This window comes from Stegodyphus dumicola, chromosome 2 (genome assembly GCF_044657685.1).
Source record: "Stegodyphus dumicola isolate Sdum_Otavi_A_Nest chromosome 2, ASM4465768v1".
NCBI lineage: Eukaryota > Metazoa > Arthropoda > Arachnida > Araneae > Eresidae > Stegodyphus > Stegodyphus dumicola.
In genome coordinates, this window is record NC_140769.1 from 140552916 (window position 1) to 140697094 (window position 144179).

Consider the following 144179-nt stretch of genomic DNA (forward strand, 5'->3'; position numbering starts at 1 on the left):
TTTAGATTTTTCGGCTAAATAAATGATTTTGACATTTCGATATGTGCATCATATAAAAATAGACCAACGGAACTCGGAAATATTTTGCTTAGAAAGCACAGTAAAACTCTTTTAAGTGTTCATAATCAAATCTCAGATTGAACATCGAAATTAATTATCTCTGCAAAATACCGCAAACGTTATTGCGCAATACATGCGGCGTAATTCTTCCACATGTGATATTACGCAATCGGAATCAACAGCTGCCGGTATTCGGAGAATAAAGAACTAAATAAAGGAAAAGAAAGAGACTTAACTAATCTGGTGTGTTTCTGATTCTAATTTTCAACAGACTGCGTTAAATTTCCGGAATAGAATCAATCTTTGCTTAGGTTGGCTAGACCGCAAAAACTTTTAGTCCTATTCAATCCAGATTGGACAGTGACAAAAAAAAAGTCTGCTGCTTCAATATTAGAGATTTTGCGGAGAAAGCGGAGAACCTCCCAATCTCCGTACTGTATAATGTATTGCCCCTCCCCAAAAAATTATTTTGACTATTCCATTACTTTCCTTTTATTTAAGCCATTCCGCATATTATTCCTTAGAAAGCTAATCTATGTAAAACCACACCCATTTTTGGAAGTTTATCTATACTTCAGCAGTTACTGCAACTATATTATTATAGATATTCATGCATTTGCTCATAATATAAGCATAATGATCATAATAAACACGAATATGAACTGACCACGTGGAACGAGAATGCAAATTATTAAAATCTTGATGGAAATCCAAACGTGTGTAGTATTTGGGTGGGATGAAAAGAATACCGAATGTACCGGAATTTTCTATCGTTTTCGCAATTCTTTGACCAATAGAACGACGTGCACCTGTCTGTACTCTCGCGCGCACCATAGGTTACGTTAATGCAGAGAAAGGGGTAAAAGCAATTCCCGGGAGTATGATTCACCATCTGACGTTGCATTTATTTATATAAGGAAAAAAGTTGTTTATTTAGTTTCGGCTTTGGTACGGGAAAAAATGCGCGTTCATTAAAAAAAAAAGATTAAAAAAAGCACTAAAAGCAAAAAATAAGCACTAAAAACAACAAAAATAAGGGATTTAAAGAAAAAGTAAGCACCTATAAGGGCCTTTATATTTTATTTTCAAATGAATGTTATAAGCACTTGTAAGGACCGCTACGAACCCTGTGAAATATAAATTTAATATAAATACTTGAATTCACTGCTAATATATGACTTTATTTATTATTTTTGAAGTAAGGACGAATTTATTTAAATTAGAAACATTTTACCGTACACAGTGCAAAAAGTAATTTTCGCGAAGATATGATTGTGCGTGAAGATGTATTAACGGATAAAAATGAGGCCATTTTAAGTTTTCTGAGAAAACGTCTAATGTTAAAAGACGATGCATATCCATGCATATTTAACAGCTGTCCAATATATATGACTGAAAACTCACCGACAGTCAGGAGAAGCAGAAAGGAAAAAATCAATGGAAAAGGAGAAAGAAATATTAACACTTTTAATGGAAAACGACAAAATTAATGGTTTGATAAATTACTAATAAATGTTGACATCAAAATTAGAAAAACTGTGAACAAAAATACGAAATTCATTACCTATAAAAATTCTGATGAACTGTTTGTTATGTTTTTACGTTCTTGTCCATCTCCATGCATTCAAAAATGCTTGGTTTAATCCTAGTATACGGTACACTCGGGATTTGGCGTTGACATTGCAAATGTTTTAGTGACACCGATAAATATTTTTTCGTAATCTTGTGAACATTGTTCGTAATTCTTCTAGGCCATTTAATAAAGATTCTATTAAATTATCAGAAGAACCGTCGAAAGGTTTAATGCAATCATATAAATCGCTGAAATTTACATTGCATTGCTCTTCGACCTTGCAGGCTTTGGCTAGCTGCCAAATTCGAACAAGTGACTAACTGCCCAATTTCGTTGAGACTCCATTTTATTTTCGTGAATTTTATCTTCACGGTTTTCTAATTCACTGTCGGAACAGTTAAAATTATACTGGAGAGCTTCAATACAGAAAGAGGACAATAGCCAGTTTACTTTGAAGGAAAAATCATCGTGGAAATACAGAATACAGAAAAATTACCCACTGCTTGGGGCGTTTTTAAGAATTGTATCATAAACTCGGTATCCATGTACATATCGACTTATTTTCCCTTAAAAACATCCCAGTATTGCACAAAAATGACATTTTGCGCTCCCTTGACTTCATCCATGTACATTTATTATTTATTTTCACTATTTTCACTTAAAAAGTAGAAGAAAATTGACAAAAATCCAATTCTTCTTACTCTTGTAAAAAGTGCTAAACAAATAAGTGGGCGATTTTGCACTTTACCCATAATACAGTCATGAAAAGAAAAATATGTCTTGAAAGCAAATAATCCCATTCCCTGTTCCTCTATCTTCAACTTATATATATGTCAGGAATGTAGATATTCTTTGCAATATATTATCTTCAGAATTCAGCTAAAATTTCACTGCAGGAAGCTTCTCAACAAATCCAATGTTTATTCTTATTTTTTTTTATTTCTTTTTAACATTTATGACCTCTATTAAAAATAATTATTATAATAAAATTGGAAAATTATTATATTGTATTTAAAGAACTGATTAATGTTGATTGCTGTGGGGGTCACCAAAGGCACTCAACATGGCTACAGCGCCTAGGGAACTACCAGTGAGGCAACCAATAGTAAACATACATAATTAGAGTAAATATTGATCCTGATAATTTTTTAAATAATACCATAGTTACTATAATGATTTCAGAAATAATAAATTGCAAAAATTAAAATTTAAATAATAAATTACAATAATGGTCTATATATGGCACCTTCGGGATCCCCGGTGATACTCATCATAAAAAATGCATTAAACATGATTATACAACTCACCTTGTCTTCCGTAGGTAATATTTCAACACAATATACATTGCATAATAAAAAAATCATCTTGATGCCATGACCAAACCACGTAAAGTGCACACAGCAGTCAAAGTATTAAGAATTAGTGATTTAAAATAATATACAGTGATTAGATGTCTTGATATAGACTTTTATTTCTTTTGTAACATTTATTATGAGTTATTAAAAAAATTGGAATTACAAATTATTGCAAGGAATTTTTGGCCATAAATCTATAATGGAAGCTAATGGGTATTCAGACAAAGATTATCTGTAAGCATAAATAATATATTACTAGCCTAGTATGAAGAAGTTCAGTCTTCTAGATTGTGTTGCTGTGATACTGGCCTTGAAACTGTGTTATGATTCTACTGTCCAACATTTAGTAACTGTAAAGCAGTGATTTGGAGTTCTTCCTTTGTGGGTTTACCCAAGTTTTTGTGTGTTTTTTCCCTTTCTAACCTTTTTTATAGAAAATAATTGCCTCTGGGGCACATAAATTTTTTCCTTCTTTGTCACACCTTGGGATATAATGTTTTTGTTAGAAGAACCAGCAGTTTCAAGTTCAGAAAAGCTGCCATTCTGGGCACGGACTGCATTCAGTGTCGGTTGCATTGTATCAACCAATCTTATTATTGTGCGATACTCAGCATCAGTTTTTATCGAATGTGTCATAAATAAAATGTTTTCATTCATATTTTGAACTTTTTATATCAGAATTTTGGAAGTGCTAGATGCATTTTTTTTCCAATTCTGATGAAATTATATCCTGCTCAGTAAGTTTGTCATCATCATGATCAATGCATAGATCACCTACTGAATCATTATGGTCATCACATTTCTTATTTCTTCTGTACTGACATACAGAATGGATATGCTTGCACACATTCCATTTTATACTTGCATCCACGCATGCACAATTATATTTGTGAATACATGCATTGCATTCAGTATAAGTAAGTGGGCAAGTAGAATCATTAACGTTTTGCTCCACCAGACAGATTTCAGAACAATCACTTGATAAAACCTTCAAACCTCTTTCATTCTGAATACCTGAATACGATTTAGCTAGGATTACCTTGTGTCGTTTGTGTAGATTTTGTAACTTTCTGCACAGTTTACCCTTGTTCAAAATAATTAGTCTGCCGATCAATTTATCTTTGATAAAATTCCTTAGTATTCTTATAGACTTGTCGAGTTGTTTAACTATGTTTCCATTAAGGTAGAGATACTTTATAGTCTTGTTCATCCTTTCTAGATGCATGTTTGTATTTATGCCACGCTGTAATCTATGGCAATATGCCCATGCTGGGGCATTTTTTGCATAATGACTCATGAAATACTTCCCAAAGGCATTTGTATAATTGAGTCATATAGTAATGTTTCGGTTGCTTATTGTAACATATTTTCAAATGCAGAAATATCCCTTTCTTCTAATAAAGTTTGCAGTGTTTTATAAACCTCTAGTTGTTTTCCTTTACTAGTTACTTTTTTTAATTGTGTTCGTCACGCTCTATCCACATACCAACTACAGAAAAGCCATTTTTTTTAGCTGGCATGGTTTGGTACCACCCGTTAAAAAATTATTGGCCATGTCTGACATAAATATGTCAGGCTGAATGTTTCCACATGCTTTCTGAATAAGCGGGAAAAAAACAGAGCCATTACTGTTTGCTCGTTTCTGCTACATATGCAGAAAGCACATGGAAACCCCTGACGAAGGTTATTGAGAACCAACAGTGTGATAAGTTCGAAACCATAGTTATTCAAATTATGGGTCCCATCAACACAAATACAGTCCTTGCCAATTTTTTCTAACATGTAACACTGAACTTCATTCATAATTATAAGAATAAAATCTTCAAGGTTAAACTCAGGGTATATGTCACTTAGCTGTCCTTGTGGTTTATAAAAGAGCACACAAGAATTTTATGTGCCCTCCATTTCACGAACCCATGAGTCCACACTTACTGCGTCATCTGTTGTCTTACAGATGACAGATTGAATTGAAATTCAATAAATATTATGTAAATCATGACTAGTGGAGTGACTAGATGCATACGTGCCTGATCTCTTGCAACAGAATCACGAATTTCGTCTAAAATCCTTTCGAAAGAATACCGGCAGCAATCTTGGAAGCCAAATACATTCTACCTTCCTTTGAAAGAAACATATGTCCAATTTCATTTTTATGTCCAACACGAGTCTTTAAGTACTGAGCACAGCATTTTCCATCAGTTCCCTGTAGTTTTAAATGTCCAATACCACTGGTGTATAAACACCATAACTAATACTTCTGGTGTATATACACCAGAACGATGACCCACAAAAAAATAGTGGGTATCTGAATTTCTTTTTTGGGCACCACTTTCGACTATAAAACTGCATTTTGTGTCTGTTTCAATGCTTTTTTTCCATACAGTAAATTCTTGAAATGAAGGGAACTGCAAATCTTCAGTTACAACACATTTATCTTCGACGTTTTCAGAATGCTTCAGCAATTCTGCCTTTGTAGATGTAAAATCACATAACGGGCACTTCTTATAGCTGTAACATTTACCACCTTCTATGAATTTAGGGGTGTAACTTTTACCATGCTCTGTACGTTCATGTGCATGAAGCAGGTTTTGCTTTAAAAAAATTTTCACAACATTACATGTAAATTTGGGAACAGTTATTAATGCAGGAGCTACTAATTGAGATGGATGGCACTTAGTAATATGCGCCCGTAGATTTCGTCGGAATGAGTACGTCTTCGAACACTCCAAACACACAAAATTACTGTCCATACTAATGACGCTAAATATAAGAAATCAGTAACACCTTAACCAAAGAACGTCTATGACGTCTAGAACGTCAATACATATTCTTTGCCTTAACTAACTTCTTACACTTCAAACTTCTTATTCAGGCTTAACTTCTGCAACGTGACAATATTTAGTGGAATAACATGTCTTTAGTTGCGATTCTGATGATATATCGTCAATTCTGTATAACGGACAGCAGCCAATAACGCCAATGAAGGCATGCATAAAGCAACTTTAATGCTAGGGCGAGACCAAGGCCAACTCATACTCAAGGCCTGCCAGACAAATAAGTATTCTGAACATCAAATATGAAATGATTATAAAGTATACATAAAAAAGAATTTAAATAATTTTTGAGCTTATATGTTATCAAATTATATTATATATATGTATGCGTATGTATGCTCACAAACACATACTCATAGGACTTTACAGTGAAGACATTGAAAAAAGCCTTTAGTTACGAGCATTTTTGAATAATTTTTATTTCTCAGCCATTATTAAAATTAGGTATACAAATATATAATTTGTTGGAGCTGTAGTCTTGTAATTGGCATCTCAAATTTTACATCTATCATCTGATAGTCAGTAAGAAATCATATGTTGTTTGGTGAGTATATTTTAGAATTTTAGTCGCAAAAGAACAATCATTAAACTTAAATTATAAAACTATAAGTATTGTAGTTAAATTCTCTTTTGAATAAAAATTACCAGCGGCAAAATTATTTTTCATACTTCTCTTTTATGAAAAGCAGCATAAGCTTGTTTCAATTAAAATTACTGCTGCTCTTAATGAAAACTCCATCTAGTGAATGACCCTGGTGCATATGATAGTGGTGGAACAAAAATGATATATAATATTTAAAGTAGAGTGACAAAACAGTCAAAAGTCTATATTCCGGACGTCCATAATCGGGAATGATCTACAATCCGGACCTCAAAGCTGCAAACTTTCTGCGCATGCGTAAAAGCATAATGCCTTTACGCATGCGCGTAATACGTTTACGCATGCGCGTTTAATGTATAACGGACGGTATAAGCTATGCTAAAATTACCTAATTATCTATTTCAGTTAATGTTGCAGATTACGTTGTTCCTTAATCTTCTAATTGGATCCGGCTTATTATTTTTTGCAGACTGTTAGAGCAATTTTATAAAGTATGCTTGAACTTTCGATGATGTCAAAAAGAATTTCCGATTCTGGAGCTGCCAAAGGATCTACAAAGCGAAAGCATGTTTTGATGTCCATCAAACAAAAAGTAGAATTGCTATGAAATTTATAAAAGTAAGCTTGAACTTTCGATGATGTCAAAAAGAATTTCCGATTCTGGAGCTGCCAAAGGATCTACAAAGCGAAAGCATGTTTTGATGTCCATCAAACAAAAAGTAGAATTGCTGCAAAAAATGGATAAAGGCATATCCTTTGTTTCTCTAACCATTCCGAAATCTGTTTATCAATTTCACGCTGCTCTGCGGGGGGGGGGGGGAACGTCGTGGCGCGCAATGAACTAGAAGTGGATCAACAGCACTATCCTCATCTTCAGGGCAGATGTTTTTATTTTATTCGGCTTATAATTCCTTACTAAATGTAGTATTTCATCTCGATGTACTCCGTCTTTGCTATGATTTAAATCAAATTCCTCGTCATCATAAATATTACGAATACACATCAAATAGTTTTCTGGTTGCAATTTTCTAATTTCGACTATGCGTAATGTATGCTTTACGCATGCGTGTGTTGAAAGAAATGTTTAATAAAGCAAACAAATAAATATTAAGCTTTTTTTTTTGTAAATTTTGATACCCTTTAAATCATAATTACTCTTTATTTCATAAATTGCGGTTTCATATTTTTAATAACTTCTGAATGCCATCTTACCAGATTTAAATTGATGATCTTTAATCCGGAAAATCTGATAATCCGGACTTTTGACTGTATAAAGATGTCAGTTTAATGGTAAAAAGTTTAAGTTATTTTAAATTTTGCTGTTTTGTTTAAATCTTTGATTTAAAAAAATCTTAGATATTTTATTATATGCTTTCGATGATATTGAATTACTTGATATTAAGTATTAACAGTCTCAAAATTTTACATATGATTAGTGTTACGCATGATGTATGATGTGCACATAGATCTGAACTAAATCATGCGTGTTTTTGGGTTGCACTTATTCTGTCAAAGATTTAAAACACATGCCTGTACATAATGAGCAATGCTTAATCTCTTTAAATTAAATTAATTGCATTAATGTACTTATTAAAATGAAAATCTGTGTATTAATGTACTTTAATTAAATGAGATTATTTTAGTAACATTGATTCTAAAATATTTGTGCATCTGACACTGTTATTTTCAAAACTTTGTGTGCAACCCTATTCTGATTAATATAGAATGGGAACGATTCATATGTATTTCTGTCAACTAGCTGCATGTGCTTTAATATATCAATGCTTTAGATGGCACTCATGTATATATGTTTTTAATAGTGATAATATTTGTGATATCTTCCCTTTCTTCATCCATCGCCTCATAGAGAAATAACTCTACCCTTTTGTATTTTAAACATTTATTTCACAAACACAAAACTAATACTAAACTACAATACTAATAACTGAAATATCTATAGTAATACAAGTTAATTTCGTTTTCATTAATGGCTCCCACGAGCCTTCCCTATGACCTCTCTGTCGGTCTCCCTCTTAGAAACTAAACTTTTGGCTCCTCTCCCAGACTGAGAGTTAGCGACCTCTATACATCTTGTTGGTTGGCGTCACCCATACATCACACCCCCCATCCAAGATTGAAATAGGGTGAAAGCCTATTGAAATATGACAAATTATGGTGATGTCAAACAAAAGAATTACTTACCTACTAAAGTCTACAAATCAATCAATACTGAAGTTGAAAGATATATAACACAATACTTATACAGGTTACTTCTACACCTACTACAAGACTTCTTCTAAAACTGTAATATATAAATGACTAAAAATTAGTATTCAAACAATCTAATGCAATAGAATACTTAAAGTTTCTATGATATACTTAAAAGTCTCTAGGAGAGTAGCTGAAAAAGAAAACACAAACAAAAAATAATAATCTTAAGAGTTTATAAATGTCTATAAAAAGTTCTTTCTTTCACAAAAGTCACTCAGTAGTCTCTAGTCTGGACAACGCATCAGCATTGCTTAACTTAGCACCTGGGCAGTGTGGAATTGTAGTATCATACTTTTGTAATTCTAAAGCCCATCTCTGTAACTTAAAAGATTGTGGTGCGTTCTTGCGATGAAAGTTAACGGATTGTGATCAGTTATCAGTTCCACAGGTGATCCAAAAATCCAAGTTTCAAACTTTTTCAAGCTCCAAATAGCTTCCCTCTCGATAGTTGGCCATGCTTGTTGTGTTTTGGTAAGTTTTTGGCTGGCGTAACTAATCGGGTACAACTTTCCTTTTTTCCGTTGAGATAAGCAGGCTCCAACACCTGTTGAAGATGCATCACATTGAATTATGAAAGGTAACCCTGGAACAGGAGTATAAAGACTAGGTGCTTCCATTAGGCATTTCTTTAATTTATCGAATGCTTCGTCGTGATTTTCTGTCCAGCACAGCTCTTCAGGACTTCTTCTTTTGGTGCTCGGTTAATGGATAAGCTGTTTCGGCGTAATGTGGAATGTAATCTCTGTAATAATTACATAGGCCTAGAATGCTTTTCAATTGTTTTTTTGCTTGAGGTCTAGCTAATTTCTGGATAACCTCCACTTTCTCTGGATCTGTACGATGACTGCCGGAACCGATGATATGTCCTAGATACTTAATATGAGTTTTAGCGAAGGAACATTTCTTGAGATTTACGGAAAACTGTAGTTCTAACAGTTTGTAGGGTTTATATTTATTTTAACTAACATTTATTTTAAGTTTAAACTATCTTTCCTGTCAAGCCTTACTTTCCCCTGGAACTGCCAATGCCAGAATATGTAAATTTGAGTAGAACGCGAAAGGATTCAAATTATCAGCGGAAGTAGTATGATTTAAATAGAAGGAAACGAGTTCGGTGAGAGAGTTATTCTTACTTAGCGAGCGCGGAGGTAGAAATCGAGAATTGAAGAACCCCGCGTTGCGGCCTATGTGCTTGGCGGGAAGTAGTTGCAATTGTTCCAGTGAGCTTCAAGTCTGCTGAATTAGCTGCGGCTTTTGTAAAACGCGGTGAGTTAGTTATTTTAGAGAGCCTCGTAGTTAGAATATTGTCTTTACTTTCTTTTCAGGTTCTTATTTTTATTTTGACTGCCGAGTTGGCACCGTTTGTAAGCGTCAAGAGAACGCAATTGTAATTCATTACGTTGAATAAAAAGGGACTTAAACCCTTTACAAGACTCTGTGGTTTATACAAGCGTTCACAGTCACCTCTTGGTTGCGTGCTAGTTAGAGGCGCGCAACGTTATATTGGCACCCGAACACTTATCGAACTGAAATGGCCGAAAACTGGATGGAAGCCGCTGGACAACACCAAGAAATGACAACTCAGTTAGAAGGATTTGGATACCTGGTCCAGACTTTGAGAGCATCAATCAAGCCAAACGTCTATTTCGACGGAAAAAATTCGGTGTCCGTATTTTTAGAAGGTATAGAAAACCACTTTCAGCTCTACCCTGTGCCTGAAAGACAAAAAGTTGCCATCGCCACATCAGCACTAAGAGGACAGGCCGCGCTATGGTGGAAAATATAGGCAAATTTCTTCTAGGTGAATTTGGAAGCCCGACGTATACTTTTGAAAATTTCAAAAAATCGTTAGTAAAGGCCTTCCCCATAGTGAAAGATCGCGCACGGCTGGAAGCCGAGCTATATAGTTTCTATCAACGGGATACAGCAGAATTGACGGACTTTATTTTACGAAAAATCAAGCTAACGGATATGCTGTATGGCAAGAAACCCGATGCGGAGATCATTGAAATAATATTACCAAGATTGTTACCCGCTGTCCAAGACTACTTTGAAATTAGAAACCCAAGAACATTGCAGGAACTCTTCGAATTGGCGGTGAAGTTTCAAAATCGCAGAATCGCGGAAAGAGCGAGAGGGGAAACATATTCTCAAAGTACCCGAAGGAAGGAGGAAACCAGAAATGGAAATCGCTCATATGGGGAAAGAACTATCAAGCTAACGCATCGAAACTCGAAGGTCAAGGCCCAAAAAGAAAATTTGAAAATAAGCATCCGCGTACCCAGAAGACACAGATTGAAAGGAAAGCTTTAAACGACTAGAGGGGCCTGTGAAAGGGAGGGTCCAGACCCCGGAAGTTTTAGAAAAACCCTCAAATAGACATCTAAATACAGTCATCGTAAAAAACTCACAGCTACCAATTATACAAGTCCTGGTTGGCGATGTACCAGTAGAAGCCCTCATCGATACAGGGGCAGAAGGAAATTTCATGAGTGAAAAGTTCTTCAAAAAGAATTTTTATAGGATACGACTATTCAAAACCAGAAATACGGAAATTATAGCGGCGCAAGGAAAAACATGTCACTGCATCGGGAAAGTATCATTAAACTTACAGATAAAAGAGGAAAATCTCAAAGCATTAATTTTTGTGGTGAAACACCTCCAACACTCTCTTATTTTAGGTATGGACTTTTTAAGGGCCGCGAGGGCCAAATTAAATTTTCAAGATAGTTCCGTGGTGCTGGAGATGGACCAGAGGGTGGTGGAACCTGCGGAGACACCTGAATTGGACCTTAGCCATTTGAATGACCAGGAAAGTAAAGCAATACAGCAAGTGGTGAGTAATTTTTCTCATTTGTTTTCAGAAAAACCGGGAAACTGTCAGATCGTGACTCACAAGATTCAATTAAATGCCGAAAAACCTTGTAGGACTAAACCGTACCGCTATGATAAACAAAAAGCTTAATCATCGAAGAACATATTCAGGAGATGTTAAAGAATAAAATAATAACGCCCATAAATAGTGAATACGCGAGTCCAGTCGTACTATGTAGGAAAAAGAACGAGTTTCCTCCTTCGGATAAAAGGGCTTGGAGGTTTGCTATCGATTATAGAAAACTAAATAGCATAACTAAATTTCCAGTCTACCCTTTGCCGGTTATAGACGAGATCATTAGACAGATCAAATCGACAAGATATATGTCTACTTTGGACTTAACGTCTGGCTACTATCAAATAGCTATGAGACCCGAAGATATACATAAAACCGCGTTTATAACAAAATCGGGCACTTATGCATTTTTACGCATGCCTTTTGGGTTGTGTGGGGCCCCATCAACATTCCAGAGAGCTATGGACATTGTTCTAAAGCCTGTCCTAGGAAAATCAACTTTAATTTATCTAGATGATATAATTATAACGAGTAGTACGTTGGAACAACACATTAATGACCTCGAACAAGTTTTTAAATTATTAAAAGAGGCCGGTCTTACAATTACGCCTCAAAATGCAAGTTCGCAACTAAAGAACTTAAATATCTCGGTTATAAAATTTCGCAAAAGGGTATAGAAACGCAAGATTCAAAAATAAAAGCTATTAAGAATTTCCCACCGCCCAACACCGCCAAGAAACTTTCGTCTTTCCTTGGACTATGTTCTTACTATCGATCTTTCATAAAAGATTTCGCTAATATTGTTGAACCACTCTTAGTAATCAAAAGAAAAAAGAGTAAATTTACGTGGACAGCTGAAGCTAACACAGCTTTTGAAAGATTAAAAGAAGCGCTTATTAATGCCCCTGTTTTAAAATTCCCTGAGGGGGACGAAAACCTGGAAATTGCGGCAGATGCATCAGACTATGCGGTGGGTGCGGTTCTTATGCAAAATAACCATCCGCTGGCATTTTTTAGTAAAACATTGAATCAAACACAAAGGAATTATACAGCTACAGAAAGAGAAACATTAGCCGTATTAATGGCTGTACACAAATTTCGAGTTTATTTCGGCAAATCGCCAGTAACAGTCTTTTCGGATCATGCGGCTGTTGGTAGACTTTACTCGGGAAAAAACCTAACGCCCTGGTTAATAAGATGGGCTTTAAAACTCCAAGAATATAATATCACAATAAAATATAAACCGGGTAAGGAAAACAATGTAGCTGACGCACTTTCTCGTATAAAACTGGACGATGAAGGAAATGAACTTAAATGCGCTGTGTTGACTTCAAAAATTTTAGATTCTAGAAATACGGTTATTACTGAACTGAAAGCTGATCCTGAATTTGGAATAATCTATGCTTATTTGAAAGACCCCGAAAGCTTTGAGCACACAAATATCGATGCGATAAGAAATAGAGCAAAAAACTATGAAATAATAGATAATTTATTATTCTATACGAAAACAACAAACGAAAATCTTGAGTATAAGCCAGTCATCCCAGCCTCGCTTCGATTAAGCATTTTGAAGGAGTTGCACGAAGAAAAAACAACGGGCCACCTCGGGGTCAGAAAGACTATAAAAAGGGTACGCGAAGCGGTATATTTCCCGCAATTATACAAAATAGTAACGGCGTATGTCAGGTCCTGCAATCAATGTCAGTTAATAAATGATATTAATTACAGCCCGGCCGGGTACTTAAATAGCATTCGCGCTACATTTCCAAATGAAATTTTAGGCATAGATCTCCTTGGTCCCTTCCCCCAGAGCGAGTTAAATAAAAATCGTTTTCTTTTAGTAATAGTAGATCATTTTTCAAAATGGATAGAAATTGTTCCACTTAAACGCGCGTCAGCCAAAACAGTCGCAGATGCATTCAACACAGATACATTTTAAAATACGGTGCACCGATAAAAGTCATTAGCGATAACGGAAAACAATTCATTAGTCAAATATTTGAAACCACATGCAATGGACTTGATATACGCCATATCAAAATGGTTCCGTATAGACCACAGGCTAACATAGCAGAAAGAGTTAATAAAAACATTGTAAAAATAATTCGCAGTTACGTTAGCACACATCACAAGCGCTGGGATGGCTACATAAATGAATTAGCTTATGCTTTAAGAACGGCACATCATGATACTACGGGAAAAACTCCAGCAGAATTATTTTTAGGCAGAAAGTTAATTACGCCTTTAGATAAATTATTCTTTGTGCAACAAAGAGAGCAGGAATTTAGACAAAAGGATGTGCAAAAGCTAATTGATCAGGCACTTAAAACCTCAGATACGGCAAGAAATAGGCAGAAAATTTATTATGATAGAAAACGCCGTGAAGCAGATTTTAAAGTTGGGGATAAAGTATTGAAACGGAAATTTTCTTTATCAAGTGCCCCAGACAATTTTATGGCAAAGCTAGCTCCAAAGTTTGAAGGCCCCTATGTAATTCAGGAAATCAAAGGAGTAGTCTTATATCTTAAAAACGAGAGAGGGGAAATCTGTAAAGCAAGTCCCGACCAGGTGAAAAAATACTATAATCCAAATGATTTTGAAATCCTTAAAAGTTTCTTGCAGGACTCAAGTCTAAACGAAATAGAAGGGCCAGAGACTGCAACAACTATTCCACCACCCAAGAAACGGAGAACTGAAGAGAGACCTAGCACTTCTACAACCCGGACGTCGGTATCAAAAAGAAAAAATGAGTTTCAAACTCCGGCGTTTAAGAAAAACAAAAATACAGATGAACCGGGTAAAGAAACCGTGGTAAAGACGAAAACACCACCTACAAAAGATGGCAGGAGAAATTACACATCAAGGAGAACGCGCACACGGCCACAGAGTCAGGTGCCAGCAAGGCCGCCGTTCCGGAAACTGAAACGACAACAGGAGGCACAAAAATACGACGAACAGAAGAAATTCAAGAAGGACTCCAGACCGGAGGGCGTCAAGACCAGCCGTCCCAGGCAGAAACGCAAAGGCCAACAACCAGACGATTACTCCGTCAAGAGGCCAGCATGTAGAGGACGGAAAAGAAAGATCAACGGGGACGACACGCGGAGATCAATAAGGAGAAGATTGACATCCATGACACCTCTAACTTGGGATCAATTTTGTCAAAAACGGATGACGGAGTTTAAAGCCTCGAAAACTCAAAGATAAGTTAAAACCTTCTATAATTTTTTTTTTCTCTTTTGTTCCGAAATGTTATGCATAAGTACGAAGTTCTATGTTTTGACGAAAGTCAATATGTCTCGGTTGAGACTTGGTTTTGTTTTACTTTATTTAGCTAAGGCAAAAGTATTATTTTCTTTAAGTGTAAAAGCTAAAAACAAGCATTTTCTGTTGGTCGAAAGACTAATTCTGTTATGTTAAAGCCAAAATTTGGCCGGAGATAAAAATAACTTCGTATTCTTGTACTAATAAGAATTTTAGTTTCAGTACCGCCAGCTTGGCGAAGAATGAGTAAAGTAAAAATTTATTTTCTCTTATTCATTTTTATGGTAAATTGTAAAAAGCATATGTATTAAACTTTTGTAAATGTATGTAAATACTTGCATGTTATGTAAAAGTAGAATTTAGGCTAGAAGCATAAAATTGTAGATGCTAAAAGTGAATGCTTAAAAGCAATGAAGTCAAAATTTAAGTATTAAACTGTAAAGTCATGCTTTAGAGCGAAAGCCTGCATGTTTAAAGATGAATGAGGGGGAAGTTAGAATGAATGTGTTTTGTAGGGTTCTCCACCTACATTTGAATTTTTTTAAGAATATTAAAGTAGCTCATTGAGTTGTAGAATGTCGAGTAAGGTGTGTCTATTTGGTTGTTGAATTCTAACAAATCATGGTGGTTAGGGGAAGTGTTGTAAGACTAAAACACGAATATTCCCGTTTGACACCACACATGGTGGAGAGCCAGGGTAAAGTTAAATTAATGCTTGAAAAATTGAATGAATGTGAAGTAAGCAATAACTAAGAAAACCGAAACGTTAAAAACAAAAATTTATTGTGTCAAGAAAGTGTAAATTATAATGTATGTAGAAAGATACTGATACTTATTCCTTCCAGATGCTGGAAGGAAAGACCAAGATTGATTGATGAAGTCCAGGAAAAGTGGCTGTAAGAAGAAAGTTTTGTAACGAATAACAGAATTTTAATATATAATTGTTACATAAGATTTTTTTGTGTAAACGAGGCTTTCGCCAGTTAGTTCAGAATTAGATAAACTTACAACAGGTCGTTTGTAGGACCTGCTTCCAAGTTTTCCAAATTCTGGCAGCGGCAAATGTAGGGTTTATATTTATTTTAACTAACATTTATTTTAAGTTTAAACTATCTTTCCTGTCAAGCCTTACTTTCCCCTGGAACTGCCAATGCCAGAATATGTAAATTTGAGTAGAACGCGCAAGGATTCAAATTATCAGCGGAAGTAGTATGATTTAAATAGAAGGAAACGAGTTCGGTGAGAGAGTTATTCTTACTTAGCGAGCGCGGAGGTAGAAATCGAGAATTGAAGAACCCCGCGTTGCGGCCTATGTGCTTGGCGGGAAGTAGTTGCAATTGTTCCAGTGAGCTTCAAGTCTGCTGAATTAGCTGCGGCTTTTGTAAAATGCGGTGAGTTAGTTATTTTAGAGAGCCTCGTAGTTAGAATATTGTCTTTACTTTCTTTTCAGGTTCTTATTTTTATTTTGACTGCCGAGTTGGCACCGTTTGTAAGCGTCAAGAGAACGCAATTGTAATTCATTACGTTGAATAAAAAGGGACTTAAACCCTTTACAAGACTCTGTGGTTTATACAAGCGTTCACAGTCACCTCTTGGTTGCGTGCTAGTTAGAGGCGCGCAACGTTATAAGTTTTAAAAAAATGGTGTCAAGATGTACTAAATGTTCATTCCAACTATTTGAATAAAAAGCTATGTCATCGACGTAGGCTCGAGCAAAATCTTTGTATTTAGCAAGGGCCTGGTTCATCACTCTCTGCAATGTTGCAGCGGCGTTGCGTAGCCCGAAAGGCATGACTTTAAATTGATACTGAGCTCGATGTGTCTTGAAACATGCTAATTCTTGACTTTCTTTTTCTAATGGTATGGCCCAATAGCCTTTGAGTAAATCAATGCTGGATATCACTTTGGCTTTTCCAATGTGGAATAAGAGCTCTTTGGGATTTTCCATAGGGAAGTCACCTGGTTTCGTTACTGCATTAAGGGATCTAAAGTCAACGCAAAGGCGAAGATTACCATCTTTCTTCATAACGCATACAATAGGGTACGAAATTTCAGCGTTGGTTTCTTCAATCAATCCCAATGACAACATTTATTCGATTTGTTTATCTACTTGCGCTTCAATGCTTCTGGAATTCGATAAACATATGGCTTAATCTTATTTTATGTTCTCCTACTTTGTACCTTATTTATAAATAAGTACAATTTGGCAATTTACCTTATTTATAAATAAGTACAATTTGGCAATTTACCTTATTTATAAATAAGTACAATGGCAATTTGTACCTTATTTATAAATAAGTTTTCATATTTTCTTAACAAGTTCATCATGTCATTCCTTTTATCATCATCTAAATGGCTTAAGTCCACTTCGTTAAGATGAAAATGATCGGACTTGTCACTCGCACTGAGTGTAGGATGGACTTCTAGTTCTTCTTCGTTCTCAAATATTACACCTACTGCCTGTACCCTTGGATTAAATTTTCTAATTTTATTTACGTGTACTCTTCTTATTGTACTATCTGTCAGTTTGACTCTGTAAGAATCTGGATTACTACGAGATACTATTTCTGCAGGTCCTATCCATCTGCCATATAATTTATTACTGGAATCTGGAATCAGCAGGTACACTTGATCTCCAGGATTGAATTCTTTATATATAGCCCTTAGATTAGCATATCTTGCATATCCCCCCGGCCAGGATAGCTACTGGCCAGGATCTGTACCTAGGCAGTCTCGGCCACGGGGGTATAAAATTTATGAACTTGGTGGTTCTGAAGGCTCTGGGAAAGGTCACTTATTGGCCGGCCTCGGAGTCTGGCATGTCCTAGCGCGGCGTCGTGCTAGTAACCCGGGGGTTATCCCCCGGGGTCGCTGGGTAATGTCCCGCTGCGACGGGCTCGCCCGAGCGACTGGTAGGAGCATTAGACGACCGGTGCTGCCTGGGGTCCGTCCCCAGGTGGTGCGCGGCTCTTCTGGAGGGTAATAGTGGAGGTTGAACCTCCACGACGTGCCCAAAGGGAGAGTCGACCTGCAGTGAGATTAAGTTTCCTCGGAGCAGGGAAGCCCAAACGCCATATCTTGCATATGCACCTTGTTTCAATTCTGCAGTTATAGATGCTTCCTCTGCTGTTATTTCTAAATTCATTTTTAGCTCCTGTAGATAATCAATAGCACTTTTACCCAACTTTATTGGTAATGGAATTTCTCCTGACCATGACGATTTTAATACTGACAACGGACCTCTGGCCTCTCTTCCATACATTAATTTAAATGGGGATGCTCCCGTAGTACAATTTGGAATTTCGCGGTAAGCGAATGACAGGTATGGTATGCGTTTGTTCCAATTTTTAGAGTCGTTTCTAATGATATGATGAAGCATACGTTTTAGAACTTGGTTATACCGCTCAACTAATCCTGAACTTTGTGGATGTCCTGGTGTTGCAAATGTAGGACTTGCTCCTAATCTGGCATGAAATTCTTTTGTTAATTCTGCAACAAAATTGGTATCTTGATCGCTAGCTATTAGTCCGTTCTCATAAAGATTTCTAATAATGCGTCGCATGTTGATTTTGCTATATTTGTTCTCAAAGGGACAGCTTCTGGCCACCTAGAATGTTGGTCGACTAAACATAGTACATATTTGTACTTACGTGCTGATGGAGGTTCAATTGGACCGATTATATCTACATTTACTGCGTCAAATAGAAATTCAGGCCTCTGAACTGGAACTATGGGTATACGATCCTTAGTTCTTTCTCTACTTGGTAATTGACATTCCTTACAAGTTTTACAATATTCTTCAATATCTCGTGACATGTTTGGCCAATAAAATGAATAACGAATCCTTTCTTTTGTTTTTCTCATCCCTAAATGATTTGCAAAAATAGATTCGTGAGCTAATTTTAAAATTTGTTCCCTTCTAACTTTAGGTAATACCAATTGACTAACTTGTTCTCCGGAAATTCTTTAGGTATGATAAATCAAATCATCCATTAAGAAATATTTATTTTTATTTCTTTGCGCGTCTTTATAGATATTGCGCAATGTCTCACATTCCCTTTGCTGTCGTTTAAAAATACTGGCATCCGAACGTTGATTCTCGTTTAATTTATCTTCACTTTCGTTTTCGCCCTGAATGCAACTTATGACTAAATTTTGCTCTCCTCCTGTCATAAATAAATGAGCGCGTCTTTCGCCTTCGAATTGTTTTGACTGATGACTCCTCATTTCCGTGATTCCTCATTCCGTGATTCCTCATTTCCATCGTGATTGCGACGATTCGCGCTAAGCAGATGTGATTCAGAGGTGAATAAATCATAAACATTTGGAGTAATTACGCAGGGAATATGAAGTTTTTCTGTTAAAGCTACTAATATTTCGACAGGTTTCAATAAATTAGGATTATTAGCATTTTTGATGGATATAGGAATTCTAGCCACTTTAGCTGATATGGTTTCTCCGAATGCAGAAATTAGGTCAATATTACAGTTGTTCTCAATAGAGACATTTGATATGTGTTTCGGATTTATAACAGATATCTCGGCATCTGAATCAATTATGGCTTGGATTTCGTTACCTGCAACGCAAATATTTACCTTTTGCAATGGTTGCGTAAAAATTTCATTTGACAAGCATGAAGATCCGATTTTTGCTATTACTTTATCACTAGTATTTTTCTCTGGTGTTTCTTTCTTTAGAGGAGGGTTTTGTGTTACCGATTTGTTTCTTTGTGGACAAGATTTAGCGAGATGCGTTAATTTTCCACATATTTAACAGTCTTTGGGTGGATATTTATTTTTATTTATGTTGCTTCTCATATGAGGCGGAATATATTTCGATTCTCTTGAAGAGTGGGACGATTTAACTATGTTTTCGTTAGTGTTAAAAGTGGTTTCGTTTAACGATTTGCCTTTGTTTACAAAATATATGTCAACTTCTTTAGCTAAATCCTTAGGTTTTAACCAATTTTCTCCTGTTTTAATATTAATGTAAGTTGCCGTTTCTTTATCTAACGTTTGGAAAAGTTTGTCGGAAATCATTAGTTGACAAAGTGTATCAAAATCATTAACTTCACGTAATTGACAGTAATACTGGAAATTTGCAGACAGTCTAGAAGCGAACTGAACATGTGACTCTTTGAGATCGCGTTGTGCTCTTCGGAAATTCATTAAGCATTCATAAGCAGTTGGTTGATATTCTCATAATACTAGTTTTTTAATGTTTTCATAACATTTTAGTTCTTCATCATTAATGTAAAATAATACATTAGTTGCCTTATCCCCTAAAATGTTAATCAAAAATTCGGATTTGAGCTCCTGTGTATATTTTTTAGTTATGAATGCTCTCTCTAATGTTTGAAAAAACAAATTGAAGTTTTCTGATCTTCCTGGAACAACACTCTTTATCAAATTTTCTAAATAATTTCCCCAACCTGTAATCATGGTTTATCTGCGCGAGATCCATCTTTAGATCATCAATTTTTTCCAATTCTAATTCTTTCTCTAGCTCCGCTAATTTTAATTTCTCAACTTTTTGAGCTTTCTAAAGCCAACTGTGTATCCCTAGCTTTTATTTCATTTTCTTCTCTAACTTTTCTTTCCTCAACTATTGAGTTTAATAATCCAATTACAAATTCTGGATCATTTAAATATTTTACTGTCCTCAATTTTACCTTTTAATTGAACCACTGTTAAACCAACAGTCTGTGTATCTTCAATTTCACCAAGAAGGTTTACTAAGTCTTCTTTCTTAGTATTTTATGCATTTTAATTTATATATATCTTACATATATATATATATAGTATATATATATATATATATATCTTCAATACATCTATACTTTGAGTAAATGAAATCAAAGCTTCCTACCTGCTTCTCTTGAAGTTTCTCTACCGTCATCTAAATCTGTGGTTCGAGTGAGAGAGCGTGTGATATCATCCCTTTCTTCATTCACCGCCTCAGAAGAAAATAACTCTACCCTTTTGTATTTTAAACATTTATTTCACAAACACAAAACTAATACTAAACTACAATACTAATAACTGAAATATATATAGTGATACAAGTTAATTTCGTTTTCATTAAGGCTCTCACGAGCCTTCCCTATGACCTCTCTGTCGGTCTCCCTCTTAGAAACTAAACTTTTGCGCCTCTCCAGACTGAGAGTTAGCGACCTCTATACATCTTGTTGGTTGGCGTTACCCATACATCTGAAAATTTTATTTCATGTACACATTATTCTTTATAATGAACTGCAACAGTATCTCCCACGACCAGCCATAAAATTTTGTGCACATAATTCCGATTAATGTGGTATGTGGGTAAAAATGCTTAGCTGCTGTTATATTTAAGTGCTCTACTTAACAAGCGTGCTTTTTTGCCTAACTTTATACGCATATATGTTTAAAATGTGCATATACCTCATTCTGCTTAGTTCTAAAATTCATCATTCTGCTTATTTAATTCTAAAATGTTTGTGCATATGAAACTTTTATTTTCAAAACTTTGTTTACAACTCTATTCTGATTAATGTGCAATAGGAATGGTATACATGGATTTCTGTCAACTAGTTGCATGTTCTTAATGTATCAAGGTTTGTGTATGTGTGTTTAATAGTGATAAGATTGCATTGTGAAATTCAGTAATTTTATTTCATGTATATATTATTCTTGATACTGAGCTACATCAGTATCTGACACGACCAGCCATAAAATTTTGTCACATCCATTCTGATTAATGTGGTATGTGGGTAAAAGTACCTAGTTAGTTCTAAAACTTGTATATTTAAGGGCTATACTTAATAAGCTTGCTTTTTTGTGTAACTTTATATGCATATATGTTTAAAAGTGTATGTATAGCTCATTGTACTTAGTTCTAAAATTCTACATTCTGCTTATTTAATTCTAAAAAGTTTGTGCATCTGAAACTTTTATTTTCAAGCGTTTGTGTGCAACTCTTTTTCTGATTAATTTGGAAAAGGAATGGAAAGAATATATATATATATATTTCTGTCAGCTAGCTCCTACTTAATGCATCAAGGCACTCATGTGTATGTGCGTTTAATATCGATAATGTTGCTGTGTGAAATTCAGTAATTTTATTTCATGTACACATTATTTTTTATAATGAACTATATCAGTATCTCACACTACCAGCCACAAAATTTTGTACACGCCACTCTGATTAATGTGGTATATGGATAAAAATGCCTAGTTCCTGCATATTTAAGGAGTACATTTAATAAACTTGCTTTTTCCTAACTTTATATGCATCTTTATCTAAAATTGTGTATATACCTTATTCTACTTAGTATTGTGGGTATGTGTGATGGATATGTTATTTTATATTCAGCCATTGCAAGTTTTCATGTGATTATGAGAGGTATTATGTTGCTTTGTTGTGCTGTTAAAATATATTTTATGATGTCTGTGTCTCTTTTGCTTATAACAAACTTAGATTGAATTGTTCAACAGCTTTATGAAAAATTTCATTATATTTATTGGATAAATTCAAGCTTCTCTAACACTGAAAATGTAAATTGATGCAATGCACTAAACTAAATTTCTAATTTCTTAATGTTAACATCAATGAAATCTAAAATACAAATGAAACTTGAAGAGAAACACACCTGTGTAATATTAAATTTAGACAAAAAAAGCAACTTTAGGTTTGAGGTTTCATTCAAAATGTATGCCACAGTAAGACTGTTTTTTTCTGCCTAATAATTTTAGTCTTGCTTCTAAATATCTGCAATGTTGCAAATACTACATAGAGATCCAAATCTGCATTATTTAAACTTTTAATATTTTTAAGATTTCCTAAAACGGTTATTTGATAAGAGTTAAAAAAATTCTTCAATATGTAAATTTTAATCAGTTTAAGTAATATTTTTACTCCTATGTTCTGGAAACAGAACAAATTTTAGATCATGGTGTATTAATATATTAATTACATATGTAATAGGGGCTACTAAATTATATATGTTCTGGAAACAGAACAAATTTTAGATCATGGTGTATTAATATATTAATTACATATGTAATAGGGGCTACTAAATTATATTTTGGCCGAGGACAGCTGATAGAAAATTTGAAAATTGTGCACTGAAGTAGTATATGTTCTGAAGCTATCAGATAACTTCTTATTATATAAATAATTAAAAAATAAGCTATATGCTCTAAATTACTTTTAAATGAGAATAAATAAATGTAATGTGTACAATTCAGAGTAGCGCATATCTAGATGCAAGCAGGAATTAAAATCGAGATCAAATAGCTGCTGTTTATATATGGGAAAAAAGAAGGGTTAGCTTAAAATTACATGCTTTCCTTCTAATTAATAATATATTTATTAAAAAAAAATCAACACTTTCTGACTACTACGGGTTACGCGTTTTTAAACTTTGCATATAACAAGACAGAATTCGTTTTTGGTAAATTTCCGCTCTTTGTAAACATCGCAACGTGTAGCAGAATTGTAGCGCCATCTTGCGGTCAGTCGGAGGCCACCGAAAGCACATAAGAATATTTTCACACTGGCAGGCCTTGAGCATAGTGAGAGTGACTATACCTTGAGTATAAGTTGGCCTTGGCGAGACTGGACCTCGGCCTGTGACGTATAAGTCACGTGACAGAACACATTTCTGTATATTTTGAACGTTTGGTATGTATGTTTCAAAAGTTTGACGGATATTATTTACTTTGATTTTTTTCCTGTTAAATGAGTCAGTGCACGCCAAATATGGTAATTTAAAGCAAATCCAGAGCATTTCGAAACAACCGTTGGAAGTTTTAGGATTTCGCTGAAAGCGGAGTAGATCGTTATTTTTGGGAAGCGTTCAGCACAGTACCGTTTGTTTCAGTCCTGAAAGGTTTATTATAATGTGAGCCAGTCATATTAAATTTTTTATAATATACATAATTATTTTTAAGTGAATGAATTAATGTATTCGGTTTTATAATATTCGGTAATATGAAAAGGCCATAACTCTTAATAATAATAATAATAAAAAAAAAGAATGAAAGCCATTCAAAATGGAAATGTTTTTAACATTAAATACTTTATTTTGTTACATAATTTATATAAATACATCTGTAGCCTTCTTATAATGATGACAGTATTGTGATCTATAGTATCACAATTAATTATTAATCAAAATGTAGTTTGTTACATTTTGTGATTTTACCAACTTCTTTAAATAGCATGCTTATAACAAAAGATTCCTTACTGTATTTTTTCTTGCTTGTTAACAAGAAAGTTTTATTGAAGCCTACTGATTTTAATAAAATAATCCTGCAGTTGCTTTTTAAGTGTTTTCAGATTATATATGTCTTCTGTGCGAATAACTAAGCATATTTTAAATTACATTTGATTCTGTTAAATGCATTATTTTTCTAAGAACATATTAACAAAGCATTTGAATATTTCACTTTTTAAATTTAAAAAAAAAATCTGATATTACAAGCTAATATTGTGAGAATTATTATTCAGGAAATGAATAAATTTAAATGTGCCATTCAAGATGGTAAGTTAAACGTTTGACATAAATTTACTACATTTAATTTACCAACCAAATTTATAGGATGAATCTGAATTTTAGCATTTAAGTCATGATGCTTAAAAGATGAGTGACAACTGAAAGTAAAAGATTTTTTTAAATCCTTTTAGGTCAATTTAATGCTTTAGATTTTCTGCTCTGATTTGTTTGGCTAGTTTTCTTTTGAGTATTCATTATTTTAAACGTAATTTATATTGTAGGTACAATTTTCTGTTTTGTAAAAATATCAATTCAGCATGCATACTGATTATGATTATTAGGTAAATTGGTCAATACTGGGTATTTTAATATAAAACCTACTGAATTCTACTGTTCATATTTAAGTATTGCTTTCTGTCCTAATATTACACTTAATATTATTATTCTGTGATAATTAATGTTGTGAAAAATTTATGATTATGGTTGTATATTCAGTATCATTTTCAGTTGTAATGTCACTTTTTTTTTTAAAATTTTCAGTTGGAGAAAACATGGAAATGTCATTAGATAGTAAAGAAGCTGTAAACAGAGTATTGGATGTAGTAAGTATACAGTCTTTCATGAAAAGGAGGAAAAAACTTGATATTCCATGTCCCACCTGTTATACAATTTCAAAATAAGCTTCTGCAAACTGTTACATTTTAAAAAATTTGTTCATGCATTCCTTTAATCAAAAGTACTTTGTGTAAAGTGCAGAATAGCACACTTATGTGTTTGGCGCTTTTTACAAGAGTAAGAAGAATTGGATATTTGCCAATTTTCTTTGACTTTTTAAGTGAAAATAGGTCATGTGTACATAGATAAAGTCAAAGGAGTGCACAGTGCATTTTTGTGCAATTCTGGGATGTTTTTTAAGTGAAAATAGGTCGATGTGTACATGGATACTGAGTATGTGCAATTCTTAAAAACATGCCAAACAGTGGGAGATTCTGCACTTTCCCCAGTACTTTTTGCAATTACATCCGTAATTATATGGCTGCAGTGAGCCAGTACACTTCTTTTCATTGATCTTGAGAGCTTTATCATTCAAGCATCTGTCTCCTCATCCAAAATTCATAGTATAGAAATCATAAACAGAATAATTTCAACTAATGAAATTCCATGTTAAAAGTGTTTCAGAAGTATATGCAATGAAGTATATGAGTATTTCAGAAGTATATAAGTCACTGGTATCCCAGTGACTCGGCATTGCTGCAGGTAATACTGAGTAAATATGCCATCATGTGAACTGCTAAACTCTTTTGTGTAGATTAATAAATTTAATATCTGATATGACATTCATTTGGAGTGATTGTATATCATGTTATCAGACTATTATTATTGTCAAACTGTAAAATGTTCCATCATGTTAACGGTGTTATTAGCAATTTGTGATATTTTAATGTATCTAAATCTACTAGACAATAATCTGTTTTACTACAAGGATTCTATTATAATAGACACTTAGTCAAAAAATATCTGATCTATTGTCTATATCTGTTGAATAGTTCTGTTGTCTGATGAGTTCATGCTAATACTTTTTGATGAATGAAGACAGCTGAAACATATTATGCAAGACCAAGTAATATGTTCAAGATATCCTTTATGCAAGTTCCAATTAATAGCTTAATCTCTTTCCTTTCTTTTCTTGTAAAGTTAATGGACTGTTATAAACCTACCATAAGTAATGAAAACCGTGTTTTATTTGTAGTAAATTATTAAAAACCTTTTAGAAATTATTTAAACCTTTAAGGAAACCTCAAAAGATATCAATAAAAGGAAAATCATCTTTAAGGAAACAAGATATCAATTCATGAGTTTCATATTCTACCTAAATAGGAAGAATTGCCCTTTGAAGTAATTATTTATGGAAAGTGAAATTAATTAGTAGCTACATCTTGAATAACCCAATCTTTTCTTTACTAAACACCTGTAAAAATTTGCATGTAGCATTTATTTATTAAGAAATATAATTAGCAAATTTTTCTCTAGTCGACCATTTTGAACTGCTGATTTTGAATATCAGATACGTTTAATTTCTGGAAAAAATAATTTGTAAATCAATGGCCTATCAATTGCTTAGTTTAAACTTTTGTATTTGTGCAACTGTTTGATACCTTGACAAATTTGGCAAATTTTGCTGAAGAAACAGAATATTGACTTATAAAAAGTCATTTATTACATGCATATAGATTTCACATTTTAATTAAATATTAAATGCTCCCAAAAATGTTTTTTGTTTTTGTTTCTTTTGTTTTGATGGAAGTTATGTGGCAATCTCTTTGAGAAGAGGGTAATTATGTATTGGGTTGAAACATAAGTAATGGTCGTTTTTTTAATTAAAAAATTTTTATTTTAACAAAACAAAAAACAAGAAATTAGTCAATAATATCCGAGTTTTTGGATTTTTCCCGTAGACCCATGATGTCGAACTATACTCATTTGGCTACTACCCATTCATTTGGCTAATTCTCAAGTGGTTTGATGTGCGTCTTCATGCAGAAGCTGATTCGAACACTCTTCATCAGTTTCATTTGGTCATCTGGAATGAGCAGCATCTTTGAGGTCGAAATTTGCATTTTTGAATTTGGCAAACCAATTTCTTGCAGTTCGTTCAGGCAGTGCACCTTCTTCATACACTTCACAAATCTTTCAGGCTGCATTGGCACCTTGATTAAACACAGAAAGAAGAAAGTGTCAAAATGCTTATTTTTGTCGACTTAACACTCAATTTTAATGATCTTAAATATAACAAAAATTAGCTTAGACAAAAAAAAAAAAAAAAAAAAAATATCAAATACCATCTTGTAGAGGGAAAGATTCTGTTTCGAATAACACAAAACGTTATGCCAATACATTTTATTTTTACCCCATAATTTTAAACACAACATAAACAGTCACTTATGTTTCAACCCAGTATTAACATATGCACCTTGGTAAAAATCAACAAGTTTTCAGAATTCATGCCAAACTTTAGCTACCATGCACATAACAATTCTTCAGTTTTAACTAGTAATATTGCCAATCCCAATGCATTTATATTAGTATAATCCAAGTTTCAAAGGTTATGATGGGCAATAAAAGATGTTTTTTTTCCCTGTAACTCAGTTTTAAAATATGTGTTTGTGGGATTTTCACGAATTGAAACAAACAATGATAAGATTTCTGCAGGATTACTGCATGTTGCCTCAAATTTCTAAGGGAAAAATTGCTTTGAACCTGTGCTTAAAGTGATCGCTAAAAATTTCCAAGAGAACAAAAAAAAAAAAAAAAAAAAAAAAACGCCACCTTTTAGTAAGTTTATTGGTTGATTTCTTATAATAATCACCAAATTGTACCAATGTGATTGTGCTAAATACTTCAGCAGACATAAGAGATTCAAAGCATTTATTGTGTTTAGAGGATTTTCCAGAAAAATATTATATTCCTGGAGTTTTATATTGAGTGTAAGACAAAAAATATCATAACTAACCATTGTAACTTGGTTCAACTAAGAAAACACATACAAACTACTGCGTAAGGGGAGGGGTGTCTTTGTGGATGATTGGTGGTTGTCTGGTAAGGCTGGTGTGTAAAGATACAAGGTAAGCCAAAACTGTTCCATGTTCTTCTGTTTTTATGATGAAGTAATAAAATGAATTGTTTATTATTAAAGAAGTAAACAAGGAGGTTCAAAATTTACAAATTTGTTATGTAAGAATTACAACAAATCGCTCCGACTTACTCTGAGATGACTGGTGATAAGATTGCAAAAACGCAAATATTTAGTAATATCATTGATACAAAAAATTTCTTATACTGGTATTGACAGTAATAAATGAATATTATTTAATAAAACTAATGACAGTAAAACTAAAATATTTTTTAAATGAAAAATTTATTAAAATAAAACTAACTTGAGAAATATAAGACAATAATTAAGGTTCTTAGAAAATAACTGTAATCTAAGACTAATTTGTTTACAAATAGCTAAGTGGATAAATACATGGAGCCCGGTAAGTCGATACTCTAGCTGAAATCCTCTTGAATGAGCTGCATAAATGATTTCTTCTTTTTGCTCATGCGTAACCTAAATACGAGCCGATTTAGTGTAAAATATTCACTATGAAGGCCCTCATTTACTTAGCCTTAATCAATTAATCAAATCAAAATGCAAACTTATTAATGATATAAAAATAATTTGATTTTGAAACTATGACAGAAATACCAATATCTCTTGTTTTACAGTTCACTATTATTACTTAGCAGTCATATTATAGTATCAAATTTATATAAGACATAAATGATAAGCCATTTCAATGAACAGAAAACATTTTGAAGTAAATCATTTAAAAATATTTATGTGTGTTATCTGAATCAAATTTAACTCATTGAATGCCACGAGAATTTATAAAAATTTGTTAGGCACAATTTGTTAGAAAATAGTCGGAAAATTTTCGGAACAAGTTGCCACATTTTGTGATACCTGCGAAGAATAATCAATTTTATGTTAACCATGTTTCAGTAAAATCAATTAAAACAATGTAATTTTAGTTTTGTATTGTATTTATAATTGTCAATCACCGGCAACTGACACAGGCTGAACGGAAAGTTCAGTGTTATTAACCGGTGACTGATATGACACTCAACATGTTAACAATGAAAGCAATAGAGAAATTGAATATATTTTGCCTTTAAAAACTAAAACCTGCACACATAATACAGTGATTAAATTGATGCAGATCCTTAGATCCCAAGATCTTTCAAAGATAATTCACAGGTATAATTTTCTTCTTTGATATTGAAATTTGGATGCCAACGTTGAGTGTATGTTTTAGCGTTTCCTGTTTTTATTGTTAGTGGTGATGGAAAAAAATATGTAAGGTCCATACTTGGTCAAGTTAAAAAACAAAACAAAACAAAACAAAAAAAAAAAAAAAAAAAAAATGGATAGTTTTTCAAAATAGGTTATATTTTGAAAAAAATATTAGCAATTTTGCCAAGACAAAAATTGAACTTTGTAATACCATTTACATTGATGACATTACTATTTATATTATTTTAGTGGTACTTACTATTTATCACTGTATCATTCACATTTTTTATTTAAAAAATATAAACCATTATTTGCACAATTTTTTCTGAAACATATAAAGCTATGATTAAGAATATAAACGTTAGAGTATTAACATTTTAATATAATTATTTTAGATGACTATTTCAGTGTATAGATAGAATTAGTTTGACTTATCTAGGGACGCAAATTTATTTCTTTGCCTCATGGGGAAAAGTATCTAGGCATAACTCGGGTAGATACAATTGTTCCACACACAGATCAAAACCCAAGGGCATTGGAATACCAGATAATCATGGTGCTGGTGCCAAAATAGTGTAGATGTGAGAAGAAATATGCTGTATTAATGTCTTGGCATTCTACTTATAACGTGGTTGTGCTTATAACTGACTATATGTGTGTGTGTTATACAGGGTGAGCCAAAGTTTGTTAAAATTTTAAAAATTCATAAGAAAGGAAGAAATTATGATAAAGAAGTGCAGTTTGCAAGAAAGGGCTCACAAGGAAGTTGGCATTTGAAAGAAAGAGACTTACTTCATGACACTGTATTGTGAAATTTGTATTTTAAAAAAAAAAAAAAAAATCTTTATCATTAAGTACAAGGTGTTTGAAATGGAACTATTATGCTACCAGATTAGAACGTAATTTACTTCTAGTTTTGTTGCAAAAAGTCAGCTGCAGAATATCACCAAATCATGTGTATAGCATTAGGTACTAATGTTGTATCATATGACAGTGTGAAGGTTTGGTACCGAAAGTTCAAAAACAAGGACTATGACATTCAAGAAGCAGAGTGCTCTGGCCAGCCTACTGATGCTGTGAGAACTTATGGAAAGAGATCAATATGCAAATACTTGAGAACTTGCTAATGAGTTAGACACTGGTGGCATGACCATTAGTCGTGCTATGCATCGTATAAACTCAACGTACAAGTTCAATCGCTGGATGCTGCATGATCTGACTCAAGCAGATAAGGACAGATGTGTTCGGCCCTGCACTAATCTGCTCAAATATCAGTGCAAAGACAAATTCTGAACTGGATCTTCATTTGTGATGAAAGTGAATTTCTTTTAACAAACCAGGCCGAAAAGGGAGTTGGCCTGCGCCTAGTGAGCCTGTTGGCTGCGTTGCAGAGTGCAATTTGACTAACAAAAAGATCATGCTTTGGTGGGATTGCCATGATATCATCCACAAAGAGTATCTGGAAAAAGGTAAAACCCTCGACAGTAAGGTATATAGCAAGGATGCTAGTCCATGGTGATGTTGCTATCAACGAAAAACATTGGAGTTCCACTGCAAAAAGGTAATGTTCCATCAAGAAAATGCAAGACCATGTGTGTCTGCATTCTCCGGCTGTACTCTGTAGACTCAAATGGGATCTTTTGCCACACCCACCATATAGCCCTGACATTGCTCCTTCAAACTTCTACCTTTCTTCACACCTGCAGCTACATCTTGCTGGTGCTATCTTTCACTCTGCACAGGATGTCCGAAATGAGGTTGATCTAATTTTGGACTCGAGGCCACTAAGTTCATGCTTTGGTGAAGCATGAACGCTTTGGCTGAAGGTTTTGAAAAACTACGAAAACATTGGCAGAAAATCATAGTGGTGATTAATATCCGCACTAGAGGTACTGCTTTCATGTTTTTTTCCTAACTTTAATAAGAGAATTTTTTGGTGGAAAACTTTCGTTACAACCAGATATTTATAAATCTGCATGTAATAAAAATTTAAAAAAAAAGACGGATGTTATTTTAATCTGCATGGAAAAATAGGAAATGCAGATTTACAGTAAATTTAAATATGTATGAAAAATATATTTCCCCCCTTCAAAGCTATCTTGATGATTCTGTTGGTTGTCAATAGCTTATTGATTTCTGCTGTTACCATTTTCCCCCTTTCATTCTCCCACAATGGGAAAAAATATAATGCCAGTTTTAGGCTAAGTATTTTATATTAAGAATATATATCTTTATTTTGATATAATTTTTCTTTTATATTAACTTTTAAAAGCATTTTCTTCAAATTAAAAGTTAACATACTTCTTTTCTTTATAATCTAATTACAATTAAATGTATGTTCTGCATTTTTAATACTCAAACCAAATTTTGTTTCAGCTTTATGAGTTACCACCAGAATTTGCTCTCCAGTACATGTCTAACTGTTTTGATATTTGTGCAACAAGAAAAGCCAAACGCAAGCAAAATAAATTGGTTCGTTTAGTTTGCATGCTTTTGCAGTCTGCGATAAGAAACAAACTTATCAATGTACAGGTATGTAATCTTTAATTAATTTCAAATTTAGAATTTTAAATACATGAAATAAGCATTAAAATTATAAATGTAGTTGTAAGGTTAGTTACTAACCAAGTAGATTACCAAAAAACATGTGAAATATTTTTCTGTATATTGTATGTATTTTTCTCTTAGATTATTTGGTTGATAACCATGCTGATAAATCTCAAATGTGAAAAATTATATTGTGGCACATTCCTATTTTGACAGCCGCTGGATTTTAAATGCTGCCAAGAATAGTGATAAAATGCCAACATCATTCCTGATGTAAATTTGGCAAAATAATGGGAGTAAAACTCTGACTGCATACAAAAAAGAAAACAGTACATATCTTTTGAATTAATTTTAAGATATGTATTGCAGTCCGCAATAAGAAACAAAGATATGTTCTGTAAGATGATTACTACTTTGTGTAATGTTTTTTCTATTTTCCAATTCAATTTGAATAAATCTTGTATTCATTATTATTTATGAGTCATATTTGAAAGTTGGATTGACATTTACACTAATAATGTAATTAATTTATTTATCATGAGAAAAACTGTGAGTAGGCTGCCTATTAAACGTGTTTTCTTTTTTAAAAAATAGTTAGTAGTTTTTTACATCCTGACAACTGAGGAACATGAGAGACATGAATAGACTGTGTTTTAAAATATTTTCTTGATTTTTTAAAAACAAAGTATTAATAGTTTTTACACTGGTTATCATAAATTAAGGAAAAATCACAAAAATAGCAATATCTCCCTCAAAAATAAGCCAAAACGTGTAAAATTTGAATATGTTGCCAAGTAAGAGTAGCTGACTAAAACTGCGATATGCAAATTAGTGGCGCTGCTTTTGGAATACATCATCTGCGAGGAGCATAAAAGTCCATGTTTGAGAACAAGCCCACATATTTCACTGTGACAGTGACATCAGAAATCTGAGATAGCTAATTCGTAACAATGACCTCCAGGCATCATTTGCCTGCAGAACTGCGATGGAGAGCCATTGGGAGACTAGAGGCAGGACAAAGTCAAACAGAAGTGGCCAGATGGCTAAATGTGAGTCCTTCTGTGGTTCATAGACTTTGGAGGCAATTTCAAACCACAGATTCGGCATCTAGGAGGTTCATCCAAGGACGGCCAACTGCTACGACGAGTGCCGATGACCGATATTTGACATTATGTGCATGCAGGAATAGAACCGTTACTCCGACTCTTCTTAGATCCTCCCTTGCTGCAGCCACCAGGAGGTTCGTGTCAATGTCAACTGTGCATAGAAGGCTTTACGACGGTGGTCTGTATGCGAGGAGACCAGCCATTTGTGTGCCTCTCATGTCACGCTGTATGGCGGTTCTCTTTACTGATGAGTCCAGGTTTAGTCTAGAAAGCGATAGTAGGTGTTATTTGATATGGAGAGAACCTAGAACCCGTTATCATCCGTCAAACATTCGTGAAAGAGATGCGTACGGAAGGAGCAGTGTCTGTGATTGGGGTGGCATCTCTTTGGGTGGATGCACAGACCTCCATGTCTTTCCAAGGGGAACCGTGAATGCTCAAATTTATAGAGATGACATTCTTGATGTTTATGTGCGCCCATAAGCCGGGCCGGGGCAATAGGTGATGCTTTCCTGTTACAGGACGACAACGCAAGACCACACAGGGCTTGCATCGTAGATGATTATCTTCAACAGGAAACAATTACGCACACGGAGTGGCCAGCTCCATCCCCGGACTTGAATCCTATTGAGCATGTTTGGGATACTTTAGGGAGACGTCTAGCTGCTCTCAATCTGCCCCCTCAAACCCTTGTCGCGCTTGCAACTGCTTTGCAAGATCAATGGCTCTCGCTTCCTATGGAACTGATAAATCGCATAATTAAAAGCATCACACATCGCTGTATGTGGTGTATTGCTTCTAAAGGCGATCATATTCCATATTGAAGGTACTTTCCTATAGCAAACTGACACTTGCGATTTGTTCATTTTATACATGTGCTAATTTCTATACTATCATATTTGTCTGATAATTTCTTTTTATGTTATGGATACCTTACTATGTGTTGTATATTGTAGGTAAGTTTCATAAAATTCTACATGTAACGTATTCAGTAATCGTGATTTTTCCTAAATTTATGATAACCAGTGTAATTTACTATTGATTGAAGAAGACGTTACATCATTCTTCCAAGAAAGAGGCACTGTACTGCCCATTCAAATATTTGAAAATGGCCATAATATGAAACTGTATATAAACAAAAACATTTAGAGGTGCAATGTAAAAAGATGCAAGCAGAAGAAAAACACATATTCCAATAGCTGGTTAAGTGGCTTAAAATAAGTTTAAGTTATTTTAAGTTAATATAACTTAAAATAAGTTAATGCCACTTTGGTTAAGTGGCATTTGTAATAGCATTGTTTATTTACTATTGGCCAGAGAAATCAATATGGATTAAGTGGTGTGAGAAACAACTGAACTGCTGTCGTCAACAGTTTCATGAGAGGGATATGTTCTCTACATTTAATCTGACAATTAAGAAACTGTGGAAACTGAAAACCCTTTATTCTGGTGAAGATTCTTCCACAAAAATTTCTGGCAGGTTTCTCGGAGAAATTAGCGAGTGTTTTTATGTTCAAGTTTCCAGCCACATTCATGGCAAAAATTGTGGATTGTGTACAATAGTGCGACGATTTATTGAGTCTCTCGTTCAGTAGATGAAATAAACTGAAAAAAGCAGGGTATGCTCACTTCACTATGAATTATAAATTTTATTTTATTGACCTGTTCATAAATTGTTGAAAGACCGGGGCTGCACTGTGTGGCAAATAAAAAGCAACGAGGCATAACTCATCATCATCTTGAATCACATTTTGTAGAATTTGTGTGGCAAAAGTCCTTTAGGCAAGATAATTTTTTTGATGCCATACTAAAAGAATCGCAGAAATGTGGCAGATAGGAAATGTATGTGAAAAGTAAAGAACTAAGTGATTATCTTGGTGGCATTCTGTATTTCTGGTCATATTTCAAGTTATAGATAACTGCTAATCTAATAATTAAAAAGAAATTTAGAAGAGACATTAGTTGATTGATTAATAATCATCTGCTTGGTTTTGTTAATGGCAAAACTGACCAACAGATGGTACCAATGAAGGTTGAAATTCTTTCCTGCTCTCCTAAAATAGGGGCCCAACCTGAGGATTTGTTCTCTTGTACCATGACAATCCAAATGAGTAAGACAGAAATGCACTTTTGACCTCCAGGATTGAATTTGGCTTCTCTGCATGGCAAGTGAAGTCACCAGAGTGGCTACCTAGCATGGCTTCATTTGGTAGGCACAAGATTTGGCTTGTGTATAAGGTGTGGTAGCACATATTTTTAATGCAATTTGCATTACCAGAAAGTGAATGTTTGGAGCTTTAAGTGTTGAAGTGAAAGAGAAGATACAGAATTTTGCTACTTCCTGCGTTTGGAAAGTTGTGAAATATTTTTGTCTTGTAGTACTGAATTTGTTGAAGTTGAAGTTGAATACTGAAGTTTCTTCTGGTTTATATCAGCACTTTTTCAGTGTGTATGTTTCCACTTCTATTAACTTGTCTTAGATTAATGAGCTCTGAAAGACTGTTTTATATTCCTTTATTGTTCTTGAAAACAGAACTCTTTTCCTGAATCAATTTGTGTGAGTTTTCAGTTTCACTGGAGCAGTTCACATTACATTGTTTATTCAAAATCACACTGTTACCTTGAATTTTCATTGAAAACATGGAGGTTAACAATTTTGATTTAGCATGCCTGTGTTAAAATACATCAAAAATTTTTTTGAGAGTTACCACCAAGTATTCTCCTTGCACTTAAATATTAAATCTGATGCAGGCCAATCCAACTTTCAGTGCCCCGAATTCTTCTAAATAATGAAAATAATAATAGACTCCTTTTGTAAAATACAAAAAAGAACAACCAGTCTAATTTTTTGTAAATGTATACTTCTAAAAACCATTTTTCTTGTAAAAATTATTTATCCAGCTTAATAGGCATTTTTTCAAATGCATTGCCTTGATTACTTAATCACTTTACAAGAACAATGTGACATGTGAATTCAATAAGAAATACAGCAATGCGTGATTGTTTTGAGACTTTATCACATTATGACTGATCTAGTGTTGAACTGGATATAAGATTTCAAATTTTGAGGGCAGAGATTATCTATGTCAGCTGGGGGAACCATCTGAAGCTTGGTGGCCTTTCACAGTTTTAGAGATCATAATTGAGGCCTGGGCATAATGAGGAATTTAGTGTCATTCCAGAAAGCAATTTGTATCATTTGGAGTAATATAACAAACATGTAGATTGTAATGTTTCAATTTTTGACATTGTTGGAAAAATCTTGGTAACTTGCTACAGAATCAACTATCCAAAATTGTTTTTGGCATGCTGATCTAGCAGATACTGATGGAAAGGAATATGAAAATGAGAATTTGCTTATCTGTGTGGAATTTCAGTATTTACAAAATGTGGTGTAAAACTTCGCTAGAATGACATTGTTACATGTGAAGATCTGAACAGGGAACATATTGTGACAGAAATTCAAATAAAATGTGCTGATGTTGAAGGACACACAGAAAGCTAATTTCTGCCACTGTACTCTTACATAAAATAAGAGGTTAATTAAGAGATAGTTTTATAATTCATTTTTAGTGTGTTTTAATGTTAAGTTATTAACAATTATGAATGCATATTTTAGAAAGAGGGCTTTGAACCATGATTTTTATGCCAAGTAATTTATTCCTAAAATTATTTACATATAACAAAACTGAAAAAGAATTGAAAGTGTGTTGAATAATTGCAATTAACTATTTATATGACTTTTTGAAAAAAAGATGTGACAATGTGTTTTTTTCTGTATTTACTACTAGTCGTTTTAACCTTATTTTGTGAGATTAATGTGCGGTGGGGGCAAAAAAGACAAACCACAGGTCATTAGGCAATACATTCTACCTTCATGCAGTTGACGCAACAGTTTGGTGGGATATAACACCAAACTGTTGCGTTAGTGATCTACAGTGTCTTGCACATAGTATCAAGAAGCAATATTCTGTCATTGTGGTAATCCTCCAGCATCCAGACCCATACTTTCTTCAGGGTTTTTGATCCATTTGGTAATAATTGCAGAGCCTACTAATGACACTGCGATGCACATTCACCTCTCTTGCGAGAGCAGGTTGTTTTGCACCAGCTTGCAAATCCTGACAGCCTTCCAGCACATTTCATCGTGCAAATGATTCTTTTTATGAGAGCCTGCTTCATGCATCACTATTTTGCAACCATGTTTGAAGTCATCCTATTATATATAGCATTATTGGTTGTCTCTCCAAGAGGACTTTAACACTAACAATGAGAAAAGATACTGTCCACAGTTATCTGTTTTATACGATGCTAGTAGTGCAGTAGAAACATCCTATGACCAAAGTTAATAATCAATGGCTTTGAAAATTTGACAATTGTGTGAAGTTTTCTAACGTGCATAAGTATGTTAGTTTCTTGATAAGCTACCCATGGTAGCATTAATACCGACTGGCAGATAGCTGTATCTGCTTTGTCAATCTAGTCTGGTGCTGTTTAAAGTAGAACTATCTAATCTTGGTTTATGAATTTTGTTGATTAATGTGTGTTTTTAATCTCCTTAGGAAAAGATGTTCCTTTAATTAAAACCTTGTTTTTAGGATCTATTCATAGAAATTCAAGCATTTTCTATAGAATTTAGTCATATACGAGAAGCAGATGCTCTCTTTTGGTTCCTCAAGGAAATTGAAAGTGGAAAATAAACACCTGGACAACCTACACCAGATGTTCAACCACACTTATGGAAACAGTAAAATTTTTACTGTGTGTGTGTGGGGACAAGTCCAAGCGATGTAGCAGAGTATTATGCATGTTCCTTCCCTAATAAATCCATTATTTAAGCTTTCTACACCGGTTTTACTGTATAATATAGATCATACATAAAAGATGTTAAGTAATACTCTTGTAATGTTAAATTGCATTTAATAATAAAAGTTCACAATTTTGTTGATAAAGTGTGGTGTTCAAATAAATGCAAATTTCTACAAGATTTTGCTTTTTTTATGAAAACTGAAATAGTTTTACATTTACATGCTTATTATTTTTTTTTTCATTACTTAAAATCATTGAATCATAGCGATTGGTCGCTAGATCGACTTTTGGCAGCTACATTTATTAAACTTTGGGATTACCCTCAGATCATGCAGTGGAAAATGGCAACCTGTCTTTGAATTGAATGATTAAACAATTCCACACACAGAGAGAAAAAAATCTGGTGACTTTTTTTGGGCAACATAACATGGAATTCGGATTTCAATTTGTATAAAAATCAGACGGTACTTTTTTCTAGAAGTCTGCTAGTTTCAAGCCAATGTTATTCACATTGAAAGTATGTTTATACAGTTTTTGATCGAACATTATAGATCATGTTGGCCCTCTGTTTAGGAAGATGCCATTTAAAGTCATTAGAAATTGCATGCTCAAACGTATCTTAACAAAGGAAAAGGATATATGTTTTACGTCTTCCTAATTTAATTGGTGATTTAACTGGTCATGACATTTCAATGATAGTTAATGAATTGAGAAAATAGCTATTCCTATTACAAACTGGGTTTTTATGCATATTATGCACCTGTTATGGTTAGTCTTGAAAGAAGTGAGGCAACCAGTCTGAATAGCAAAAGGAATGAATCATTATGGGCTGCCCATGTCACTTAATAAATTTAGCAGCAGAAAAAGTACCTGTTATATTACTGGTAAATAAAAATCCCATTCTGAATAAAATGTTTGGACTATTGTTACAAAGTCTTGTCAATATGGTCAAGAAATTGAGGCAATAAGTACATAAACGTGGGTATAAAGTATTAGTGGCGATTAATCTTTGGATTATGGTAACTTGGCGATTTTTTGGCGACCAACCCTGCTACAGCAAACTGCTAGTTTTGTTTTGGATGACATTTTGTTTTCACGAAGTAAAGCCACCTTTTTTTTATACACAAAATTTTTTTCCAACAATCTAACAATCTGCTAGCCGAATTACGCTTATGCTAGAACTTTTATGGAACAAAAGTGCTTAATCATGACGAAGATTAGGTGCGAAATTCGGAGAAAGTGCAGAATCGCCCACTGCTTGCCGAGTTTTTAAGAATTGCACATACACGCTATCATCCATGTACACGTCGACCTATTTTCACTTAAAAAACACCCCAGAATTGCACAAAAATGGCATTGCGCACACTCTTGACTTTATCCATGTACACTGCTAAAGTCCTAGCTGGTAATCTTTATCGCCTTACCAAAATGTCACCAAACTACCTGTTACCATATTCCAAAGATTAGTCTTTTGGGTTTTTTGAGAAAGCCAGTCAGAGAATTAATATACCATTCGATATTTTTTGAATAAATCTCTATCTCTACTCACAACAAAGGATAGAGAGAACAGTCATATGTAGCATGTAAAGAATTGCAAAAACAATTTATAGTAGTTCAGTGTGAGGAATTTAAATTGCTCAAGAAATTGAAGATATTGGTCAAGAAATGGATTGATTGGTTTCGTAGAAAAGATGTATAAAATAGTAGAAATCCTAAATACGACTGGATCACTAAACAGCAGAAAGCTTTACGAGCCTCATACAAATAATGTCACCTTTTAACTTTGTTAAAAAATGAATGTTTTGTTTCTGTACAACAAAACAAACTCTACAGAGTATGTTAAAAGCTATGACTTTGTCAAGCATAAACAAGATGTTACGAAGGTGGATTTTCCGATTACTTTTCTTCTACATAAGTAAAATTGACTACTGTGATAATATTAAAATAAATGTAGCTTTTATGTTTACCTTACATTTCAGGTACAGTAATAACTCCCAGTAAGGGACACCCACTGGACGGGATGTTTAGTCTCTTGATAAGAAGTAAATACATGCCTAATTCAAAGGGACTGGGACCAACAGAATTGTCCCTTACAGGAGGCATTACTGTTATATGCAAATGTTTTTCTATAAATTCTCTTTCATGTTCCAATTGTTTCCACCTCAAACTTTCCAATTTGTACTCTTATGAGATGGGCAGGCATAGTGTCCAGCTTAAATTGCTTATCTAAATTTTCCCATCTTAAAAAGTTATCACACTCTAGTTTAAAAGCCACAACAGTAATAAACAACGTAACATTTCATAAAATTGATTGTATTTTCTAATTACCTTTCTATTTGAATAATTTAACCTCTCGTATATATTTTTAACCTTAATATTACTAATTTTCCAAATAGAAGTAAAATTTCAGTTTGAAAAAATTCAAGTCTTTTATAGTGGATTCTTGTCTCTACAACTATTACTTTTTTGAAAAGTGACAGAAAATTCAGTGTATTTTTAATGTTTTGATTGTGAAATAAATTGCCTAAAAATTCATTCCTATGAATAAATTAAGGATATATTGGTTCAATCATTTATGGTTTATTTTCATAATAGACCTCATAAAATGTTATATTATTTGCTATTATTTAAAAAGGAAATATAGTACAAAGTCTGAGATCCAAACTCATCAAACCTTTAATGATTCTGAATTTTAGATATTTAAATTTAGCAAGATAACCCATTGAAATTATAAAATTACAAATATGAATTTTAAAAAAATGATGCTAAAGGGGACCAAAATAATAAAAAAAACTTTTGTTTTATTCAAATATTATATATTATTTATTTTTTGTTTAAATATTTCTTTCAACTTAAGCAGTTTTGCTTTATTTATGTTAATGCTTTCACTTTAATTTTCTAGCGAGATATAGTTTCTTGTTTACCAAGGTCTGTTGTTCAGGTTATGTAATTGCAGGGGCGTTGCTAGAGGGGGGCATCTGTCCCTGGGTGCAGAATCCAAGGGGCGCCAAACTGATGTTACGACATTTTAGAATTAAATGTTTTCCATCCTTGGCAAGCAGTAGGGGGCGCGAAATCTTCAGTTGTCCCTGGGTGCTGAAAACCCTAGCTACGACTCTATGTAATTGCAGTGTTGGAATTTCCAGTAAATTGACAAATGAATTCTTCCATGTCATCCATGTCCTCATTATCTGAAATCTCATCAACCCGCTCTGGTGGAATTTCAACAATATCTATGGGGCTATTATCATCGTCATCGTCAGATGCAAAAAAATCATCAGAATTTACAGTTTCTTCTATTTCTTTTAAAGAAAGATATCTTTTATGGGACGTTTCTTGAAAAAAAAAAAAAAAAGAAAAAAGAAAAACAGATTTTTTTACAATTTCAAGTCAGTATCAGCCATGATCCCCAAATGGGGATCCATATATATAGGTTCATTGTACCCATCCAAATTACAGTATGAAGATAAATAATATATAAATACATTAATTACTTACCAATGATCAAGGGAAATTCAGTACAACAAAAATAATTGTTCCTAAATAACTTTTTTGTGCTTTGAAAATAACCGTATTATTTTTCTCATGAAAAGTAACGAGAGAGCAAGAAAAATAAACTTGCGAGTTCAACTAACTGAGTTCCCATGTTTGTTTAAGATTTCTACCCTTAGTTGCAATTTTCAGGAAAGCATGACCACCCGTAAGGGACCACCCAGGTGCAGCATGACATCACAATGTATACAAATGTAGGCAATCCCCATATGGGGATCATGGCAGGGAATGGGTTAAGGAAGCACATCTGCTTGGTTTTCATAGTCACTACCATCCATAAGCCTTTGATCAGTCCAACTGTGCTGCTCGATTGTGCAAAGCACGATCATACATAATGGAAATGGGTTTTCTCTAGGCAGAATTGGAATTATTGTCTGCAGGTGTTTCTCTTGGCATGGACTGTCAAGTCTCGTTTCCACTAGTGCATTGTGAATGCATAACATCATTGGGATAAACACATTTACAGAAGGACACGCTCTTTACACTACTGTGTTGTGCTTATGAAAGTTTTGTGATCATTTGCATTTACAGGGTTCGTACACATTTCTGCACATGGAAATAAAGTACTTTTAAGGACCATTAATGAAAAAAAATTAACGACCTATGATCAAATGGGAACTGAATAAATTCAGCTAAAAATATATAAGTAGTATGCATTATTATTACACATAACATAATTATTAATAAGTTTGAGAATAAAATAAGCTTTATGAAATTTATCAAGTAGATTTAATATTTTATACTTATAATAATAGTTAGACATATTTGAAAGATAAATGGCATATTTATGATTTTTTTTAATGTCCCATTTTTGTCTTTCTCAGTCTAGAGCAGTGGTTCTTAACCGGGGATGCCCGCACCCCTGCGGGAGAAGCCCCTACCTAACCATAAAAATTATTAAATATCATTTATTAAATTTCTTATAATAAAATATTTGAAATCTGCGATAGTGTCCCCAAGATTGAAACTCATAAAATTTGGTACCTAGCTCACTTATTGGCAAAAGACACAGGAAAGAGCCGGTGCCAATGGGCGTATACACTACGCTACGAAAAGGCCTAAAACGCTACAAACGAACGCGAACAGGCAGCTAGATGATGAAGAAAAGAAAAAAACTTTGTGGGTATACAACAGGAGAACGTTATCCCAGCTTGCGCATGCACTGACTGCAATGCATCTTGTGTTCCAAAATATTTTCAAACAGCAATCTCAGACCATCAAAGTTATTAGAGCATTTCAACATTCTGCATGGTGGCGAAAAAGTGCATAGCACGAACAGCTTGAAGTCAAAGAAGGCTCGGTTTGATACCAGTGAAACTATTTTAAAATTGTGCTGACCAGCAATTCAAAAACCTTTGTTAGAAGCATCATATCAAGTGGCATATTTATGTGCCAAAAAAAAAGAAAAGAAACCTCACACGATCGCTGAAGAGTTGATTAAACCTTCTGTTTTAATTATTGCTAAAACAGTTTTAGATTCGGAAGCACATAAAAAAATCCAACAGATTCCATTATCGAATGATATACGATCGTGAATACAAGATCTCAGTGAAGATATTTTAATGCAAGTAATTGAAGACATAAAAATCACTCCACTAAAAATAAGCATGCAACTGGATGAGTCAACTGATGTTGATAATTGTAGCCAACTTTTGGTATTTGTCAGGTATGTGAAGGAAAAAGAGGTGATAGAAGAATTTCTATTTTGTGAGCCACTGGAGGTGAATACGAGAGGAATTAATGTTTTCAATTGCATTAAAGATTTTTTACTAAATATCAATTACCAATGAATGTGGTTGGCTCAATATGCACTGAAGAAGCCCCAGCAATGTTAGGCAAAAATTCAGGATTTTTTTCACACATGAAAAGAGAATTTCCGGAAGTTATAATAACGCATTGCATGTTGCATCATCATGCACTTGCGTCAAAAGCATTGCCAGAAAGTTTAAAACAACATCTAACTACAGTAGTTACTACTGTAGTTAGTACTGCTACTACTAGTAGCAGTAAATGTAGTAAAATACATCCGAGGACGAGAGCTTAATCATCGCATTTTTCGTGCATTTTGTGAAGAAATCGGTGCTGATCATACCGTGCTCCTATATCACACCGAAATACGATGGTTATCTAAGGATCGCATGCTGAACAGAGTTTTTGAATTGCATGAGGAAATTATTCAATTACTGACAAGTCAAAAATGTCATTTAGTAAAAGATTTTGAGAATAATGATGCAATGCTGAGGCTTGCCTACTTAGCAGACATATTTAGTCATTTAAATGAATTGAATCTATCAATGCAAGGATTTGGTATAAATATAATAATATCTAGTGAAAAATTATCTTCATTTATCGCAAAATTAGAAATTTAGATACGTCGAGTAGAAAAGGGGAATTTTGCAAACTTTCTCTTGCTTGATTCTGTTATTGCGAAAAATGAAAAGAATACAATTATACCCGACATTGAGACGAATGAGCGAATCATTCAATGGATACTTTTCTACCGGAATTATTACCAAAACTCAGAGATGGATACTGGATCCATTTCTATTTGACTTAAATTTGATGGATGATAGTGATCTGAAAAAAGATCAACTTATAGAAATGCGAGCAAGTGGACATGTTCAAATGGAATTCAAACAGGAACACTGAATAATTGCAACAATTCTGGTGTTCACAGTTACAACGTTATCCAGAGTTAGCGAACGGAGCACTGCAGTTACTCTTACACTTTGCTACCACCTACTTGTGCGAAATAGGATTTTCATCGCTTTTGCATATAAAAACTAAAGCGAGAAATCGCTTAAGTGCAAGTGATGACTTACGCGTATGTCTTTCAAAAAAGGAACTTCGCTTCGCCAGTATAATAATGAACAAACAACAGACTAGTCATTAATAGAAATAATATTGTTTTGTATTTATATAAAATGTACAATGTTTTTCAATAAACAATAAGTTTTGCAAAAAATGTATTTTTCTGGACTAAAAAAATTAAAACACTTTTTTCAATGGGGTGCAGAGATATATTTTCAGATTCAATGGGGTGCGACTCGCTAGAAAGGTTAAGAAACACTGGTCTAGAGGTTTAGTAAATAGCACGTAGATTTTATGTCAAGTGGCATAGATTAAAATGAGAAGTAAAATCGTATTCAGCACGATTCATAACAAAAGACTGTCTGTTGTCACTGCTCACTACAGTTAGCAAGTTTTTAAAATTATTAGGGCTCTGTCTGACCCAGTTAGTGTTGTAACCCAGTTAATGTATGAGGGTTGGAACTTTAATAGTGGCAACACAGCTGAAAAAACGCTACGCAACAAAACCAAAGAATATCACGTATACCACACGTAAACTACATACCTACCTTACCTCTCAGCAAAAAGCCTCGTCCTGCCTACGTCATGCGCATGCGGAGTGACGCGAAGAACGGATCCTTGTATTAGCTCGCGGTCTAAAGTAAGTGTTGTTAGGATGTTTTCAAAACAAGAACAACGATGTTGGATAAAAATTGAATGTGCCAGAGGTCGTACAGCATAACAGTGTCATCAAGGGCTTCAAGAGGCTTGCGGGGAATCTGTATTGCCTTACAGAACCGTAGCAAGAGGGGTGAAAGCATTCAATGAAGGACTGCGGCCAGGTCGTCCGAGTGTCAGCGATGCAGATGTGCAAGCTGTTGCCGCACTAACGGGCAGTGATTGCCGCCAAACGATTCGTCAGCTGGCCGGACAAACAGGATTAGCGCATATGACTGTGCTGCACATTCTGAAGGATCGGCTGTCCATGAGAAAAATTGCTTCACGATGGGTTCCACATCAATTGACGGAAATGCAGAAATGGCTACGATACGATGCTGCCCGAACCCACCTGGAGTGCTATGAGTGCGAAGGAGATACTTTTTTATGCCGTATCATTACGCTACATGAGACTTGGGCCCAATCGTACCAGCCAGAACTGAAATGCCAATCAAACGAATGGCGTCATCACGGGTCACCACGACGTTTGAAATTTCGTCAGAACCCCAGCAATGTGAAAGTTATGGTGATTCTTCTGTACGACTGTGATGGTGTCATCCTAACGCATACCGTTCCCCCACAGCAGACTGTCACTGCACAGTATTACTGCTCATTTTTGGAGCACAATCTCCGACCAGCTTTGAGAAAAAAATGGCAACACTTTCTGCAGAACACTCCTCTTATTTTGCATGACAATGCTCGGCCGCATGCAGCACAAGTTGTGACTGATTTGTTCAAGCGATGGGGCTGGGAAGTGCTTTACCATCCCCCATACTCCCCAGATCTAAGCCCTTGTGACTATGACTTAATTCCTAAGATGAAGGAATCACTTCGTGGCACTCGCTTCCAAACTGTTCCTGAGATTCTTGCGGCAGTAGACCGGTCCATTCAAACTATCAACAAAACAGGCGCTGCTACAGGTATTCTGAGACTTCCACATGGTTGGGAACGGGTTGTACACAATGCTGGCGACTATATTGAAGGACTGTAAAACATGGTGACATGAATCACTTTTGTATTCTTTGTAAATAAATAGTTGCCACTATTTAAGTTCCAACCCTCGTACTTTAAAGGGCCGTTCCCACTGGAGTTTATCTGAGCTAACAGTGTCAGTTCCATGTGTCGACTAGCTCCGCTATGCCTGCAGTTCAGATCTTTCAACTTGCTGCCCTATGAGGAAAAAACTGTTTTTGGAGATGGGTCGGCTACGTTATTTGTCCCCGTTAGCTCAGATAAACCTGGGTGGGAACGGTCCTTAAGGTTCCAATAAGCTACTAAAGCACCAGATGTGAAAAGTTGTTTGGTATTAACTCTCATGAGATACAAAGAATAAGTTTTACGTGAATTTTTACATTTTTGTGTTTTACCTTGTGACCACAGTAAGGATTACTGAAAGGCAATGACTCGCTTTTGACAACATGCAGAGATAATTTTTAAGGGTAAGCAGTTAATTATAGATAATTAAATTCTGTAGTTAGATAACCTTAGTCATTATGGATTTACGTGGCCACTATTAATTTTTAAAATTTTTTTTATATTTGTTAGAAAAGGCCTATTAAAATCACAATCTAATAAAATTTCAGTTTAAAATACATGTTATTTATGACATCGATTTTTGAACAATATTAGGAAAATTACACATTAAAAGCACAACATATTTATGTTAAATATTACAACATATTTATGCATCTTTTTATTTTGAAGCCTTCCCAAACATTTTGGCTATTTTATATTGTTTTCCTTCTCTTTAAGCATCTTTAAAATTGCCTCGATATGCAAACCATTGTTCTCACTAGCTTCTGTGTGCTTTATCTCATAACTTGTCAACCTCTCCAAGATGTACCTATGAGGGTTTACTTGATCTGGTTAAAGTAAAATAATCCCCTCCCCCCGAAAGACGTGAAGCATATTATCACTATGTCTGAAAGTAATTACAAAGGTTCAAATAAGCCTTTTATTTAAAAAGAACTTGGAGCATAAAGGCATGTTCTTATGCTAAGGAAATCAATTATAGCTCGTGGTGATGTAATTAAAAAGTAAGGAAAGTCAAATTCAAACTAAAAATTATACTAGCAGTCAAGACTATTTAATTTTAATTTAGACTGGCTCAGTAACTCATCATAACAAATTCAAATGTCAGCAGGAATAATGCAAAGATGATTTATCAGTGCTGGCAGGAACTATTGTAGCGAGCAAGAGGAAGTCAGAAATACAGTCTTGCACTTCAAAAACATTAGTTTAAAAACTGATTTTCATTCCACTGAGAAAATGGAAAGCAAAATTATAGCAAAAGCTGAAATTATGAACTGCTTAATTTATATAATAACTGTACATATCTTTGAAATTTTTTTTTTCTCTTTATGCAGTTTCTTCAGCAAGTTTTCTTTTAGAATTTTTGGATTTAATTAAAAATTTCTGTTATTCTAAAAAAACTAAATGTTTTAGAATGTATAGAATTCCAGAATATGAACATCCAGAAGAAATATCAAATATATATGGTAAGGAATTTTTAGAATTTAGTGACACACCGAGCAACAAAATCTAGAAATTGTAAAACTTTTAGAATTTAGGATCCACAGAGATTATATCAAGTAGGAAAATGCCTAGAACCAGCCCTGTGTATGATGCATTAACTCTTTCACATCGAGAGAGGGCAAAATCTCTTTTCCCCAAACATCGAAAACGCCAGTGTCTAAGAATTTCTCCTGGAATGCTTTTCCTTCCTCCATGACAAATTAAATACTACAGCACTAACAATAACCTACTTAAGTAAAGTGAAAACTTCTTTCTTGGACACTTTTACCCTGTGTGAAGTACTGACAGTAAGTAAACAAAAGAAAGAGAAGGTGCATTAAAGTAATAGAACTACTTTTAGTAACTTCAAAAGAATGATTGACATTTAACAGCACCTAAAAGCAATGAGTAATGCAGTAACGTAATATGGGAAAGCACTAGGTAGAAAATTATTCAGGTGTTTCGGGCATCCAGCCGACGTCTTAATGCTCGGGCATTTGAGGCGACTTCGATGCGAAAGAGTTAAGACGTATTAGATGAATTTTTTAAATTGTTGGTTTTCAATTCTCTTTACTAATAAAAAAATTCCTTTCTATAATGGCTGTCCATATAAGATTAGAAGCATTTCGGATATTTTCTATGCTGGTACCTAGTGAAAATAAACATGTTAAGAAAAAGTTTCTAGAATCAGAAATAAAACATTCAAATATTATGTTTTCATTTTTCTCCCAAAAGGAAGAAATTCATTGCCAATTTTCTGTAAAATACATCCATTACGTGTTAATACCGTGGAGACATGACATTTTTCATTTTGTCACGTTTTTCTGGAATTCTCCAGAATTGTGAGTCTATAAAATCTAGCCTTCTATACTTTTCAAGCTGCAGTGTCTAAAATACTAAAGAAAAATTACCCCTGCCAATTCCGTAACAGCGAAAAGCCAGAAATATTTTGGGAAAAAAAGAAAAATCAGAGGGAAAACATGTAAAATTAATTTTATACAGAAAACTAATGAATTCTTAGATGGAAAAAACTCTTACCATGAAATAATTATAATTACATAGCTATTTTGCTTTTGCTAAGAACTGTTTCGTAAATTGTGCCTGGTTTACCTTGTTTATTTTTCAGATTCAAAATATTGTACAAGTAGCCAAAATGGAACTTTGTAATATGAAAACGAAAAATAAAATGTTTTATTTTAATGTTTTTTTTTCCAATATATTGCCATTACTATAATATTGCATTGCCATTACTATAATGGCAATGCAATATTTTTAAAAAAATTGAAAAATTCCCAGATCTCGGAATTAAAAATTTCTACAGAAACTGATCATAAAATCGGCAAAATGTTAAGTCGCCAAAGAATTCACGTCCTCAAAAGCAAAAAGTTGCTTAACACTAGAATGGCAGTAGGGGGTCACTTTGACCGTTGATTACTTTTGTTTTATTGGAAGAAATTGTGGCTAATCTTTGGAATATGGTACCAGGTAGTTTGGCGACATTTTGGCAAGGCGATAAAAGTTACTAGCTAGGACTTTAGTAGTGTACATAGATAAAGTCAAGAGTGTGCGCAATGCCATTTTTGTGCAATTCTGGGATGTTTTTTTAAGTGAAAATAGGTTGACGTGTACCTGGATGACACCGTGTATGTGCAATTCTTAAAAACGCAGCAAGCAGTTTGTGATTCTGCACTTCTCCCAATTTTGCACCTAATCTTCATCATGATTAAGCATTTTTGTTGCATAAAAGTTCTAGTATAAGCGTAATTCGGCTAGCAGATTGTTGGAAAAAATGTTGAGTAAAAAAAAAAAAAAGCCTTTACTTCGTGAAAACAAAATGGTGTCCAAAACAAAACTAGCAGGTTGCTGTAGCAGGGTTGGTTGTCAAATTTTCGTCAAGTCAACATTCCTAGTGTGATAGATAATAGCAATTTGTATAATTTAGTGACATTTACACAAAAATCACATCTTGGTTACTTTTTGATAACTAACAACAGCGATTTTGATTATGAATTTGTTTTATAAAATTCTAAGCTGTTGAGCTACAAAAATATAGATTTTAGCAAAAATGTTATGCTTAAAGAATGAAAAATACCTCACTGTACCTTTAAAATTGTATACATCTTTTGATACAGTATTTGCTAATTTTATTTTATCTTCCAAATGCCAAAATGTTTTAAATAAAATAAATTTTTTTCACATCCGCATATTATTGTAACATGTACTTTTTAAAAATTAGCGTGAATTACTTTACTCAAAAAATATAGTGAATGCACAGAAATTAAAAGATTTCCACATGCCGGAAATGAAAAACGATATTTATGCATATGCCTGCAAAAAGCATGTATCTGCATTTAACAAAATATGTAAATATTTATTAAACTATTTATAAATGTATGTGGAATGGATTTATTCATTCATAAACAACTGTGGAAAAACTAATTAAATGTATCTAAATTTATAATGATTATAAATATCTAAATATATAATAACCTTAACATTGAATTGTAAACATACATTGACATACTGTTGACAAATACGTTATACAACTAGTTAAGCAAGAATTAAACATACTGGAAAGCAACCTGTTAAAAGGTATTGTAAAGAAATTTCTATGAGATGCGTAAGAAAGTAATAAAGAAGAGTTTTGGAATATGTATTGCTGAAATTAAGGGTAAAAAAATCTGATAAGTATAATTAAAAGAATTATTCCCCTTACATTTTATAACAACTCAGTTACAAGTTTTAAATCATCATCATTTAATAATCACATACCCCAATATTTAAAATAGTATTAGTTTTAAAACTTTTTTTTTTTTTTTTTTTTTTTGTTCTCGTGTATTATAAATAAGTGAATAATAATTGGGTATCAAAAAATTAATTTTCGAAACAATCTTAAGAGTTAAAATTAAGATAAATGAAAATAATAATAAACGTCATGCCTCTTAAGTTTCATTGCATTTCTAATACACCATGCTTTTTTTATTTCTTCCCACTTTGAACAAAATACATTCATGTGTTCTTGGCACAGAATGTTTTCACATTTTAAACATTGCATTCACGTTCTTCTGTCCTTGGCGCGAGGGTAACAAATTTAACACATCTTTCATACTTAGTTGTTTCTAATTTCATGTATTCGTTTTAATTCTTCATCGAAACTTCTGCTTTTGTTTTGCATGCAGTACATCAATTTCTTGGAAAAGTATTAATCTCTGATCTTTGTTCAATACTTTTTTTTTCATTAATTGTAATGCTAAGTCCTTCAAAAACAGACTTATGTTTCTTGTTGGTGGATTAGCAGTTCAATGTAATATAATTCAAGCATTTATTACAGCAACATTCAGTGCAGGAAAGAAAATTACCATTGGCCACCTTCTCGTTATTCTGGCAATTGAATAATTGACTGACATTTCATCCCCCATATCCACTGCTCCTTTAGTCATATTATTAAAACATATAATTCCTAACGTTTTATTTTCTCCAATAGTATCATCTATAGTATGATCGTTATATAAAGCATAAGAACAGTTTTTCCTTTTTTAGGAACATCAGGAATTAATGTTTTATCTTTTTCGAAACCAAAACATTGTAGAAAACATTCTTAGTTTCATCTTTAGTTTCCGAAATGCAATCTTCATCGCTTTCAAATATTTCTAATAAATCTCGCATGCGTTGCATCTCCAGTTCATAGGGACTACTTCTTTTTACCATAATGCAGTTAGAAATTTTTAAGAATTTAATGTCATGTACTTTAAAATCACTTGCGAGTAGAAATATTTACTGTTATACTCTAGAAATAAATTTCTGAGCTAAATATTCAGTCAGAAAAACACTTACACGAACAGGCGCGTGGGCTGTGTCATACCCCAGTTCCAACAAAATACCTATAAATATTTTTCTGAAACACACAGGCAAAGAAAAAGCAGTTCTGAAAGTCAACCACAACTAGAAACTCAGCTACTGAAAGCAGCACAGAATTTCAGTTTCACAAGTTAGGAATATTCCACTTTTATGTAGGGTTGGGGTATGATACACCCCACGCGCCTTCCCGCAGGTTAATTCCGTTCGGAATGAAATGTTGTTTAAAAATGTATTTTTTTCATATACTTAGGACTCTGAAGTATTGTAGAAAAAGAAAATATATACATTTATATGCATATTAACGCCGTAATTACAAAATATTTACATCCGCTCGTGTCAAAAGCCATTGAAATTAATGGTAAATTTCCTAATGTTTTGGTCACCAATGAAGGGATCGAAAGTGCTTCAAAGCAGGGTATAGGGAAACCGGTTTAGAGCCACTCCATCTAACTTCCTACCTCCATCACTTTTATCCCTCTTTCTGCTCCAGGCATTGTCAAATAAACCATGAAAAACATTCACTGATAAGGATTTTTCGATTGCATTTATACTATCTCCTAGAGGGATAAAAGCCTTTGTGGTCTCACTACTTTGTAATGTCTACATAAGTTGTTATTCCTTTGTTTGCAATTATCTATTCTTTTGAAGAGAATACTGCAAGGAAGGTAGATGCAGGGTTTTTCATGCTTACATTTCTTTTCGGTTCATTATCACCTTTCCTTTATGCTGCGAGAATCATATGCTAAAATTTATTCCCTATTGTTTTTTGATAGTCTGATATTTTTCGACTTTTTCCAACTTTTACAAAATATGTCTAATAAGCGGAAAAGAGGTCTTACGGATGAAGAAATTAAAAAATTGCAGCTGGAGCTGTCTGAAAATGATTCTGACGTATGTGAAATTGATGATTTTTTCTGAAGAAACTGAAGATGAATTCCAGACACAAAGTATTAGTGAATCCGAGGCCACTAAAGTAAACAAGCAAGAATGGATCAGGGTAGTTGCAAAACTGTTTTTACAGCTCCTGATAACACTATATAGAATGAAATAAATTCCAAAAATTCACTCTGTGGCAGTGTTCCTGCTTATAATATTCCAGAAGAAACAAACAGCAGGACCAACATCTTTTGCGAAGAGTCCTGTTTCTGAGGACAAAGTGTCTAGTCCTTTTAAGCTTTTTATTGATGATATCTTGCTGCCTATAAAGAAATGTGCAGAATTCGAAGCTCATCAGCAACTTGGAAATAGACTGGAAATTATCTCTGGCCGAGTTCGATGCTTTTGTCACTATAGTGTATGTTCAAGGAGCAATGGGCTTAGATTCATATTCCTTGTGTTCCGAAGTGTAGGGAATACCATTTTGCAAAGAAATTATATCAAGAGATAGATTCAAAGAAATAAAACGATTTTTAAGGTTTGATGATAAGCCAAGATGCACTCGATTAGACTAATAAATTTGCTCTTGCCTCAGACATGCGGAACAAATTTATTGAAAACTGCAAAACGTGTTACTGGCTAGGACAAAATGTTACAGTTGATGAACAATTATTCCCATCTAAAGTTAGGTGTAGATTTACACAATACCGGTATATGACTAATAAACCTGACAAATTTGGAATAAAATTTAGGTTATCTGTCGACGTTGATACTAAATACCTCTTGAATGGATTTCCTTATATAGGAAAAGATGAAACAGGAAAACTTCAATTAAGTTTGTCTGAAAATGATGTCATGAAATTAACACAGCACATTTAAACCATCTAAGGGAGGAATATTACCACAGATAACTATTTTACTAGCATTAAATTAGCAGAAATGCTAAAATAAAAAATACAACTATAGCACAATGAAAAATAACAGAAGAGAAATTCCTATATCTTTGAAAAATACGTGTAGTAATCTTTATTCATCGACAACAGTGGAACATGATAATATCACACTTATCAAGGCAAAAGAAACATAAGCATTTTTCTACTGAGCTCATTACATTCTGCTGCAAAAACTGAATACAATCTCAAGAAGTTGCCCGATTCAATAGCATTTTACTGCAACAAAGTATGGTGTGGATATTCATGATCAGATGCTTCGAAAATATTCAGTTAAATCAGCTTCTAGACGATGGCCCGTACATATCTTTTTCAATATTTTGGATCACGCAGGTTTGAACACCTGGATAATTTATAAAAGCGTAAAAGGAAACAAGCCAAGATGCACTTTTAGGACAACACCAGCGATCACGTTGCAAGGTCCACCACAGACTGGTATGGTTAACTGAATATACTGGCCTACTCACAGCCCAGACCCAACCATGAGAACCTTTTAAACGAATTGATCGCTGAATGAAGGGTAAAACAACAGTCCAACATCAGTTAAGAAATTTACATATTTCTCCAAGCTGAGTGGAAGAAAATGCCAATTGCTGTCATACAAGGACTTGAGGAAAGCATGCGCTGGAGGGTCAAGGCTATAATTGTCACTCATGGAGGCTTCACCAAATATTGAATATATATATTTTCTTTTCTATCACAGGTTTTCAAATACTTATTAGTAAATAGTGTAGCACTGCTTGGAAAAAACAAAGCAAGTACAGAGTAATTTTTTATTATAATGATGTAGTAATATTGATGAACTGTAATTTTTTTGATGCAATGAAAATGAAACTAAAGTTTTCATTGCCCCAAATTAATAAATTAAATAAAACCACTGATAAGCTACATAATATATGGATTTCTTGACTTAATTCAACAATCAAACTATCTCAATAAAGAGCTGCATAGAAATAATAAATTTACCACTGACATGCACCTTGTAAGGTGCAAAAGGCAGGTGAAATACGATTGTTAGAACAAAAATAAAGATGTACTGACTTCTAGTCCAATTTTACATCATTTTCATTACCATTAAAATAAATAATGGAACTAGAAAATCTACAAATGGATAATAATTGATCTGTGATATAAATCTTAGGGATTTGAAAATTAATTACAATTTACTTTTATTCATTCCTATCAATCGATAAATACCCTGAGTTATTTTTTTGCAATAAACTTTTTGTTTAGGAATAGACTTATACGTAAATAGCATTTTTTTTTTTTTTTTTTTTTTGGCAGATGAAAGTAAGTCTTAGAAGAGCATTTACAATCTCTGATGAAGACAATTCACAGCAATTTTTCTATAAGGATATAAACTGTTGTCAGAACTGAAACACCTTTAAGTATTAAGCTATAATAACAAAGAAGCTTATAATTATTTACATACAAATATATGCATTTTTTGGCATGTGTTGAAGAAAAATTTCAGCAAATGTTTTAAGACTGCTGCATGCTGACAAAGCAAAACTTAAAACCACACAGAACCTGAAATGCAGCACATCACAAATTAATACAGTGGAAGAGTTCTAATACCCCAACTTGTTACACTTAATACAGAAATACTGTTATAAAGTCTGATATGACTTAGAATTAATCTTAACAGATCAGCTAACATATATTTGAAACATTTTTAATATCAAAACAGAAATTATGTATAATTTTAAAGGTTGAAAATGCAAATATTAATTTTTTTCTCAAATACAGCAGGAATATTTTTTTTATAAATTACTTTTGAAAGGTTACAGATGAAAATGAAAATCAGACAGAATTTCTTTCGTGTTAAACTTATCTCAGTTTACCGAATGTACTAAATTGGATATTTTCATAATAAAGTAAAATATGCTAGTAGTGAAAGTAAAAATTATTTTAGTGTAAACTCACATATAAAAACCCGAATGCTCATCTAGATACTGTTCATAGTTTGAGCAATACTTCTAACAAAATTTACTTCATATTACAAATCCTACTACTTAAAGCATTAGCATTTTTCTTTCTCTTTTTATAAGTTCAGGCTTTCGTGTGTACATGATTAAAAAAGTCAAAGAAAACACTCATTGCAGCTACAACACCTTTATTTCACTCAAACTACATGCTCTGGTGAAATCATTCCATGCAGCCGCAAAAACCTAAAAACAAGAAATAGAAAATTAAAATACAATATCCCATGCACAATGTATAACAATATTTCACATACAAGAACATTTTTCAGGATGGATTGAGTATATTTGCAATTGAAAGTTTTGGTCGATCTACTTTAATATCTGATATTCAGTAATTCTATGTTATCCAATCATCAACACTATTTTGTCATTCATATCAGTCTATTACCAGTCGAAGAGAAATTTTTGAACTTATTTATATTACATCCATATTTTATTGATGTGCATTTCAGTATTTTCTTTTGATGTAAAAATTCACCTAGCCTCTTATATGATTTTCATGACCAAAGTAAAATGACTGAAATCACCCATATTTTTTTAATTGAACTTTTTAACACATTCCACTCTCTGAATTTCTGGAAGGTTTGGACATTCTTGTTTGCCAAAATCAGATTCAAGGACTTTAAATGAGCATGCAGTTCACAAGTTTTCCCATTTTACATCTGACTACAGGACTTAGCATTGCTTTAGCCATTTTCTTTGATCTCATGCCAGACCTTTCCTTCCATTTACTTTTTTAAATCAATACACACAACAAACAGCGTTGCCACTCAAACAGGAGAATAAAATTTCCTGACTTTTCCAGGTGTGTCCCAAGAAATTTCCAGTCTATCCACGTAATGAACGTTGGCTGTGCTAAGAGGTAAATTAATTATGGTATTTCAGAAGTCAAACAACAAAAATCGTTATATTTTCAAAGAACTATGAGAATTTGAAAATATAACGCTGATTTTTGTTGTTTGACTTTTGAATTAGTATTTGTTCGGCATGTCTTACTTATGGTATTACTTGAAAACACAAAAATTTGCCAATTACATATAACTTATATCCCCTAAGCATTACTATTACAATTACAATAGGAGTTGTTTTCTCCAATGAAGATTGAGATTAGAATCTGCCCAATCTGGAATAAAAAAAGGTTTTTGCAGACATTTTGCAGCTAAAAGAAAGAAATCTAATGATATTTTTAAAAAATAAATTGAGGTATTTTATACTTATTTTGCAGCAAAAAATATCTGCATTAAATTTCGTGATGGTATGTCATCATTCTGCTAGAATTAATTTTAGGATCATGCCAGAGAAAATTTTCTGAAATTTGGAAGTATTACTACTAGTAAATAAGTTTACAGGGAAGAAGCAACATTAAATGATACGGATAACATAAAAATAAAGATAATTACTTAAAAATTGAATTAGAATAACCAATGATATTTTAGCAAATATATACAGGGTTATCCAAATTAAACTTCCCAACTCAGAGGCCTGTGTGGAGTGTTGTATGGGTCATAACGTGATGAAATTTTAAAAACAGACACTTCAGATCATGCGTTTGAGATTTATTAAACAAAAAAAATTAGTACAAGAAGTTGCCGATAGGTGGCACTGCAGATCAACAAGACATTCTACAGATGTTCTACATGTGTGCCGTGGTTCTCCACAACTCTTTCCATTCACAAAGCAGTGCGTTCCACATTAATTCCATGAACATGTCGAATAATTGCGTCTTTCAGATGTGCCAAGGTTGCTGGGTGTTCTCGGTAGACCCGATCCTTTAAGAATTCCCATAACCAAAAGTCGCATGGCGTGAGATCAGGCGAGCGGGAAGGCCAAGCTGTAGGGAAACAGAGGCTGATCACACTTGCATCGGTAAAAGTTGCCCGTAACACCTGTTGAACGCCACGAAGAATATGGGAACGTGCACCATCCTGCATAAATATCATGTCCTGGAAGCAACCACATTGTTGCAGTTCTGGGATCACAAACGTTGTCAACATGTCCTGATACCGTTTTCCTGTGACAGAGCAGGTTTTTGAACCCTGATGGAGTCACCTCTTCAAAAACATAAGGCCCAGTGATGAATGTTGCAGTGAAACCGCACCATACAGTAACCTTTGGAGGGTTACTGTATGGTGCGTGTAATAAGGGCACTTGATGGATTGCACGTTGGTTTTCACTTGCCCAAATGCGGCAGTTGTACGTATTCACTTGACCATTCAGGTGAAAATAGGCCTCATCCGTCCAAAGGATGTTCCATGGCCAAGCAGCATTGACTTCCATTCTGGCAAGGAACTGCAATGCAAATGTTTCCTGAACTACAGGATCCCCGTCGGACAGCTGATGACGACTATATTTTTGCAAGGAAAATAACCGAGGATTCGGGGCATCACATGCCAGGCGGTTGTATAGGACATATCAACAGCACAAGAAACAGTTGGCACACTGACAACACCATGTGTCGATTGGCTAGTGGGGTCCACGACTGCCAAAGCAATGTCTTCTATGCGTGTAGATTCCACAACCTTCCGTCCTCTACCTGGTAAAATTCCCAGCTGTCCCGTTCTTTCAAACATTTTCATGATGTCTTGTAGAGTGCATGGTGTCATTGGTCCTCGGCGTAAGATCATCAGCCGACGGAATGCTCTTATCGCAGCACAGGAGTTCTCGTCATTCTGGTAGAAAAGTTTCACTAACAGAGCTTTGTCTTTCAAAGTCGCCATTGTGCATCAGCGAGCTGGAAACAACTGCCTGTGCAAGGCTTGTCTTCCACTTTTGGATACGTCGCACAGAAGCTTTATTTCTGCAAATCACGTTGCTGCAATATGCACATTACTAGTGTTATAAGCATTACCTATCGGCAACTTCTCGCACTAATTCTTTTTTTTTTTTTTTGTGTGTAATAAATCTCGAGCGCATGATCTGAAGTGTCTGTTTTTAAAATTTCATCACATTATGACCCATACAACACTCTGCACAGGCCTGAGTTGGGAAAGTTTAATTTGGATAAACCTGTATATTACATGGTTAGCCTAGATGACTGATTACCATTTTTTTTTTAGTTTACTGCAAAATGACAAATAAGGCATTTATTAAAAAGAAAAAAGGTTTAAAAAATGTTGCTGTAAAATCCTAGTATACGGGTAAGGCCTTGGGCATGATTTTGAAAAGTGTCGCCAAGACCAAAATGACCCATTGTTTGCTTATCATAATATCGCCAAATCCTGTGTGTACCATACATGGAGGTTATTCTAACCAAATGTCTATGTAAAGAAGAACAGGTTCCATAAACGTAATGCTATTAATGCTAGAAAGCAGAGGGGAAAATTTGCCAAGGGATTTGGCGATGGAACTTGGTCAAAGAACGTCTATGTAATGAAGGAAAGGCTCCATAGACGTAATGTAAACCAGTTTGTCTTCTACACCGCTAGAAAGACGAGGGAAAATTCGCCAAATCCTTTGGCGATGAAACCTGTTGGCGAGAATTCCCCCATCTGTGATGTACCGAATATATATACACTCACATGATTATTTGAAATTTATTAATTATGAATTTCAATTTCTGGTCTTTGTGAAATATTAGTTCTAAATTTCTTACTTTATGCCTTTAATAATTTTTCTGCAGTTTAATGCACGAAAATACTAGGCATGTTTGTGTTTTGTAATTATATATATATACAAGAGCTTGAATATCCCACTATGTTAGCTAGTTCTGCAGCCAATAAAAAAATTTGTTACAAAAGTGCATGCCACTATGAGTAAACAAAAATAATATAAATGCATTAGTTAAAAATAATAAAAACATACTTTTATGGTTATTTTTGTTAAAGAAACACATTTTTATCTCAGTCTTCTAGCTTCTCTTTCGGATTCCAGAAGTGTCAGAATATCTCCTTCCCTTACGGGTCCTTTCACATTTCTGATAATGGATCTGTTTGATTCGTCCAAGAATTCCACTCGGACTTGAGTACACTGTCCTTGTGAACCAGTTCTACCCAATACCTTTGTTACCTAAATGTAAGAAATTCAACACATTAATATAAATTATTAAATAACAGTACAAAGTCAGAGATCCAGAATTATTGAAACTTTGGTGATTCTGGATTTTAAATCAACTTAAGTCGAATGTGATAAAATAAAATTATAAAATATGAAATAACTATTTGGGAAACAATGAAGCATTTATCACCTGAAGGAAATCAAAACTTACTTGTTTATTAAACATTTCTTTTATTGTACTTGTTTAAGTTGCTTCATTTTTTTGTGTAAATAATTGCAATATCTTGTGAAGTTCCACTGTTCAAGTCCTGAAACTGATGTGTCCAGAGCTCCAAACAAACTGTTAATCTACACATTTTCATCCTTAAAAATCTCTTTGTCATTTTCTTCCCTATCAATAGTGGTATTTTCTGGATTTTAAACCATATGACAGATTTTGGCATCTCTTAAGGGACTGCTGATTGGGTCATTGTCGTCTTAATGGAAAATGTCTGTTATATCATCTTCAATAATTATAGCTTTGCACTTCTCCACAAATTTGATTAATTGGAAAAGTTTGCCTTCGACATTCAAAATTTACATCAAGTTGTTTTGCCTAGTTTTGAAATTGCAATTTTTTAAGCTCTTATTGTATAAACTTTCTAGAGAAGGCAAATACCAAATATGATTTCACTTTGCAGATGTTGCTACAGCTCAGTATTACAAGCACTTTTTGACACATACGAAAACTGAAACTTTCACTTGGGTACTTCCCCTCTCTATTATAAAAATAGTAATAACTTTGTTTGGACTACACAACTTCTAGATTAATTCCATTTTATGACTTTTACATATAATTTGGATCTACACCCAAACCTCTCTCTTAGCCCCTTACTTGTCCTAGAATTTTTGACAAAATTTATTCAGCCATCATAATTTTTTATTGTTTATAAAAATCGAAACTGATTCATATAAAAACACTACATTTTCCCTTAAATTAAAATGGATTTTAAATATATTTTTCCTTCCTTACACACCTAACCTATGCTTAGCAGAAAAGTTTTAATGCAGGCATTTGAGAAATATATGTAGTTTTTGGAGAGAGAAAAATTATGTACGCTTTAAATAACGTAGACTATACTGAATGGAAATTCTACAGTGCAAAACATATAAACTTTAACTTGTCTTATACGCAAACAATAAAAGAAAAAATATACATTAATTGCTATGGCTTTTAAGTAATGTGTTAACCAAAGGAATCTAAAATTTCTCAGCGAGAAAATATTGATGATTATTTTCCAGGTTTATTAGACTTCCAAGAATTCCTGTTTCAGAACACAGAGAAAAACCAACCAAACAAGGTTAAACTATGAATTATATTACTGTGTTTACATCAGGATGGTTATAAAAATTTCCCCAACATATGAGCCCCTAGTAGCCTATAATACACTCAAACCCTACCAAATGAAATAAAATTTCAGATATTGTTATTTGAAGCTATATGCCTGAGATTGTGATGATTTAAAACACTTATAGTTAGGATTACATTGAAAAAACTTTAGCCTAAGATTTGTGAGCACATGCAAAAATAGTTTAAAAGGCAGGAGAAACATTCACCGTGCAAATTAGTAGTCATTTGTTTTTTGCCAATGCAGAAAAATTCCAAATCCACCATCTTGGTAAAGCAAGTATCTACTGGATTTTGACAATGATGAAGCTACATAACTGCGAGATTCTGCCTTTATAATTCAGCATACTGCCTTATGCATCCAATATTTTTGTTGCCAGGAATTTAACTATTTTGTATATTTTAACACCGCAGGGTGCTTTTAGAATGGTCAAAATTGTTTAACATATATAGCCTAGCAGAAATAATCTACTATAGAAACTAAATTTTAATAAGAAAAATAGTTTTTAAACTTCCTGGGACATCTTCAGGGAAATGGTGGGGTTTTTCTGCAAAAAACCTGTTGGCAAATGCCTTTTTGTCACCAAGCTTGCCAACAGTAATGGTTTTAGAGATACAGTACAAAGTCCAAAATCCGGACTTCGGCGATTCCGGATATTAGATCATCAATTTAAATCTGGTAAGATGGCATGCAGAAATTATACAATTAAAAATATGAAACCGTAATTTATGAAATAAAGAACAATTATGATCTAAAAAGTATCAAAATTTACAAAAAAAAAAAGCTTAATATTTGTTTACTTTATTAAACACTTCTTTCAATGCAAGTTGTTTAAGTTGCTATAATAAATTCCAAAAGTTCCTCTTTCTTATGTCATATACAGTCGACTTTCTAATGCCATACTCCTCGCATAATTTTGAGACGGATATGCCTTTATCCATTTTCTGCAGCAAGTTTACTTTTTGTTTAATGGACATCGAAACATGGTTTCGCTTTGTAGATTCATAGGCAGCCCAAAATTAGAAACTTTTTGACATAATCGAAAGTTCAAGCTTAACTTTTATAAAATTGGCGTAATAATAACAGTCTGCTAAAAATAATAAGCTAGATCAAATTAGATTAAGAAGCAGCGCAATCTGCTACATTCCCCGAAAAACATACATTATTGGCCGTGTATTGAAAGATTGGCGACGAAAGCCAAGTTTTGCTAAATTTTGTCTTGCTTCTACTGCATACTAAATTAAGCCTGAATTGTATTAGTTTAGTTATTTACTGTACCCAGATTTATTCCTTGCACATGCTTAAAACTAATCTGAGGCCTGATAAATAAACTCCCACATATACTTAAGGCTTTATCTAGGGCCGGCGCTAGATATCGCTTGATGCAGTCTCTACGGGTCCTAAATTCTGCTTAGAAAGCACCTTTCTAAGCTCTAAATTTTCACTGCGCTTAAACTTTGGATCCCAGGTGTTTTCCTTAAATCATAAAAAACTTCTCAACTCTTAATTTTGCTGGTTGGTGCGTCCCCAAATTAAAAAAAATTTAGTCTTCCCTAAATTCTGCTGTCGGATGCTGACATATTCTGCCCCCACTTCTGGGTTTATGGTGAATAATATATCAGTTATTCTTAATTAAAATAGCACTAAATGTAATCTTGCTTATGATTATGAGAATTGCCTACAAGTTTCAATAACAAAATCCATTTTTAGCATATGAAAAGAAATTTTTGTTGCATTTTTCTTCGTCAACATTTCTTAGAAGCATTTAAAAATCTATAATCATCGGCAAGCCTTAGTTAGCATAAAAGGTGGCCCCACTCTTGTTATTCGATTACTAATATAAAAAAATTGTTTAGACTTCTCTGCATGAGTCATTACTGAAGCTGTCATGTATTGATAAACATGTGGTGAAGAAAGCAAAATATAATAAATAATGACTCACGAGTCAGAGTCAGGGATATAAAATAGGTGAATGTTTGGTTTGAGATATATGCCAAGCAGATATTCAGCTATGAAGTCAAATTATTAATCTCACAAATTTATGATTACATGATTGATTTCCATAAGGAGGTATTTTATTTAGTGCCTAAGTCAACGTAAGAATCGGAATTTTTAAGGGAAAATCACAGTTTAGTATGGTAGGGAAAAAACAAAGCACACATAAAAAGTTTGTGGCTTTGAGGTCCAGATTTTAGATCATTCCGGATAATAGATGTCCAGATTTTGGACTTAGTACTGTATACCATAATATTTAGAGCATTATATAATATTAAGCACATGTAAGTCAATTTTAGCTTGTTGATCATAATAATCATCAATACAATTAAATTAGCAGAAAAGCATATTATGCATTTATAAGTAAAAATTATTGTACTGAAATATATTTCTAATTAATTTTAGGAGATACTCAGATAAACGGCACTTGGTGAGGTTCCTGAAATCATATTCGCCAACTTGGGCGACAGGTGCCAAACAGTGGGAAGAGTGTTTTAGGTTGCTAGCTAAGATGTTATCTAAGATAGGGAAAATCAAAAGGGATACAGTACAAAGTTTTTAATCTGGACTTCAAAGCTACAAACTTTCTGCGCATGCGTAAACGGCTAATTCGCTTACGCATACGGGGTTAATGTATAACGGACGATATAAAGTAGGCTAAAATGATCTATTTCAGTTAATGTTGCAGATTGCGTTGTTCATTAATCTTCTAATTGGATCTGGCTTATTATTTTATGCAGACTGTTAGAGCAATTTTATTCAAAGTAAGCTTGAGCTTTCGATTATGTCAAAAAGAGTTTCCTATTCTGGAGCTGCCAAAGGATCTACAAAGTGAAAGCATGTTTTGATGTCCATCAAACAAAAAGTGGAATTGCTGCAAAAAATAGATAAGGCATATCTTTTGTTTCTCTAACCATTCTGAAATCTGTTTATCAATTTCACGCTGCTCTGGGGGTGGGGGCGGAATGAACTGTATGTTGATCTGTCAGCACTAACCTCATCTTCAGGGAAGATGCTTTTATTTTATTCAGCTTATAATTCCTTACTAAATGTAGTATTTCATCTCGATGTCCTCAGTCTTTGATATGATTTAAATCAAATTCCTTGTCATTATAAATACAGTCAAATACCGAAAATCCATTGACCTGAAATCCACACTGCCTCTAAAATATAAACATTTAGTTTACAGGTTCTCGAAACCGCAACATGGAGTACGAAATATCGAAGAAAAAATACTTACTGGATAATGACGTCATAATTATCGAACAATACCGAGTCATAACAGAAATACCAAATTATTGACATCATGATAAGATTTTTTTCCCCTTCATCTGCATTGAGGTAAAAAAGCAGATGATTAACTCAACTCTTCTTTTCAAGTTCATGCTTCACATTGTTGTACTTTCCGAGCTTTGTTTTTTTACGAGAATGTTTAGTGATGTTGTTCTTTATCAGGATATTTTGTGGATAAATTAAGAATATTTTAAATTTCAGCACCTTTTGATACAATGACATATAACAAACACACTCGTGATTTTACTGCTTACAATGTTGAAAAACGCAAACAAGTTGCATTGACGGTAATGAAAAATGTGGAAATTCTGCTAAAGATGGAGGTAGGTGCTACTGCTCGATTTATAGCAGAATCGTATGGAATTGCCACACGGACTGTGTATGATATACGGAACAATAAAGAAAAGTTGTTGAAATTTTACAGCAACAGTGATTCTAACACCAGAATCCGAAACAGGGAATTACCGTATTTTACGGCATATAAGATCCTTTTTTATAAAACCACACACAAAGAAAAAAGTTTCAACAGTCCGCGCGACAGCGTTGTGCCACAATAACTTAAAATGTGGTTTTAGTTCTGACGTTTCATAAAAGCCAAATAAATAATCATTGAATGCAATTACCAAACATATTTTTATTAAGGAAAATTAACAAATGGCAAGCTATTTTGAACATGATATGTAAATTTCAATAATGAATAAATGAATGAACGGCAAGCAATCAAACATAATACAAAATAAAGCAGAAACAACAAACACAGATTCAAGGAAAATGTTGCCTATCATGAAATGAGACTTTAACCACTTTCAAAACCATAAAAATCCTTTTCACTATCATCATCATCAAAAACGAGAATATCATTATCACTACTGTTTCCGTCACCGCTAGTATCACCTTCTTCGAATAATGTGTCGTTTTCTGTTCCGTCAAGAACTACCGTATATCGGGTTTTTTCATGACCTGTGGTTTCTATGGCTATTGATTTAGACCCTTTAATACTCACAGTCTTGTTGGATGGTACATCAAATACGAGTGGAATTTCATCCATATTTCCTATTTGACCGAGTCAAAAGAAGTTTTCTTGTGTGCATTTATAAAAAAACCATGAAATGCTAGTATTTTTTCTTCATAATTTGCTGGCATTTTCTGTGCAATAGTTGTTTTTGTGCGCATTGATAAGCCTTGCCTTTTCATGAATCTGTAGCACCAGCCCTCAGACCATGAAAAGTTCTGATTCCCATGTTCTTCTGCAAATCCTTTGGCCTCATTGATTATCATTTTGATTGAAACACTTATCCCAGATTTCTTCTTATTTATGACCCACATTTTTACAGCATTTTCAAGTTCAGGCCAAGAAGGAGCTGGGCATCGAAGGTTATGTTTTTGTTTTTAGCTGTCTTCAGTTGATCTTCCTGCAGTTGCCAAGTACATATTCATTTTTTCGGTAGGTGGTGGACCGAAATGCCTTGCTGCTGCTGTTTCCATGCGCTTTGGCATAGTTTAACACTCCTAGTTTATACTGAATTGAATAGCTTAATCTCTTGTTTCCTGTAGTCATATTTTCCAGGGTATTTTTCTTTAAACAAGTAGTTTTAAGCATCGATACCGACACGACACATGCGCAAAATAATTATGGCAGATGTAGAAAAAGCTATGCGTGTCTAGACCTTTATCGAGCTAAAAATAGCATTCAGTATTGAAAGTTAACTTGTGTCCTTCCCGCATAAGACGCAGGTAACTTTTTTGAGACCAAATTTAGGGAAAAAAAGGTGCGTCTTATATGCCGTCAAATACGGTATTACATGAGGCGTAATCGGGAAACCTCGATGGTCTCTTGTACGAGTGGTTCCGGCAGCAGCGGAGTGATGGGGTACCTATTTCAGGACTACTCCTGAGAGAAAAAGGGAAGCAGATTCACGGTGATTTAAAAATAGAGGAGCCTAATGTAAATGAACAATATAATATAATCAGTTTATATATGTAATAATAGTTTAATGCATATAATTAATTATTGTATTAACGTATACAATAATTTAATTAAATGTAGCTAATATGCCTTATTTATTTTGCACTTATAGTCTGAATATTATCTTTTCTGTCCTGAAATCTGCACAACCTCTGGTCCCAAGCGTTGTGGATTTCTGGATTTCTACTGTACCACGAATACACATCAAATGGTTTTCTTTTTGCAATATTCTAATTTTGGCTATGTATAATGTATGCTTTACGCATGCATGCATTGAAGGAAATGTTTAATAAAATAAACAAATAAGTATTAAGTTTTTTTTGTAAATGTTGATACCCTTTAGATCATAATTGCTCTTTATTTCATAAATTATGGTTTCATATTTTTATTTTATAATTTCTGCATGCCATGTTACCAGATTTAAATTGATGATCTATAATATGGAATCACCGAAGTCCCGATGAATCCAGATTAAAGACTTTGTACTGTATTTTCTTTCTATACATAGACACTTTGCATTGGGTGTCATGACTTTGCTGATAAATATTTGTGCTGTAATCACTTTTTTTTTTTTTCAGTAGCCGTTTTGAATTTGCTGTTTAATTATTTTCTAAATAAATTACACATGTAATTAGAAAAGATTATTTTTATACATGGCTCGCATTATTCCATGTGTACTTAGACTTATACACTTCTAATCAGAAGAAAATGATTTTATTTTTATAGAACAAAATATACTCTTTTTCTAACTTATTGCTTGTATTTCCAGATAATTTCTAATTAGAATGAAAAATTTAATTATCTACTCAATATTTAAATATGTGGGAATCTGGCCATAACAAACAGGAAGTAATTTTTAATAAATTAATTGTACTTCTAATATGAATATATAAATATATTTTAATTTATGGAAAGCATTTGTTTAATCTAATCAAATGCCTTTTTGTTAATTAAATTTTTATCTTCAAATGAGATTTATATTTATTGATTTTTCTGACGTTACTTATGTTCATTTTTAATAGTAATGAACGCAATATACACTCAAACTTCAAATAAGTAAAACATAGAAATCTTTGCGTTACTGCATTTGCAACAAATGCATAACTGAAATACATTAGCCGACCCGCCGACTTCGGGGGCTGCCAATTTGAGACCACTGTTATAGACATTGCTCAAATTGCAAAAAAAATATTTTAAGATTTAACTTTTCACGGAATAAACACAAATTCAATTAACCGTACCCCCTATTCTATTTCATTAGATATTTCTGAAATTTAAACAATTGCATAACATCGTGAAAAGATATAGAAAAGCTTGTTACAAATCCCTGCAGCTGTGCAATTCAGAATTACATTTTTTCGTTTACCTATATGAAAACTATTTTCGTACTTAAAAAAGAACCCTCTTAGCTTTATTAAGTGAAACTATGTGCATAAAAGAAACCGGAATATCCAATGTAAACCAGACTGGATGATGATTGAATAGCCTGGAATACACTTCGAAGATCTAATATTGTTGTGGAAATACATCCATACCATATTTTATTTTTTAAAACTTTCATCTTTAACTATGTGATATATATTGCATTTTCACAATGATTACTGCATTTATATATATATAAAAAAAAAAAAAACGTTTTCAAACATACATAACCATTATTACGGATAATTGTTCAAATTAATGGTAAGAACTAAAAAAGAGAAGTATAAAAGTTAATTATGCTGGAGTTGTATATCACAATCTAAAATACTAAGATGAAAAAGGTACATAGATTTACTTAATCACAGTAACTGTGTACAATTTGTTCTATGTGTATGGTTTATCTTCTGGAAGCAAATGCTACACTTATGCGATTTTTGTCCAGCACAGCTTTTCCATCGATACTGGTCTAAAGAGAGAATTTTTGGAAAGCGCCTTTTGATGCCATTTTCCTCTTGGCATCAAAAATTGCGCAAAGTGCTGCTTATCTGCGACTTCCTAAATCTTTTTCCACAATTCAAAATTTATGGCAATCACGCAGCTGATTACGTCATAATAGGGATTCCATAACATTCAACTACTCAGGTTACCATAAATGAAACAACTTGACGCTAATACAAGGAAAAACCTATTCTAACCTTATGCAGTAATGATTTCCAACCACTGAGGATATTTCTGGCAATGCTCGACAGGACCAGCAAAGTTTGCTCACTGAAAGACATGCAAATGCAGAGCTGTTTTTTTTTTCAAACCTTAAACTTGAAAAACATGCTACTTATAAATCTTCACATTCATAATATATAAATGAAGTACCTCTGTTAATTACATTTATTTTTTTCTCCATCAAAAATTCAATCTCCTCTGTAGAAATCAAAATCCGGTTAATCTTTGGATTATGGTAACTTGGCGATACTTTGGCGACCAACCCTCCTACAGCAAGCTGCTAGTTTTTGTTTGGATGCCATTTTGTTTTCATGAAGTAAAAGCATGTTTTTTACTCAACATTTTTTCCAACAACTTGCTAGCCGAATTACGCTTATGCTAGAACTTTTATGGAACAAAAGTGCTTAATCATGACAAAGATTTGGTGCGAAATTGGGAGAAAGTGCAGAATCGCAAACTGCTTGCGCGTTTTTTAGAATTGCTCATACACAGTATCCATGTACACATCGACCTATTTTCACTTAAAAAAACATCCCAGAATTGCACAAAAATGGCATTGCGCACACTCTTGACTTTATCCATGTTCACTGCTAAAGTCCTAGATAGTGACCTTTATCGCCTTACCAAAATGTTGCCAAACTACCTGTTGCCATATTCCAAAGATTAGCCTAAAATCCTCATAACAGTATATGATTTATAGATTCTAATTTCTTGCACAATTGCTATTTAAAATGGCTATTGATACATATAAATTGCATTAAAATGGAAATTTCTATTTAAATATGCTTATACTTTACAAGAAGTATTTTTAATCATTCAGTCTTTACATATGGATTTTAAGTGAAATGAAGTTAATTAGAAAAATATGCCTCACAGAAGCATTCCTAAAGTTGCCATAAATTGGATCTTTTGTATGTTAATACATCTTTCTTTGAATATTCAGAATTATTCAACCTGTTTTCATATAGCATAGTAAGTTACTGACTTGACTAAAGCTGTTTCATATAGTAAGTTGACTGAAGTTTTTTCATATAGCAAGTTACTAACTTGACTAAAGCCACTTGTAAGAAAAGGGAAAAGACAATATTGGCCAGGTAACAACTTACTCTAATTTGGAAATATTTATCTCCCAAGACTACTTTTCCTTAGTGTAATGTGTTACAATTAAGACCAATTTGTATGACAAAGCTTAACACCAATAAACAATTCTCAATTTTATTAATGCATTATCTGTAATCAATGGGATTTTGATATTATGCCAGTAAATTGGCGGTATATATTCGGCTACTGTCCCCTTTATCATAATAGATTGGTTTATAGAGATTACGGCAAAAGCACACTAGGGCTATCTGCCTTTGTGGAGGATTTTCTAAGGGAAACGTTACACATGGGGAAAAACACAAAAATGCCCATGCAGCCAGCCCGTTCGCAGGATTTGAACCTCAGACCGAACTACCAGTGTTCAGCGACTCTACCACTGGTGGGTCTTATCATAATAGAGCCCATTAAAATTTTATCCACCCCCCCAGGGTATCCATACCTACTTTAGTGGGTACCCCTGCTATACGTTAAAATGTCTAAAGCACTTTTCTTAATTATAAGTTATTATTATATTTTTTTAAAATATCAGTAAACAGTGAGAAAGTAATGAAAGCATTTCCACAAACGATCCATTAAATGTAAACATTGCCAAAAATGGCGATAAACGTTCAAAGCTGGTAACTCGGCGAATTGGCAACCTGGTTCGCTTTTAGAAAGAGAATATTTGCCATGTGTTTGGGGCTTCCTTTTGCCGCCGGCTAGCAGTGCGTCAATACCGGGTTAGGTGGTGAAAATCGCCGGAGGTGTGTGTGGGAAATATAATACGGCTTTTTAGAATAGTATGGCTGTGTTCTTACGTAATTTTTAAAACTTTAAACACGCAGAACCACAGGGCTCCTAAAATATTATGATTAACGTGGGTTAAGTTTAAATTAAGTTTTTATTTTCATTACTGTTATTTTTACCCAAAATAATAAGAATTAAATCAGTTTTCATGCTTAAAAATTTGATATATTTTTAATGCATTTTTAAAAATTACTTTTCAGAGGATGCTAGGTGTTTATATACAATAGATGATTAGAATGAAAAAAAAAAATTATTGGTTCTCTGAGATGACAAAATACTTTTATGTATTCCCAGGGTCATCAAAGTTAGTAAACCACTGCTTTGAGTAATTAAAGTTTGAATGAACCTTGAAAGATAACAAGATGTATAATGTTTATTCTAGTTTTATTTACAATGCTACTTTAAAGGATTTGAATATTATTGAAGATACTTGGCGTAGTCAAATTTATTATGAAAAAGACAGTTGTTTCAAAATAAAATATTTTAAGCTATCAGCAAATAAATTCAAAATAAACTTTGAAAAATTGCGGTTGATCTTTACAATATGGTAACTGGTAGTTTGGCGACATTTTGGAGGCGATAAAGGTTACTACCTGGGACTTTGGTAATAATGTGAGCAGTACTCAGTTCCGATTACGCATTATTTTGTGTGAGGGAAATGAGAGATCATGGGATATGTCATGTGATATTAATGGACGAATTACGGTTCTTTAATCGGAAAAGGGGGGAAATCGGGAAAAAATCTGGAAATTTTGTATTTGGCTTTATTCTGTGTTGTGTGAAACAGTGTTCGTGAATTTTTGGATCCCATGGCCGTAACTAAAGTGAATTCGAAATGGGTATTTATGTATGTATTAATTTAATGTATGTGCTCATTTATATTTTAAGTAGTGTTTTTGAATTTAATTATATTTTAATTAAATGATAGTTATTTTGTGAATTTTATGTTTGTAGGAATTTGGTACACGTTTAAGTTGAAGTAAACATGCATGGAAATAATTTAAATATTTGATATTAAGTATTTGTAATGCTTGCGGTATGAATTCGTTGGTGACGTGTATAATGTAATAGATGATTTAGAGGTAAAAGTTTTTGGATATTTTATTTATTTTATATGTGGAAATGTTCATATTTGGAAAGGGTAAATACTTTTTCCCGATCAGGTAATTTCATATATGTTCTTTTTACCGGGTTTAAAGATTGAGAAAATTGTCATGTATTTTCGTGAAATTTTTCTAATTTATGAGAAAAAAGCAGTGTACATGGATATAGTGAAGAGTGTGCGCAATGCCATTTTTGTGCAATTGTGGGATGTTTTTTTAAGTAAAAATAAGTCGACGTGTACATGGTTTATGTGTATGTGTTATTTTGAAAAACGCGTAAGAAGTATGGTATTGTGCACTTTTTCCCAATTTTGCAGTGAATATTTGTCATGATTAAGCAGTTTTGTTAGATAAAATTTCTAGCATAAGTGTAATTCGGCTAGTAGATTGTTGGAAGAAGTGTTCAGTAGATAAAAAGAAAAGAAACATGTCTTTACTTCGTGAAGACAAAATGGCGACGGGAAAAAAAAAATAAAGGGTTGCTGTAGGAGAGTTTGTCACCAAATTTTCGCCAAAAAAACGCCAAGTTACCATAATGTAAAGATCAACCAAAATTGCTTGTGTAAAATGAATGTTTTAAATGTATTATTTAGTAATGAATCCATTAATCTATAAAATATACAGTAGCGCTAATTATTAAACATAATTTTGAGAATATCAACAAGCAAAGCACGTAATGAAAAAGACACTTTTTACTAAAAATATTAGTATTCTGTATGAATGACAGAGAATATATGTAATGAATACTATGGCCAAATACTATACAAAGAAAAAAAAAGTATTCTCTACCTCAACACTTGCAAAAGTAATCCTGCTATGCAACACATAGTTAATTTCTGATTACATGATATTGCAAGCATTTTCTTCAGAATTTTCCTACAACTGATATTTCATATCATGGTTAAAGGGCAGGCTGCATGGTTGATTTTTCTAGTTTACCTCATATGTAATGCAAATACAAGCCAGTTTCCCTTAGAAAGTTGTTCAAAACAGCATCTTTCTTCAGGTCCATATTTGAATAACCTAAACTTTCCTTCAGATTCTACATTGACATGATGTATCTGTTGTAAGCAGGACAATGATCATTCCGCCTCTCAGGAAGTCTCTTCAGTGTAGCAGGAGTGTATTTAAAAAATGTCAGAATCATGGGATTCATAACAAAATCGACCATGTTTTAATCTTGAAAACTTTATAAATTTTCCCGATTTTCTTACGTCATGGGTTTCACTAACAAGATATTCATACTTTTGTTCAGGTTCATAAGCAGTTGAGCAATACAATTCTGAATACTGGTAGTTTGACCCAAGTTTGAATCTTCAGTATTCAGTATCTTGGGCCATCACACTGTCATGCCCCCTTAAGTTATTACTGCTTGGCATAATAACAATCTCACTTGACCATGTTATCCACTTTGTCAAAATTAATATATCAGCTGCAGTCTCTCCAAAGACTCTCACTATAAAAGAGATTTAAAAAGATCTTTCTTAGAATACAAATAGGTTTGTCAACATCTGGCAACAATTCATGAACTTTTCACGCAAAGCATTTACGACTCATTTCAGATACAACATTTTGAGAAGTGTTTCATCTACCTTTTTCAGTATGGCTGCATCATTCAAAAGAAAATGATGTTGTATGTTTAATTTCATTAGGCCTGATGCAGAATAAAATACTGGAACTGCTGGTTTTTAATAAGTCTAAAATACTGGAACTGCTGATTTTTCTTAAATCTGTTAGAAGAAATTATTTCAATGATATCCTAGAACTGCAATTATTGTAGGGTACATATTAATTTGTCAACAGCGTTGGTTATTTCATAAATGGAAATGAGAATATTCTTTTTTCCATTCTCACTTTGGATATTCTAAATTGCACTAATGTATACAGCATTGAATTATGTCCATTTTAAGGTAAATTTGCGGAATATCATTTCTTACAAGTTTCCAAACATCTTTTCAGAAACAGACTTTCTTACAAGATTTAGATGATGAAGATATATTTAGTGATCATCAGTCTGAATTCGAAAAACAGTGCGACTCTTCAGAAGACATTCCTTGTGATCAAAGTGACTATTTTAGAGGAAAAGATAAAACAACAAAATAGAAGAAAACGCTTTTGAACTCAAAGATGCATGGTGTCCCATAATATCATACAAAAATTGCCTGGCAATACACATATATCTAAAGATGTGGCTTCACCCATTGATGCATGGAAGCTAATATTTGATGACACAATAATTGAAATGATTGTGAAATGCTCTAATATTTATGTAAAAAATATTTCAGGAAATTTTAAAGAGATGTGAAACCTATGGAGAAAGAAGTGTTTCTTGCTTTTTTAGGACTTATGTAAATCCCATTCCCATTATCTATCCTCCCATGTAAATGTTAAGAGAATTATGGGTGACTGATGGAACAGGATTGAATATTTTTCGTAAAATGATGAACTATAAACGTTTTCTTTTCATTCGTGCCTTATGATTTGATGATGTCGGAACACGGGATGGCAAAAGAAAGAGTGATAAATTAGCTCCAATAAGAGATTTATTTGAAAATTTTGTCAAGAATTGTCAGAAATTATATCATGTAGGGGAATAAATGACTTTGGACGAAAAGCTAGAACCTTTTCAAGGACGATGCACCTTTCTTAAGTATATGCCTAAGAAACCTGTAAGATATGGTATAAAGATATTTACTGTGGTTGATTTTAGAACCTTCTATACTTTCAACATGGAAATTTACTCAGGTCAGTAGCCAGATGGGCCATACAAGAAAGTCAACAGTTCTTGTGAAAAAGCAAAACGCATCCTAACTCCATTATACAATTCAAGAAGAAACATTACCACAGACAGTTGGTATACCAGTTTATAAATTGGCCAATTTCTTACAGGAAAATAAAATATCTATCATAGGAACATGGAAACTATCATTGGATGCAGGGATGGGAAGATTATCCCACCTGAATTTGTGTCGAATAAGAATAGAGAACAGCATTCAACCCTCTTCGGGTTTCAAAAGGATATGCTACTTTCTTATATGGCTAAAAAGAACAAATGTGTCAACTATGCACAATGATGACCATATTGATGAAAGCACTGGAGATTTGAAAAAATCTGAAATAATTATGCTTTATAACATGACAAAAGGTTTGGTTTATTGAGATTATGGCAAAGTACACTAGGGCTATCTGCCTAAAGGGAGGGATGCCTTCATGGAGGACTTTCTAAGGGAACATTGCGATGAGTATTTAACAGGTCATTCAAAGAAAATATATAGTTAAACGTAGTATATACTATGTATATACAAACATAGTATATAGTGTATAGTATATATATAGACGTTCTTCGGATATATATAGACTTTCTTTGGATATATATAGTGTATAGTATATATATAGACGTTTTTGGTGTTGGCGATAATTTTCAAAGTCGCGCCAAGGCTGCACCGTATACTAGGATTTTACCAAGAAACGGGAATGGATACCGACTATGTGCAATTCTTCATAACTCGCCAAGCAATTGGTGATTCTGCACTTTCCCCAAGAAACAAGTCAGACAAGAAAATTCCCAACAACACCTAACTAATTGAAGTTACATTTTTCCTATGCAGTTACACTACAGAATCTCTTTATACTTTCCCTACATAACTACAATAAAAATTATGAAGTTCATTTGCACTAAGTGACAAGCGAATTACGCCAGCTTCATCGCAGAAAGAACATACAATGAGGAACGATAAACGATTACAAACTCAGGATTTTAGTGACTATAAATTTCTATCACAGAATAAAATTTTATAAGTAAAACATAAAATTCTCATAAATAAATAACTTTAAATGATGCAGACAATTTACAGTATCGAAAGACACGTGGACTCCTCTAACAACATTAGGCTTAAATACTTCTTAAACCAGTTTAGGTACAGAAACACAAAATATCATATTAAATCATATATTAATTTACTTACACGGGCTAATTTCACTTTGTCCATCTTAAATTACTTCAATACGATTAAATTACACAACAGCAAATTAAGCGGCCTAAAACACACTACAATACCCAAGTAAATCAGACTTAAAGCATGTTGCCACAATGACCAAATTAAAAACTGACACTCGTGAAAGCTAGTTTCCTAAAACACACTACAATACCCAAGTAAATCAGACTTAAAGCATGTTGCCACAATGACCAAATTAAAAACTGACACTCGTGAAAGCTAGTTTGTTCACTTTAAAAGTTCAGGTTACTTTAAAATTCGTGTAAAAGTTATTATCTAGAATACGGTATGGTTCATATTATTGAGGTCGTTGAAAATTACGTTACAAGTATAGCAGGGATCCAAATTAACTTTACTTCAAGAAATTCAGTTTTGAATAGGCCTTTACGCCTTTAAGGAAATTAGAAATTTTAAAATAATAAAATGTTATATAAAGCTTAAAAAGCGATGAATCCATTTTTAAATTTTGATTAGACGTAAGAAAAATTATTAAAAAATGTATGGCAATATTTTTTTTTTAATTTGAGAGAAGAGGCATTGTGGCATTTAATATGATTTTTCCTGTAAGTAGCGTATCTTAGGTTTGTTTTCGTTTTTAAAGAATTGCTAATTTTATGAGTGTGTTTGTAGGTTACCAGTAGAATATGGCCGTACCCCCAAGAGATGTGGCTCCTTTTCTAAGATGGTTTAGAAAAGTTTTATTAGGTGTAGGTATTCTATATTCAAACAAATTTTTTTTTTTTTCTAATTTAAAATGTATTTTATCTAGTATGCATTCGTTATTTCAGCGATATATTAATTTTGTGGAATAATTTTTACCGTAATATTTAATAAATTTGTGTATTATTTTGTTATGAGTCTTATTATAATAATTTATTAATTGTTAAAACTATTGTTTCTGTCCTTTGGGAAAAGACCTTCAGTTGACATTAGCTTTTCATCGTTGCGTGTTGACGTTGTTTTTCTCTTTAAAAATTAAATGTGTATTCTTTTTGTGTATTTTTAGAGAGACCTTAAGAATGCATTGAGATTTCAGGATAAATTAGCCACTAGGTAAGTAAAATTAAAAAATTTAACATATCAAACTTCTTAAAATATGTGAATCATCTACTGTATTTTTGTGTGAGAACCTCAAGATTCTTGTAGTGTGTTGCCAAGTTTTACAAATACATACAATAAAAATTATTGGTTAAATCCTAATATATGGTACACATGGGATTTGGTGACTTTATGATGAGCAGTCAATGAGTCATTCTGGTGTTTGGCAACAATTTTTTGAGTCGCCCCCGAGGCCGTACCGTACACTAGGATTTTACCAAATTATTCTGCATGTACTTATATAATGGTGTGACTCTTCTTGTGCAGTGCAACATTTTTATTTTCCTATGCATCATGTGTACAATTGCACCTTAACATGATAAGACATCACTGTCAATACCCATACATAAGTAAATAGTTTAGATACTTATTTTAGTCGAATCTAACTTTCTAGCAGGGAGTGGCTGAACAAATCAAAACTTAGGTTGATCTTTAGATTATGGTAACTTGGCGAAAATTTGGTGACCAACTCTCCTACAGCAACCCTCTATATTTTTTTTCCCGCCGCCTTTTTGTCTTCACGAAGTAAAGACATGTTTATTTTCTTTTTATCTACTGAACACTTCTTCCAACAATCTACTAGCCGAATTACACTTATTCTAGAAATTTTATTTAACAAAACTGCTTAATCATGACAAATATTCACTGCAAAATTGGGAAAAAGTGCACAATACCATACTCCTTACGCGTTTTTCAAAATAACACATACACATAAACCATGTACACGTCGACTTATTTTTACTTAAAAAAACATCCCAGAATTACACAAAAATGGCATTGCGCACACTCTTCTCCATATCCATGTACACTGCTTTTTTCTCATAAATTAGAAAAATTTCACGAAAATGCATGACAATTTTCTGAATCTTTAAACCCGTTAAAAAGAACATATATGAAATTACCTAATAACGAAAAAGTATATACCCTTTCCAAATATGAATATCCACGTATAAAATAAATAAAATATCCAAAAACTTTTACCTCTAAATTATCTATTATATTGTAAACGTCACCAACGAATTCATACCGCAAACATTACAAATACTTAGTGTCAAATATTTAAATTATTTCCATGCACGTTTACTTCAACTAAAACGTATACCAAATTCCTACAAACATAAAATTCACAAAATAACTATCATTTAATTAAAATATAATTAAATTCAAAAACACTACTTAAAATATAAATAAGCACATACATTAAATTAATAAAAATTAGCTTACAATCCTAATTACTTTAAACTAAATCATTGCTAATAACAATTTTCCCAATAATACCAAATTACTTTACTTCCACTTTACATTTAGAACAATGCATAAAAATAATATCCTCAAATAATTAAAAATACTAACTTACCTAATCTTCTTCAGAATCTTGCTTTCATGGTAGATACACTTTTATTATGGACCTACACTCATGCACCATTCAACCAATTCTTTTGAATTATCACACAAACGCATTAAAAATCTAGAATTCACTTTAGACAGTGCCATACAATCCCAAAATTATTCAACCCTACTTCACACAACACACAATGAAGCTTAATACAAAATAATATACAGCCACAGATATTTTTCCAAATTCCCCCCTTTTCCGATTAAAGAACCGTAATTTGTCCATTAATATCACATGACTTATCCCATGATCTCTCATTTCCCTCACACAAAATAATGCGTAATCGGAACTGAGTACTGCTCACATTATTACCAAAGTCCCAGGTAGTAACCTTTATCACCTCCAAAATGTTGCCAAACTACCAGTTACCATATTCTAAAGATCAGCCAAAACTTATTCCATGTTCCTGGTTTTAACCAAAGTGCAGAACTTTTAATCCCAAACCTGTCCGATAGAAACCAAAACAGCAAATTTGAATTGGGTTTCATTATTATAGTCCTGGGTTTAATCCAAACAAAGCTTTGTCGCTCATGTCAGCAGACACTGTACATCAAGGAGAAATTGCAGAATTATAGAAGGGAGAAGGAGATATATCCCTCTTTCATTTATTCTTATTCCCAATGTAACATTCGCTGGTACAACCAGTGTACTAGCATAGTCTACTACAGTCTGTCTACCAGAACTGTTGTCGCCAATATGTCTAGTTGCTTGTTTCCACTATTGCAATGGGGCTGCTATATTTTAAGTAGGGGGTGAGCCAAGTGATTGTTTTATTCTTATTTTGTTTTTGGTGAATGTTTGCTTCAGGAAAAGTAAAGTTTAAACAATGTCGGTTCATCATGAAGTGCACCAAGATGGCAGACAGAAAAGTAATTCTTTAAGGCACCTCCATGAAAAATGGATTAGGGCTTATTTATTGCACAGCAACAGGCAGGCGCAGACTATCAGTCAAGAGCTTTTCATATAACAGACAGGCAATTCCCTATTTCATGTATGCTTAGGTTACAACTGATATATTTGCTTTCAAAGGTACAGTACCTCAGTATTGTCAAACTTAATTAAAACAGATTTAAAGGTAATATACAATATGTTATTTTTTTATTTTAAAAGCACCTATAAGTAAAATGATGATGTTAGCAATCAGACTTATGATCCCAAGCTCAGTAAGGATGTTTCCTTCACTAAAATATGTAATGTTCATCGCAAGTACAATGACAAGTTCTTAAATTAGAATTTACATCTGTGACAGAAAGTGATCAAATGGTTCCCGAGTGTCTGGAGATGGTTATAAATTGTCAAACTATGGTTCTGAGGAAGCTTGAGTGTTGCTTGCAAACTAATCATCCTTAGCTTGCAACAAAAGACAAACTCATTATCTGCAAGATCCAAATAAATAGAGATTTTTTTTTAAGAGCAATTTAGTGTATGTGAAAAAGCACAAATAACTTCTTTTGATATGATTGAATTAATTGCTCTTAAATTAAAAACATAATTTGGTTGACAAAATTATATTACCTGCTGTCATAAAATTATAAAAAGAAACTTTCAGATGATGCGTTTCATCACAAAACTGTAGAATTGCCCCAAAATAGTGAAGAAAATGCTGCTAAAACTCTTACACAGTGTTGCCACGCTACCTGGAAAACCGGGGGGCCAATTTTCGCAGCTCCAATTTGATTGTCCTTTAGAAAGGCAAAGCAACTTTTGGTTTCCAGTATTCTCGAGAATCGCATGTGCAGTGCATGAACTAAAGAAAGTACCTGTTCTCGTATAAAACAAAATGGGTTTAATCCTAGTATACGGTACCATGGAGGTTAGAATCAAAGAAATATGTATTGTAAAGAAGGAAAACCTCTCTGCAACAGACGTGGCTGTGGCTCCGTTCCATCATAGAGGGAAACAGCTGTGCATGTCTGATATATCTGTTGCCAAAGCTCGAAACCGGTGTCGAAGTTCGAAGGTCACGTTATCAAGAGTTCATAAAATGAATATCGTTTAAAATTTCTTTAACCACTTGTGCTAAAAAGACATGCCACGCACGTCAAGATGCTTTTGTCTCAAACCGCGAGCGACGTGAACACCACGTCGATAAGCATTTATCGCAAAAATGAAAATAACGTGGTGCACACGTCGCCTAACAACGAGATTGTTTATTTCTCGAGTTACAGCTCTGGATTGCACTCGCAGATGCGGAGCAGCGTAAATGAGACACTTTACCGCATGTTATATTGTAGCGCACTGCACCGCAACCGTGAAGTTTAGTCTTAGCGGAAGTGGTTAAACTCTAAAGGAAAAGAAAATATTTTTTGGCACAAGTAAATTAATTCATGGATTAATTATTTTCAGGGGAAAAAAAAAAAAAAAAAAAAACTACGAAAATCCGTTTTTAAAATTATTGCGAAAAATCCAAGAAGAAACGTCCTTTGATAAAACGTTTCTTCTTGGATTTTTTGCAATAATTTAGAAACGGATTTTCGTAGTTTTCTTTTTGTCAAAGAGCGTTTCTTCTTAACACGTGTTTCTCAATTTCCTGTACACGTCACGGAGAGGGAAATTCTGGCCGCCAGGTTCCGTCGCCAAATTCCTTGGCAAATTTTCCCTCCGCATTCTAGCGGCGTAATAGCATTTCACTTGTATGATGCGCAATAAACGGGTCATTTTGGTCTTGGCGACAATTTTCAAAATCGTGCCAAAGCCTTACCGTATACTAGAATTTTACCGCAAAATCTTTTTAAACCTTTTTTTTTTTTTTTTCTTTTTAATAAATACCTTGTCATTTTGCAGTAAAATAAAAAAATAGTAATCAGTCATCTAGGCTAGCCATGTAATATAACTATATTCGCTAAAATATTGTTGATTATTCTAATTCAATTTTTAAGTAATTATTTTTATGGTTTTCATATAATTTAATGTTGCTTCTTCCCTCTAAATTTATTTATTATTAGTAAATAATATTTCCAAATTTCAGGAAATTTTCTCTGTCATAATCCTGAAATTAATTATAGCAGTATGATGACATACCATCACGAAATTTAATGCACATATTTTTTCCTTATGTATGCTGCGAAATAAATATAAAATACCTCAATTTATTAAAATAGATTTCTTTCTTTCGTTTAGCTGCAGAATGTCTGCAAAAAAAAGCCTTATTTTATTCCAGATTGGGAAGATTCTAATCTCAATCTTCAATGGAGAAAACAACAACTATTATAATTATATTTGTGTTTTCAAGTGTTAAGGTGCCTTTTAAGAACATACCTCACGCAAATTAAATTTACCTAAAATCTAACCGAACTATTTAGCATTGCGTTGTGATTTATAAGGACCGGATTAGCCTTGTGTTGAACTGGTGATGATCATGAGTAATAATTAAATAAAACATACATTTGTTATCCAATATATATATCTTAAATTTTATAAAATTTCTTAAGTGGAAAACTAAACAAAATTATCAAACAAAGTATACCAAGAATAATTAAGAATAAATGTCCTCTGAGATTTATTGAATAATTAAGTGAATTTGCTACACAATACAAGTAATACCATAATTAATTTACATCTTAGCACAGTCAACGTACATTACGCGGATAGACTGAAATTTTCTTGAAACACACCTGGAAAACCTGGAAAAGTCGAGGAATTTCATTCTCCTGTTTGAGTGGCAACCCTGCTTACAAATTCAAATTTCGCTTTAAAAATCTATAAAACAAGGAATACTACAGGAAAAGCACAATTAATTGCATTAGTTCAATTCATTCTCAAAAGTAATATAATTAATCAATTTTTATGCCATTAATTATCTGATTCAACAACAGGAAAACATATTTTCCATGAAATTAATTCATATTTACAAGAAAATTAAATTTCCTAGAATTTGTTTCATAAATGCTTATTAATTTTTGTTAAACAATTTATCATATAACTGTTATTATTATTATTAGATCACCTCCTCCACCAAAATTACCTGATGGTTCATCTCATAAATTGTTTGGTAATTACTATTTTACTCGAGATGGAAGACGTCAAGCTCGTCCTCCACTGATCCTGATAGAAGGAACAAAAAGGAAAGCTATTACAGCTGGTGTCGAAGAAAAGTAAGTATTTTGTAGCTTTGCATAATAATAATAATAATAAAGATCACACATTTGTAACATCAGTAAATATTTAATATAATTTAATTGACATTATAAATTATTATTTCATTATCTGTAGCATTACTTAAGTTTTAAGCAATTTTTTTTTTCTTTTGTGTAAAATGTGCTCTTTAGAATTAGAAAACAGAATGCATGTGTACAATACAGATGAGTTGTAATGTCGAATCTTTATTATTATATTATCATAAATCTTTAATGCTATAATAATAAATTATCACATTATACATATAGCATTTCTGAGCTTTATTGTTATAGTATATTCAGCAAATAAAGACAAAAAATTTGTTTTTGCTACTGAAAGAAATTAGAGTTGTTTTTGTTGTTCTTGTATACATGGGTTAGCAGTGAGAAGATAATACAATTTAGAATGGGTCTAGGACTTTTGGCCATTTTAAAATTATTGTACTTTTTTGCTATTCTTATTTTTAATATTTAACATTTGATAAATAATCTTTTGCTTACCTTTCTTGATGATTTACAAGACACTTGGAATTCTTTGCCATTTTGTTTTTTACACAGAACTTTATTTTACAACTATTTACAACAAAATGCTTACATAGAATTTTCATCATTTTTCTTTTGTTGCCACTACATTTTTATCAAAATCCGCAATGCAGTAGAAAAACTATAACGATCATAAAAATAAAAAGGCCACGCCTCTCGCGGCCAGTAGCATAGCCAGGATATCGCTCCTTTACCAACCAAAAAAATAACAGAGGCAAATCCCTTCGAAGTGGTAGGAGTTGATTTTGATGGTCCTATGAGTACAAAGGATGAAATTGGGAAGGCTTATATTGCTCTGTATACATGCGCTGTAACAAGAACTGCGCATTTGGAACTAGTGTCTAGCCAGACCACAAAAAATTTTCTTCTGTCCTAGAAGAGTATATCGAATGGTATACTCAGACAATGCAAAAACCTTTAAAAGAGCAGAAAAGGGTTTACAAAAACTATGGAATACCATCAAGGACAGAGAAGTTCAAAATTATTCTGGTAATAAAGGTATTAAGTGGAAATTCGATGTAGAAAAGACGGCCTTGCTGGGCAGTTTCTGGGAAAGGCTTATTAGATCTATAAAGTCATGTTTGAAGAAAATATTCATGAAGGCTTCACTTAAATTTGAAGAGCAGGAAACAATTTTAATTGAAATTGAGGCAATATTGAATTCACGTCCGCTGACTTACGTTCTTAGTGAAGTCAGAAAACGAGAACCGCTAATACCAGCTCATTTAAGTTAAATGAAGACTGACATGTTTACCATAAGGCAAATTTCTTAAACCCGATTCAACAAAAGAAAAATTAACAAGGCAATATAAATACGGGTTAAGGTTATTAGAAGGTTTTGGGAAAAGATGGAAAGGGAAATACTCACTTGAAATTAGAAACGTAAAGCAAATTCAGAGAGGTAATGCTGTAACATATCTTTTGAAGGGATCTGTAAATTTTGGAAAAGGCAGAAAAACTACCAAGATTATTATGGAAGATGGGAGTTGTACAAGAGTGTCATCCAAGACAAGATGGAAAAATAAGGGCTTACATTATCTGTGAAGCTAATGGAAAAAAATTATCCGTTTAGCTTCATTATCCTGTGCAGCTATTGTACCCAATACATATGACTAGAACTCTTTGAACAGAACACAGTGAATTTAAATTTTGAACACTGCATCTATGAATACATTAAAAACGTTAAAGTTTAAGATTACTTCACAATCCAATCCTTTGATGAACTTGAAATTAGAAACGTAAAGCAAATTCAGAGAGGTAATGCTGTAACATATCTTTTGAAGGGATCTGTAAATTTTGGAAAAGGCAGAAAAACTACCAAGATTATTATGGAAGATGGGAGTTGTACAAGAGTGTCATCCAAGACAAGATGGAAAAATAAGGGCTTACATTATCCGTGAAGCTAATGGAAAAAAATTATCCGTTTAGCTTCATTATCCTGTGCAGCTATTGTACCCAATACATATGACTAGAACTCTTTGAACAGAACACAGTGAATTTAAATTTTGAACACTGCATCTATGAATACATTAAAAACGTTAAAGTTTAAGATTACTTCACAATCCAATCCTTTGATGAACCAAGAGTACATCGAAGAAGAGGATGCTACAGTGTTAATGATCGATTGAAATCTAAAACTAATTCGCTAGCAAGTATTCTCAGTAACAGTGGGCATAACAAATAGTTGTAAAGAATTCGAAGTAACGTTAAGGGAATCAAGGCCTCTAATTTCAATTTTTAAACTATCATATAAGTTATAATCATCCATTTTTTTGACTGGCTTTAAATTCAGCTGATGATTCATATGTGTTTATTAAAATTTTCTATCTGCCAAAACTTTCTTTCAGATTATTTATTGCTTTGGCGTAATTTTCGGTAACTAATGGTAAGCCCTTTATTGACATTAAAGACTGTGTCCGTTAGTAAAGATTTAAGGTACTTTATTTTACAACTATTTACAAAAAAATGTTTACATTAGAACGTTCATCAGTTTTCCCTTGTAGCCACTACATTTTCATCAAAATATGCAATGCGGTTAAAAAAAATATATATAATGAGCATAAAAATAAAAAGGCCACGCCCTCTTGTGGCCAGTAGCATTAACTGTAACAGGCCATCACCATTTCACCATGGCCGTTTCACCATCGGGACATTTCGCCGTCAGTATGTTTTGCCGTGGGGACGTCTCGCCGTCAGTATGTTTTGGCGTCGGAATGTTTCGCCACCAAGACATATTTTTCTTTACATGACTGTATTTTATCTTGTCATAATATATTAGTTTTATTTTGTTTAATAATTCTGTTTACTTTTTGTATACTCAATAACGGTTGCTTTAAATATGTATAGTTATTTACAAGTATGAGATGTAAAGAAATTACACATAGTTGGAAAATTATATCAGTATCAAAGAGAATCGGGGCTAAACTTCTGATATAACAGAAGTTATATTATCAATTTTAAAATTATGCTGGTACAATATTTACATGATTCGTCAAAAGTTCTTGAAATTTTAATTGGCTAGTTCAGAGAAATCATTCGTACAAGCCATATTTTGACAGCACCTTACTCTCTTAAAATTAATATGTCATGTGCAACGGTGTGTTTGTATAAAACTGTACACAGAAACATTTTATATATTATTTTATATACAATGTTTATTAAATTATTTTAAAGTAAACAAAGTTATTAATTTAAATCAACTTAATATAATATGGCAAGATATAATACAGTCGTGTAAAGAAAAATATGTCTTGACGCCGAAACATCCCGACTGCGAAGCAGCCCGATATCGAAATGGCCACCCGAACAATCCTATTTCCGTTTAAAACACGATTCCCGAATCAGACTTTCCCAAAGGTCCAAACGACTGCGGCCACTAGCTCTGGTGCCTCAGGTCCATACAGGAATTCCTGCAGTGGATCAATGAGTTGTATCATTCTGAGTTTTAAAATATTTGTGGTGAAAGGCAGGCACTGAAAGATATGTCTTGCTTTCAGCTGTAATTCGGGGCAGTTTCTGCAGTTGATAAATGATCTTAATTTGTTCTGATGAGTTTTCATACCCTTATAATGATTTGTTCTTAATATAACTATTATGGATGTTATGTTTCTAGGGCAATCCGAGTCTTTGACAAGTGGCTTCTTAAAACTACGAGTTGGAAGTTTTTATCTGGCTAGTGCATTTGTATTAATGAATGTGATGGAGATATTGGATTATTCAAGATCTCTGGTTTCTTTAACCAGAGAATCAGCACACTTATTTCCCTGAATGTTTACATGTGCAGGAATCCATTGTAGCACACAAGATTTTTCTCTGCTGTGTAGCTGCTCTATTAGAAAATTAATAGCTGAGGTGATGTGAATATTTCTGTTTCTGATAGCTTTCAAGGCCAATTTAGAATCTGAAAAGACAACAAAACCCTCTGCAGTGTCCACAGGTTGCTAGTCAGCTAGATATAAAGCGAGGGCCTCCCTAATCGCTCTAAGTTCACTAGTGAAGTCCAAGGCAATCATACCTGTACTAATTTTGTTCGTATATATATTACCATCCAGAAAGAGGAAGAGAATGCCAGCATTTCCTATATTGAGGGATTTATCTGAGAAACAGTTGGAATAAATCAGATACGTATCAAATATATATGAATTAATATTAAGTAGAAATAAGATTACATGAGATTAGCTAAACATTGCTTTTTCGACACTACCAGCTACTGCTGTATGCTACAGTTACAGTTAAGTGTTTTATGTTACAATTATAGTTATATATATGGCACCTTCCTTTTTAAGAGAAATGAGGAATTATACATACTGTTTTAAATAATAAAGTTTCCTAGAAGTTTTACCAAATTGAGTAGCATAGTTATGTCAACATGCAGACCTTGGTGACACAACACTTCTGTTACCTGCAGGAAAATGTACAGGTATCTCTAAATTTGTATTGCTACTAATCTCAGAATAATCTCTCTACTTTTCTCCCCCTCCTTTTAGCTTTTCCCTTTCTTATTTATAAACACGTTATCTCCTACCATCTGTGGTTTTAATACTTGCATTCCTATCATAATAACTTTTATGTAAGCTTTGTTTCTTCAGTGTATATTGCTTTGCTTCTCATAATAGGTTAGTTTGGATGAAAATTTAGTCATTCAGCTGGAAAGCTCAAGTAACTGGAATATTTTAGAACTGTAGAAACTTTTTTCCCTGTAAAATTTAGTAAATGAGATATTTGTATTGCCATTACAGAGCTAGTAATACCATTAACATATATACATTATTGGTAAACAGTGTGATTTAACACCAGTAACGAATAGGAATGATGCCACAGCACAGTGCAATTTTAAAAAGTTCATTTTGGTTTAATATAAATTCTTTTAATTGTGAAACGCTAGTTTAATTTTTGTAAACAAGGATACAAGTTCTATTTTTTCCTCAAATTTCAAAAAAAGGATTATTATATGGGACTGCATGAAGTAGAATATTTTCAAAAGTACAGGATCTGAGCATCAAAATAGGCCATTACTTTGAAAGCAGATAAAAAATGATCATGTAATGGAAAAATTAATGCAAGTGATTAAAGTTTTTATATGCTATATCCATAATTTGTATCTTTTTATTATCTAATTAAATAAAACATTATATGTTCTTTTAAACGTCTACTGCTGTGATTGGTGACATGTCCAGCAACTTTCATATTTAGTGGGATTTCATAATTGAATCAGGCTTAAGAAATACTTGTATATTGTCTATTATGCCTGAAATGAGTTTTCCCCGATAAAATCGTAATTTTAAAGGTAGACTAATGTAGACTTAACATTACTGAGCAAAGATTTTGAGCACTATTATAAAAAAAGGAACTATTAATGCAGTTTTTATAAAATTTTGCTATTTTGACATAATTTAAGGCATTTGTAGCTGCCAACTCTAGAGTTTTTCATCACATCTCCCAGTAGATCACAGAAACTCCCTGTTTTTAACTGCTTGCCTGATTATCCAGAGTTATCTCGGGTTCGTACATAATGCAGTTAATTATTATCCCGAGAAAACTCGGGCACAGCAGAATTTGTCAGTACAATTTGTTTTATCACAGTTTTACTCAGCCTGGAGGAAATATTCAGCTATGATTGGTAGTTTGTTGGTTTCGTGGTTCTTTTGGCACCACTGGTCACATGTTTTCCTGTTGTATGGTATACGTCAGCTTGTGGATTAGTAATGTATAAAGAGGGATAGTTGTGTTGAAAAAAAAAATAAAATTGCGGGTATAATGCAAGATAGTGCAAGCAATGATTTTTTTAGATAGTGATTACGAAGAGGTGGACATTTTCTGGATGTTATTCGTGCTACTAAAAGCCTATGATTGCCTTGAAAATCAGTTTCCTGCATTTATTAGTGAACTATTCCCTGAATTACATGGCAGTCGTCGAATGACGTTTTTGACTCCTACTTTGCAAAATTTATGTGGTATTGCTGCTCAGGTAGAATCAGCTAGAAAAGAAACTATTTCAAGATTAAATTCATTGCGTAAAACTTATGTGTCATAGTCGTATAACATTGGCAATGAGACGTAGCCACAAAAAATGAAGGTAAGTACTTCTGTTGTTTTGTAATCTGTTTTCGACATTGTTTTGAATAACAGCTATCTTGGAAATATTACTCCTTAGTTCCATTCATGGCATGAAAAAAATCGCCGAAAATATCAAGGGGTGCCCGATTATAAATTTTTAACATTTGTGGTTTTGATTTTGAATATTTTCTGCAAATGTAGTGCATTTCACAAATATCTTGTCATGAAAAGCATTTACTATATGCAGATCCATGCAGAAATTAGTGCATTCTTAGATGAATAAAGCTACTTAATTATAACAAAAATATTTAGTGCTATATACTGCTGTATTTTAAGTGCACCAAAATTTTTATTGCTGATAAATGCTTTTACTTTGTATTATTTATTTTCAGTGTTGAAGCAAAATCTGTAACTAGTCAGAAAATTGGTGCCATTACTCCTGGTACTCCTTATGTATGGCCAGAACCCTCTTCACAGCCAACCAGATAATTTTTTGTTACTTGAATATGAATTTGTAGTATGCTGTTATATGCAATGTTTATTTGATAGGAATAAATGTTTATCCATAGTATTTTTGTGATTTGTTTTATCTTTACTTTTGGTTTATCTCAGAATATGTTCTTATATACCTGAGATGTCCGACTTCCAAAGAATTTCTCCCCCCTCCCAGAAGTAAACTGGCAGAAAATTAACTATTGCCTATTTAATTGAGGTTATTGCTATCCTGTTATATCTTCTGTTATGTATTACCTCTTTCCAGTTTTGTTTCTTGGTGGACTGCAGTGATGAATCTCGATAGCAATATGCAGAACAGCAGCCAGAACAGAAGCACTTAGTGGCATCACCACATGAGCCAATCTCAAGATGGTGAATCTGCTGTATAATAGAGAAAGCAATAGCTAATGTGTAGAGCTTTGTTGGCATGCACCATTTTTTATCGCTGATTTGGCTTGAGGTCCACATTTCTTGAGCTCCACATTAGTTTCATATTTTCCGATCTTGTATTTTTTCATATTTGAATACGCATTTATTTCCAGAAACAACAACAAAGAAATGTATTAGTAAGACTACATTTAAGATAGATCATTATAGTTTTGTACTATATACATGTAAAATCATTTAAGAAATTTCTTTTTTAATTAGATACTCATGTTTTAAATTTCAAAAATATAAAATTTAATGGATCCCATTTTATTTTTTAAATAATACAATTGCAAATTTTGAATTTCTATTAAAAGTATTGGTTTATTTGTTTTTAAATTGCCCACATCAGCATCACATTGTTATTTATTAAATAGCGCTTATTAAAATTATTTTCTAAATTAAATGTATATTTTATTTCTAAATCCATTGATATGCTGATGATCAATATATAGTAACAAGTATTCAAATGAGGAAAACATATTTTTGATATCTAGAAATATATGGCTTGTGCAGCACAAATCTGCTTTAGTCACATGATATCATACATATGTACATGAATTCAATTTATTTTTAAATTTAAAAGTTTAATTTTAAGGAATATTTTGTTTTCACATGTTTTATAGATAGAATTATAGAGTATGTAAGGATCTTATGTTTTACTAACGTTTATTTTATTTTAAATCTTTACTATCACTTCTTATTTCCTACTTCCGGCCAGAATTAAAAGCGTTAACATATTTATGCAAAATTTGTCTGGCGAACGCCAAGTACTTAAGTTGTGGCTTTTTGCCAAGCGAGAGAGAGGAAGGAGTTAGTCGAAGCAAGCCGCTTACCTTAGAAGTTTTACTCAGTTGCTAGTTGCCTTCCAGGCCAGAGGTTTAATCCTCGTGATAATTTTAAACGTATTGTAGTGTTAACAGTTCTCTGTACTACATACGGCTTCCTGTTAATATTCGGCCAATCTTACACGTAGGCCCTTGTTGATTATTCCAAATTTAAGTTAGAGTTTAGTTGTATTTTTATATTCTTACGTTCAGACCACAAGTAGTTGGTCTCTGTATTCCGAAGTACGGAAATTATTGTAAAGAGTGAAAAATAAAGGGTTTTGTATACCCTTCCTGTGTATCTTGTCTACTTCCCACAGTTATTGAACATAGCTTTAGTAAGCTCCCTGTTCCGAGTCAGGTCTGTGCATGTTCCCAAAGAAAGTAAGACGGAACATTGAACCTGATAGTGGCGCCCAACGAAGAAGAATAACCATGGCCGAGTTTCAAGAAGAACCTGTGCTGCCTGCAGAAGCGGCTCAGAATCCAGAAATGCCAGCTGCCGCCCTGGAAGGATTTGGTTACATCGTCCAGACCATGCGCGCTTCGATGAAACCAGAAGCAGCATTTAATGGAAACTCACCGGTAACCAGTTTTTTGGAAAAATTGGATGACAACTTCATGCTCTACCCCGTGCACGAGTTTCAAAAAGTTACCTTAGCTACCAGCGCTTTGAGGGGCCAAGCGCTTAACTGGTTCAAATGTATAGGCAGAAGTCTCTTGGGTCAAGCAGGAAGTCCCACCTATACTTACGAAAATTTCAAGACTGCCCTAGTAAAAGCCTTCCCTGTCGTAAGGGATCGTGCGAAATTAGAAACGGAGCTTTTCAGCATATATCAGCAAATGATCGAAAATTTCTCAAGCTTTATTTTAAGAAAAATTCACGTCTTCAAATTCTTGTATGGAAACCGTCCGGATCCTGAGATAATTCAAGTGATTTTGCCGAGGTTACTTCCCCAAGTGCAAGACTTTATTGAATTAAGGAATCCGACTACACTGGAAAAATTATTTGAGCTAGCAATCCAGTTTGAAAGTAGAAGAACGGCGGACGTCGAAAGAAGACGCCAATATCAACAGCGAAGCCAATTTGGTACGCCAAGACTACAGCAAACTCAAGCACACGGCTACGGATGCAAAGCGAATCAGTGGGCAAGGAAACACGAGCATTCAAAAACAGCCGGCGAACGCCGACAGTTCAATAGCAATCCAGGAAAAAAGTCTCAAGGCCAGTGGAAAAAGAAGGAAAGCATGGAAATGAAAAATGATTTAAACTAAAACGGATTTCTGCTGACGGGAGGGTGCGGAAATCCGAAGGCCAAGAAAACCCCTCTTCCTTCAAGTTAAATACAGTAATGGTGAAAAATTTGACTCTTCCGAAGATTAAAGTGTTGGTGAATAATATCCCAGCCACCGCACTCCTGGATACAGGCGCGCAGTGTTCCTGTGTGGCAGAAGATTTTTTTAGGAAATATTTTCGTAAATATCGCATATATAATTCGGATAATACGACAGTGTTAGCGGCGCAAGGAGAAAGATGTAAGTGCATAGGTAAATTACCACTGTACATCCGTATCAAGGACGAACAAGTAAAGGTTATGTTTTTCATAGTAAAGAATCTGCAAGCACATATTATCTTAGGAATAGATTTTCTTTCAGAGGCACAAGCAACGCTGGATTTTAATGAAGCGTCCCTTAAGCTGACGATGAAACCAGTTCGAGAAGAAAAGGCTGAACCGCCGATGTTAAACCTTGACCACCTGCCTAATGAAGAGCAACGAAGAATCCGACAAGTGGTAAGTGAGTTTGCTTCGTTATTTAGTGATATTCCAGGATTTACTCAGGTTACTAACCATAGTATTGACACCGGAGATTCAATGCCAGTTCGCCACAAAGCATACCGGTATGATAAGAATAAGGAAAAAATTATAGAATGGCATATCACCGATATGCTACGTAAAAAGATCATAACACCCATCTCAAGTAGTTATGCTAGCCCGGTGGTTTTATGTAAGAAAAATAATGACTATCCATTGACACATCCAAAAAGGTGGAGATTCGCGATTGACTACCGTAAATTAAACTCCATAACTAAATATCCGGTATATCCGTTACCTATTATTGCAGAAATTCTAAGGAACATAACATCGACCAAATATATGACGACTTTAGACTTATCGACTGGTTATTTTCAATTAGGGGTTATGCCTGAGGACGTGCCTATGACTGCTTTTATAACCAAGTCTGGCACTTATGCATTTCTGCGTATGCCGTTTGGCCTTTCAGGGGCACCGGCAACATTTCATCGATGTATGGACATTGTGTTAAGGCCTGTTCTTGGAAAGTCCACATTTATCTATTTAGCCGATATCATTATTACTAGTGATAATCTCGACCAACATGTACAGGATTTAAGACAGGTGTTTTCTTTATTAAATGAGGCCGGTCTAAAAGTTAATGTCGAAAAGTGCAAATTTGCAGCCCCTGAATTAAAATATTTAGGTTACAAAATATCTCAGAAAGGAATCGAGACAGACGAATCAAAAATAATCGCTGTACAAAAGTATCCGACTCCGAACACGGCAAAGAAGCTCTCTTCTTTTCTAGGACTTTGTTCATATTATAGGTCCTTTATAAAAGATTTTGCAGCTATTGCTGAACCATTGTTAAAATTAAAAAGGAAAAAGGCAACATTCTCGTGGACGGCCGAAGCCAATAGTGCTTTCGAAAAATTAAAACAAGCATTAACGCAAGCCCCTGTGTTGAAATTTCCTGAAAAGGATGAGAATTTAGGAATTTCAGCGGATGCTTCGGATTATGCGGTAGGAGCGGTACTTTCACAAAATCAGCAGCCTGTGGCATTTTTTAGCCGAACTTTAAATCAAACACAAAGAAACTATTCCGCGACCGAGAGAGAGGCACTTCCAGTTCTGTTAGCAGTGCAAACGTTCCGAGTCTGTTTTGGAAAGGCGCCAATAACAGTGTACTCTGATCATGCGGCGGTAACTAGATTGTACTCAGGGAAAAACTTATCCTCAAGGTTAATAAGATGGGCACTCAAGCTACAAGAATATAATCTGGTAATCAAGCATACCCCCGGAAAGGAAAATATCGTAGCAGATGCCCTATCCAGAATTAAAATAGATGAAGAAGGTAATACTGTAAAGGTGGCAATGCTCACAGCATGTACAATAAATTCCCGAGAAACTGTAATAACCGAACTGGGTAAGGATCCTGAGTTTGGAAGCATTTATGAGTATTTAAAGGATCCTGAAAATTTTAGCCACCAAGATATTGTGGCGATAAGAAATAGGGCGGCCCATTACGAACTAATAGATGGTCTATTATTTTATACAAAAACTACGAATTCCAACAACGAATTTCGACCTGTTATCCCAGCTAGTCTTAGATTAAATATCCTGCAGGAGTTGCATGACAGCCCTTTAGCTTCTCATGCTGGTATTCGAAAAACTATACAACGCGTACGCGAGGCAACTATTTTCCTGAACTGCAAAAGTTAACAAGGGCGTATGTCCAGTCCTGCCCAACATGTCAAGCAGTTAATTATATTAATTTCCGCCCGGCCGGGTTTCTAAATAGTATTAAATCCGAATTTCCAAATGAAATAATTGGCATCGATTTATTGGTCTCTTTCCCCAAAAGTCAGTTAAATAAAAGTCGCTATCTCCTTGTTATGGTTGATCATTTTAGTAAGTGGACCGAAATTGTTCCCTTAAAACGAGCCTCCGCGAAATTAGTTACTGATTCTATTTTAAATAAATATATTTTAAAATACGGGGTGCCCCTAAAAGTTATGTCGGATAATGGTCCTCAATTTGTAAGTAATGTATTTGAAGACGTGCCAAAAACTGGGCATACGTCATTTAAAAATGGTCCCGTATCGGCCGCAATCAAATATAGCGGAACGGGTCAATAGAAATATAGTGAAAATTATCCGTACTTATGTTAAAAATTTTCATAAAAGCTGGGATAACTATGTCAATGAATTTGCTTTCGCCCTTAGGACCGCAAAACATGATACAACGGGCAAAACTCCTGCTGAGTTATTTTTAGGCAGAAAGATTATAACACCGTTAGATAAATTATTTTATGTGCAACAAAGAGCCCCAGAATTTAAAATGGGTGATATAGAAAAATTAATTAAAGAAGCAAAAAAGAATACTGAAGTAGCACAGAGAAAACAGAAGCTTTATTATGATTTGAAACGACGGGGAGTAACTTATAAAGTAGGGGATGAAGTGTTAAAAATTAAGCATTCACTTTCTTCAGCACCAGAACATAAAACTGCCAAATATTTTCCACGATTTGAAGGACCATATGTCATAGAAAAAATAACTCACGCTGTAGTGGTGTTAAAAGCCAGAAATGGTGAAACGTGCTACGCAAACATTGATCAAATAAAACCCTACTATGATCGTAATAAAATGCAAATTTTCAAAGATCTTTTGCAGGATCCGGCACGGCAGACACGGCAGGCACAAGCTCCGGAGGTGGAACAACGTCAAGCACAAGGACGAGCCATTAGGAGGCAGGAACAATTGAAAAGAAAGTTTCCCCGCTGGAAAATTGAAGGTAACAAGAAAAAGAAGCCGTTCCACCGTCCAGAAAAGAGAGCTCACGAACACCCCCAGAATGAAGAAGGGAGAAGTACGACGAATCCAAAGAAAGCCAGGAGAAATAACGGCAACTATAACCCGGCTCTCAAATGGAAGATCCACTTATCGGACAGGACTCTCCGCAGCAAATGTCGCCGAACTGCGGAAGGGCCACCAGCGGCGGAGGAAAAGTTACAAGGAAAATTTGAACGGCCAGCAACGAGGTCCAAGCAGGAACGCGAAAGAAGTGTCCCGGTTCCGCCAAGACCAGCTGCCATCAAACGGCCAAGACCAGAGGCAGAGGCGAAAAGAAGGTATCAAGGGTGACCGAACTGGAGGGAAAAGAAAGCTTCTAGAGGAAGGCACTGAAGGGCGAGCCCGCACAAGAAGGAGGATAAATCAAACGAGAATATGCGCTACCTTCCAGGACTGGGCTCAGAAAATAGTGTCCGAATATCACAAAGATAAGTAAAATTTTATGTTACTTTGAAAACTTAAGTTAATCTTTCATTCTTACTGCAAGTGGCAGATTTCAAGAAGTTTTACCTCATGTGAGGTCTACCTTTATCGCCAAAAAGACGAGAAATGAGTTGTTACCGATTTTGGTATTATGTTTTTCAATTACTCGCGCGTAAAACTAAATTTGATGTATAATAGGAATGTGTAAATACTTAAATATTGTAAAAGTTATTGTATAAATTTTATTTAAAACATTGTGGCAAGAAAGAAGTTTTAGTCTGAAAGACTTTTTGAAATGTAGTATTTCAATGTAGAAGAATTGGCACTTGCTGGGAAAAGGATAGAAGTTAACAATGTACTACTAATGTATGTTTTAAAATGCGTAAAATTAACGGCATGTTAATATGTTCTTATATACAAGGTGAACTGTTATTTTTAATATTAAGAAATACTGTGATATGGTAAAAGTGAAAGTAATGCCAAAAATTTTTTTTTATTCGTGTGACTGTAAAAAGACCAAATTATGGTGACTATGTGTTAAAGGTTGAATGAATGTAGTTAGGCTCTCTGACGCTACACTTCAGAGTTAGCCACTTTCAGAATAGTACCTCACGGTTTAGAGTTGAAGATAGGGTGTGTTACGAGGTCTGGTTACGTTGAATTTTAACACGTTAGTGTTTTGATTGTAGGAGGCAGTGTTGAACACGTATACATAAACACATTCGTGTTTGGTGTTCTTTTACAACACATGTCAGAGAGCACGGGAAGAGGTAATTAAAATAGTCATGAATGAAATAAGAATGTTAAGAGAAATATAAATATGCATGTTACTTGCCATTTCATTGTGTAACATTTCATTAAACTAGTTTTCCTTCCAGATCTCTGGAAGGAACCAGATTTGAATAAAAGCTCCTGTTTAGATGCAGTACAGATGAAAAATTGGGTGTCCATGGAGCTGCTATTGTAAAAACAATTTTTTTTTTTTTTTAAAATTTCTAGTTTCTAGTGAGAAATGTTTGTAAAAGATTGGCCTCGCGTTAGATTCTAGAGCTAAAAGTTTTCAACAAGGTCGTTTTAGACCTCAGTTTCAAACTAATTAACTCTGGCGGGAAGTATATAAGGATCTTAAGTTTTACTAACGTTTATTTTATTTTAAATCTTTACTATCACTTCTTATTTTCTACTTCCGGCCAGAATTAAAAGCGTTAACTTATTTATGCAAAATTTGTCTGGCGAACGCCAAGTACTTAAGTTGTGGCTTTTTGCCAAGCGAGAGAGAGGAAGGAGTTAGTCGAAGCAGGCCGCTTACCTTAGAAGTTTTACTCAGTTGCTAGTTGCCTTCCAAGCCAGAGGTTTAATCCTCGTGATAATATTTAACGTATTGTAGTGTTAACAGTTCTCTGTACTACATACGGCTTCCTGTTAATATCCGGCCAATCTTACACGTAGGCCCTTGTTGATTATTCCAAATTTAAGTTAGAGTTTAGTTATATTTTTATATTCTTACGTTCATACCACAAGTAGTTGGTCTCTGTATTCCGAAGTACAGAAATAATTGTAAAGAGTGAAAAATAAAGGGTTTTGTATACCCTTCCTGTGTATCTTGTCTACTTTCCACAGTTATTGAACATAGCTTTAGTAAGCTCCCTGTTCCGAGTCAGGTCTGTGCACGTTCCCAAAGAAAGTAAGACGGAACATTGAACCTGGTAAGTATACCAGAATATAGATTCCATAATATCTGGTATAAAAATCTAGTATCTGTTTTTAACAGCATTAACACATAGATCCATGCCATTTTCTCTCGAAATGTATTTTTCTGTAAAATGAACAAAAAAACTATTATTATTCATAAATTTAAGTATTAATTTGTATTTTTTTCCTTTCTGGATAGTTAAAAAAAACACCAATGAAAATTTTTGTACTACTAAAGTATGTGGATTGTGTTACTAAAATTTTCAATCAAATTTCATCTAAATATTTGCTAAGTGGCAATTTGCAGGGGGTTTTAAAAATGTGAAATTGAAGGTTTACAAATTTTATGTCTAACATGTAGCAAATACAGCTCATGTTCCCATAAAAGGTTCTCATTAATAAAATGCCAGAAATTTATTTTCCTGATTGTTGTACATTGGTGTCATTGTAATTGAAGATTACTCTGTAGTACAAAGTCTCAAATCCACATGTCCAAAATCGCTCCTCCTCGGAATGGTGTACACACCAGAGTGCCTAAGTAGCACGACCTTACCCCTAATTGAATAATTAAACTTTTTTAATAAATACAAAGACATAACTCTAATACAAACTAGTAATTTTTTTTATAAGAATATAATTTAAGTATATGAATGCATATAAGAATCAAAGGTACACCTTGCGCAAAAGAAAATGGGACAGTTCTATAGTTTCCGTTCTACTGGATCGATTGTCGAAATTTAACTTGCGTTTTCTATGTCTTGAAAGCGCAACTATTAGATTTGTATCATAGTTCATTCCTTGCAGCAATGGCGCAAAGAATTAATTAAATTTGTATTTAAATTAAATTTAATTAAATTCAATTTATTCTTTTGAAACAATTGTTCTAACATAGGTATTTTTACCCCAAAATCGGACTTTTTCTGAATTAACATATCATTTTTTTTCCATATTTCGATTCTACGACGCAAATTAATTCCAAATTGCCAAGTTTTGAAAAAATCGCACGAGTCGTTTAAAAAAGAATTATCTCTCAAAATTTCCGTCATGTTAATTGAATTTGGTATATGTTTATTAATATCTCTTTTTATTAAACTTATTTGATTCTTCCTTTCACATTTCGAAATTTAGGTTCATTCCAAATAAAATTCTTTCATTTTTTATGATTTATTTTAAAAATTTGTATTTTTAAATACCGTAATTTCCGGAAGAAAGGCCGCATCAGCGTTAAACGCCGCACTCGAGAAAAATGGCGGGAAAAAAATTAAAATTACACAGAAACGCCGCATCAGCGTAAACGCCGCAATAGATTAAATTGCGCGCGACGTCGTCGTGAGCCGTATAGATGCAAAAACTCAACCTAAGTTCTGATATATGACATACCAGTTAAGAAAAATGCATGAAATGAAACTATAACTCAAAAATAAATTGAAGGTAAGAAATGTGGAAAATATATTTACCTTCACGTATGTACTTATATTTACCCACTAAAGAAGTCCATATTTGTAATACTCAGACTATATTATAAAAAATGTTGCAACAACGAAATATTAAATTTGGATGACAAAAGGAAATTTTAAATTTTACTTACGAATTACAGCAAACTATACATCATATGAAGCCATCAAAATCTGATTCTTCACTACCTGAATTAAAAAGATTTAGTAAATCCTGATCCAAATCTTCTAGATCCTCACATTCATCCTCTTGGTTTACAGTCTCTTTATCTAAGGATATAATTTCAACTTCTTTGAACCCTGCTATTATTGACGATGTTTCTACCGATTTCCACGCACTTCCTGCCCACTTTGCAATTTTTTCATAAGATGATCTACGCATTTTACCGCTTTTGGTTTACGTATGCAATCCTTCACTCATCCAGCACTCCCACCGCTTTCGGACTTCAGCTTTGAAGAATTTATTACCTGACAAATCTAACGGTTGTAAGATTTTTGTCAAACCACCAGGAATTATTGCTTCGGTCGTAGACAATTTTTGACATCTGATTTTCACTGACTCAAAAAAATGAGCACGCATGAAATCCATTATCAATAACCCCTTTGGTTGGAAAAAAGATCCCATACGACACTGTCAAACGTTTTGTAGCCACTCATGCATGATTGTTTCGCACATCTAGCCGTTCTCGTTTGCACAAATAATTACGTCATTAGGAAAATCTTCCTTCGGAATAGTCTTTCGTTTAAAAATGATCATCGGCTTTAGCTTGTCACCGTTAGCGGCACAAACTAACACACATGTAAATGACGTTCTTTCATGCCCCGTCATAAACACAGATACAGTTTTTGCACCAGTTTCATCAACAGTTCTGTTTGCAGGAGAGTCGAAAGCTAACGACGTTTCATCCATATTTATTATCTGTGACCAAAGAATTTTTTTTTGTCAATAATAGCTGTCACATATTTTAGAAAAGATGACTTTTTATCCTGCCGGTCCATTGGTAATTGTTACCCGACTGTTGTTCTAGTACGCACAGAAATATTTTTTTCTTTTAATAATCCGCTACACCTCCTTTGAAATCATTTATGTTCATTCGTTTTGCTAAGCGAATTTTTACAGTCGAAATTGCCATTCCCTTTCCTCGTTGCTCCTTTATCCAGTTTGCAAAGTCCTCCTCTAGATTTGGCCACCTGACAGTACCACTTCTTTTGGCTCGTTTCTGTTGTTGCATATTTTTAAGAAGTTCTTTTTCAGTTCTCCAATATCGAATACATCTGTCGTCCACTTCAAACTCTCGAGCTGCTGCTCGATTTCCAATTTGTTCAGCACGTGAAATTACATTAAGCTTAAAACCAGCAGTACAGCTTCTGTGCCGTTTAGGGACATTTTCAAAAATTTTCCGCTCCTTTCTTACTTAAAAACTATTCAACAAGTACTTGTACCCAAACTGATGGGATCTGTATCTGGCAGAATGCCAAGAAAAATCCATTCATGCTGAAAAGAGAAATACGTCAGAGTTCGTTATTGCGAGGCAGGTGGAGTCCAACGACTTCATATAACATAACAGGTAGACGGCTCACCCACAGAGAATTCGTCTGCTAGGATGTCTCCAACATATACCACGTGACTTAAGCTCTTGGCGCTCTTGGGGAGTGATAGCTTAGGCTGTTTATCGCCAGTCTGGCGCGCTTCTGATATGGCTAGTAGTGCTTTTTATTTCCGTTTGCTGGCAGTCGGCAGACAACGGCCTCGAATTAGGTTATTCGAATTTTTTACAATTATTTTTAGATATAACTTAACCCCTTTTTTCCTGAATATTTTATCTATATTTTTTATAATCGCTTTAAATTATTTGCGCCATTATTTAAGATGTTTAGGTTAAATAATTTTAGGAAGAAAATCTAAAATAAATAATAAAAAATTGAGAGGAAACTTTAATTTTGAATAATGTTTAAAAATTAATTGCACTACTGTTATAATATTTGAGAAGGTACAAAAATCTCGTTTATTTTTAATGCATTGCATCCTAAAGAGAAAAGAAAATCACGTATGTATTTGTGCTATTCATGAAATATATACTTACAGACTGTTAACTTTCAGCTGGAAATATAAACTATTACTATCCAAAGTTATAATATAGTTTATGATACAAAAAGATAAATTATACTGAAATCTTATTACAGAAAAATATTTTACTTTCTTATATTTAAGTAAACATAATTTTACTTAATTTAAAGTCAGAAATAGTTTTCGGAACAATTTCATTTACCTTTGACCTTTCAGTGTTACCAATAGTACTTGCATTTTGGAAATTTACGATAGTAAATAAAATGTTTAGTTTTAAAAAAATATTTCACTGATTGTAAATGGCCATTTTTTTTTTTTTTTTTTTTTTTTTTCCAGTTACTTGCATATTGAAGTGCTTATAAACTTAGCAATGTCTAGAAAATAATTTCATGCAAACTTGGAAGCTACTGCCTTAACTATATGCAGCTATACATTAAATTTAGTAAGATTTCATATTTTGCACATCAGCTGTAAAATGTACATTTCCAAAATAAAATTTTATTACAGAATTATAAATTCAAACATGACAATACATATTATATTTTATTCCTCTATCCCAATTAAATAAACAGATTACGAAAATGTGCATTTAAATATAGTATTTACTATAACTATATCGGGAACAAATACCAAAAATCACCTACTCAAACTGGTAGTCAAGTGTATTCCAAATTTCCTATTTTTGATATGTGAATAAGTAATGAGTTTTTTAAAACAAAAACACACAATTTGGCTGAAATATAGAAACTACACATTATTATATACTACATGAAGAACTTTATGAAATACAATACCCTATATAAGGCTCTGATATGAGAAATTTGACTTTTTTTTTTGAGATAATATAAATTTTTAAAAAAAAAGTTGGCTTGTAAAACCATGGAAATCTTTATAGATATATAAAGAATGTGATATTTACTTTTAAAAAATCAATACATAAAACAGTGTAAATAAAATACAAACTACAAATTAAAAATACATGCTTTTATTTTAACAAATACAGGGCTTTAATAAAACTGACTGTTTCACAGAAAAGAAAAAAAAAAAAAAAAGCTTTTATGAATAGAAAGTAAAAACTAGTAAAGATATAATGATGAAAGCCTCATTCAAACCTGCAAAAGTTCACTCAGATATAGTTTTGATGTTTTTTTTTTTTTTTTTTTTTTTTTTTTTGACAAACTATATATATATATACTGTTTGTATGCAACAAAAAGTTAAGGCCTGTTTTCAAGAATTTTTTTTTTTAAATTTAACTCCTACTAAATATCTTAATACACACGTAATCCTCATTATAAATTAAAGAAAATTCTATAGTTATGATATATTTATGTTGCTAAAAAATAGTTTTAAAGGAAAAGGTTTTTAAAAAATCTTAAATTAAACAAATATTACTATGAAAGCAAAAACTCTGCAATCAAATATTGAAGTGATTAATTTATAAATAGGTGGCACTTTTAAGTATACGCAATCTGTTGACATTAACGAGTTAATACCATTTTATTCCTTATAATGTTTGGTAAGTTCGAATTCACTGCCACTTTATTCCTGCTTTACCAGATCATTCTTATGCATTAGCTAAATTAAAAAAAATTAGGATTTATTCATGCATTATTAGCTAAGATATACTAGTATACACATTTTCAGCTCATTTATAGATTTTGAATTTGCTTTTCTTTTTTTTAACAAAGTAAACATATCGCACAATCTTATCTCAATAATTTAATAATAGCATTTTTCTTTCTTTCTTTCTTTTTTTTTTTTTTTTAATTGCAGGCAGTACTTGTTTATGAAACCAAAACGCGTACGATTTGGCGAAAAAAGGTTAGCGCCAATTGGCGCAGCTTTTTATTTCTGGCGATAAAAGGTTAGCGCCAATTGGCGCAGCTTTTTATTTCAACGGAGTACACGGAAAAAGAACATAAAATGCAATTATTTGTAAAAGGTGATTCCAGTAAATAATGTCACAGTATTTATTACATTTTGATGCTATTAATACACGCTGAAAATGTCATATACAGCGGCAATTTTATACAATATGGCTGAAACTTTCCAACCAATTCAACAGAGATAGTAAAATGACAAAAATACTGGAAATAAAATAATAAATCATGCAGTTTTAACTTAGCTATGAAAGGTTACAGGTCCCCCTTTTACAAAACTTTCTTTACATCCATAGGCGCTGCAGCGGATAACCATTTTTTATTAAATTTTATGTGACCAAGCAGAGCAGGCGTCTTTCGTCCCATAGAAATGAATGTAAAGTATTTCCGGACTTTCGGAATTCGACCAGCAGTCACGTGACACTAATGTTGGAACCAGTCGGAGGTTGCTATAAGCTCTCTACCAGTATATATCTCGTTGGTGGAGTCGTGTCTACCTTTGAAAAAAATTGCAGAAAAGGCAGGGGTGGGGAGAGGATGGAAGATTCATCGAATGGCAGAGGAGTGAGACTATTCAAACTGATGAGAATGTTGATTTGAAAGGGGGAAGAATGTTATTGTTCTGAGATCTCGTTTAGGGTGAATAAGGCATGTAGGTCCGTTCAAGGGAAAGAATGTAAACAAAATAACGTTCGTAAAAAGCAACTGAGTGGTCTTTTGTGTGGGAACAGTACCAGTCTATGCACAATGACAAGGCCATCCAAACTATGTACAATGACCATCATAGGAAATATTTTATTTTTAGTGCACCTAAACGCCGCAGCCGCTGAAAATTTAAGTTTTAAACACGTAAACGCCGCGGCATTTCTTCCGGAAATTACGGTAGTTTTTATAATTTTTTCGAAAAATACTTGAATTATAACCTACAAAATGTTTACCATCATCTTCAAGTAGATGTATTTCTAAGCATACTTGCAAAAAAAAAAAAAAAAAAAAAAGTTTTTTTATTCAAAATGTCCTAAAGATATACGTTAATTTTTATTCAAAATGTCCTAAGATTACGTGAATTTACATTTTGGCGCATTCTGAAGTTTGGCATATTTGTTAGAAGCGATAATAACGCCAAATGGGGTTTACGCACCTTGTTAAAATTATTTCAAAGAATGAATGATGTACTTTTTTTCTCTTGCTCGTGCATAGTAAAAGGGAAAAAATAAGGCTCATAAATTAAGAAGTTCGTTAAGTGAAGTATTCTTGGCGCAAATTGAAAAAAATGGCCCAAGAAAAAATTTTAAATTTCTCTCTACAAAATTTAATATTCAAGCATAATTTGAGTCGTAGAATCGAAATATGGAAAAACATTGGTATGTTGTTTCAGAAAAAGTCCAATTTATGTCAAAGTTATTTTATGTCAAAATAACTTGGTTAAAACAATGCTGTATATATAAATCTAATATATATCTTAAGCCGCGCTTTCGAGACACGGAAAACTCAAGTTAAATTTCGATAATCGGTCCAGTAGAACGGGAGATGCAGAATTGTGCCTTTTGGGGGGAGGGGTAGCAAGATGTACAAAGGAAAGCAGTCCAGTTGATGCGATGCTGTAAACAAGTAACAGTTAACAACAGGCAAATGCGAATTCTTTTGTGCTTTTTAGAAGCGTAAATTAGGAAAAATAAATATGTGAAAATAAACATATTCAAAATAACTAAAATAAGCATGAGTAAAGACATTCGTCAGGAACACGGATTGAATATGTAAGAATGAAAAGAAATTAGATTACAGAGAAAAATATAGACTACAGACAGAGATGCATACTAATTAATTATTTATAAACCGAGAGATATTAAGCACTAAACAGTAACATGGGCAGAAATTATTCAGAATTGAAGTTGTTGTCAGTTGAGAGTCACAAACATCGTGACCCTCAGAACAGTAATCATAATTACAAATTCTAACAACATGATTATTGATTAGTTTTTCTTTTATGGTCAAAATTATTTGCGACCCAGTAGTAATATGTTCTCAATAGTTCAGTTTTTCGCTCCTCATGAATCGTGCTATTTCTTACATACCACGGTCAGTTTGTTATCCGGCGCAGAACGCAGTTTAGTGCCGTTTGCAATCTTTTTTCTATTTGAACCACAGGAATACGAATATGGATTTATTAAATGAGTAACTTATTGTCAATAGAAAGAACGCTTTTTCGGACCAATGAGGGGGAGGAGTTGAGCTTTACGTAATCGAAACTTCTGAATGTTTGATGTAAAGTGTGCGCCCCCCCGTAAGAGTATTACTGAGAAACATCCCATTATAAGGAACCTCAGGAAATAGTAGTACCATAAAATTTCAGATTTTTCTTGATCTTTTTGGTGAACAAGATGGCTTGGGTGTTGTCGACGTTTATGAGAATTTTCCATTTATTAAGCCAAGTCTCAAGTGCGTGGATGTGTTTTTAAATCCTCGGATAATTGGACTAATAACTGCACTTTGTGTCAGGATCGCTGTGTCATCAGCATACATTGTGAGTGTATTGTTGGGTATGGTTGGAATATCGTTCATGTAAATATTACAGAGGGTGGGGCCCAAGGAGGAACCATTGCTAATATAGCACAGTTAGTGGAATATGTACCAGACATACGAACGACAAAGTGTCTAACCTGTCAAGTAGGATTAAATTATGTTTGTGATAGCATCCGGGAAACCCAAGTTATGTACTTTTAGATCAGTGCATCTAGCCATACACCATCGAAAGCCTTAGCAATGTCTAAGAAGATTTCTCCAACTTTTTAATTCTGGAGTCCTTCCGTAATCATTTCCACCACTCTGTAAAGTTGACTGGTTATCTTCCAGATATGTGTTAATCCTTTTAAGCCTAGAACTGCCTCTTCGATTTTGCTGATATATGAATGTTAGTTAATAGGTCTGTAGGATTCTGGACCTGTAGCAGGCTTTTTGGGCTTCAGCATTGGAGTAATAGTGGCCATCTTCCAGACATTCGGAAAATATTGCCATTCAAGGACAACATTGATGATTTTCATGAATATGAAGACTGTTTTTCTTGGGAAATTTTTGATCATGATGTTAATGATTTTATCATACCCAGGATTTATCTTCTACTATCTTCGTGATGTAATTAAAGACTTCCTACGATAAGACTGAGATAGTGTCTGTGCGTGTATTTGAAGAGTGATTGGAATGAAAAGTGAAAACAAAGTGTTGTTCTGTTGTAGTGTCATGAATGATGTTTCTGAGAAGCTGAGATTACAGATGCTGAGCTAAGAGTTCTGCTATCTCAGTTTCGGTTTAGTGGATCCTTCAACTAAAATGGTCGTTGTAGCTTTGTTATTGCATCCAATTTCCGAAACTGTATATTCAAAGCAATTTCTTCATTCTGTGGATGACATTAAGTTATTTTTCTTTATTTCATAGTTTTCTTAAAATTTACTGCTTGTGTTTTAATAATGGCTAAAAATTTTATCACTGATGACATGTAATTTAGGTAAAAAGCAGAAAATAAAATAAATGACAAATTATGTTTCTCCTGTTAACACATTAATTATCATTTTGATTTTAAATAAAAGCTTGATGTATAAAACCTTTATTTAAAATTGTGTTTTAGTCTACTGGTATAAATATTTGTATTAAATACACAATCATCGAACTAAATATCCTCATTTTCGTATTCTGAAGGCAGGTTATAAGTACTACACATGTAAACACATTTTATGATTTTACTACCATGTAATTTTTATTTGCCATGTAATTATATAATTTAACTCGTAGAATCGAAATATGGAAAAAAATCCCGGTGTACCTACGCTCGTGGACAGTTGCTAAGGAGGGATCACAAACTGTTATATAGCGCTTAAAAAAGTAAGAAGTGTGGTAGGATACTAAGTGAAATAAAATAACGTCAGAATTCTAGGACATAACAATAAAGACAATTTACTGTGCTCTGAAATCCAGAAGGCTTCGAAAAGTACTCCTCAAGGGACAAAATGGTCATTTTGTGCTGAACACGTAAAAGTGCGCAGGCATTCTGACGTAAAGATGTGAATAACATATATGGCCATTATGGAGGGCGATGCACGATTCTACACGTCATGTCATGCCTAGCACATCATTACTCAGCAGCTGTTGGAGTAATTTATACCATTCCTCTGTGAGTACACGGATGACCGTGTTCTTGTTTATTGAAGGGCATCGTCGACCTGCAAGACTTCTCTCCAAAGCATCTCGAACATTTTCAATGGGATTTAAATCAGGAGAACTTGCTGGGCATACGAGCCATTGAATATCCTCGCACTCTCGACACTTCTGAATGATAGCATGTTACGTTGTCGTCCATGAAAATAAGTGTATCACTGACAGCAGCACGGAACATGCGAATCCGAGGCAGCAGAGCATCATTGATGTATCTTTGGCCAGTCATAGACTCAGTTGGAAGCACATACAGCGACGTACGGCTGTTGATCATGACCCCAGCCCATTCCATGACGCTACTTGTAAGATATCAGTAACTTTCCTGTGTTTTTGCTGGACTATATATGCAGTAACATTCTCACGCCAGATCAACTGGCGTCGACAATTCGATGACTGACTGAACTACTCTCATCTGAGAATAGTAAAGCCCAGTCGTCTTCCCTTCAGTTGCGATGCTGATGACGCCATAGCAAACAAGCGGAACGGTGACGTCCAGACAATGAAATGCACACAGTAGGACGGCGCACGTATAGTCCTTCTTGATGCAAACGTCTGACTACAGTTTTTCGGAAGATTCGCTTGTCAGTAGCAACAAGTAGCTGATTTACTATCTCAGTTAACAGTACTGCGCTGGTTTCTTTTCGTCGATAGCACTATGTGCGTATCTACTGCAAGCGTCATACTGAGAACACGATCTAAATCTTAGTAAGTCGTTATTATTGTAATAGAATGGAACGTTGCAACTTTCTGGGCATTCTAAAGACTAATTGATGAACTGCGAAAATTTGATGTTACTTGTAGCAAAGCCTTATCGAGTATTTAAAAAAATACTTTAATATATTTATTTGAAAACACCGATATGAATTTAAAACAATATGCGATCTAGAAAGTTGCGGAAAATCGAGAAGAAGCAAAAAGCATTCAAATCCTTGGGTCTGTAGTAATACAGTATTAATTAATACGATTATGCAAAACTCTGTACATTAATTCGAATACATAAATAATTTACATAAGAACATTTATCTCGATAATACTTTGATAAACAAATTAGAGTGTTATACCAAACTGTGTACATATTTTTAAGCAAGAAATTTATTTGACGTATATACAAAAGTTTCTAAAAATTAATCAAGGCAATATTATTAATAGACATTGAGATACATTCATCCGATAATGAATTCATTTACATATCACTTTCAGCCTGAAGAGCGATCTGAGCAGTATTACTTTCTTACCCTAGCTTTCTAACTTGTAATTTTCAAATGTGTGCTAAGCTGCATATGTTTCTGACGTTTCGAGAAGCATAAGTCGAATATTTCGTGTTTATTCTTCAGAGAATGGCTTTGTGGAGAATATAAGATTAAATTAAAATAATCATCTTGCAAGTCAAAAGCTCTGTACAAACATTTAGCAAAACATGCACGTAAGAGAGAACAACTTTAACCGATTTAGTTAGGATTTCGAAATACGATTTTAGTTCTTGGATGCTCCAGCGGTACCGAAGATACTGATATTCAAGGAATTGAAGGAAAATGCAAATTTGCCTCCGTTAATTTAATTCTAACGTGACAATCCTTTGACACAACTTACTGCTTCTAAATCAAACATGTCCCCAAACCTGCTAGTATACTAGTTTTAGAACCCCAGCTTAATTAAGTAGTCTTGGAAGAATAAATTTGTTTTGAGAACTACAGAAAACAAGAAAAAGACGCTTTTCTTTGAAACACTAAAACGAGGTATACGAATCACGTTTGCCGATGGAAAGCATAATTTAATCTAAATATTAGGTACTTTCATTTCCTAATTTAGCTCACCAGCGGCAGAGTGGTAAAAACGCTGAGTACTGGTAGTTCGGTCCGAGGTTCGAATCCCGCGAACGGGCTGGCTGCATGGGAGTTTTCGTGGTTTTCCCCATGTGTAACGCGTATACGAGCCAGTTTCACTTAGAAAGTCCTCCACTAAGGCATACCTCCCTTTAGGCAGATATACCTCGTGTGCTTTGCCATAATTGAATAATCCAATCCAATTCAATCCATTTCCTAATTTATTTTGTAAAATTTCATAATGCAAAAATGTGGCGTAGCAGTTTAGTCATTTTACGAAGGCCAGAAATATTCTGATTACTTTATTCAGTTTCGTTACTATTACTTGATTACGAAAATTAATCGTACCTTTGCTATATTTTTCCTATTATTGCATTTTATTCAATTATTGTTCAATTGCATGTTTGATGGCCATCCATGTTCCTACATAGGGGTATGGATGAAGTTCGCACATTTTAATTTGTTTCAGTACCAAAAGTGTGTAACAATTTTAATTTGTTTTATTATTTCATTTTATACGGCTAGATTGAGTTTGCAGTAACTGAGGAGTTAATTTTTTAAAAGTAGTTTATGGTAAGAATATAATGGTAATTTGATAGTTTACATTTAATAGAGGCAATTTTACATTTTTAATTGTGAAACATATTATGATTATACACATCTTCTAAAATCAAATCATCAGTTATTTTTTAATCAGAAAGGATTTGCCCTGTTTTGGGTGTGAGGGGAGAGACGAGAAACGGGGTTACTTTGGCCCCAGTTAATACACTCATGCCCAAAATTACAGTTAATGCATGAAATCACAGCTTTCTGAGAAACTACGAATTATAATTTTATGAATTTGTGTGGTATGATACATTTTTATTATATGCGGCTTAAGTGTCTGTTTGTCGCCGATAGTTTATTGGTTGCTTGCGTAACTGTACTAGCCATTGGGGTGAAATTGCTACGGTCATGCAGTTATCATTGTTTTAATTAAATTATCATGGTATTTGAGAACATTTAAATATTTTTAATTCATGCAATTGTTGCTTATTATGCATTTAACTATATTTACATATAAATTACCTAGAAACTTGCAAACGTTGATAAATTAAAGGAGACGAAACCAACTAACGAGTTGTGCGCAGTACATCTCATCAGGTAGGTTTACCCAAACTTCTATGCTAAATATCCTTTCGTGTAAAGAGTTTGAAATTTTGCCAGATTTCATTCCGACATTGTATTTTAAACTGAATTTTCAGCTGAACGCAAATTGAGCGTGTCAGGGGGAACGTGAACATTTGCTTGCATTAGCAATCATCTGTTTTTGAAATGGTTTACAACTGAACGCAAATTGAGCGTGTCAGGGGGAAAGTGAACATTTGTTTGCATGTTGTGTACAAAGAGATCTTTGACTTGTGAATTAACATTTTATTATTTAAATCACCTTTATTTATTCAGCTAGCGGTGTCTCTTAAGAAATGTACCGCCAGTGGTTTCCTTCATTGCATTCTACTTTAAGCAATTAAGCAAGTAGAAGGGGGAAACCCCGTGGGGCAGTAAGCAAAGGGGCGTCCCCGCCGCAAGCCCTGGGTAATTCAGTTTGAATTAGCAGACACCTTTGCACAAATCATTTTAATTACAATTTGTAATATCTAGAACAGCGGTCATTTCGTATGACCGCCGGGCTATCTAGTAGCATCATAACACATAAAAGCAAAGGAAAAAATTTAAAAGCACTATGATATATTATATAAAATTGTAGCTTGAAATTTAAAAAAAAAATGGTAATATAATATTTTACAAGGACAGTTAAGAAAAGAATAACTCATAAAAAATTAAGGCTTATGAATTTAATACGGAATGGGATCTCCCCTGATACACGTGTATTGCATAGATACCTTCCATAGATACATAGTTACATACTTGCTTTCATGATAGCAATAATGTTGTTAATTACAGTTTTGAGAATTAAGTTCCACTCCTCCACCAATGTTCTCTATGGGGCATAATACACATCTCTAAGGGGAAGGATGTATGCATAAAACTGCTTTTCCAAGGTAGTCCCGCAGGTTCTCTATCGGGTTAAGATCAGGAGATGTAGCTGATCACAGTATTTAATCAATACTTTCTGATCTCTGAAAAATCTTTCCATAAGGTTCTAGGGCCTCATTCCGATGTCTTTGGCCTGTCACGGATTTGCTGTTCAAGCCATATAGGGGTGTATATCAATCGATCATTATTCCTTTCCATAATTCACACCAACATTTTTGAAATATTTTACAAGGACAGTACATGCTGTTGTTCATTCCACTTCTTATGATCTTTGCACCAATTAAAGAGATTCTACTTTTGATAAAGGCAGTGAAACACATACCCTTTGCTTTCTGTCAAGCAGGTATATTTCATAAAGCACCTGTGTTTGCCGTGATGCAAGAGTGCCAGTGGCACCTTTATATTCTGAACTGAGCTGCCGAGCTGTAGACACGACGGGCATTTATCTCCAGATATCGATATTGAAAAACGGTTGCTATTCGTTTAGGACCTTGTTCAAACCTCCTTACAACAGTTACGTTATATTCCCTTTACGCAACATCTTGATTCACGATTTGATTACGTAGCCTCTTGTTTTGCATGTATCAGAAACTGCTTGATAACTTTGGATTGGATAATTCTTCTTAAGCTTGTATTTCAGACATTCCCTACAAAAATGCATTGCATCGAATGGATATTTCATGCAATAGCATTGTTTTGGAGTATTAAAAGATAAATTTGGACATGAGTGCATAATTACGAGAGCAAGGCTCAATATTTCTGCAGGGCCTCCGATTTCCATTTTCTTAGTCTTTGTAGGATATAGAAACTTGTGTTAATGTCTTGCTGATCCTACAAGACTAGAAACTAAGTATGAAGCAAATCACGAAACATAAATAAGGTTAAAATAACATTTTTATTTAAGTCGTAAATAAATAGAAAGGCACCTGCTTGTGCGACAGACGAACCTCCAGTATTTGTGGGAACTTAAATTAACTTAATATAACGTTAAATTCAAAATGCAGGTAACACAGTCTGAAATAGAATACAAAATAGACTACTTAAGCTGGCTTAAAATAATAAATAGGCGTATTTAAACCCCGGGCTAAAGCAAGATGCTGGAGCCGGAAGAAAACCTAGCAAACCCATTCATATCCTCAGTTTGGATACACAAATATCTAATGCTTTCTGGTGAATATGCCTTGCCTTTATTGAAATTACATTTAGCAAGCCACCCAACCCGTATAGTGGTTAGCGTCGCTGACTGCCGTGGCGAAGGGCAGGGGTTCGAACTCCGGAGAAGGCATGAATGTTTGTAAATATATAGAGTCCGTGCGGCTTGGAGGAACTCTAAGCATGCGGCGAGCCGAAAGTCCTTTTGAGAGGTTGGTGGCAGGAGAAGAGGGTGTGTGGGAGACCCTCGGTCCTGTTTCCCCGGGGTGCTGTCCATCAAAATCGGGAACGGAACTGAGCTAAGTCGCACTGTCACCTGTAAGGTGTTCAAGGCTGTTGCCAACGACAAGCGTAATCTTGCGCTCCTTGTTACGTGGAATTTTGTGAGTTTGGGCTGACTAGTAGGTGAGACAAATGAACATCAGTCAACAACAAAACAACAAATACCAAACGATAATGATCTTTAATTTACAGATTGACAAATTAGATATAAACTAAACTACTGAACTGAACTATGGCGTTTTCAAGTAAAAATGGTTTTAATTTATTCAGAACTTTAGGAAGTCACGGTTCGGAGTTTACTGAGTTTGGGTATACTGAGGTTTTGGCAAGACACATTCAATCTAATTTCCTAAGGAGAGGGCTGCCTTCTGAGGAAAACGGGCTCGTATACACGTTACATGTTGGGAAAACCAGAAGCTAGCCTGCCCCGTTTCTATGGAATCGAACCCGTGTCGGAACTACTAGTGTTCAGCAACTTTACCGTTTGACCTCTGGTGGGCTTTGGAATGCCACAAGTAAGCAATTTAAGAAGTCGGAAAATTTTTAAACGAATCAAAACTGAACTTCAAAATGGTTTAAAAAAGATCAGAAAACTTTAACAATTTTTGTTGTTGGAGTAAAACCTTTTGAGGTAGAGCGCATATAAAGATGCATATGAAACATGTGGATGACATTACAGGAAATAACAGTCAAAAGTACTTAATAACTAAAGTAAGTCTTAAGAAGCAGTTGATTTCTTAAAAGATGAAAGCGAACGAAACGATGCAGGATTATTTAATTAATTTCTTTAAAACTGTAGACAAACTTGCGAAAATAGATTCTGAAAGACCGGAAGAATTTTTAATTATTTTGCTACTACGTAGCTTAACCGAAGTCTTTGAAAGTTTTAGAATCACGATAGAATCTCGTGATTAATTGTCTGACTTAAACACGCTAAAAGTTAAGTTAGTAGAAGAGTCAAGAAGTCGATAATTCAAAGCTTAAGAAGATAAGCCAAGTTCAAGGTACTTTAGCAACTAAATTTAAGGGAAAAAGCAAAAGTAATCTCTTTTAAAACTCTTTTCCTCCCCAGTATTACCCCCGTTAATTGGGAGTTGAATGCATCTTTTTACAAGTCATATGACTAGAATTTCGTTTACATTTCATTCTATCTCCGTTTATTACCCAGAACTGCCAACAACTTAAATAATTCGTACTATATAAGTTCCTAAAGTATTCTCAATTAAATATAAAAGAGGAATTTAAAGCAACGTTAGCCTCTCGCAGCAAAGGAAATGCCATAATTTTACACACAATTAACTGTGTAAAATTAGTTACCTTCAGGCATGCCATTACGGGGTGTTAAATTGGCCATTTGTGATGTACCTTTTCTCAAAATCTGCTGTAGATACACGCTTAAAATTTTTTGTGGAATTAAAGTATACCTATCTGATTACACTGAAATGAGCTTTTGAAACGTTTTGAATTTTAGAGGAATTTATAGAATATTTTGTTGGGCATAGGAAAATTTAGCACTTTTCTCATACAAAAAAATATTTTAAATTTTTTTCCCTTAGTTTATCTCAAAAAGCTCATTTAATTAAATATTAGGAAACCTAATAAATAAGCCATCAAAATTTTAGATACCTGTGAGCAGTAATAAAAGTCACATTCGGAGAAAAACGCGTTTATAATGTAAAAATCCTCATTGATCAAAGCATTCGATGACAAATTAAAACTAGATTTTTTTACATTTCTAATTTACATGGATATTAAAGAATGGTATTTTTAGAAAGATAAAAGTGTAGAGAATTTGAAAATGCAAAAATCCGAAATCACCAGTTTTTGAAGATTTTTGGGTTCCAACACCCCTTTACCTTTAAAACTCAGAAAGGTCTAAAATATTAGCCTTGGATTTCTGAATATTTTACTTAAGATTTTAGTGTCTAAAGCTGTTTCTCAAACTATGTTTTTTGAAACCTAAGATTATTCTGGAAAAAAGCTTTTTTTTTATTTATTTTCAATAAGCAGTGTTGCTGTTAAAAAATACAATGTGAGTTTATCCTTTGGTGAGAGCAACATTTTATTTAAATATATTTTTTATAAGTCATTACAACGAATTTTTTTTTTTTTTTCCGCTGCCGTTAATTTCCGGCAAGTAAAAATGAGTTTTAAGTTTTAATGAAGGCGGTCAATAAAGCATAGGGATATATGAATTAAGTATTTGGGAAAGGAAGAATGTTTCAATTTTCAGGCGCCGGATTAGCTCGTTGAACTGCCAAGCGAGTTTGTAAGAAAATCTGCTTTAGGCAATGAGCGCTGCTGTACTTTGCGTCAATTGTTTTCGATCGTAGGATTTTAGAAGATCTTAAACGAAACATTTTAGTACATGCATTCAATTTAAATCTTTTCCCAAGAACGAAGTATCTAAGAAAGGGTATGAAATTCGAAAATTATTTTTCTTTTCTAAATATTTTTTCTTTAGTGACAAATGGTTGAATTTTTTTTGTGTTAAAATTACTGACCCAACTTTTTGTAATGCTTTTGTAATGATAAATGAAAGAGTAATTTTTAAGTGAATCATATAGTAGTAAAAAGAAACATATTGCGAGGCTTACAAAAATTCGAGTAGTAGCGATGAGGAGCAGTCGAGATTTTTCAGAAAGAAAATTGAAAACAAAATTACATCTTCAGATTCTGATTCGAATACTGATAAATGCAGTGATAATAAATGTGTTCACTTTATACGTCTTTAGCTCATATACACTCTTTTAAAAAAAATCGAAGCATCAAGAAGGACTTTTGCGATCGTGACGAAATTTGGTATCAAAATCATCTTGATCGAATATGCAAATAATCAGAGTTTCAAGGCAAATGAACAGAAATTGCGATCATAGCGCGCATTTCTAGTGCGCAATTCGAAAAGTATAAAACCAGTAACAGAAGCGGAAAATTTATCATTTTTTTGGTGCATCCATTGTAATTCCGTAAAGAAGCAACTAAAGATGCCATTACGACGATATCGAAGACCTTACAGACAACTAAACGACTTCGAACGTGGTCGCATTGTAGGGTTGGGTGGTCATACCGAGCAATCGGCCGCCATCTGCAGCGTACAGACACTGCTGTGCAAAGATGTTGGCAGCAATGGCTGCTACAAGGAAATTGCCGACGAAATGAAGGCTCTGGAAGGCCAAGTATCACAAATGCGAGACAAGATAGGATGACCGTTCGCCAGACCCGAGCCGCCCCAATGGTATTATTGTCGACTATTTCAACGCACTACCAGCCACGTCTATATCTCCCGCGGTACCGTCCACCATCTCACGGCGCTTGTCTCAGACGGGGTTACGCTCACAGAGACCTTTAAGACATTTGCTTTTGACCCCACAACATCGGCGGAGTCGTCTGGAGTTGTGTCACAACACTGACCTACTGAGCAACTTCCGACCTAAGTTAGCCTAAAGGCAATAAACGGAATATATTACTCAGAGGTAAAACCATCTACTTTGTACTGGCCACAACCTTAGGTCGAAGCCAAAACAGATCAGTCGGGCATTAATTGTCAAAGTCAAATTTCAAAGTTTACATTTGTACAATATACAGAGTTATTTGGATATATTGCATACGTTGAAGAAATACATCCGAAGTTATTACATTAAGATTTTTCCAGAATAGTTAAGAAAGGAATTGACAGCCGCCTACAGTAACAAACATGGTAACAATAAATGCAAAACTTTTAAAGTAGAAGATCATAGATAAATGTCAGTCATATATAATAGAAAAACACAAGTAAATGAACAATAAGGATCAACACCCCGTTCAGAATCTACACGCTAGTAATGAAGTATATAGTCATGAAAGAATCAAGTCTGATCTCTAGAGTCCAACTTTAAGTGTAAATGAACATACTTTATGTTCCATAATCCAGTACTAAATGTTTTGCCAAAGCAAAGTGTTGTGCAGTTCATGCAAGATTCAAGTCATATAACTCAGAGGTACTGGAGCCGATCATCATGGCTGCCATCAGACTGACATCGTATAGTGTTCAGCAATGAATCCAGCTTCACTCTTGAAGCAGATTACCACCATGTTCGTGTCTGGAGGGAGGACGGTGCCAGCTGTCCCAATGAACCTTTGTTTTATAAAGGCATACATCATAACCCCTGGTGTGATATGTGTGGGGCGCTATTTCTTATGACAGCAGGTCATCTTTACTCATCTTTCGTACATCTTTAACAGCTCAACGATATGTTGATACCATCCTGCGGGCGTTTGCATTACCCTTCATGGCACGTCATCCTGGGGCCATTTTCCAACAAGATAATGTCAGGCCACATACCGCTCGCATATCTGTGGACTGTCTCCGTGCGGTTGGTCTTCCTTGGCCAGCAAGGTCACCAGACACTTCACCAATCGAGCATGCCTGGGACATGGTAGGCCGCCAGATTCGGGCACCAAAAATATCGCAGATCTGGAGCGACAACTGTTGAATGCCTGGCAGAATGCGTCGCAGGAGGACATTAAGAACCTTTACCTTTCCTTGCCTCGACGAATTCAAGCATGCATTGCCACCAGAGGTGGTTCGACCTACTACTAATTTGAACACTCAGTGGGTGATTGTAGGCCATGAACATTTACTATGACCTTGATTTTTTAAGCATTTTATTATTTGTGTATATACACATATTCAGTTTCATCAAAAACAACCACTTCCTTCATGGTGCGTCGATTTTTTTTGCAAAAGAGTGTGTATTAAAGGATGATTTTCTGTTTTTAAGAGAGCTATGCCAGCTTCACGTAGAAAGAATGTCGGCATTAATAAAGAATTAATGAAATTTAGATTTTTCATTTCTTCTTTATTAAGTCAATTAACTCTTATTTTTTATGCTCAAACTTTTAGTTTTCAATATCCGAAAACTTCTAGAATTCTTACTAGCATTCATACACAACTGAGCAGCTGATGAAACTATTCTTTAAAATCGGCTGATTAATTACTTAATGGATAAGTCCGCTAAAGTTTGGTAGTTCAACCCGGGTTCGAATGCCAAAAAACGAACTGTCTGTTTATATTCTTTCGTTGCTTTCGCTATGTGTGTCATTGAGCCAGTTTCTCTTTGGAAACATTTCTCGAAGGCTTTTGTTCTATTAAGCAGATACCTCTGATGTGCTTTGCTGTAAGTAATTAAACAAACAAATATTCTGTGAAGTGATATTGTTTTTGGAAATTTGCACTGAAAGAATGTCTATCTATATTTAAAAATCTCACAGTAATAAACCAGACATATAAATAAGAACTTCTGATCGTAATTTCTGATGGCCAGTGCCCATAAGCCTTTGGGAACTCAGTGGAAGTTTATCTTATGGGGATCGAAAGTTGCAGTTCAAACTAAAACTTCAGCGATATTTTCTTTCATGAGATTTTATTGACGAATTTTCAGTTTCTAAACTTAATGTTCTCTAAACCAGAATAACAGTACAGGCACATAGATTTCTGTTTTCCCAATGGGCGGGGCGGGGGGGGGGCGGGCTGTAGCCGTTTATAGGAGTTGGCCATTACTAAGTTCGGAAACGATAGTCTCTTTATTATGGAGGAACCTAATGTGTGGGCGGCGTTGACTCTTATGAAGGAACGGACAATTTACATCCATGCCTTCCCAAAGATTCAAACCCACACTCTTCAGTACGGCAGTCAGACTGACTAACCACTTTCCCGTTTGGGCGGTTCATAAATTTCTTATGAGATATGACCTATTCTTTCTGGACTGGGAGGAAGTTTCTTTCAGCTACTTCATCTGCACTTTTTGGTATATCTGATTACGTCATTTAGGTGATTTGTGGTTCATGATGTGTGTAAAAACACAATGTGCTGAACAGTGGGTGCATGAGAATTAAATATTGTGTACTTAAGGGAAAGGTCTCGTGGAAACCCAAGAAATGTGAAAGTAGGCTTACAAGGACAGTATTTGAAGTTTCTCTGTAGGCTTTGAAAAAATGAACGTCTGTGATAGTTTCAGAGAAGATGCTGAAGACGGAAACGTATCGACCGAGTAATGCTAGAAGAACTATGAGAAAACAGCGCAGGTTTCTTGATTCTACTTGCGAACAGTATATCACTGCAGAATAAAAAATGATGCTCTCTGTCGATCTTCATAACAAAAAGTTTGAAAATTAGCATATTTTCACCAAACAAAATTTTCGCCAAGACAAGCCATGCTGGAGGCGGTGGCAGACACTTAGCCGACGGGACATTTAACCGACACCATTTAGCCGACAGGAACACTTAGTCGACATGGACACTTAGCCGACAGGACGTTTAGCCGACACGGACACTTAGCCGACAGGACATTTAACGGACACGGACACATAGCCGACACGGACACTTAGCCGACAGGACATTTAACCGGCAGGTTATTTAGCCGACACGGACACTTAATAGACAAGACACTTAGCCGACAGGGACACTTAGCTGACAGGACATTTAGCCGACACAGACAGTTAGCTGACACAGACAGTTAGCCGACAGGACATTTAGCTACGGGACACTTAACTGTCAACATATTTAGTCAACATGACACTAAGCCGACAGTGACGTTTAGCTGACGCGTACCCAATAATTATTCAAACTTACTATCAATTACAAAATTTCTCGACTTCTCCATAAGTTCAATTTTAAGTGTCCCGTAGCTAAATGTCCTGACGGCTAACTCTCTGTGTCGGCCAAATGCCCTGCCAGCTAAGTGTTCTTGTCGACTGAATGTCCTGTTGGCTAACTGTCCGTGTTGACTAAATGTTCTGTCTGCTAACTGTCCGTGTCGGCTTAATGTCCTGTCGGCTAAGTGTCCTTGTCGACTGAATGTCCTGTCGGCTAACTGGTGTCGGTTAAGTGTCCCGTCGGCTAAGTGTCTCGGACCCTGCTGGAGGTGATTCTTCATATTAAAATGTTCTTTATTAAAATCTCAATTTGCGATCGAAAATTTCCATGTTTCTGGCGAAAAAAGGAAATCTCGTTCTTTCACACAACCATCTAAAGCAACGCTAGCGATTTCTTGAGTAAATGAGCGAATTCTCTACAGGGATACTTTGCTAGACCAACTTTGAAGACTATGTATTTCAGATTTGTTATACAAATCTATAGATGAAGCTTCTGAACTCCTTTACAGCTTGATCCTGTTATACGAAGTTGTATGTTTTCACCTTTTTTCTAAATCTTACGTAACCTATTGGATCAGCTAGCAAGATGTTGCCGACCTTGCCAAGTTAAGAGGAACTTACTTGGCAAGGTCAAAAGGTAAGGCAAAATTTCAATGAAGGCCCTTCGGTAGTTCATAAAAGGGAAGCAACAACCCGTGTTAGGCATAGATTTTTAGCATAGAAACTCTGCCGATTTCGAGGGTGAACAAATTCCCTCTTTATCAGGATCAAAGAAATCTGCATTTGGAAACTGCGATATACTCTGATTATTCTGGGGTTCTATCGCCTGAGCGATACTTCGCTGGTAAATTAGAGAGTTCCTTGCGGAGCCTTACATTGAATATTTCCCTGAGTTATTTGCGTGGAAGGATGTAGATGATTCGAGATAAAAGTACTGGCACGATTGCATAGTAATTCTAGCAGTAGGAGTAGCTGCATTCTTGTGATGATTGGTAAAGCTGCAGGAGGCGGAGTCAGGCCAGAGAAAGAGACAATCAGCGTTGTGAGAGATGATGCGAGGCATTTCGTAAAGTAGGACACTGAGAATAACTCATGAACTACTGTGAGGGATGCTAAAAATTAGCACTTAAAATATTGTAAAAATATGGGTAATTCTTTAAAACTTGTTCTATTATGTAACTGAAAAAACAAGTTACCAACATATTTATACCTTAAGGAAGTCGACAGAGAGGAGAGGGTAGCGCCATTTGTTAGTAGAAATAATAACGAAAATTGAAAAATTAGGATAACAGAAATTTAAAAGGTTAGGTAGGATTAAATTAAAATCATTAACTAAGCACAGCAAGCTTTTGTGAAGGCGAAAAGCTTCAAGAAAATATAATTCTCCAGTGGAAGAATCTTTCTGTATAATTTTTGCAGACCCAAAGTCGAAATTATGATTAAATTTCAAACTATGATTAGCAATCGAAGACTTTTAAGTTTCACCTTTTCGGACATAAGATTCATGTTCCTTAATGTGAAACCTTAATGCTCTTTTGGTTTGGCCGATATATCTCGAACCACACTGACAAGATATGCTGTAAAGTCCCCAAGAATTGAAGTTAGAAATAGTATTTTTAAGAACTGAACCATGATTTTTATTGAATGGCGAGAAAGTGACTTGAAAATTGAACTTCTGGAGAATTGTTGCAATTTTGTAACTGACAGAAAGATGAAAGGGAAGCACGACTTGGTTATTAACGTTATTTTTAACAACGGAATGTTTTCTTGGATGGAAAGAGGAAAACTTTTTAAAAGCTTTTTCAGTGACTATGGAAGGAAATCCTCTGTCAATGGCAACCGCTCTCCAATAATTGAGTTCGTGATCAATTAGAGATTCAGAGGAACGAACCTTGAGAACGCGAAAAGCATAATAGTAAAAAGAAGACATTTTTTGTTTAGTCGCGTGATGTTGTGAAACTGATTAGTTGTATCTTACAAACTCTAAAAACAAATCTCTTCATTTGATGTACGAGACACAGATGGCATTTGCTATCATTGAATTAATTGTTTCTAATGTGAAGGCAGATCACAAGGATAAATTACCTCTTGATAAACTGTATGATAAAATTGAAGCTCAGTTGAGAGCCTTAGAGTCTTTAAATCTTAAATCGAGCGAAAACACATCGTGGTTATTTCCGATGGTGGTATCGTGTCTCACAGAGGATGTTTTAAAGGCGTGGCAAAGGAGTTCGCTCTTTAACCAGCCTGAAGGAACTGATCTTTCTCGCCTTACCAACTTGATGAAATTTTTAAAGTCTGAAGTGGAGGGTGAGGAGAGATTAAAATTGGCGCATAATGGATTCGATGGTGTTAGTCGTAAAGAAGGATATCACGATAAAGCAAAGAGGGAAACAAAAGGTAAATTTAAATTTAATAAACAGGCAAATGTTCCCACTGCCACAGGTTTTCTTACAACCAGAGAACATGCTTGTAATTTTTGTGGTAAAATGCATGATAGTAGAAATTGTTACGATGCACGTTCATTATCTCCTACAGAAAAATCAGAAATAGACAACATACATACGGCTGCAGCCAGACAAATTTGTACCGCTGACGTAGTTTTAATGACTTTATGCGTAAGAGTAGCGGGTGTCAAAAAGCATAAAGATGTTATTGTACTCTTAGATTGTGGTTCTCAGAAATCGCATATTTTGAAATCCTTAGCCACTGAATTGGGGTTACCAATTATTTCCAAGGAAAATGTTGCTCTTACTTTATTTGAAGGTGCCATAACAGAGGCAAAGTTGCATAACAAATATCGGGTAAAATTATGTTCAGCCAGTCCGCGTAAGTATTCAGATCTAGAATTTGAATTTTTAGATCAAGACATAATATGTGGGGATATACCTCGGGTACCCAAGGGTCCGATATTAAAGGAATTAAAACGAAACAACATTTGAGTGTCGGATTTGGGAGCAGATTGTCCAAAAATAGAAATGCTCATCGGTAGTGATATTTATGGAAAAAATCTCACGGGATCAGTAAAACAATTAAAAGGAGGGCTAACAGCAGTCTGTACGAAACTTGGTTGGACAGTTTGTGGTGTATCGGAGGAATTTGTTAATCACAAAGATAAAGATGTTTCTATTTTGTGTGCAAGTTTAGTGGGCCACGACTTTAAAATCTCCGATCTTTGGAGCTTAGAAACGATCGGGATATTAGATGCTCATTAGAATTCAACTAACGCTACTGAAGAAGAAATTGCCCACGAACAATTTTTAAACTCTCTTTCCAGAAACGAAGATGGTCGTTATTGTGTCGGATTACCTTGGTTAGTATATAACGCAGAATTGCCATCAAATCGTCATGTAGCAGAAAAAGATTGCTCAGTGTCACTCGAAAAACTCAAGTCTTTACATAAATATGAGGAATATGATAGAATTTTTAATGAATGGATGGAGGAGGGTGTAATTGAAATAGTACCAGACGATGAACTGAATTCTAAAGGGCACTACTTACCGCATCACCCAGTATTTAAACCAGACAGTGTCTCAACTAAGATAAGACCTGTTTTTGACGCATCATGTAAAGTTAATAGATCGCCCTCCCTTAATGATTACTTAGTAAAAGGACCAAATTTAATAGAAGAAATCCCTTCAATTTTGTTAAGATTTAGAGAAAAATGCATTGGCGTAACCTCTGATATCCGGCGTGCATTTTTACAGATTGAATTACGGAAAGAAGATAGGGACTTTTTAAGATTTTTATGGTGGGAGAAAGATAATGTACTGAAGGTTTCCGCCATACAAGGATAGTTTTGGGAGTAAAGTCCAGCCCTTTTCTATTAGGGGCGGTTATTTCATTCATTTGGCACAAGTACCAAAGGAAAAAAATTCTATTGCTCAGAAATTAAATAAATCCTTTTATATTGATAATTGTGTGACTTCTGTTGATAACGAAAAGGAGCTTGTGAATTTTGTGAAATATTCTACTGAAATATTAGGTGAAGCAAATATGGACTTACGTATGTGGACCTATGGCCCAGTAGAAAAAGATGTGGAACTAACCCAAAGTGCTTTGTGCAGAGTCCACAATGGAGAATTCTGTACCAGTTTTAGGGATTATGTGGGGCAGAATAGAAGACAACCTTTATATTGAAATTAAGACTGTTGGTTTCGGACAATTTGTCTAAAAGAGAGGTTTTGTCATCAACGCAGACAATGTTTGATCCTTTGGGTTCCTTGGTACCTGTTTTATTGCCTGCAAAGTTACTGCTACAGGAAATTTGGGCGATAAAAGCAGACTGGGATACTCCATTACCAGATAGTATCAAAAGTAAATTTTCGAGGTGGTATAATAAATTACAAATTTTGAATAAGTTGAGAATACCGCGACGTATAGGTTTTGGAGATAGAAGTTCCTGGACACTTAATGTATTTTGTGAAGCTAGCCAGCATGCTTATGCCACAGTAATATTTTTGAGATGCGAAACTAAAGAAGAAACATTAGTCAGTTCTGTAGTGGCTAAGTTAAGAGTTCCACCCTTAAAAGAACTTACTATTCCCCTTCTAGAACTTATGACATGTCTTTTGGGCGTGCGTCTTTCCAAATATGTGACAGAAGCTCTTACATTAGATGACATCCCGAAATATTTTTGAACCGATTCCACTACGGCCATATCTTGGATTCAAAGAAATGATGCGTGGGGGACTTTTGTGGGCAATCGCGTGAAGGAAATTTGCGCTTTCACTAAAGCAAATCAGTAGTCATATGTAACGGGTCATTCTAACCCAGCTGATTTACCTTCTCGTGGTTGTTCCTCTCTTCAGTTTTCCGAATTAAATTGGTGGAGAGGGCCTCAAAGGCCCTAGAGATAGCTGGCCAAAATTAGAGATTAAGCCAAATGAAACTTTAGTTTTTTCAGAGCGTAGGAAAGGCATAAATTTAAATGCAAATCTTAGTATAATTACAAAAGCGGATAAAGTTAAGTGGTTTGAGAAGTTCTCTAAATTTTCAAAAATGTTAAGAGTTTTAGGTTGTAAAGTTGCGCGCTTCCAACCTGCACGTAACAGAGTGGTGACTGCTGAAAACTGGAAATTAGACAGAGTCTTGAGAAGGGTTTAAGTCCCTTTTTATTCAACTTTAGAAATTACAAATGCGTGCTCACAAACTACGCCGACCCGGCGGTAAAATAAAAATAAGAAACTGAAAAAGAGATAATAACAAGTGACTAACTACGAGGTTCTCTAAACGTAACTGACCTCACCGCGTTCTACAATACCGCTGATAATTCAGCAAACTCTGAATATTACGTTGAAATTAACAATTTACCGGTGCCTGTGTGCTTGCCTCGGCAAAATTAACAATTTGCCGAGGCAAGCACACAGGCCGAAACGCGTGGTTATTCAATTTCTAACTAGCCACCTCTATACTCGTGAAGCAAGAAAGCACCCTTCGAACTCGTTTCCTTTCTATTTAACTCAGAATACTTCCGCTGATAATTTGAATCCTTGCGCGTTCTACTAAAATTTACACACTCTGGCATTGGCAGTTCCAGGGGAAAGTAAGGCTTGACAGGAAAGTTAGTTTAAACTTAAAATAAATGTTAGTTAAAATAAATATAAACCCTACAAGGTTGGATAAAGAGATTTATCAAAAATTGTCAAAAAATTGTATATAAAGAGCCTTTTCTGTCTGCTTCCGAGATACAGGAATCTTAAATTATACTTTTTTCACTTGTTCAGGGGGAGAGTTTTACAGAGATTGGAGACTCCATCAATGGTCTTTTGACCGTACGAGATTAGAGTCGCTTAAGAAGAGTAAAAACGAAAATCACCGAACGAGATGATTCTTATGCATTCCGTTACCCGATTTTATTACCTTCTAAGCATTATATTGTTGACTGTTTAATTAGAGATTACCATTTAAAGCATTCTCATGCCGGCGTACAAACATTAACTGTTATAATTAGAGAAGAATTCTGGATCATTGGTGCAAGACGCCGAATTAGATCGGTGGTGAAACAATGCGTCCGTTGTAAACGATTTTCAGAAAAACCTCCAACTACTGCACCCATTCAATTACCATTAGACAGAGTTCGAGACGCTTTCGCATTTGAAGTTACCGGCACAGATTTATGTGGCCCTCTGATTCTCAAAAATAAAAACAAAGCATGGGTAGTACTGTTTACATGTGCTGTATATCGATGTGTACATTTGGAGCCAGTGACATCCGTAAGTACCGAATGCTTCATTCAAGCGTTTCGTCGGTTCATAGCCAGAAGAGGTCGGCCATCTACAGTTTACTCAGACAACGGCACAAATTTCATCGGTATATCTGCATTGCCGAAAAAGGTCGACTGGCTCAGGAAACTTTGCATGCCATCACTTGGAAGTTCATTCCGCCCACTGCTGCTTAGTGGGGAGGATGGTGGGAGCGTCTAATCCGCACAACCAAGAATTTGATTGTTGAGAGTCTTAGGACAAACTGCAGTCAATTACGAAGAGTTACTCACCGTCATCTGTGATGTGGAAGCCGTAATAAACTGTCGCCCACTTACTTATGTGTCAAATGACTCTGAGGATCTTCTACCATTAACGCCTTCCATTCCTTGCAGGACATTAAGGTTTCAGGTACAGCAGATTTGGATACTTTAGATCGAAATAAACTATTGGCTCGTCAGCGTTTCTGCCAGGAACTTCGAGAACAATTTTGTAGCATTTTCCGTAAGGAGTACCTTGGACAGTTAGTACAAAAGCATGGACAGAAGGGCTGTGAATTAAAAGTTGAAGACATCGTGCTAATAGGTTGTGAGAACCTCAAAAGAGTGAACTGGTCAATCGTTCATGTCCAAGAACTTTGTACAAGCAGAGATGGACGTGTAAGAGTTGTAAAAGTGAAAGCTAGAAATAGCATACTGATTCGTTCTGTACGTAAATTGTACCCTCTAGAAGTGTGTTCCTGTACTAAGGATACCATTATTTGATTTTTGATTTTGCTTCTGAAAATCAAAAAGGTGGGAGTGTTGTGAAACTGATTAGTTGTATCTTACAAACATTAAAAACAAATCTCTTCATTTGATTTACGAGACACAGATGGCGTTGGCTATCATTGAAGTAGGAAGAGAAAGAGGATTTTTCCCTTTCGACCTCGTGACGTGAACCGATTAAGATGTGTAATAACTTTAGGGGCCAGAAAAATTTCCCGAAAATTGTTAAATAATGTGTATATTTTGTAGTGTAGATAGAATATAATTAGATAAATCAACTTCTTACAGTTTTTATTCCGATTCAACATCACACTACCCAGGTAAGTGAGCAAGTTTTATCTTTAGTTTTCCTGGATTGCTCGGTATCTGGGATGAGTGAAGGAAGTATTTTTATTTTAATGATATTTAATGATAAGACTATGTTGTAGTAATAACAGGTGATATTACTTAGAATGGGGAGACAAACAAACAGAAAAGGTTTTACGGTACGCAGAAAAAGGTTTACGGATTTCTTTGCTCCTGATGAAGAGGGATTTTGTTCATCCTCGAAATAGATAGAGTTTCTATGCTAAATATATACGCTTAAATGGGTTGTTTCCTGACTTTTATGATTTCTTTGAGGCGTGTTTCTCTACTTTCTTCCTTTAGTAGAATTTTGTCTCTCTCTCCGCGCCAAAGAGCTATTTTCACAATAAAGAATTTAAACGTTGATTGCTTTGAAATTAAAAGATCGTAGACATTATGCATGAAATAAGCATTTAAATATTTATAAATTCAACACAAAAATTTAACACAAATAACACAAATTTGATTAAAAATACACATTAAAATCATTATATAAAGTGTAACATATGAATAAATAGATGAGAAAAAATCTGAACGGTTTCAGATTTTAAATTACGTCCAAAGGGGCATTGTTTTAACATTTTGTGTGTTACCTTTATTTATTAAATATCAAGGTGCTACTTTGGTAAACGGTTGCACAGACTTTGGCGAATTTTCTTTTGGCGAGTAATGCGACTTATGGTAAACCCGTTGCTGGACAAGTTATTTATGGTAACGTATACTTTGCTGTCATTTTATTTAAAAAATAATGCGTTTTATTATGCATAAATTCCGTGTTTTAAATATTATTTATGGGTTCTATATATTAAAAATCAATTTAATTTAGCATTTTTATTTGAAATAAAAACTTTATTGTTTATGATATTTTATGAAATTTTATGTTGTGGATGATGTAATCAATGACGTCAACTTACTTTAAAAGTAATTAGTTTTAATATCTATAAATTTAATCTAATGTTTTAAACATTATTTATGGCTGTTAAATATTAAAATACAATTTAATTTTGCATTTTTTTTAAAAATGATTTTATTATGTATGATTATTTAAATAATTTTAATTCTAGGCGTGATGTAATCAGTTCTCTGATTGGTTATAGAATATTTCTGCATTAACGAGCTGTAATCAGCTCCCTGATTGGTTACTGAAAATTTGTGCAATACCACGCCATTTTAAAATTTAATTCATATCTTCGAATTCCTTTAAAGCTGAATGTTGTTATTGGTAAGTACCAAGAATTATTGGTATCGGAATAAAAATTGTCCTTTGTACTTCAAGGAGGGGCGGTTAAAGAGATCTTCGAAATATTAAAAACAATACCTATTATTGGAGTTTTTCTTTCAATTTTTTTTGTTATTTTTAATCTTCATTATCCATTAATTTGGCTCTAATTGCTTTATCTATTTATAAAGTTTTTTTATTCCTGCCCTTGATATTACATTTTTCAAATTTTTTTCATTGATATCTAAATTATGATTCCGATTTTTTTTGTGGTACTTATCAATAAACGACAGGTTAAATGACTAAAAAAATGTAAGTACATATTTTTCTCTTATTTTATAATTGTATACTTCAATTTTCGTTAAAAAATTAATACACTATTTTCAAAAATTGCTGAGATAATTATTGTCACATATGTTTTAATGTTAATTATATTCTATATAACGTATTTTAAAGTATTTGAATTTAGTAATATTTTAAATCTTTTAAATGTTGGTGTAATGTTTTTAATTCGATATTCAATTTAAGTAATATTTTTATCTAATTAAACATTGGCAGAATGTTTTTATAGCGGTGTTTATATTCTCCTTCTTTGCTATATGAATGTAATAATAACCTTACTTTAGTATTTTATACTCATAGCAAATGTATTTATTTTCTTATTTATTTATTAAATGTATTTATTTATTTTCCTGCCATCTTAAAAAACGACATTTTCAACAAAAAATTAATCCATTACTTTTAACGATATTTATTTATTTATTTTTTTTAAAGTTTCGAATACTTTGCTATGCGTAAAAACAGCGTTTTTCTAGATGGCTGACGATTGTAAAAACCGCGCCAACAACTGCGCCAACGTAAATCGCCAAAAATCCGTGCAACCGTCTACCAAAGTAGTACCAATATCAATTCTTCGCACTTAAACCATAAAATTCAGTTCAAGAGCAATATCGCAAAATAGTTTAAATGATTGTATCTTTAGAATTTCCGATACAGAGACTCGCGTGCTGGAGATAAAAATATTTTTTCTGTACAACGTTGCCATTGCTCGCTTTGAAATCGTTGAGTCTGTTAATCGATAATTCGTTAAAGTTTTACAAAATATGAAATCGAACATAAAACAAATTCCAAATTTCAAATTTGGTCTTCCAGATGCCTATAATCGCAGTAGGATTACGTCATTCAAAATTCGATGGCTCTATGTCCGTTTTATCACAATGCGAGAAACATACATACATTTATGCAGATTTTTCATTATTTAATTTCTTTAAATATAATGCAGGACTCTAACATTTGGTGGCAACAGTTTGAAAAGTGAAACGGACATTTATAGTGAACCATCGCAAAACGAAAACAATAGTCCTTCAGGGATAAAGCCCCTTTGGACTAATAATGTTAGCATAAATTTAGGTATTTTGCATAATGAAACTCGAAAGGCATACGAAACGAACGTGCGACAAGGTATATATTGGCAAGAGAAAGTAAAGCTCGTGTGCAATGCAGTATATTTGATTTTTCACCCTAGCTACTTGTACCTGGCCAAAGGTCTAATCCAGTAGTACTTTCTTCTCTTTCAGGTACGATGGCAAAGTATGTTCCTGTTTATTTTTCTTATTGCATAATATAGGTAAGCTTGATGATATTTAGGACTGATGATGATTCTCTGTAAGTTATTCTTTTGAATACTTCAATTTTAATGTCTGTGAAGATTGTTACTTTTTTGTTATGCTTAAGTTAAGCAGAATTATCCTATTTTATTAAAGATTTCGTAGTTAATCTTTTGACTTATGATTCTTTAATTCTGTGCTTGAGGAAACGTACTCATTACGCCTTCAGTGCTAATTCACAACCAACAAAAAGGATTATGAGACTGAGAAATTGAAATTTTGTAATGTTGTAAGATTCCAGGGGCATAAAGTGTTAAAACTCTTTGTTGAAAATACTAGTTACAAAGTTTATAAGAATAATTGTAACAAGTAATAATGTCTATTCTAAAAGAATCAATTTGTATAGAAAAATTAACAGATGAAATTTATTCAGTGTGGAAATTTAAAATAAAACAACTTCTAATAAAAGAAGGTTTAGATGATGTTGTATTCGAAGAAAAACCGGAAACTGGTACTGATATTTGGTTAAAGAATGATCGTAGAGCTAAAGCTTTAATATGTCTAAACATTTCGGATTCGCAAATTATCCATGTTTTACATAGTAAATCTGCAAAAGAAGTTTGGCAGAAGTTAAAATGTGTCCATGAACGTGTAAATTTAACAAATAAGTTATTTCTTCTTAGAAAACTATATTCCATTAGATATAATGAAAGTTCTAAAATGCAGGAACATATTAAAGGAGTACTAGAGTTGGCTGAAAAGCTGCGTAGTATAGGTGAAGAAATTAAAGAAAATAACTTAACAGCAATACTACTATGTTCTTTACCAAATTCATACAACTCTTTAATAACTGCAATAGAAAGTAAATCGGAAGCTGAATTGTCGCTAGAATATGTTAAAAACAAACTAATTGATGAGTATTGTAGACGTGTGGAAACTAAGAAAGTTCAAAAGTACGATTCAGTTGCTTTAAAAAGTAAAAGCGAAAATAAACCAAAGTATGTTACACAATTCTGTACTTATTGTAAGAGAAATAACCATACGATAAATGACTGTTTTCATTTAAAACGCAACGCTAGAACTTCCCCGAAAACAGATGTAAATAATAGTAAAGTAAGAAATTATTCTCAAAATTATAAAAGTAATGCATGCCAAATAGCAAATACACAAAGTGTAGAAAAAATAACAAAACTTAAAGAAAATAAGTATTTTAAACGTATTGAAACTGAAAATTCGCAGATTCAGTTTAATCAAGTTCTAAAAGTGGAAAACAAACATGAAAACACGCAAACGCAAGAATGGGTTATCGACTCGGGAGCCTCAACTCATATGACGAGTAATAAGAATTTTTTCTCTCAGTTAAATGACTCTAATAAACAAATAGTAACTGTAGCCAATGGTGCTAAATTAAATTCTTATGGTATTGGTAAAGGCTATTAAAAGTTCAAAACTTAAAAGGTCAGGTTACACAAATAAAATTGGAAAATGTATTGTATGTACCAGATTTAGATAGTAATTTACTTTCTGTTCAATCTGTTACGAATAAAGGTTGCATTGTTACATTTGATAGTAATAAGTGTTAGATAAAGCGTAACAATATACTCGTAGCCGACGGCAACGCTCAGCAAGGTTTATATAAATTGACAGTAAACTCAATTGATGAGAAAGCATACTTAGCTAATAATGTTTCATGTTCAAATACGAACTGTACACTAAAATGGCATCAAAGATTAGACCACAGAAATATAGATGCCATAAAAACACTTGAGAAAAATGATTTGGCAGACGGCATTAAACTTGGCAAATGCACTCATAGTGTGGAATGTTCTACTTATGTAAAAGCGAAACTAACTGAAACACCTTATCCCAAAACTAGTTTTAGATCTAAAAATCCATTGGATTTAGTGCACACAGATGTGTGTGGGCCAATTGAAGTCAACAGCTTAGGACGGAAAAGATATTTCGTAACTTTCATTGATGACTATTCGCGTTATACTCAAATTTATTTTATTACTTCAAAAGATGAAGTATTCGACAAACTTAAACAGTATGTTGCATCGAAAACAAATAAATTTAGAAAGAAAATAAAGGTTCGCAGATCCGACAACGGTACAGAATACTGTAACGAAAGTACTGAAAATTATTTAAAGAAACTCGGCATTTTTCACCAAACTTCGGTTCCTTATTGTCCGGCACAGAACGGCGTCGCAGAAAGGAAAAATCGCTCTTTAATAGAAATGACAAAAGCTATGCTAATAAACTCTAAATTACCGAAAGGATTCTGGGCTGAAGCAGCAGCTACTGCTGCATATCTTCAAAATAGGTTACCAACTAAAGCCACAGATAGAACACCATATGAATTGTGGAATGGTAGAAAACCAAACTTAAGTCACTTACGAGTATTTGGCTGTAAAGCATTTTACTATGTGAACAAACAAAAACGGCGTAAATTCGACAACAGAGCCGAAGAAGGAATATTCGTAGGATACGATTTACGAAGTAAGGGCTACAGGATTTATGTAGGTGGAAGAAAAATAATAGTAAGTAGAACTGTTAAATTTTCAGAAAACGCGTCTTTACCTGACAAACTTGCAGAAAATAATGCTGAAGATTTAGAATTAATTCACTTCAATAACTCGCAAGAAGTTGAAGAAAATAATGAAGAAACATCTCTTGGCGATGATTTTACAGAAGATTCAAAAAGTTCTGAAGAGTTAATTAAATGTGAAGAAAATGTAGAAAGAAGGGTTTCTAGCAGATCAACCAAAGGGTCCCCACCGGAAAGATTCTCTTATAAAGCAGAAGACGAAGAATCAATCTTACTTAAAATTAAAGATCCAGAAAGCTTTGAAGAAATTCTAAACTTACCAAAACGTGAACAAGAAGCTTGGATCAAGGCTATGCAAGAAGAAATACATTCTCTAAAAGAAAATGAAACCTATAAACTTACAGAATTACCACCAGGAAAACATGCAGTAGGCAACAAATGGGTGTTTAAGACAAAATATGATGAAACTGGTAAAAATATAAAATACAAAGCACGCTTAGTAGCCAAAGGATTTACTCAAAAATACGGCAGTGATTATGATGAAACTTTTTCACCTGTAGTGAAACACGCTACGATAAGAGTTTTCTTAGCATGGGCAGTGTATAATAATGCCAAGGTACATCAACTAGATAAAACAGCTTTTTTGCATGGAAACTTAAATGAAGAAATATATATGGAACAACCAGAAGGATTCGTGGTTCCGGAAGAAAGACATAAAGTTTGTAAATTACAGAAGTCGATTTATGGTCTCAAACAAGCGGCTAGGTGCTGGAATGCAGAAATTGAAAATACACTGAAGAATCTGGGGTTCAGTCAAAGCAAAGCAGATCCGTGTCTTTTCACAAAAGTGGTTCGTGATAAAAGAATTAATTTAATAGTGTATGTTGATGACATCCTAATAAGTTCTACAGAAGGACTAATTCTTCAAACAATTAATGATTTAAAGAAACGTTACCAAATAACGCATCTTGGTGAAGCTAAATATTTCTTAGGCATGGAAATAAATCGCAAGGAAGATGGAAGTTATCTCTTATCGCAGAAAAATAAAATAAATCAACTTGTCAAGCAATTTCAACTTGAAGAAGCGAAACACGCTAGAACACCAATGGAAACGAAATATTATAACCTAAACAAGGAAGAAAATCTCCTAACTTCAAATGATAAATTTCGCCAAGCTATTGGAAGTCTTTTGTATATATCGTCTATCACAAGACCAGATATCACAGCTTCAACTCACATACTCAGCAGAAGGTGTAATAATCCACGTCAAAAGAACTGGAATGCTGTTAAAGGAATCATTAGATACTTAAACACGACAAAGAACCTATCCTTACAAATTTCATTGAGTGAAGAACCTAATATTACAGTTTATTCAGATGCTGATTGGGGACAAGATATTGAAGATAGAAAATCTACATCAGGAAGTGTTATTTTATTAGGAAGGAACTGTATTTCATGGTTTTCAAGTAAACAAACTTGTGTTTCTTTATCCTCAGCAGAAGCTGAATATGTTGCACTATCGCAAGCTACGCAAGAACTATTATGGCTATTAAAATTAAGAGAAGATTTCAATCTACCCCAAATTCTACCGATAAAGGTATTTGAAGATAATCAGTCTACTATAAGACTTGTAGAATCTGAAAAATTCAGTTCACGCACTAAACATATTGATACAAAAGTTCATCATATACGCGACTTGAATAACAAAGGAATAGTAAAACTTGCTTATCTTTCAACAGAGCAAATGGTTGCTGATATTATGACTAAACCAATTCCTAAAGCTAAATTTCAGTTTTGCAGGAATGAATTACAATTGGTATGAGTTTCATTAGCAAAACAGGGGTAATGTTAGCATAAATTTAGGTATTTTGCATAATGAAACTCGAAAGACATACGAAACGAACGTGCGCCAAGGTATATATTGGCGAGAGAAAGTAAAGCTCGTGTGCAATGCAGTATATTTGATTTTTCACCCTAGCTACTTGTACCTGGCCAAAGGTCTAATCCAGTAGTACTTTCTTCTCTTTCAGGTACGATGGCAAAGTATGTTCCTGTTTATTTTTCTTATTGCATAATATAGGTAAGCCTGATGATATTTAGGACTGATGATGATTCTCTGTAAGTTATTCTTTTGAATACTTTAATTTTAATGTCTGTGAAGATTATTACTTTTTTGTTATGCTTAAGTTAAGCAGAATTATCCTATTTTATTAAAGATTTCGTAGTTAATCTTTTGACTTATGATTCTTTAATTCTGTGCTTGAGGAAACGTACTCATTACGCCTTCAGTGCTAATGCACAACCAACAAAAAATAAAAACACACATTTCATCATAAAAATACGCATAAACCAAAGTGCAAATAATAAACACAAATGTTTACGTATTTGTATCCCAATAATTTGTACACATTGAAAAAATAAATAGGAGAAAGAAACCGTGTAGAGGAGGCAAATATGACATAAATTCAGAAACCAGGGGTAATAGAAACGAAATTAATGAAGGCATGAAGTTAAGAAAGAATGCAAATTGTAAATGCTGAGGTAAAAAATGAATTTGTTTTACAACAGCACAACATTCCTATTTCGTTGCTTTTGCATCAGTTATTTTATATTAATTTCGCAATGCGCTAAAACAACGTCAGAACAAGAAGGTTAAAACTGCTGACGACTCTGCATTTCTTTCCCTTTTCTGTTGAACATTTTTAAGCTTGCCTTAAAAATTTAAATCTAAAACCAGAGTAAAAATCGATTGCATTAAAGTGAGAAACTTTGAAAATAAATTTTGCCACATTTTTCTCACCTTTCCCATTATTTTGGACAGTGGTAGTAGATCAATTTACTTCACTCCAAAACCACTTTCCTCTTTCTTTTTTACTTTTTTTTTAATCTTGATAAATGCAATTTTCAGAACAAAATTTATTTTTTCGAAAATGCGGGACCCCTGTTTTCCTATTCCTGCGCCGCACTCACTGGCAGTGGCTGAATAGTGATTGTAAAATCCTTGCTCTTCTCCTTTGGATCATTTTTACCACTCTCCTCATCGTCCCTCATTCAAAATTTACGACGTAAACTGCATTTCATCGTCCATCCTTGTGTCTGACAAAGACACATTCTCTTCCTTTCTGTTAATAATTCAAAAGTTGGTACAGCAAAAACGCATAATGGAGAGATGTTTTAAGATCAGACCTCGTTTCGCTATCCTTAGTTCAGAAAATTCTCTGTTCTTTATAGGTTGCAGTTAAAAACTGCTACCTATAACTTTCCTGAGGATAAGTGTTTACGGATAACAATCATTTTACATTACAAAAAATAACTTTCAATAACATTACATGCTTAATATTTATTTCCACTCAACATTCACACATATGCTTAATATTTTACCGTATATTAAACTGAGAATTTCAGCAGGTTTTATTACTGAATATGGGGATCACTGATATGAGAGTTAAAAATTTTGCAAGCATATAGATAAAAACAAATAGGTTAAAAAAATCTGAAAGCTTTCAGATGGGCCTAACACACAAAATATGCTACCTTTACTTATTAAATATCATGTTCTTCCCACATAAACTATAAATTTTAGCAATATATGCTTAATATTCTACCGTATATTAAACTGAGAATTTCAGCAGTTTTTATTACTGAATATTGGGGATCCCTGATATGAGAGTTAAAAATTTTGCAAGCATATAAATAAAAAAACAAATAGGTTAAAAAAAATCTGAAAGCTTTCAGATGGGCCTAACACACAAAATATGCTACCTTTACTTATTAAATATCATGTTCTTCCCACATAAACTATAAAATTCAGCAATATCGCAAAATAGTTTTTAAATAAGCTTATCTTTAGAATTTTCGATACACGGTCTCGCGTGCTTGAGATACAAATGATTTTTTTTCCTTTTCGTAGAGTGTTGTCATTGAAATCGTTGCGTTTGTTAATCAAAATTCGTTAAAGGTTTACAAAATATGTAAAAGATAATAAAACAAACTGCAAATTCGGGTTTCCAGATGTCCATATTCGGGTGGAAACATACGTTATTCAAAACTAGATGGCTCTAGGTACCGTTGTTTTATCACAATGCGAGAAGCATACATGCATTCATGCAGATTCTTGATTATTTAATTTCTTTAAATATAACAGAGGGCTCTTATAGTTTGTGGCAACAATTTGAAAAGTGGAACGACATATATAGTGAACCAACGAAAAATGCCAAAGCGAAATTAATAGTCCTACTGGGCAAATTGCCCTTTTGGACTAACAATTGGAAAAATATTATTTTTATTTAATTTAGTCTATATACATTAATAAAATATTTTAACATCGGTGTCCGTCTTAGGATTTTCTAGCTATTTTCCAGTCTTTGCTTGCCTGTTCGATTATATATCAACCTCCTTCACTTCACTATAGACAGCGTTCTCACCCGTCTTGTAGATATGCCATCTCCAGTTTCTATCATATTATGGCTCAAGAAAAAAGGAAACTTTTAGCATAAAACTAGAATAATACATAAACCATTTTCTTTCCAGGTATCTTTCAGTATATAGTAGAAAATAGGAATCGTATTTTACTTGCAACTGGTAGCCAACTGGTAAGCAACTGGTTGCAACTGGTAAGAGGAACTGGTAGCCGAAGGAGGACAATCTTGTGTTTGCTTTAGAACGATCACTACAACTTAGAATTAAAGTTGGAAGAATTAAGAAAGAGAAAAGTTTCCTGCAGGCTGAATTTTTGCAACAAAATCTTAATCGTTCGCCTTACGTATAAATTGGTTTATCTTCGAAAATATAGGGTAATATATTTAAAAAAAATTATCAATTTTAAATCGAAATAAAAGAACACTTCTGGCTGAAGTGAAAGCCTAGTAACCAGTATAATAACTGCGGTAAATATCATTATTAGTTGCATCCAGCATCTTCGGGGATTATTATTCGTTTAAAGGAGCTTAAACAAAGAGGATAATATAGAAACAAAAGGTTTTTAAACTTCGGAACATGAATATTGTTGATATTTTTAGTACAATGCCGTGCAATAATTCAACAATATATAACGTCCTGTATTCTTTGAGGGAATAAAATATACACTGCGGGGGGAGGGGGGAATGGGACAGTTCTATATCTCCCGTTCTATTGGATCGATTGACGTTTTTCATCTGTCGAAAGCGCGTCTTAAGATATGTATTAGATTTATACATAGAATTCTTCTAATATAGGTATTTTGACACAAAATTGGATTTTTTTCTGAAATAACATACCAATGTTTTTCCATATTTCCATTCTACGACTCAAATTACGCCAAACTACCAAATTTTGTAAAAATCGCGCAAGTAGTTTTTAAAAAATCAGCTCTCAAAATTTTAGCTCCTCAATGTTAATTGACTTTGGTATATATTCATTAATCTCTCTTTTTTTATTAAACTTATTTTATTCTTTTTTTCACATTTCGAAATTCAGGTTCACTCCAAATAAAATTCAATCATTTTTTATGATTTATTTTTAAAATTTGTATTTTAAAATAATTTTATAATTTAAAAAGAAATTTTGAATAATAATCTATAAAAGTTTTACCATCATCTTAAACTAGACGTATTTCTAAGCATACCTACAGAAAATTACAGTTTTTTATTCAAAATGTCCGAAGATATATGTGAATTTATACATTGGCGCGTTTGAAATTTGGCATATTTGTTGAAAGCGATAATCATCAAATGTGGTTTAGACACTTTGAAATCATTTGAAACTAGGAATGATATGACTTTCCGATCATGCACAACTTTATATAAGTCAGGTTAATATGCTGGATGTTTGATAAACTCAAAGACATTAGAGAGCGAATACTACTTTACTTTGTATCTTATGAAGCAATTACGGTAAAATTTCGCCCAAATTTTGAGAAAAATTAAAAAATAAAAAGAATTTTATTTTAGCAATACGTAATTCTGTGCTGAATAAAGCATTATTCATTATGTATCGCATTAGTTGGTCTCAGCAGATGACTCATTAGGTGGGTCGTTTATTACGTCTCGTGTTCTTTAACGTACGAAACGTCTTGAGACTTATATATAAATCTAGTATTTATCCTAAGTCGCCCTTTCGAGACATGAAAAGCGAAATTTGAATTTTGTCAGTCGGCCCAGTAGAACGGGAGATATAAAAGTGTCCGCCCCCTTTTTCTTTTTTTACGCAGTGTAGAAAACGTCTTAAGATTTAAATTGAATTATTACTATGTCTTCTAAAGTATCATACAGACTGAGAAAGGGTGTAAAGGAGCCTTTTATTTAGCTCAAATAAAAGTTAACAAAAGGCAATACTCGTGCATACAGAAGTTATATATACAGAAGTTATACAGAAGCCAGCATTTATGGATTAAATCAAGAGTATTGAATATGACTCTAGTAAGTTAGACTAACGGGTACACAAAGACAGTAACAGTGTCTTTGTGTACCCGTTAATAGTGGATTATCACTGTCTTTAAAGTACCACACAGACTGAGAAAAGGTGTAAAGGATCCTTTTTTTTAACTCAACTGAAAGCTAACGGAAAGTACCACTCGTGCTTACGTTAGCCACTCGTGCTTAAGCCAGCATTTATGATTGAAATCAAAGACATTGAATTTGACGTAACTAAGTAAAGTTAAGTTAAAAGTAAGTAATGTTGACTTAACTAAGTAAAGTTAAAAGTAAGTTAGCCTAACGGTTACATAAATAGAGTAACGCGCAAATTGGCCCTGACCTAAAGTCGACGTCACAAGCCTAATAGCCGGAATAACGCAACATCACAGACCACTGCTGTCAAGAAAATTAAATTGGCAACGTGGCCTTCAGCAGGCAAAACAGGCTCTTTCTACCCTCTAAAACCTTCCTTTAAATTGTTGATTCATTAGGTTATTTCTAAAGCAAGAGAGATGAAACATGTGCAGTACCCTCGCCAGGACTCGAACTCTGGACCTCTCGAATACACGCCGAGTGTGCTACCGTTACACTACGAAGGCATGCAGAAAAGAGGGAGAAAATACCTGATATTCTCCCTTTTTTAAAAGGTGAGTGGGGGGTTAGGGGACACAGTTGCCAAATCCTGATCGTGACGAGTTATCATACACCATCTTACAGTTCGGGCGCCACTGTAAAGTCATTATTATTTTTTTATTTTATGCAGGAGACGTGAAAAATTAGCAGTGATCTTTCCGTGACTCGAACATGGAGCTCTCGAATATACGCCAATTGTGCTACCGCTAAACTACGAAGGCATGCAGAAAGGAGGGAGTTTCATTAGAGAAATAAAATAAATACGACTAATTATAAAATGCGATGTCCTTTCTATCTCATTGACTATCACGCGAGCTAGAAATTTACCTTTTGGCAGGATAATATAAAATTAGAAGGACAGGAAAGAGTTTAACATAAAATAGCTAGTTAATAAACTAAACGAGACATTACAAGTTATAGGACAACACGTATTAAACAATTTTCATTAGAATGATATGCGCCTAAAATTCATATTTTCAGTGTAAAAATATTGTTTTATCGTCAACTGATTTCGAGTGCAATAAAATTTTTTTTAAACGTAACAAATATCTGTATTGGGTAAATTATTTCAGCAATGAAGTAACGAAATAAAATGACACATATTGTAACCTTTTTATTGAAAACGCTGATACACGACGAAGATACTACACGATGTTGCATAACGGTGACCAATAGGCAACCTTGGAGCACATGTCTTTCTGGAAAATATTATTTTGCATTTGGAAAATATTATTTCTCTTATAAAAATGATCTCGACTAATTACTAAAATTTCAGAATTTGGCACATAAAGGTATGGAACTTTCTGTAGCTAAACTGTTAGTTTCTGAAACTCGCCGAACATTTTACCATTTTATATTTCACTCTATTATAATAGTACAAAAGGTTAGATTTCATAGTTAAGAGATCTTTCAACCTTCTGATTTGGATTTATTGAATTATTGCAAAACACACTAGGACTATCTCCCTGATTTCATCCGCAGTGCCGCAACTATTTTCATAAAATTATTTGCCTTTTTTTTACGAAATATTGCTTTGGATGTATGCATAAGATCAATATATAAGAAAATAAAGTTGTAAAGCATCTTTTCCAAGCAGTCTATGAGTTTCATACACTGAAAATATTCTGTAAAAAATAAAATTAAGTTGTTTAAATATCACATCGTGAGTTAAAACTAAGCAAACATTTTTATTTTGTTTTAACTGAAATGGTAAGAAATTGAAGCTAAATGAATTTAATAATTTTTAAATGTTAGGGTGAACATTTTGGATGAACAACAAAGAGAAATTTAAGAAAAAATGTCATCTTATATCGTCTTATCCAATATAACAATATGATTTTAAACCAAATTTAATTGCTTTAATTGAGATCTATAATACTATACAGATAAATACACAGAAGCTATTACAAACCAACATGCTTTAATATGCTTCTAAAATTTTGAATTCAGTAATTGTTAATATTTTGTTATTTATCTAGGGCAGAAGAGAAAAAAAAACATTCTTTTATAATGACAGAAATATGTTTCTCTTGCTGAATGTTATAATATTGTTACGAATTTTGTACTTATATAGGTAATTTTTGTAGAATTATAAGTAAAATTTTTGTATTTCGTTTGTAACATGAAGAATCTAAAGCGAAGCTATGCCGGAAAAATAAGAATACAGGGGCAAGTGCATTTAACATTGAGTTAAATGGGTATCTGGGTAATTTGGCGATATATTGCCAAGCTGACTACGGTTTTGGCGACTTATTTTTGTCACCAAATTTGGCAAGAAATCGCCATTTGGCTACATGTTGGTTTGATCCCTGTATCACCGTAATATGTATTGAAATTGAATAAAGGTAACTATTTTGACCACTATTGACCACTAGTTTAGCTGAAACCGTAGTTTCACCTTCGTATTGCTTTCCAATAATTTCGAGAAGCAGAAAGCACTAGAAATATTTCGGCAGCCGGTTGAAAACTATTTAAGGCCAAAGAGAGCATCTGCTCTCAGTTGCTGTCATCGCATCTTCACCCGCCAGTGAGATTTTTTTTTTTAACTTTGCTTTTTTCTATTAAATATAATTAAAAACAGCAAAAGCAAAAACAACAACCAAAAAACACAAGACATTAAGTATTAATTCACTTAATGTCTTGTGTTTTTTTTGGTTGTTTTTTGTTTTTGCTGTTTTTTACTATATTTAATATTATGATTAATCCAGAACTCAGTTAATGTATTCCACAATTTGTAATGTATTTGATCATCTTTACATCTGTACCTGATTATTATAGCACATCCAACCGTATGCCTAGCATGTACTATAATAGTGAAAAGTGTTCCGCTTAGTCTCAGCAGTCCCCACCATGCAAATTCTTTCCATATTCTGGTCCTTATTTCAATATGCCTCGTTTCGTGGCCAATCACCGGAGGACACAATACTAAGCTCTTTATTTGTATTTATTCATGCATTTATTTTTAATTCCAACAACGGGATCCAACAGGCTGAAAAGCACCTAACCCAGTCGGTCAGCTGTTCCGTCGATGGCGAAAAGAAAGAAAGAGAATGCGTCTCAATGTTTCTCAATGCGTCTCAATGTTTTCTTATTTTTATATTTATTGTAATTTATCTTACTGTACGCACTTTATGATAGAAAATTTTGATGAGCCCTTATGTGTGAGGTCCCTCGGGGGATTCTGTGATAAGCCTAAGAGCGGAATTAATTCCCACTGTAAATCAGAATATTCAACCAAGGCATCAAAGCATGCTCTCAGTTGCTTAGTTATTGTTATTGCGAATTGTTAGCTCCGCGTGAGCTGAGATATCCGAGTTAACTTTCTTTTTAGATGCGCTTTATATTGCGTTGTGTTTAACGTTCTTAGTAGTTTGATGCGTAACTACTGATTGTACTCGCTGATACCGTGAACTCCCGTACGCGTATTTCTGTGGAAAATTTCAGAAATCGGAAGTGCTTATTTTGATAAAATAAATTCTTATTATCCTATCATCGGACCTGTGTGCATTCAATATATTACGAACCCGTACGCAGGCAACAATACAATATTAAAATTTCTGAAATTGTTTCGTACAAATGCATTTTCGTAATTTTAAGCTTTTTGAACTGAGAAAGCATATACCTAATGATAAATCACAAATAATTATCGTTAGTTGTAATTACCTTATATTTACAGTAATTTTACAATTAAGTGTAAACGCTTTAGTATAATCTTCCCAATAATTAAAGAATATTGTTTTTAGTTGTACTATTAAACTTTCAACGGATATTTCTCGCAGTGCTTTTGGCACAGAAAAATTTTATATATTTTGCTTAAGTTTACCGCGCAATTTTACCGTTCGTTTAGACAGTTAGGGAAACTTTCTGGGAAAATTAGAACATGCTTATCAGAGAATTTAAAACACTTAGATGGAAATTATCTCTAATGAATCTAGTGAAAGAACATTTCGAAGTAATTAACCGTGGTAATAAGCACCAGTAAATTAATTCTCTATTTTTGATCATTAATCTTTATATCTATCACTATCTTCTTTAATTACGGTACTTCATGAAGCGATAGTTATGAACAACCTGTTTGGTCTGTTAAATACAAAAAGTAAATTTCGAATTCACATAGTTGTTGTGAGGCCGTTCTTTTTAAATACTTGATTTGCATATAATTTCAGTTCTTTCTCAAAACTAACGAATTCATTCTTAATGCGAGGAAGTAGATGAAGTATTCAACAGTAAATGGAAAGCAAAGAAAGGCTTCAGATTTTAAATTACGTCCAAAGGGGCGTTTTTTTAACGCTTTGTGTGCTACCTTTATTTATTAAATACCATGTTTTACGTACTCAAACTATAAAATTCAGTTCAACAGCAATATCGCAAATTAATTTTAAAATGAGCATATCTTTAGAATTTCCGATACAGAATCTCGCGCGCTGGACATAAAAATGTTTTCTTTTTCGTACAGTGTTGGCATTCATCTCTTTGAAATCGTTTAATTTTTTAATCAAAAATTCGTTGAAGTGTTACGAAATCTGAAATCAATAATAGAACAAATTTCAAATTCAAATTAGGGCTTCCACATGCCCATGTTCTATGAAAGATAACGTTATTCAAGTTTTCATGGCTCTAGGTACCGTTGTTTTATCACAATGCGAGAAACCTACATACATTTATGGAGATTCTTCATTATTTAATTTCTTTAAGACAGGGCGATAATATATGGTGGCAACGATTTGAAAAGTGATACAGTCTTTTAAAGTTTTCGACGCAAAATTCCCAAACGAAATTAATAGTCCTTCAGGGCAAATTGCCCCTTTGGACTAAAAACGCGAGTAGAATGCTCAGTACAAGAAACACGCAGTTTTATTATGGAGTTACTGAAAACTGTATCTGCATCTTATAATTAAATTTATAACAACAGGCATAGAATTATTAAACAGTTCTAGTTTATTAGAATCTTTATTTTCTTATTTTTATCCGAAAGGGTCAATTTGGCCAGAAGGGCTCTTAATTTTCTTTTAGCATTTTGCGTTGGTTCCCTAAAAACGGGATTCGCTTTTCAAATTTTCGCCACCAGATAGTTTTGCATTATATTTAAAGAAATTAAGTAATGAAGAATTCACATGTATGTATGTTTCTCACACTGTGAAAAAAGAACGTAACCTAAAGACATCAAATTTTGAATAACGTAGTCCTCCACTCTAATATAGGTATTTGGAAGCCCAAATTTGGAATTTAGAATGTGTTTTATTATCTATTTCGTATTTTGTAAAACATTAAAGAATTTTTGATTAACAAACTCGAAGATTTCAAAACCAGCAGTGGCAACACTATAGGGAAAAAGAAAACATTTCCATCTCCAGCGAGCGAAACTGTGCATCAGAAATTCTAAAGATATGCTCTTTTTAAATTATTTTGGAATATTGATGTTGAATTGAATTTTATGTGGTTTAAGTGCAAAGAGCATATGTTCTGTTGCAAAAGTTTCTTATCCATATTTATTTATTCTGTGGCTGGGAACTGATTTAGTTTTAGAAATAAAATTTCCTTTTAATAATTTCCTAACAGTCTCACCCAAAAACTAAAAATTCTTTAGATGTATTAAAGAAAGATGATTCATTTAATCTGTAAAGATTATTAAATGGCTAATTTTATTATTGACATTTTAATACAAATTAACTGAAATTAGAAACTGATTTTGTAAAATAATTTAATTATGAACATATTAAAAAATTCAATTTTGCTCCATTGGATGTTTAAAAATGATCGAAAGATTTTTAATACCTTAAAATTAAAGCAAAATTTTCTCTCATAATATTTTGCGTCAATAATTCATTTTAAGTCCCTTGCTCAGTTTTAGATATATTTACGAATTATTTAATAAATTGAAAATCAGAATAAAAAAATGAGTTGTATAAATAGTCGCAACATTTCTTATCTTTTCATGGTAACCATAGGAGAAGCACCTGAGACTATCTGTGTAAAGTAAGTAGATCATCACAACACCTTCGCATACTATCACTGGAATGTAAGGAAGTTTCCTGGGAATATACTGGGATGTGACGTTAAGCAGTCGGCAGTTTCTATTTTGGAGGTTAAAGAGATATTCCGAGACATACTAACTAGTATTTCAAATCCTGACACCATTCTATATGCTGTCGATGGGACCTAGATAGGATGTCCTATGGATATACTGGGATGTGACATTAAGCACTCGAGAGGATTTATGAGGAAACTGGGATATTAGGGGATGTTCTGAGGATGTAGTGACTTTAAATCCTAATATCATCCCATAACGCTGTCGATAAGCTAGGACCTAGCTAGGATGTTCTGAGGATATAGTGGGATATGTTTAGGAGGTTAGCGGGATGTCCTGAGGATGCAGTAAGTAGGAGCTCAGATCCTGATAACATCCCATACACTGTCGATGGGACTTAGTTAGGATGTTCTGAGGATGTGCTCTTATCCCCCGAGAAATATCCTCAAGATATTCTGAGGATGTTTTTGTGCTATGTGGGGATATTTAATAAATAAATAACATTGTGTTAGAAACGTTTCATAAATTCACCAGTGTCATTCAGATCACTTCCGATAGGATTCGTCCACCGATGTCCAAAAGGATAAAGCGGCTGAATACTGATAGTTTGACATTTGCTGTATTCTTGGCCAACAACTGAATGGGTGTTTCGTAACTGTACTTTTATATAATAATAATACTAGCACGTTTATTTCAGAACGTTCTCCACAAAGGCATCCCTGTAATAGGTAGATAATCGTCAAGTCATAAATATATTGAATGTTGCAGCGTATCTGCGTCAATTCTTTCAGCATTAGTATTGACACTTGCTTTTAATTCATCATTGTCTGTTACCCTCTGAAAAATATTTGAAAAATCCCTAATGAAAAACTTTCCAGGAACTGATGTCAAGTGATCTAGCAAGCGAAGTCCAAGATTATAAACAATAAAAAAGAATATGTCCTGGAAGTTTGCTAAAATTAGACTGACCATATATTTATGAGACAAAAATGAAGATATAGGGATAGCAGAAATAAAACAAGGGTTAATTGTGACAAAGAGAGGTAACAGAAAATTTTTATGATACTTGTTGCGCTTGGTTTTGAAAAAAAAAAATAATTTTGCTTGTAATTTAGCTCTCTCTGTGAATGTAACACTATAAAGTAAGAGACGGTTTATTAACAAAGCATACTGTGAATTAAAAGATGAGGAGGTCAGCAAATACAGTGTGAACTAAAGTTCTAAGACAACTGTAGCACAGCCCCAACGACGTGCTATTTGTAATAGATATGGGTCTTTTCCGCAGCATGTAGTTCATTGCGGAGATAGACGAAGTCATCATAAACGCTAGGCGGCACGCAAACAATAATCCACTGTCTTCCATCTTATTTCAAGTCCATAAGTCCTTCTTTCTGTTACAATTAACTTTAATGACATGTGTATCTAACTTGGTTGCAGGAAACTATTAATTTTGCTTTCGGTTGAATATGAATATAAAAACAATTTATCTAAATTGGGAAAGAGAAAAGGAACTACACATACTTTCTTTAAAATGGGATTTTGTGAGAATTGCTCTCTGG

At 33.8% G+C, this 144179-nt stretch overlaps 2 protein-coding genes across 3 annotated transcripts; one reads left to right on the top strand and one right to left on the bottom strand.

Annotated features, from left to right (window-relative positions):
* Positions 1-23380: 23380 nt before the first annotated feature.
* LOC118196916 (NADH dehydrogenase [ubiquinone] 1 alpha subcomplex subunit 7-like) lies at positions 23381-87902 on the top strand. 2 transcript variants are annotated; one of them, XM_035368383.2, is made up of 6 exons: positions 23381-23509; positions 24864-24925; positions 31534-31689; positions 75630-75676; positions 81059-81211; positions 87724-87902. In XM_035368383.2, exons 2-6 carry the CDS (start codon positions 24875-24877, stop codon positions 87818-87820), a joined length of 504 nt encoding a protein of 167 aa, XP_035224274.1. In that variant the 5' UTR covers positions 23381-23509; positions 24864-24874; the 3' UTR covers positions 87821-87902. The 2 variants fall into 2 exon arrangements, with proteins under 2 accessions (XP_035224274.1, XP_035224273.1); XM_035368382.2 differs by lacking the exon at positions 23381-23509 and adding an exon at positions 23531-23729.
* On the bottom strand, positions 54976-74752 carry RpS28b (Ribosomal protein S28b). The gene is made up of 3 exons (XM_085811150.1): positions 74594-74752; positions 58663-58866; positions 54976-55047 (listed from the first exon to the last, which is right to left on the bottom strand). Exons 1-2 carry the CDS (start codon positions 74615-74617, stop codon positions 58696-58698), a joined length of 195 nt encoding a protein of 64 aa, XP_085667276.1. The 5' UTR covers positions 74618-74752; the 3' UTR covers positions 54976-55047; positions 58663-58695.
* Positions 87903-144179: the final 56277 nt, after the last annotated feature.

Excerpts from the sequence above, each read along its gene's own strand:
- LOC118196916 (XM_035368383.2), top strand. The coding sequence starts at position 24,875 with ATGGAAATGTCATTAGATAGTAAAGAAGCTGTAAACAGAGTATTGGAT. Across the intron at positions 24,926-31,533 it reads TAAACAGAGTATTGGATGTA|CTTTATGAGTTACCACCAGA; the intron begins GTAAGTATACAG and ends ATTTTGTTTCAG. Across the intron at positions 75,677-81,058 it reads CAGGATAAATTAGCCACTAG|ATCACCTCCTCCACCAAAAT; the intron begins GTAAGTAAAATT and ends TATTATTATTAG.
- RpS28b (XM_085811150.1), bottom strand. The coding sequence starts at position 74,617 with ATGGACAAAGTGAAATTAGCCCGT. Across the intron at positions 58,867-74,593 it reads ACAAAGTGAAATTAGCCCGT|GTAACAAAGGTATTGGGTAG; the intron begins GTAAGTAAATTA and ends TCTTACATTTAG.